At 60.2% G+C, this 137,648-nt stretch overlaps 2 protein-coding genes, 3 long non-coding RNA genes and 1 other non-coding gene across 21 annotated transcripts; 3 read left to right on the forward strand and 3 right to left on the reverse strand.

The window, feature by feature from the left end:
* The first annotated feature begins 13,579 nt into the window (after positions 1-13,579).
* On the forward strand, positions 13,580-20,545 carry LOC134807619 (uncharacterized). Its single transcript, XR_010148533.1, has 3 exons — positions 13,580-14,445; positions 16,775-19,510; positions 20,358-20,545. It is a non-coding gene; the product is annotated as an uncharacterized LOC134807619 (long non-coding RNA).
* A 2,351-nt stretch (positions 20,546-22,896) lies between these two features.
* Positions 22,897-36,960, forward strand: AGPAT2 (1-acylglycerol-3-phosphate O-acyltransferase 2). The gene is made up of 6 exons (XM_024345981.3): positions 22,897-23,208; positions 32,377-32,510; positions 32,803-32,978; positions 33,259-33,354; positions 35,296-35,368; positions 36,176-36,960. Exons 1-6 carry the CDS (start codon positions 23,027-23,029, stop codon positions 36,349-36,351), a joined length of 837 nt encoding a protein of 278 aa, XP_024201749.1. The 5' UTR covers positions 22,897-23,026; the 3' UTR covers positions 36,352-36,960.
* A 465-nt stretch (positions 36,961-37,425) lies between these two features.
* Positions 37,426-51,380, reverse strand: EGFL7 (EGF like domain multiple 7). Of its 16 annotated transcripts, none has more exons than XM_063787385.1 (10): positions 50,274-51,059; positions 45,120-45,213; positions 41,545-41,666; positions 41,234-41,350; positions 40,178-40,293; positions 39,890-39,985; positions 39,569-39,730; positions 38,880-38,944; positions 38,016-38,178; positions 37,426-37,840 (listed from the first exon to the last, which is right to left on the reverse strand). In XM_063787385.1, the coding sequence occupies exons 3-10, from the start codon at positions 41,622-41,624 to the stop codon at positions 37,818-37,820; spliced, it is 822 nt and encodes a 273-aa protein (XP_063643455.1). In that variant the 5' UTR covers positions 41,625-41,666; positions 45,120-45,213; positions 50,274-51,059; the 3' UTR covers positions 37,426-37,817. The 16 variants fall into 16 exon arrangements, with proteins under 16 accessions (XP_063643455.1, XP_063643457.1, XP_063643454.1 ...); XM_063787387.1 differs by lacking the exon at positions 50,274-51,059 and adding an exon at positions 46,796-46,989 and having other exon boundaries at positions 45,120-45,210; XM_063787384.1 differs by lacking the exon at positions 50,274-51,059 and adding an exon at positions 46,796-46,989.
* MIR126 (microRNA mir-126) lies at positions 39,208-39,291 on the reverse strand. Its single transcript, NR_035615.1, has one exon. It is a non-coding gene; the product is annotated as a microRNA mir-126 (primary transcript).
* LOC112204409 (uncharacterized) lies at positions 47,860-76,218 on the forward strand. The gene is made up of 3 exons (XR_002938051.3): positions 47,860-49,583; positions 60,856-63,514; positions 68,522-76,218. It is a non-coding gene; the product is annotated as an uncharacterized LOC112204409 (long non-coding RNA).
* On the reverse strand, positions 55,839-60,927 carry LOC107976825 (uncharacterized). The gene is made up of 3 exons (XR_001721102.3): positions 60,842-60,927; positions 56,417-56,539; positions 55,839-56,241 (listed from the first exon to the last, which is right to left on the reverse strand). It is a non-coding gene; the product is annotated as an uncharacterized LOC107976825 (long non-coding RNA).
* Positions 76,219-137,648: the final 61,430 nt, after the last annotated feature.

The following is a 137,648-nucleotide window of genomic DNA, read 5'->3' on the forward strand; positions in this document are numbered from 1 at the left end:
GTCCTTCCCCTGGGTCCTCAGGATGGGGTCAGACGCGCGGAGCCCTGGGCTGGCCGAGCCTGCAGCCCGCCCCGGGGTCCGACCCTTCCCTCCTGGCTGAGACCCCGCGCCTTGGCCACTCGCCGGGAGGACACTTCCTTCGCCTCCGCGTGGGGTGCTCGGGGATGAGCCGTTGCCGCCTCCATAGGCAGGTTCCGTGTGAACAGAAGCTTTCATTGCACTTCGGTAAACACCTGGGGGGGCTGAGTTGGACGGTGAGGGATGTGGGGCGCAGCCAGCAGCTGCCAAGACTCGCTCCCTCCCCGCGGCCGCCGGCGCTTCCAGCTGCTCCGCATCCCGGGCGGCTCTTGCTATCGGCAGGTTTTTAAATTTTAGCCATTTCCCTGGTGGTGGCGTCTCGCTGGGGCTGTGGTTCGCATGTTTAACACACTTTCTGCGTGTTCAGTTACCACCTGTGTATCTTCTCCAAAGTCTATTCAAGTTTTTGACCATTAATAAAAATCACGTTGTTTCCTTATTATTAAGTTTTGAGACTTATTTACATTTTGGTTTTAATTTTTAATATCTAGAATGAGACTGGGTCTCAGTGTTTTGCCCAGGCTGGTCTCGAACTCCTGGGCTCAAGGGATCATCCCGCCTTGGCCTCCCAAAGTGCTGGGATTACAGGCATGAGTCACCTGGTACCCAGCCAAGATTTTTTTTTTTTTTTTTTGAGAGGGAGTCTTGCTATGTTGCCCAGGCCGGAGTGGTCTCAAACTCCTGGCCTCAAGTGATCCACCTGCCTCAGCCTCCTAAAGTGCTGGGATTACAGGCGTGAGTCACCATGCCTGGTCCGAGACTTCTTTATATCTTCTGGATATCTGCCCATTATTACACATGTGATTTACAAAGATTTTTCTCCCAGTCTGTGGCTTTCTTTTCATTCTCTTAACAGCTTCTTTCTTTTCTTTTCCTTTTTTTTTTTTTTTTTTTGACGGAGTTTCACTCTTGTAGCCCAGGCTGGAGTTCAGTGGCGCGATCTCAGCTCACTGCAACCTCCACCACCCAGGTTCAAGAGATTCTCCTGCCTCAGCCTCCCAAGTAGCTGGAACTATAGGTGCAAGCCACCATGCCCGGCTAATTTTTGTATTTTTAGTAGAGACGGAGTTTCACAATGTTGGCAAGGCTGATCTCGAACCCCTAACCTCAGGTGATCTGCCCACCTCGGCCTCCCAAAGTGCTGGGATTACAGGTATGAGCCACCGTGCTCGGCCAACGGTATCTTTCAAGGAGCAGAAGTTCTTGATTTTGATAAGGGCCAATTTAACTATTTTTTCTCTTATAGATTGGGCTTTTGCTTATTTGTTTTGAGACAGGTTCTCACTCTGTCACCCAGGTGGGAGTCCAGTAGCCCAATCGTGGCTCACTGAAGCTTCCAGCTCCTGGGTCAAGCGATCCTCTTGCCTCAGCCTCCTGAGTAGCTGGGACTACAGGTGTGTGCTACCACACCAGGCTAATTTTTTTTTTTTTTTTTTTTTTGAGGCGGAGTCTTGCTCTGTCACCAGGCTGGAGTGCTGTGGTGCAATCTCGGCTTACTGCAACCTCTGATTCCCTGGTTCAAGCGATTCTCCTGCCTCAGCCTCCCGAGTAGCTGGGATTACAGGCACGTGCCACCATGCCCAGATAATTTTTGTATTTTTAGTAGAGACGGGGTTTCACTATGTTGGCCAGGATCACTCCTGACTTCATGATCCGCCTGGCTTGGCCTCCCAAAGTGCTGGCATTACAGGCATGAGCCACCGCGCCTGGCCACACCAGGCTAATTTTTTAATGTTTTGTAGAGATGGGGTTTTGCCATGTTGCCCAGGCTGGTCTTGAACTTTTGGGCTCAAGCAATCCTCCCACCTTGGCTTCCCAAAGCTCTGGGATTCTGGGCGTGAGTGAGCCACTGCCACCAGCCCGGATCGTGCTCTGAGTGTGTCATCTCTAAGAAATTTTTGCCTAACCGAAGGTCACAAAGGTTTTCTGTGCTTTCTTCTAGAAGTTGTATAGTATTTGGCTTCATATTTAAGTCAACGACCCAATTCCAGTTAACTTTTGTGTATTGTGCGGGGTGTGGATCAGAGGGTTTTCAGTTTGGGGCTTGGGGGTTTTGTTAGCATTTTTTGCACATGGACATCCAATCCTTCTGGCATCATCTGTTGAAAGGATGAGCCCCTCCCCACAGAATTGCATGGCAGGGAGTTAAACAGAGAGGGACAAGGCCAGGGGGCAATGGGGTGAGGGTTCTATGCCAGGTATAGAAAGGAGGGGTGGGCCTGGGGGTGTGGCAGTGGCCTAGGCCAGAGACCTGGATGGACAGGGCTGGAGGCAACGTGAGGAAGGGGAGAGGGGCCAGTGGGAGAAAGTAGCGGGTAGACCCTCCCAGTCTCAGTGACCCCCAAGGTAGCTGTAGCCCAGGCTGGGAAGAGGGACTGCCATGTCCCCAAGTGACCTTTCCTCTCTCCCTCGATCCAAGCACTGTCTCTCTCCCAGCGAGGGTCCCGGAGCCCAAGAAAGGGAAGAGCAGTACGAGAGGGTAGGACACAGAGCACAAGCACCAAGAGGCCAACACACAGGCTTCTCCCGGCCTGGAGGGAGGCCTTGCCATGTCTACAGCTGGGAGAGCATGTGCTTCCCTGCATGGCCTGTCCTCCTCCTACAGGAGGGCTGTCCCAGGGCCAGGGGGAGTGGGTGCAGGGCAGTGGTGGTCGGTCCGGCCTGCAGGGAGCTCAGCTGGAGGTTGCAGGAGCCCACACCTTCCGTCAATGTGAGCCAGGCCAAGACCACGGCCAAGAAAGTTCTGGAGGGTCTCCCGAGGAGGGCTTCCTGGGGGAGGGGTGCAGGAGAGAGTGATCCGTGGGTCAGGATCTGGGGAAGGTGTGGGCCGTGAGAAGGATGAGCGCAGCCTCAGTGCCACTCCCAGGCTGCCAGGAGGGAGATGGCGCGCCCTGGGAGGAGTGCCTGGTGAGCGCATAGCCGGCCCTGGGTGACCCTGTCCCCGAGATCTTCCAAAAAGGCATTTCCCAGCAGGGCCCGTGGGACGGGGTGCTCCCTCCAGGCAGGGACCAGTGAGCACGTTCTCCTTTGCATCTGCAGGCCTGGCCCAGAACCTGCACGCTGTCCGTGGCCACTAGCCCATTAAGTGTTTGTGGAATGGGCACTGGCCGGGTTCCAGTTCAGTTTGAATGGGTCTAGTTCTCGTTTTGGGGCCCTTGTTTCTCCGCCACCAATGGGTGACATCCACCTGCCTGGAACATGAATGGGGCAGAGGACCCGGGAGGTGCTGACTGGTATCTCAGGTGTGGGGGCGGGAACTGGGCCGTGCCTTGCTGTTTCTAGGGCCTTTCGTGGCCTGAGGCCCTGAGCTCAAACCCTGGCCAGGGCAAACGACAGGTAAACGAAAGGTCCACTGCACAGACACAGACGCAGAGACACAGGCTCACACACACCTTTGGGGCAGGCTCCGGGGACAATTCTGAAAGTGGAGGACCTTCCTGCCCTCTCTTTCCTTCCCATTCGTCCTGAGGCCTGGGAGTTTCCTCCCCAGGCAGGGGGCCCATTGCTCTCCCTGCCCTGCTGCAAAACTGGCATGTCCCATTCCAACTGCTATAACTGCGTCTCTTCCCCAGGCATCCCCTACTCACACCCAGACCTTCTTTTTTTTTTTTTTTTTTTTTTTGAGATAGAGTCTCGCTCTGTTGCCCAGGTTGGAGAGCAGTGGCGCAATCTCAGCTCACTGCAAGCTCCGCCTCCTGGGTTCACGCCTTTCTCCTGCCTCAGCCTCCCGAGTAGCTGGGACTACAGGCGCCTGCCACCATGCCCGGCTAATTTTTTGTATTTTTAGTAGAGACAGAGTTTCACTGTGTTAGCCAGGATGGTCTCGATCTCCTGACCTCGTGATCCGCCTGCCTCGGCCTCCCAAACTGCTGGGATTACAGGCGTGAGCCACCGCGCCTGGCCTTTTTTTGTATTTTTTTGTATTTTTAGTAGAGACGTGCTGAGACTAGCTCGGTCGGGGAGACCCTAACTGAGCGGCGTTAGAGGAATTAAAGACACACACAGAGAAATATAGAGGTGTGAAGTAGGAAATCGGGTCTCACAGCCTTCAGAGCTGAGAGCCTCGAACAGAGATTTACCCACGTATTTATTGACAGCAAGCCGGTGAGCACACCAGGTGAGCAGCCGTTTGGGGGGCCCTGGTGGATCGAGGGCCCTGGAGAGCCACAAGCTTTTCCTCAGACGGTGGAGTGCGGCATGTCAAGTTTCCCCCAAAGGGAGAGCTGCCACTTCCGATGTGAAGCTGACATATCACTGGGGACCCGCCCGCCGCTGTTGAATACAGAGTCTTCCGTTTGCAAAGAGAAGCTCTCGGGCCCTCCTTCCTTGTGGTGGTTGTGTCTGAGTTGAAAACCCTCCGAACGGGACTGTCAGGCTCCAGTCACAAGGCCTCCGTGGTCAGGTGGTTCCCTGGGACAAGAGCTCGTTGTAAGCTAATTTTGCTTTTTGAAAACAAGGGGTGAACCTACTAGTCGTGTCAGAGAGTCAGTGAATCCACCACCCCAAGGGGCACATCTGGGCAGAGGCTGTTTTCTTTCTCTGGAGTTTCCAGATAACGGGATCGTCAGCCACAGGGACTTGTCGTTCAAAGGGATCACAGGGCTGTGAGGCCCCAGCGGGAGAGAGAGTGGCCTGTGGCTCACGGGGCGGCAGCTGGAATAGCCTGTTGGTTCAGGCCCTGACGTAAGCAGGCTGATTTGTGGGTTCACTAATTTATTTTATTTTTATTATTATTTTTTTGATACCAAGTCTTACTCTGTTGCCCAGGCTGGAATGTCATGGTGTGATCTCGGCTCACTGCAACCTCCACCTCCCAGGTGCAAGCGATTCTCCTGCCTCGGCCTCCCGAGTAGCTGGGATTACAGGCACACACCACCACGTCTGGCTAATTTTTATATTTTTAGTAGAGACAGGGTTTTGCTATGTTGGCCAGGCTGGTCTCAAATTCCTCACCTCAGGTGGTCCACCGCCCTCGGCCTCCCAAAGTTCTGGGATTACCGGCGTGAGCCACCTCGCCCGGCCTGTGTTCACTAATTTAAGAAGCCAAGTCGAATGCCCAAATGAAGCACATCCTGTCTCCAACACCCACACAGTCCAGTCAAGTGCTGGGTTGTCCTTTTGGGTGAGATGAGGGAGCAAAGAGACAACAGGTTTTCCTTGACTGGCTGAGGCAGTGAGTGCTGTGGACCCACCTACCTCAGCCCAAGAAACTCCACCTGGTGAGGCAGCCACTGGACGCTGTTGATGTTTTGCCTGCCTCTGTGGACAGGGAGGTATGAGAGTACCCCCGTCTAGTTGTCTAGTTCTAGAGACCCAAGGCTTCTGAGCTGCCAACCTGCAGGACATCATCTGTATCATGGCACCTGTGGACATCAGAAGTCCTAACCTGCCCACAGGTGGCCAGTGGCGGGGCGTGTACGGGGAACACACCTAAGTGTATTGGAGACCTGGCCATGTGAATGCAAGCTGGTCTTGCTCCTCCCCTGCCAGTGGTGTGGCAAAAAGGCATTGGCAGGATCCAAGACAGCGTACCAAGTACCCGGAGCCCACGTGATGGGCTCGGTATGGTCACAGTGTGTAGGACAGCTAGGGCTCTGGGAGCAATGGCTGACTTCTGTTGGTGGTAATCCACTGTCAGCCACCAGCAGCTCTTACCTGCTCCACTGGCCACTCAGGGATGTTGTGTTGCCATATTTCATCTCTTTTTTTTTTTTGACACGGAGTGTCACCCAGTGACTGTCACCCAGGCTGGAGTGCAGTGGCGTGATCTCGGCTCACTGCAGCCTCTGCCTCCTGGGTTCACATGATTCTCCTGCCTCAGCCTCCCAAGTAGCTGGAACTACAGGGGCCCGCCACTATGCCCAGCTAATTTTTGTAGTTTTAGTAGAGACGGGGTTTCTCCATGTTGGCCAGGCTGGTCTTGAACTCCTGACCTCAGATGATTCACCCGCCTCGGCTTCCCAAAGTGCTGGGATTAGAGGCTTGAGCCACCACGACCAGCCTTTATTTTTTTGAGGCAGACTCTCACTCTGTTGTCCAGGCTGGAGTGCAGTGGCACGATCTCAGCTCACTGCAACCTCCACCTCCCGGGTTCAAGTGATGGGTTCAAGGGATTCTTATGCCTCAGCCTCCCGAATAGCTGGGACTATAGGCGCCCGCCACCACACCTGGCTAATTTTTTTGTATTTTTAGTAGAGACGGGGTTTCACCATGTTGACCAGGCTGGTCTCTAACTCCTGGTGTCAAGTGATCTACCGGCCTCAGTCTCTCAAAGTGCTGGGATTACAGGCGTGAGCCACCACGCCCAGCTCCATATTTCATCTCTTAGTCCCCCTACTGCCCTTAATCCCTCAATCAAACCTCTGATGCGCCTTTTTCCCTCTGGGATTCTGTACTGCTTCTGGGATTCTGTACCCGCCCTGAAAGCGGGTTGCAGAGAGATTCACACATCCCACTGGCCCTTCTCTGCATTCAGCGCTTGCCAATAGGGAGAGTCCCCTCTGGCACGTACAGGATGGAAGTATGGGGATGAAGCACAGCTCCTAAGCGGCAACACACACACAGAAGCATCAAAAACAGGGCATCGAATTGGCCCAAAACGCCACACCCACAAGATCACATCAGCCTTCACTCCCCATTTCAAACCATGCACAAACCCGGTGAGCGGAATCCAGAGAACTTTTCCTTCCACTGGTCCAAACAGGAGAGTGATGTGGGCTACTCATATCCGACAGAGCCATAAAGTTTGAGTTCTTCTTCTCCTCCAAGTTCTCCAGCACACTTGGATGGTGCCCACGGCCTTGGGAACCTCTAATCATCTTTCTTCCTAACGTAAGTGAAGGCGGGTGAGAGGTGGAAGGAGGAAGTCCATGAACAAAGTTCTGCCTTTATTTTCAGGCAGCGTGGCAACGGCTCATGACTCAGCCAGGGACTGTTCAATGATTTTCAATCCATCCAATGCTCCATACCAGGCAGTGAGCTTCTCACAGCTGACCCATCTACTTCAGTTTTGGGAGCCCCATGGCTTAGTAGCCATTGCCATGTTGTTTTCAGCTGGATCTGTGGAGTTTGCACCATTTGGCCAACTCGAGCTTGGTGTCCCAGTGGCAATCTTATTTGAGGATTCTTCCTACTTTAGACAAAATAGATGTAACAGAGTTGATTTGAGCATTAAAGGAGGCATGAATCAGGCAGCACTCAAAGCTGGAAGAGGCTCTGGGAGCTCTGTCTTAGCAGTGTGAGCAGCAGGCTTTTATAGGCTGAATGTGGAAGTGAAGTACGGAAATAACTCAAGGCCAGGCTAGGCACCGTGGCTCACGCCTGTAATCCCAGCACTTTGGGAGGCCGAGGCAGGCAGATCACATGAGGTCAGGAGTTCGAGACCAGCCTGGCCAACATGGTGAAACCCCGTCTTTACTAAAAATACAAAAATTAGCCGGGCATGGTGGTGTGCACCTGTAATCCCAGCTAATCAGGAGGCTGAGGCAGGAGAATCGCTTGAACCCAGGAGGCGGAGGTTGCAGTGAGCCGAGATCACACCACTGCACTCCAGCCTGAGCAACAGAGCATGACTCTGTCTCAAAAAAAAAAAAAAAAAAAAGAAAAAGAAAAAAGAAAAGAAATAACTCAAGACCTTTGCCTTATTTGGGTGTGGTCTGATTGGTTGGCTGCCCGTGATTGATTGGTTGAAACCTGGCTATCTGTTAACAAACTACTGAATAAAGTTGTTGTTGGTTAGTGGGAACTCCCAGTACAGAGACGGCCTCAGGCAATGACTGCTCCTTATTTTGCTTTAAACAACTTTAATCCAGCCGGTCAGGGCATGGTGGCTCACGCCTGTAATCCCAGCCCTTTGGGAGGCCGAGGCGGGCAGATCACCTGAGGTCAGGAGTTCCAGACCAGCCTGGCCACCACGGTGAAAGTCCTTCTCTACCAAAAATACAGAAATTAGCCGCGCATGGTGGCAGGTGCCTGTAGTCCCAGCTACTCAGGAGGCTGAGGCAGAAGAATCGCTTGAACCTGGGAGGCAGGGGTTGCAGAGTCAAGATCGTGTCATTGCACTCCAGCCTGGGTGACAAGAGCAAAACTCATCTCAAAATAAATAAATAGATAAATATAAATAAATAAAATTCAGTGGTGCCTCTTCCTCCTGCTCCAGCCACGTAGGACACGCCCGTGTCCCCTTCACCTTCTGCCACGATGATGTTTCCTGAGGCCTCCCCAAAAGCAGAAGCCGCTATGCTTTCTGTACAGTCTGAGGAACTGTCGGCCAATTCAACCTCTTTTCTTTCTAAATTACCCAGTCTCAGGTATTTCTTTGTACCCATGTGAGAATGGACTAATATAGATGGTTTTGGGAGGTGGCGCCTTTGGGAGGTGACAAGGTCATAAGGGTGGAGTTCTCATGAATGAGATCAGGGCCTTTATAAAGGAGACCCCTGGCCGGGCACGGGGCCTCAAGCCTGTAATCCCAGCACTTTGGGAGGCCGAGGCAGGTGAATCACCTCGGGTCAGGAGTTTGAGATTGGCCTGGCCAACATGGTGAAACTCCGTCTCTACTAAAAATACAAAAATCAGCCTGCGGTGGTGGCAGGCACCTGTAATGCCAGCTACTCGGGAGGCTGGGGCAGGAGAGTCACTCGAACCTGGGAGGCGGAGGTTGCAGTGAGCCAAGATCGCGCCATTACACTCCAGCCTGGGCAACAAGAGCGAAACTCCATCTCAAAAAAAAAAAAAGAAGAGACCCCCCCCCCCCCACCGGCCGCCAGGAGACCCCTGACTGCATTCACCACGTGACGTCTATCAGGAGGCGGGCGCTCACCAGACGCGGAATCTGCCTGCACCTCAATATTGGACTTTCTGGCCTCCATCACTGTGAGAAATGCATTTCCATTGTTTGTAAGCCACCTGGCTTGTGGCGTTTTGTCAAAGCTGACTAGGACAGTCACTTTCCCTTCACCAGGACTGCAAACCCCGTGTCTCAACTGTGGCTTCCTGCGAGTTTGTCTGTCAGCAAAACCTCCTGAAATGGGCCAGAGCCCCCCTTGGAGCAGCAGGACATGCCACAGACTTCAGAGACCTTTCACTGTGCCCCCAGGACAGATCTAGGGTTGGCTGGAAAGGTGCAGGAGCAGCTGGGCCATGCCTCCCTAATAACACTGGGGGCTCCACCCCCATCTGTCAAGGGAACCAAAGCTCCAAGGACTTCCTGGTTTCTGCCCTCGGTGGGAGTGCAGCTGCAGTCAGGAGACCCACATCTCTGTGACTGTCAGAGCGGCAAGACCTTCTGCTCGCAGAGACACATCTTTTCTTTCTCTCTTTCTTTCTTTTGAGACAGAGTCTTGCTCTTGTCGCCCAGGTTGGAGTGCTGTGGTGTGATCTCGGCTCACCGCAACCTCCGCCTCCCTGGTTCAAGCAATTCTCCTGCCTCAGCCTCCCGAGTAGCTGGGATTACAGGCACCTGCCAGCACACCTGGCTGATTTTTTTTTTTTTTTTTGGAGACATAGTCTTGCTGTATCCTCCAGGCTGGAGCGCGGTGGTGCGATCTCGGCTCACTGCAACCTCCATCTCCCGGGTTCAAGCAATTCTCGTGCCACAGCCTCCCGAGTAGCTGGGATGACAGGCATGTACCACCACGCCCAGCTAACGTTTTATTTTTAGTAGAGATGGGATCTCACTATGCTGTCCAGGCTGGTCTCAAACTCCCGGCCTCAAGCGATCCTCCCCCATCTCGCCTCCCAAAGTGCCGGGATTCCAGGCGTGAGGCCCTGTGCCCGGCCAGAGGAATGAAGTTCTGGCCCAGGCTACGTGGGTGAGTCGTGAAGCTGTCATGCTGAGTGAAAGAATCCAGGCGCAAAGGTCCACATGGTCCTGATTCCACTTCTATGAAATTCCCAGAACGGGCAAATCCACAGACACACGAAGATGAGTGGTTGCCATGGGCTGGGGGAGGGAGCAGTGGGGAGCGAGTGCCTATGGGGAAGGCGTTTCCCTTTGGGAGGATGAAAATGTTCTGGAGGTGATGGAGGCGTTGCAAAAAACTGAAAGTGCTAAATTATACACTTTTTTTTTTTTTTGAGATGGAGTCTCACTCTGTTGCCCAGGCTGGAGTGCGATGGTACCATCTCGGCTCACTGCAACTTCCGCCTCCTGGGTTCAAGTGATTCTCCCGCCTCGGCCTCCCAAGTAGCTGGGATTACAGGCATGCGCCACCACACCCAGCTAATTTTTGTATTTTTAGTAGAGACAGTGTTTTACCATGTTGGCCAGGCTGGTCTCGAACTCCTGATCTCAGGTGATCTGCCCACCTCAGCCTCTCAAGGTGTCAGGATTACAGGCATGAGCCACTGCGCCCGGCCAAATTGTACACTTTAGAATAATTTTATGTTACATGAATTTCACTTCAATAAAAAAATACAGGTAAGGGCTGGGTGCGGTGGCTCACGCCTGTAATCACAGCACTTTGGGAGGCTGAAGCGGGCGGATCACTTGAGGTCAGGAGTTCACGAATAGCCTGGCAAACATGGTGAAACCCCGTCTCTACTAAAAATACAAAAATTAGCTGGGCATGGTGATGGGCATCTGTAATTCCAGCTACTCGGGAAGCTGAGGCAGGAGAATCGCTTGAACCCAGAGGCGGAGGCTGCAGTGAGCCGAGATCACACCATTGCACTCCAGCCTGGGCAACACAGGGAGACTCCATCTCAAAAAAAAAAATACAGGTAAGCAAAAATAAGTAAAGTCAGCTGTGACCTGGCCATCCGACAGATGGAATCACTGTGGAACCCAAATGTGTATCCTTCCAGATTGAGACCTTTTTTTTTTTGAGACGGAGTTTCGCTCTTGTTTCCCAGGCTGGAGTGGAGTGCAGTGGCACCATCTCGGCTCACTGCAACTTCTGCCTCCCGGGTACAAGCGATTCTCCTGCCTCCGCCTCCTGAGTAGCTGGGATTACAGGTGCCTGCCACCACGCACAGCTAATTTTTTGTATTTTTAGTAGAGATGGGGTTTCTCCATGTTGGTCAGGCTGGTCTGGAACTCCCAACCTCAGGTGATCTGTTGGCCTCGGCCTCCCAAAGAGCTGGGATTACAGGCATGACAGATTGGGAACTTTTGACTATATGTACACACACACAGTCACACAGCCGTAAAAACATACACAGGCACAGACATATGCATTTTGCATAAAGGGGCTACTTTACCTTGTTGCTTTTTTCAAAAGAACTGAGGGTCTCAGCCATATTATTGGGAATCACATGTTCTAAGCAAAGTTTTAAACATGATGTTTTCCTGCTGATGATATGTAAAAGAAATTGTCTAACCACTAAAAGCAAAGCTTCCCTTGGGCATCAGAAAGACTGTTTTTTCCCCAACATCGTGGACTCCGTGAGGGTGACCAGGCAGCACCGTGAGCTCCCTGTGGGTCTTCAGGCCGATCTCCAGGATCCTGGGGAATGTGCACCATCTTTAAAGGGATATGAATTCAAGTTCAGGACATTCTGGACCTCAGCTCCACCGTAAAAGTTGCTGCCAGGCATGGTGGCTCACGCCTGTAATCCCAGCACTTTGGGAGGCCAAGGTGGGTGAATCACCTGAAGTCAGGAGTTTGAGGTGAGCCTGGCCAACGTGGTGAAACCCCTCTCTACTAAAAATACAAAAATTAGCCGGGCATGGTGGCATGTGCTTGTAGTCCCAACTACTGGGGAGCTGAGGCAGGAGAATCACTTGAACCCAAGAGGAGGAGCTTGCAGTGAGCCAAGGTCACGCCACTGCACTCCAGCCTGGGTGACAGAGCAAGGCTCCATCTCAAAAAAAAAAAAAAAGGTTGCATAATGTTCTGTTTCCTGGATCGACCGTAATTTATGCAACCAAGTGTCTCTTCGTGGGTACTTAGGATGTCTAAACTGTCTCTTTTTCTGAAACACACTGTTTGCACAACTGGCTATGTCTGTGTCCCGTTCCTTAATTATTAACTGGGGACAGATTCCTGCAGGTGACATTTCTGGGTCAGAGACTTTGAACGGGTGGCTTTCTATCATAACCTGCTCCAGAGAGCAGGGTACCCCTGGGGGTAGCTGAGGCAGAGACGCAGCCCACCCCAGTCTCATGGGACTCCCTGGTGGCAGCGCTGACTGGACTCTGGGGCAGCGGCCCTTCGGGGGGCTGCTTCCCTCTCTCCCCAGGCACAACCTCGGGGGAACAGACTGCCCTTCCCTGGGACCCCAGCCTCACTAGCCCCCTACCCACCCTCCTCTGATCCCGTCTTCTTTTGGTCCCAGAATTCATCTGGTCCTGCCTTGCCTTGGAGCCAATGCTATTCCCTATGCCAGGAATTCCAACCACCTGCCTGATGGCCCCGTGAGCAACCCACCCTGGGGGACCAGCTCCTGTGACCTCCCTTTTGTGGAGGCCCTCCTGATCCAACAGGTCACGCAGACACCCATTCCTGCCGGGCTCCCCACTAGCCCCCAGGCCCCATCTGGTAGGACCCCCCTTGCCTGTCTCTGTCCCCGTGCTGACCACCGCTGATTCCATACCTCAGCACAGGGGTGGAGGCATGTACATGCACGCACGCACACGCTCTCACACGCAGGCGCACGCCAGGGCTAGCTCCCTCACACCCACTCATGCACACACACTCCTTCCGGAGAGCTGACACGCACAGGCGCACACACACGTGCACACACACACACACCCTGGGGCTTGCTCAGCTCTGCTACGAGGGGCCCCTTGGGCTCAGGCCGCTGACCCTGCGGCTCCTGACACTCCCAGTCCAGGGTCCCCTTGGCCTCCCCCTGAGCCTGGCTGGACTTCGGCCTGATCAGGGTCCCTCAGTGGAGCTGTGACCTTCTTTTCCTCCCTCTAGAAGCTCCTGAGAGACCAGCAAGGGTGTTGAGATAAGGATGGAGGAAGGAGGAGAAGAGAGAGGGAAGAGGGGAAAAGAGAGGGATGATAGGAGGGGGAAGGAGGAGGGGGAGGGGGAAGGAGGAGGGGGAGGGGGAAGGAGGAGGGGGAGGGGGAAGGAGGAGGGGGAAGGAGGAGGGGGAGGGGGAAGGAGGAGGGGGAAGGAGGAGGAGGGGGAAGGAGGAGGAGGAGGGGGGAAGGAGGGGAGGGGGTAGGGGGAGGGGAAGGAGGAGGGGGAAGGAGGGCAGGGAGGAGGGGGAGGGGAAGGAGGAGGGGGAGGGGAAGGAGGAGGGGGAGGGGGAAGGAGGAGGGGGAGGAGGAGGGAGAAGGAGGAGGAGAGGGAAGGAGGAGGAGGGGGAAGGAGGAGGAGGGGGAAGGAGGAGGAGGGGGAAGGAGGGGAGGGAGGAGGGGGAGGGGAAGGAGGAGGGGAGGGGAGGGAGGAGGGGGAGGGGAGGGAGGAGGGGGAAGGAGGGCAGGGAGGAGGGGGAGGGGAAGGAGGAGGGGGAGGGGAGGGAGGAGGGGGAGGGGAGGGAGGAGGGGGAGGGGAGGGAGGAGGGGGAGGGGAAGGAGGAGGGGGAGGAGAAGGAGAAGGGGGAGAGGAAGGAGGAGGGGGAGGAATCTTGCAATCTGAATAAAAACATCTTTGGGCCTCATTTGCGCCCCAGGCCCCCCAGGCTCCGCCAGGCTGGTGGGGTGGAGGTGCAGGCAGTGGTGGAGAGCTGAGTCCTGGACTGGCCTAGCAGACCCCAGTCCTGGCTGCACGGCCTCAACCACGTGACTTTGAGGGGCAGCTCCTCCTCTTGACACCCCAGCTGTTCACCCGCACAGCCTGGAGCCCACCCTGCTGTCGGGGCTGCGGTGAGAATCTGCTGAGGGCCTGTGTTGCAGGGTCTGGTGTCGCCCAGGGAAGTTCTGCACCAGGTCGAATCTCCAGGCCTCCTATTGTGTTTTAATCACAGCCTACCTGTCTAGACCTAGTGTGTCCTACAGGGTGTGCGGTGGCCAGGCCCCAGGGGGCCCCAGGGACCCTCAACTCCCAGCATCTGTCACCTCCTGCCCTCCCGTGGTCTTCTGGGCTTGGTCTGTGCAACCCACAGCCCTTGGTGGGAGTGTTGGTGTGTGGCTTCCTGGGCGCCCAGGGCCCCTCGGCGGGGCTGGTTAGAACCGGTACTGTGGCACAGACAGCAGCTGGTGCCAGGTGGCCCTGGCCGGAGACACTCAGGGTACATGGACGTGCAAAGATAGCAGGCAGCCGAACACCTGTCACCGTCCCATGTCACGTAAGGGGAGCAGTGCACATCGGCACTGGCCGTGTGAGCCTGTGGTGTGTAAATTCCTCCAGGGAACGGGTTCACCAGCCCTGCGGAGAGCCGTGCGTGCAGCTGGCACGGGGGGTCCCTGAGGAGATCCTGGCCCTGCTGTGCTTGACTCCGCGGGGGACGCTCAGCCCTCCTCGACAGATGGTGAGCCTAGGAGATGGAGCAGGATGCACAGAGGGAAGGGGGGTTTCACCTAAAGCTCAGACGGATCAGGACCCGGGTGCCTGCCTGGGGGGACGTGTGGGGCTCCCCCACAAGGCCAAGCTCCCTGAAGGCAGGCTTTCCCCAGGGGGTGCAGCCTACCATGACCCTGGGCCTGTGGGGATGGGCTCTTGACCGGCTGTGGTCTCACCAGGCAGACACTGGGCTCCTGCCAGGCCTCTTGACCATCTGTCTTACCAGCTACGACACATTCTCCTGGCCCGCCTGGCTTCTGCCTGCTTATTAAGAAGGTGGCATGAAAACAGAGCCACCTGACGTCGCCCCAGGGCCGCAGCCAGGTGCTCTCAGCAGGGTTCTCTGGGAGGCTGGGGAGGAGGAAGGCTCAGGGCCCGGGCACTGTGCCCAGCCAGGCCCCACAGTGCTGGGCAGTGCAGTGCGCTGGCAAGAGAATGTGTCTGCCTTTATTTATACAGGTGACTGAGCAACAACAGGGCGAGGTTAATGTCATTTAAAGAAAGTGTTTTTGTTTTTGTTTTTTTGAGACAGAGTCTTACTCTGTTGCCCAGGCTGGAGTGCAATGGCACGATCTCAGCTCACTGCAACCTTCACTTCCCAGGCTCAAGCGGTTCTCCTGCCCCAGCCTCCCAAGTAGCTGGGATTACAGGCACCTGCCAGCACGCCTGGCTAATTTTTGTATTTTTGGTAGAGACGGGGTTTCACATGTTGGCCAGGCAGGTCTCGAACTGCTGACCTCATGATCTGCCTGCCTTGGCCTCCCAAAGTGCTGGGATTACAGATGTAAGCCACCGTGCCCGGCTGGAAATGAATGTTTAGAGTGGAAGATTGTATCTGTCTTTACACCAACACACTCATAAAATATAATTTTCAATGTATTTTTATCAAGGAAGGAGCCCCTGAAGGCAAAGGGCCCGGGGCCCCCAGGCATCGCGCCCTGTGTGGAGGGTCCTGGCCATTGAGCAACAGCAAACGGGGGGGGGGGGAGGGGGCGCCGGGGATGCAGATGAAGGACACCTGGAAACTGGAAGGAATGGGGAAGGAGAAAGGAAGAGAAGGGAGGGAGGGAGGGAGGGAAAACTAATTCCCCAAGCCCAGAAACTACGATGGTGGATTTGCAGAGGGGAGGAACTTCAATGCACCTCAAACGCTCGGAGGCGCCTGTGCAGCTCCAGTCACGCAGGCAGAGCCGCAGTCTCAGGGCCGCTCCATGCTGGTTCCCACTGCTCGGAGGACGCACCCCGTGGCTGGGGCTGGGAGGCTCCTGCCTGGCGCTGCTGAGTATTGGAGGGGCCGCGGATTCCTGGGGTGGTACCTGCCCAGCCCAGCGCTCATCAGAGGACTCTGGGATTGTGCGGAAGGTTGGAGCACGGCAAGTGGCAAGTGCCCCTGGGGACGCTTTAAGGACGAAGGATGGTAGATCCAAAGGCATGACCTCCTGTGGGCTCCCGCGTCTGGGGCCACATGTCCCCCGTCCTCCCTCCGTCCCTCTGCCCTGTGGCCTGGCGCTGCCTCCACCCCACCCCACCCCACCCCGGGGCCTGTCCACCAGAGGGCAGTGCTGCCCAGCCCTTTGCAGAGGCCTTGGGGAGAATCCAGGGGCGGCCTTGCCGGACTTGGCCCTAGGCTGGGGAAGGGGTCGCCAGCTGAAATACAGGACACCCAGTTAGATCTGAGTTTCAGATAAACAACAAATAACATTTTTTAGTATAAGTATGTCCCCATATTACACGGGACACGTTTATGCCAAAATATTCTTCCTTGCCAATCTGAAGTGCAGATCTAACCTGAGCCCTGGGTTTTTGTTTTGTTTGATAAATCTGGCAACCCTGCCAGGGGCAGCACAGGTGACTTGCAGGCTCTTGGAAGGCGGCTCCCAGGAGCAGGCAGGGCTGCAGCTAGCTCGGCAGGGCTGGCCACCGTCTGCCACACCTGCCCGAGGCTGTGACTCAGACGGGGCTGTGACTCAGGCAGGGTGCGGCAGGGCGGGGAGGGTGGGAGCTGGGTGGCTGAGCTGCTGGACCTTAACCCTCACCTCTTACCCAGAGGCAAGAGGACCTGACCTACTCACCTGCACTCAGGGCTCTTGTGCTGAGGCCTTGGGGTGGTAAGGGGCGTGGTACAGGTCAAAGGCCAGAGCCCTGTGTCCTCTGCTCCGGAAGGCACGGCTGCAGGTGTAGTTAGTGTTGCTGACACCCTCTAGGCTTGTGCAGTGCACAACCTGCACAGCTGGGCTAGGCGCCCGGGGCAGCTCCCCTGGTTCCCTCCTCACCCAGGTCCTGCCCTCCTCACCCAGGTCCTGCCCTCCTCTCTCTCTCCCTGCCTGCCGTGCGCCCGCCCTCACTGTGGCCTCTGGACTCCTGCTGGAGTCTCCTTGATGACATTTAAGTCACAGCTCCACCTGGAATTCAACTTGGGCTCAGACACCCCAACCCTCTGGGATGGAAAAGAAGAAAATGGAGAGTGTGGGGCAGACGCGGCCGAGCCGAGGGCAGGTCAGCACAGCCTCATGTCCGGCAGAGGGTGTCCAGGTTCTTGGCACCATGAACAAAGAATTGGACAAAATGCACAAAGCAACGGAAGAAGGACGCAGCAAAGGCAGAGATGTGTGGAACATGAACGCGCACTCCACAGTGGGAGCCGGGCTGAGCACAGGGGCTCGGGAGCCCTGTTACAGAACTGCCTGGGGTCTAAATATGCTCCAGAGGTTTCCACTGGTTACTTGGTATATGCCCTATGTAAACGGAGAGGTTATTTCCTGTCGTAGCTGATGTGTTTCCATTTGATTTTGTTCTACGGAGTCAGCGTGAAATAGCCTTAGGTTCCCAGGCTCCAGATCCTCTTCTCCCTCACTGGGTCCCAGTCATTGCCCCATTGTCTGGATCTCGGAGGCTGCCCCTGGTGCTGGCTGAAGCCCAACCACCATCCCCGAAGGCCGCTCCTTCCCAGGATGTCCAGAGGCTCTCGGTGCGTCGTTTCCCAGGTGGCCCCTGACGACTGAGGGCTCCAGGCTCTGCACAGTCCACGCTGCCACTGGGATCGGAAGGGCAGATTCCTCCCTCCTTCCGTCACTCATTCACTCACCAATGGGGCACCTGCCATGGGCCAGGAGCAGAGTAGAGGGTGTTGGAAGCGAACCCATGGGTGGGCGGTCGGGTGGGGAGGGAAGCCTGCCTGCCTCTGCCCACAGGAGCCCAGGCCTGACACGGCACCAGGACACAGGCCCCTGCCCCACACGGCAGCATGGATTCCCACGGCCCAGGCCTGGCATGGTTCAGAGGAGGACGTGGACACCAGGTCCACTGGGGGCTGCCTGGACACCCTGGAAACTGTGTGCACCACCCGGGTGGCCGTGGGAGTGCGGCGCTCAGCCTGAGAAGGACCCAGCGTCGGAAGCCCCTGCAGGCGCCAGAGCCGGCCCTCGGACACTTCACCAAAGGAAACTGCAGCCTCGTCTGGGCTCCGACGGCCCTTCCTTGAGGTCTTGCCGTTTCTCTCATTTGGTGGAAGAGGTCACGGCCTGTGGCACCCAGGCCCCGGCTTTGACGGCGATGCTGAGCCCCGAACCCCCGGCCTCAGCCTCATCTTGCCAAGAGGATGATCCTGTGGAAAGGTGAAGTCGCTCCCGAAATTGGGGGGCGGCTCTGAGCCCCCAGTTGGGTTTGCTAAGGCTTGGACCGGTGCTGCCAAAGGCCCTTCCGACCACGTCATGGGCAGGGCGCAGGGCCAGAGCCAGGGCCACCCTGCAAGAGCCAAGCCCCTGGAGACCACTGCCGGTGGGGAAATTGGGGAAATAGGTGCTCTGGAGGTATTTGGGGGAAGGGTGAAGGAGGAGCCGACTGCAGCCCAGGCCCCCCTGCCCCCGCTTGCTGGGGTTGGGACCTCGGCTCCTCTGCCCCAGTGGGATCAGCTGCTCCAAGCCCCGCCACAGTCGGGAGGCCCTTGGAGGGGCTCAGGGAGCAGAGCCCGCTGTGGTGGGTGGGGCAGCCTTGGTAGTGGAGGGGGCTCCTGAACCGCCCATTCTCTGGGGCACTTGCCTCCCTCCTGTGCCCTAGGCAAGATACCAGAGGAGGGGGCTTGGAGGCCCCAGGCCTGATTGGACGCCGCCCTCAGCAGTGAGTAAAAAGCCGTGGGGTGAGGCCGAGGCTGGTGGCTGGCCTGGGCCGTCCCAAGCCTCGGTCCCACTGAATCATCACACGCACCCTGCACGAAAGGGAAACTGAGGCCTAGAGAGGCAGGGCTGATCCAAGGTCACCCAGGGTCTCCTGGCTGGGTTGGGCTGCCTGACCCTGACCCTGGGCTCTTCAGCCCCGCACCACATCCCTCTCGGACTGGGACCCAGGCACCCTCTGGGCCTCCGTGGTCCTGTGTGAGCTCCAGCCGTGGCCGTGTCAGAGGCCGGAGTTCTGTGTCTGCTCTGGTACTTCCTGCCACGGAGCCCGACTTGCCCGGGCTCCCTGCTCCTCAGAGGCTCCACTTAGACACAGGTGTGCTGGGTGCGAGAGGCCGTGCATAGGGCACAGCTGCTCTGGGCAGGGAAGTGCTACTGCAGTGTGGGCCCCTCCTCCCTTGGGTCTCCTCCCTTCTGTCTCCTGATGCCTCCCCGCCCCTGTCCTCTCCATCCACCTCTGTCCTCTGTCTCCCAGCCCAGACATCATCCTGGCAGGAGAAGGACCCTGTGGGGTGCACTCTGCCCCTCACTCCCACCCCAGCCTGTGACCTAAGAGCTCCGGATGGGACATCCAAAGGCGTGACCTCCTGTTGGCTCCTACATCTGGGGCCATATGCCCCAAGGTCCCACGTGCCCTGGCCAGCGCCCCTTGGAGCCCTCACCCGCCCTCCCTGACTCCCTAGGGAGAGTGTGGACCGCCCCGCCTGCTGCAGAGGCCTGGGCAGCCAGCCCAGAGGGCTCACCTCATCTATTTTTAAGCACAAGCCCATGAAAGATTCACAGGCTGCTTTATTTACAGGTGGTGGGAATGGCATTGCGCCCAGCACACCCACCAGGAGGCCGGACAACCCGTTGGCCAGGGTACGCTCTGCCCGAGAGCCCCAGGCATGCCCGGCTTGGACCTCAGCCCGGCCTCCCCGTCCAGCCCCCAAGCCAGGCTTTGATGTCCTCCCTGGAAGGAAGGAGCCCCTGAAGGGTCCAGCCCGGGGCCCAGCTGTGCCGTGGCTGCCCCCTGGCCACACGTCCCCGTGTCTCCAGCTGCCGAGAAGCTCTCCCCTTCCCTGGCTCTTGTCCTGGTGTCTCTCCGGGGCAGGTCTTTGGGAAGAGGCCTAGTCAGGCCCACGTGCCCCGCCAGCCCGGCAGCTGCCTCCTGTCACACACTGGGCACGGCGAGCGTCGCGTCTCCACTTTACAGATGAGGAAACCGAGGCTCTGGTGTCTTGGCTAACTCAGGGTTTAAAGCCAGATGGACTGGTCTTCAAAGCCTGGCTGCCCTACGCCTGCCAGTCCTTCCTGGGCCACACAGCACTGGCTTCATCTCTGCTTCCTGGAATTGGAGAGGCTTGGCTGGTCCTTCCGTCCTCACTCGCTCCCTGAGCTGTGTGGGCTCCCCGGGCCTCAGCAGCCGGTGCCAGCTCAGCTCTCACTGTCACCTGGTGTCATGCGCTGTCTGGCCGGGTCCCAGCAAATGCCCAGGAGGACTCTCAGCTGTCCTTGGGTGGGTACAGCCGCACGGCCACCACCGGCCCAGCACTCCCTGCCCCTGGTAGCTGAGGGCATCTCAAGGGTCAGACAGGGCGCTGGCCATCCCTACACAACAGAACCAGGCTCCCAGTCCCTCACCACACTCTTGGGATAAACCCAGCAGAGCCCATGCCAGCCCTCCCTGGGTGAGAAGCACTCATTTTAGAGAAAATCTCTTTTCTAGGCTGGGCGCGGTGGCTCACATCTGTAATCCTAGCACTTCGGGAGGCCGAAGCGGGCAGATCACTTGAGGTCAAGAGTTTGAGACCAGCCTGGCCAACATGACAAAACCCTGTCTCTATTAAAAATACAAAAATTAGCCGGGTGTGGTGTCGGGCGCCTGTAATCCCAGCTACTCAAGAGGTTGAGGTAGGAGAATCTCTTGAACCAAGGGGGCAGAGCTTGCAGTGAGCCGAGATCACGCCACTGCACTCCAGCCTGGGTGACAGAGCGAGACTCCATCTCAAAAAAAAAAAAAAAAAAAAAAGAAAATCTCTTTTCTTGGCGTCTCTGCCAGCCCATAAGATTCTCTGGAGCTTTACTTCTAGAAACAAATAATGTGTTAGCTTCCTAAATGTGGCATTATATTAAAATACACAGTACTTCCTCATCACTCCCCAAGTCCCTGGCCCGCCTCCTCTCGGATCTTGTCAGAGGAAAAGTGGACATTTCTCTCAACCCTTCTGCAAGGTGCAGAGAAGAGGGAGGAGGTGAGATTAGGTCTCACCCTCTTCAGGAGAGCAGTGGGCAAAACCCCACCTTGTCTGGGGAGGCAACAGGGTCACCGTGTGCTGCCCTGGCAGGAGTATTCCGGCTCAGAGTCAGCCTCTTTTCCTCTGTCACGTCCCGGCTGTCTGGTGTTCACCCTTGAGAGCCTCAGTTTTCCCTCTGTAAAATGGGGATGCCTTTGCTACTATGGAAAGTGTGTGCTGAGCACCTGCTATGTGCCAGACATTGGCCTGAGTGCTGGTCGCACATGGTGCACAAAACAGACGAGGCGCCACGGGCTCCATTCCCGGGGGAGGAGAGGAGGGAGAGGTGTCCAACACACACACAGTCACCTGGGGGTGCAGGAAGATGGTGGCCACCCTGGAAAGGTTGGTGGGCTGGGAGGTAAAGGACAAGAAGGGGGCTGGCATGTAAAGCCCCTGGACAGGCCTGATGGTTGTGAGGATTGGATTCCACAGCCAGGGTGCAACCTGCTCGGGACCTGGGTGCACAGAGCCTCCAGCTGAAGGTGCTGTGAAGCCCCACTCCTCCAGGAAGTCCACCTGGGACCCCAGCCCACACCCCCGCATCCCCCAGCTCCCGGCAGCGGCACTCCTGTCTGCAGGGTGCACCCACCACATCTGCCCTGGAAGATGAAAACCCCGCAGCCATCAGCAGCCACCTCTCAGCCTCTCAGAGGCACAGCAGTGCAGCTCTCAGACCTCCCGGCTGCGGGGTGTGCAGTTCCGGCTCCAAGCGTGGAAAGAGGTCAAGCCAGGCCCTCCAAGCTGATTCCAGATGAAGCCCATATGGATCTGGAAGGAGACTGGGCTGGAAAATGCTCTCCTGGGTTTCGCTGTAAGATGCCTACAGGCCTAAGGCAAAAGGATGTGTCTCCACTTTCAAGAAAAGCTGGGACTGCCTGGGCAGGGGCTGCTGAGCCCAGGCAGCGAGACCCCACGTCCTTCAGGACCGCAGTTCCCCATTCATTTGAAGAGCAGTTTCTGTATTTGTCATTCTCTCAGTACAGTTTGGGGGGTGGTTACCATGTTCAGGGAAATGTTTTAACAGCTCAACTCTGCATCTGAAAAAAGAGGGGCCGTGCTCCCCTGCTGACCCGTTAGAGCGCAGGGCGGCCAGCACTCCCGCAACTGCAGCAAACCCAAGAGTCCCTGTGAGGAGGGACCCCAGGAAACTGCTTTTCAATCTCCATCTGCTGCCTGAGGTGGGACGCCGGGTGGGGGCCGGGCCAGGTGACTGCTGCCCTTGTCCCAGCTGCACCTTGCCCTGCCACGCTGGCCGTGCTGCCAAGCGGATGTGAACGCCGCCACCTGACACCCACCTCGCCTGCCCCCGGAGCGTCCCTGGTGACAAGGCTACTTCTGGCACCCAGGGTGGGGCAACCCAGCCCCGCCCGGACACACGCCCCAGTTGGCCTGCGCGCCCCCACGAGTCTCCCCGCAGGGGACCGAGAACACCCTAAGAGCCAGGCCTTCTGCCAGGTGGCCACCGGTCACTCGGGGGCGGTTCCGGCGGCCCTTTGCGTGGCCACCGGCCTGGCACGGGCGCATCCCCGCTGGTTTTACGCCCTTGGGGAGCTGTGGTTCTGCGCGCAGGAGCCTGTGGCTGCCCCGGCAGCGGGGGGAGGGGGCACCGGGCGGGGCAGGAGGCCCAGACCATGGGGCGCAGCGCCAGAGCCCGAGCCACCGGCAAGCCATGATGGGGGGGTCCCCTGGGACCGGGAGGGTGGGAGCAGAGCGCCAGAGCCTCGGTAACCTGGCAGAAGGCTGTGGGGAGGGAGCGTGGAGGGGAGGTCCGGGCCGGGTGACCCAGGGCAGGAAGGGGGGGCCGTGTCGGGGCGGGGCCTGGTGAGGGGACCGTGTCGGGGCGGGGCTGAGGGGCCGTGTCGGGGCGGGGCCTGGTGAGGGGACCGTGTCGGGGCGTGGTTGGGGACAGTGTCGGGGCGGGGCGCCGCACCTAGCCCTTCCCTGCCGCGCGCTCCTCCCCCACCCCGCGCCCCGCCCCGCCCCGCCCCGCCCAGCCCCGCCGCCCTCGCAATAAGGGGCCTGAGCGCGCGGGGGAGAAGCGGGAGCGGGAGCGGGAGCCAGAGCGAGCTGGCCGCGCCGTCGGGCGCCGGGCCGGGCCATGGAGCTGTGGCCGTGTCTGGCCGCGGCGCTGCTGTTGCTGCTGCTGCTGGTGCAGCTGAGCCGCGCGGCCGAGTTCTACGCCAAGGTCGCCCTGTACTGCGCGCTGTGCTTCACGGTGTCCGCCGTGGCCTCGCTCGTCTGCCTGCTGCGCCACGGCGGCCGGACGGTGGAGAACATGAGGCAAGGCCGGGGGCCGCCGGGAGGGGCCGGGGAACCGCCGCGCCGCTTCCGCTTCCCTAACTTTCTTCTGGGCTTCCCTCCTTCCTGCCCCGCCCGTCCCGCCCCGCTCCGGGGCTCCGGGGCTCCGGGGAGAGCGCGCCTGGGCCGGCGGCAGGCACGGGAGGGGGTCCCGGAGTCAGGGGGTCCCGGAGTCAGGGGGTCAAGGAGCCGGCGTCACAGTGCCCAGCACCCCACCCCCCGCCCTGGCCCCGGGCGTCTACACCGGTTTCGGCCTCCGCCGCGTCCCTGCAGCCCGGCGTGGGGTTCCGGGGGCGGAGCAGCTTTCGGAGAGAAAGGGGGCCGGTCCGCGCTGGGAGAGGCTCAGCCCTGCTTCCTGAGCGGGGAAACCGAGGCCGGGGCAGCGGGGACTTGCCCCAGGGCCATTGATCAGGGCGCACGACGGCGTGGGGGCACCCCTCGGCCTCCCTCCGACGCCCTCCTGCCTGTCCGCCCGGTGATGGGCGCACCTGTGGGGCGGGTTCCCCTTTCTCTCCCCTTCCTCTTCGCAGGGAGGTGGGGGACCCGGAGGGGACCTGCTTCCGTGCTGGGGAGCACGCCCCTGGCCTCCAGCTCCGGGGGCCCAGCTTCCAAGCGAAGGGAAGGAAGAGTTAGGACTAGGGTTTGGCGGGGCTGAAATCTTCCCCTGGACGCCTTCCAGAAGGTGGGAGCTTGGTTTTGCCAGGCTGAGGTTGGGGGCCAGAGGTCAGACTGGGCTGCCAAAGACGACGGGGGCTGCCGGAGAAGGCTCTTGCCTGCCCCCTCTCCCTGTTAGCCGTCCCCAGGCTGTTGCTACATTTCTCTCTGCCCTGTTTGGACTGCCCAGCCAGTGGCTTTTGCAATGGCCTGGGGTGGGGGCATTGTGGCCCCAGAGGCCCCCTTATCCGTGGTTCCAGGGGCAGTGGGTGAGGGTTTGCTAGCTCCCTGCACTCGCTGTCCTTGCCAGCCCTGGGAGGGCACTGAGGCTGCTGGAACGGGCCTACACTCATGGCTTCCAACGGAGCCCCAGAAGCTCCAGGAATATGAAGGAGGACCCTGGGGCTGATGGTGAGCATGGAGAGTCCGAGAAGGGCCTGCTGGCTGCTCAGCCAGACATGTGTGTGACCAGTGGTGATGCAGGCCAGGTGGCCCAGGCCGGGGTCCCGGGGAGCGCACACTCCAGGGCTGGCCCAGGTGGTGACTGGCGCTGACGTCCCCAGTGGAGCACCCTTCAGCGAGGAAGGCAGTTTGCAGAAACAGGGAGTTCCTGGGGGCTGGGCTCTGGGCACCTGTGCTGGAATCCCTGAAAGCCTCCCCTGTGGTTCTGGCCCTGGGATCCCCTGTAGGCAGGGGTCTCTGTGAGGGGCCCCCCTCAGCCCCCGGGGTGCTTCAGAGTAGGGGCGAGGGTGCGGCTTTCCCAGCTGAGGAGGGGCCAGTCTGTGGGTTCCTTGGGGGGGTGCCCCCCACCCCGAGGAAATGGCTTGTGTGGTTCTGATGCCCGCAGGGCATCCTGTGCTGGGCGTGTCCTGGGGTGTGGACAGGGGACGGGGTCCTGTTCTTTCAGCAGAAGTGATGGGGCACCTGACTTAGGAGACCCTGGAGCAGACCCCACTACTGAGCCAGGCCACAGGCCACGGGCCTCTTCATTGGCGGCCTCCTCGTGTGAGAAAGCCTGGCTTGTTCTGCAGGGGCCTCTGCCTGGACTTCATGGTTGTTTTCCAGGGACCAAATCACAGTTCACCTGCTGCCCTTTCTATGAACCTGGCAGGCTGGGTTGGCTGGCACTGGCCCTGCTGCCCCACTCGGCCCTGTCCCCATCTCAGCCTGGAGATTCTGGCTAACCTGGGTGTCCTCGGGACCTGGGGCCTCTGATGGTGCTTGGATGGGACCCTCCTGCCGCCCTCACCTCTCCAGGGCAGCACCAGGCTCAGGCCTGTGGAGTAGTGGCTTCCGGGACACTGGCTGCTAACAGCAGGTGCTTTGTTCCTGCTTTGGTCCCTGAAGAGAAGGGAGGGCCAGAGGGCAGGGCAGTCTGGAGGAGAGGCCTGGGGCTCCATGGCTACCTTCCCCCACACCTCTGCACATGCTCCCCAGGCCCCAGGGTCCCTGATGACTTCCAAGACTCCCAGCAATGGCTAAGAGTGGGGCTGTTGCGAATGTGCGTTCCCTCCATGGGGGCCGTCGGGAGGGCTGAGAAAGGCAGATGAAGAGCAGGCGCTTTGTCACTCCAGGGAAGGGACCCGGGGGGCTGGAAGGGAAGGAGGGGATACTCGGCCTCTGTTCCTGCTGTGCGCCACGGGTGCCTCCAGCCTCAGGAACAGGGATTCGCGTGTGCTCTGTGTTATAAATAAGGACACTGAGGCTGAGATAAGCAACTTGAAACTGGGGCAGGGTCCCCAAGCCAGGATGGGGTGGAACTGGGGTTCGAACCCACTGACAGTGACTCCAGAGTACCTGCTTTTCCCTTTCCCCTTGTTCCCAGCCCAGCGCTTGGGGCCTCTGAGGCAGCCCTGCCGCAGGCCTGAGCTCTGGGAGGGGCGCTCCATCTTGCCCCTGAGCAATGGCTGCCCTGGCTGAGGCCCAGCCCCTCCCCACGGGGTTCCAGGCGGCACCCAAGAGACCCCCACCTTCTACACCATAGTTCTGAGCGTGTGAGGGACAGTGATGGGACTAGAACCTCTGAGGCAGCCTTCGTTCCCACCGGGCTTGGGGCTGAGACCATGGACCCCTTCCAGGCAGGGGGTGCCCCCTGAGCCCTTCCCTGTGTGCGCAGTTAGGGTGGAGCTGCAGGGGACGTTTCCTCACCAGGGGCCGATGCCCTGGTACATCCATTCGACAGAGGAAAGCAAAGCCCAGAGCGGCTCCGTGTCCTACAGCTGGGTTCAGCTACAGGATCGGAAAACCCTCAAGACAGCAGCTTAATTCACAGAGAAGTTTACTTTTTCATACAGCAAAGGAGACCAGATGGGCAGCCTAGGGAAACAGCAGTTAGTTTCCGGCTCCTTTGACCTCTATTCCGACCATTTTCAGGGTCCCAGACAGAAAAGGGGTGCTCTTCCTCTTAAGGATGCTCCCCGAATTGAACCCCACGCTCTGCTGGTATCTGGAGGCCGGGACCTAGTGGTTGTGGCAGCTCCTGGCTGCAGGGCAGGCTCCTGTCCCCATGGAGCACGTGCCCACACCACACGCCCAGTGTGGGGAGAAGGCACAGGGGACTTGGGATGTCGGGCAAGGTTTGACCCAGATTTGCCGGCCAGTGCATGGTCCCGGGTCCCCTGACAGATGTCCGGTGATGACAGATGCCATCGGGGGCCCTGTGTCACCACAGCACTGGGGTCTTAGTCCCAAGGGAGACCGTGACCTTGGTCCTCCAGAGCGCTCCAGGTGTCTCTGTGCAGGCCCAGAAATTGGAGCTGTCCTGATTGAGGGATGGGAGGGCTTCTCTGGTCCCACCTCCTTCCCGCCCGCCACACCTGCACTCCCACACATCCGCTTTGAGGAGTCATGGGGACCCCCCACATCCGGGTGTTTGTGTGGGCTGGACCCCGCACCCCTATGGACCCGTCCCGCCTTGTGCTGCAGCTTGGATGACACTTGCCGGAAAACACCAGATTCCTCACTGGGGTCCCTGTCCCCGGTGGCCCCAACGAGCCCCAGCAGAGGGGGAGGGGGCTGCCCTGAATGAGCTCACGCAGCTGAAGATGGGCAAGTCCTGGCTCAGAGAGCTGCTGGGTCTCCTGGGAGTGTCCCAGCCCGGGACCAAGGCAAGGGTCAGCGAGTGGCCTTCCACGAGGACAGCCTGGCCAGTGGCCTGGGCCCTGACCTAGAACCGCCTCCCAGCTGCCTGAGCCAGGTGCTGGTGGGACTGGGGGCTTAGGCACATTGAGGGGCCTTTCGCTTTGATTTACTTTGGATTTTTTTTTTATTTTTTGAGACAAGGTCTCGCTCTGTTGCCCAGGTTGGTCTTAAACCCCTGGGCTCAAGTGATCCATCTGCCTCAGCCTCCCAAAGTGCTGGGGTCACAGGCGTGAGCCACCGTGCCTGGCCCCACCCATTTTGGATTCTTCCCCCCCTCCCCCCCGCCCCCTAGTCATCCCCATCACAGCCACTGTTGGTGGAGGTCCTGCCCTGGCCCGATGGTGCCCCGGGGGTCTCCGCCTCATAGAATGTAAGCCTGCACACCCTTCCACAGGAGCCTGGGAGGTCAAATGCATTGCCCGAGGCCATAGCTCGGAAGAAGGGAAATGGGATCCAAATCCCCGTCAGGCCCAGAGCCTGAGTGTGGGAGCAGCCCAGGTGCCTGGGGGCTGAGCTCAGGCGGTCTGAGGAGGCTGGGTTCCTGCAGACCCCAGAGGGGTCTCTTACGGGGCTTCGCTCGAGGCCAGTGGACTCCAGTCTGAGGGCTCCTGAAAAAGACCGAGGCAGGACCTGGGCTTTCCCTCAGCAGGAGCCCACTGCTCCGATGCCACCAGAAGGGCCCAGTCTGGGCTCAGCCTCACTTAGTTTTGGGCACTGGGCTGCTCCCTGGGCCTCCTGCCTTGCTGGGCAAAGCTGGCACAAGTCACCCGCCTGGCAGTGGCCAGCAGGTCTCCCTGAGCTCCAGGCTTCTGGCAACCTTGGCTTTGCCCCTGCTGGGGTACCCCGGGGAGGCAAGGAGTCCAGGACCTGGATTTGGGGTCCGTGTGACTGTGTCCTGGTCTGGCACAGCGACACCTGCTCCAGGCTTTGAGGAAAGGACAGGGCAGCCCCTCGCCCGCCTGTGGTTGGTGGGAGGGGAGTTTGAGTGAGGCAGGGTGTTTGGCACAGGACAGGACCTGGGCTGGGCAAGCTGGTGGGGGAAGCCTGGGGACAGTGGCTGCTCTGAGCTTCCTGCTGGGGGAGGCTCGAGCAAGCTCCCAGCCCTGCTGAGGGGTTGAGGGCACTGCGGAGCCCGGGGGAGGGAGGGAGCCTCAGGATGAGCTCCTAGAGTCCTACTGGGGGCCCGCGCTGCCCCAGCACGACTCTGCCAGCTCCGAAGCAGGGTTCCGAGGGGGGCTCAGGCCTGTTCTGGCTTCCCTGCTGTGTGGCCTTGGGGAAGTCACTTAACTTTGCTGAACCTTGAACCTCGCATTCCTCATCTGAAGAGGGGGGTTATGATCGTACCTACCCTGGGGGGTTACTGTCAGAACAAAAGGAGGTGACTCATGTAGAGCCCTTGTCTCGAGGCTTTGCACACAGGAGGTGCAGGGGGCCTCTGTGCTTAGAAGGCGATTTTTCTCTGCCTGGGTTCCCGGGGGTGTCCTCGGCCGCAGGAGCCTCTGCAGGGCTTAGTTCAGTCCCTTCCTCTCTGAGGAAACACTTTTTTTGTGTGTGTGAGATGAAGTCTTGCTCTGTCACCCAGGCTGGAGTACAATGGCACCATGTCGGCTCAACGCAACCTCCTCCTCCCTGGTTCGGGTGATTCTCCCGCCTCAGCCTCCCGAGTAGCTGGGATTACAGGCAGCTGCCACCACGTCTGGCTGATTTTTGTATTGTTAATAGAGACGGGATTTCACCATGGTGGCCAGGCTGGTCTTGAACTCCTGACCTCAGGTGATCTGCCCGCCTCGGCCTCCCAAAGTCCTGGGATTACAGGCGTGAGCCACCCGCCCATCCAGGAACTGCTTGTAAAGTGAGTCTAGACTTTCCCACCAGCTTTCAGAAAGCTCTGAACTATGTACGGGACACCGCGGGGGGTGGCTGAGAAATGGGTACAATTATATTGTTTAGGTGGTGCGTGTTATACCACAATCAGAACAGAGGAGGGCTCGGCGCGCTGGCTCCTTCCTGTCATCCCAGCACTTTGGGAGGCCGAGGCGGGCGGATCATGAAGTCAGGAGTTTGAGACCAGCCTGGCCGACATGGTGAAACCCCGTCTCTACTAAAAATACAAAAATTAGCCGGGTGTGGTGGCGCACACCAGTAGTCCCAACTACTTGCTAGGCTGAGGCAGGAGAATCGCTTGCCGGGAGGTGGAAATGGCAGTGAGCTGAGATCTCGCCACTGCACTCCAGCCTAGGTGACAGCAAGACTCCGTCTCAAAAAAATAAAAAATAAATGAAGATCTTATTTTTTAATAATTTCAGATTTACAGAGAAGTTGCAAAGATATTACGGGGGACCCCATATGGCCCTCACCAGTTTCCTCCCTTGTTAACATCTTACATCACCAAGATGCAGTTGTTAACACTAAGAAACTAGCTGGCCAGGCGCGGTGGCTCACACCTGTAATCCCAGCACTTTGGGAGGCCGAGGCGGGAGGATCACCTGAGGTCAGGAGTTCGAGACCAGCCTGGCCAACATGGTGAAACCCCGTCTCTACTAAAAATACAAAAACTAGCCAGGCCTGGTGGCAGGCACCTGTAATCCCAGCTACTCAGGAGGCTGAGGCAGGAGAATTGCTTGAACCCGGGAGGCGGAGGTTGCAGTGAGCTGAGATCACACCACTGCACTCCAGTCTGGGTGACAGAGTGAGACCCTGTCTCAAAAATAAAAAAGTAAATAAAAGATGGAACTGGCCAATGTCACTACCAGAGGGAACCAATGTCCCTTTCAGATGTGGCCCGAGCCTCCTGCAGGCAGCTAGCTTTGGAATTGCAGGTGTGTCTTGGCTGCTGCTAGAAATCGTACACATGTCCTTCACAGGAGATGAGTGTGGACCTGTCCTGTTCTTTCCCCGCGCCCCAGCTGTCTGTGAAATGGACCCTAATTTACTTTCCCTCTTTCTACTGGTGGCTATTTAAGCATTTTCAGGTTTTCCTAATTCACCGCACACTTCAGCACCGCAGGCTTCTCACTCCAGCCGTCGGGCGAATTCCTGGAAGATTCTGAGAGGAGAGGGCCAGGTTTCCTCAGGGCTCTGGCCGGGCCTGCCAACCTGCCCTCCACAGAAGCATCTTGTCTGTGCGACTCCTCACTCCTGCCAGCCGCTGGGCCTGTTCCCAACGCCCTGGCTGGCACCTCCTGTTATCAGGCGTTTTAATCTGTGCCAGGGGGAAGGATGAGGACAGTCTCTTGTTTCCATTTGCACTTCTTTGATTGGCGACACGGCCGTCTTGCTAGCACCAGACAGTTCCGTGTTTTCTGTTGGTGAACTGCCGGCTTTTGCCTCCTCGTCTTCTTGGAGCGTCACAGGGGTCCAGGAAGCTGGATTGCGCAGATGAGTATGGAGGCAAAACAGCCCTGCAGTTCCCCTGAGTGTGCGGGTGCTACCAGCCCGGGTGTGCCTTCTGGGTGGGAGGGGACGGTGGCCGGCGCGGCCTGGAGAGGAGATATCTAGAGTTGGCTGAGGAGGGCAGATCTGAGGAGGCCCCAGGCTTCCAAGTCCAGGGACGGACGGCTGGACTCATCACCAGAATTAACCATTAGGCCACCCTTGACTCAGTTTCCCCATCTGCAACAGGGGGTCATGAGCATTGCCCCATCAGCCTGAGGTGGTGCTGCCGCAGGCCTGGGCTCACACATGGAAGGGCAGAGTGCCAGGGCTGGGGAGGGGACAGGGGTTTGTGTCACATGGGAACAGACGTCAGCCAGAGAAGGTGGAGAGTTCTGGAGCTGGAGGGAGGAGATGGCTGCTGGACACCGAATGTGCCCAGCGTCCATGAACTGTGCACCCAGAAAAGGCCAAGGAGATACATTTTATGTTACGTGTATTTTACCACAATTTTTTTTTTAAAGGCTGGGCGAGTTGGCTCAGGCCTGTAATCCCAGCACTTTGGGAGGCCGAGGTGGGCAGATTGTTTGAGCCCAGGAGTTCGAGACCAGCCTGGCCAGAGATGGTGAAAGCCCATCTGTACCAAAAATACAAAAACTAGCCAGGTGTGGTGGCTCACATCTGTGGTCCCAGCTAGTCAGGAGCCTGAGGTGGGAGGAGCCCAGGAGATGGAGGCTGGAGTGAGCCCAGATTGTGACACTGCACTCCAGCCTGGGTGACAGAGCAAGACCCTGTTAAAACAACAAAAATCCCCACCAGTATGGCTTTGAGAGAAGGCCCCGGCTTTGAATCTCTGCTCTATGGCCTGGGGCAGTTACTCAGACTCATCTGTAGGAAGCGTGGGGCCCTTAGGAGTGCTGGGGGATCAAATGGTGGGGGGCACTAGTCTGCATGGAGAGGGGAGCAGCACTGGCAGCCCCCCGGTCAGCGCTGGCACAGCCTTGCCCCGGCCATCCACCCCTGCTGGAGCTTCGGAGTGGAGCTCCGTCCTCCTGGCTCCATCCCCGCCGGCTGCCCTGTGATGGGGTGCCCTATCTGGGGTGTGCCCAGAGCTTCCTGGCAGCACAGCAGGGCAGAGGCTTGGGGCGCTCGGAGCTGGTCAGAGTCTTCGGGTGCCCCTTGGACATCCCTGGTCCCAACCATGATGGGCTGCTTGGACAAGGCCACCTCACATTTGCAGGTGCTCCAAGGGCAGCCCCCAGTGGGCTGGGCCCCTGCCAGAGTGGGGGCTGCTGGGGCCGGGGCTCAGGTGGCCCGGACCCTGGCTCTGCTGCTGCTCCTGGTGTGACCTCAGACAAGCCCCGAGCCCCCCGCCGCCTCTTCACGGGGAAAGGGAACCGGCCTGATTCTGTAGGGTAGGGGCGAGAGAGGGTCTCGGTCTCGGCTCTTTTCTGGAAGAACCTTTTGGAGGTCGCTTCAGGGGTCTCCACTGGCGCCGACACTTTCTTCCTGATGTGGCCCTGCCTTGAGGGGCCAGTGACCTTCCCCAGGGTGTGTGGGGCCCCATTTCCTCTGCTGGGGTGCAGAGGCTGCTCTCCCCGACGTGGGTCCTTCATAGCGGACGTGAGAGCCAGTGCCAGTTCCTTTCCGGCTGGGTCCCCTGTGGGGTGGATGAGGGCTGGGTGGGCCCTGGACGTGGATTTGGAAGTGGGCGCCTTCCCATGCTCCTAGCATCCGAGTTCCAGAGGCTCTGGGTTTTCCTCTGTTGCTGGGGAGACGGAGGCAGGGCAGCCGTCCAGGTGGGTGAGCCGGGCCCGGGACTCTGTCCGCTTCAGGGGCTCCCTCCCCTGTGTCTCCCGGTCTCCTGCCCCGTGCCAGGAGGGCCCCTCCCCAGCCTCCTCCACACCCCACCCCCAGGCCTTCGCGCCCCAGCCTCGGCTGCGGGATCTGCGGGACCCGTGTTCATGGTGGCCTCCCCTGCAGCATCATCAGCTGGTTCGTGCGAAGCTTCAAGTACTTTTACGGGCTCCGCTTCGAGGTGCGGGACCCACGCAGGCTGCAGGAGGCCCGGCCCTGTGTCATCGTCTCCAACCACCAGAGCATCCTGGACATGATGGGTAGGCCGAGCCTCGGGGGCGGCTTCTGGGGTTTGAGTGGGGCCGGCTGAGCTGGGGCTGTGTGGGGCTGGGGCTGGGTCCCGGGGACGAGGACACAGGACTGCCTGTGCCTGGGCGAGCTCGGCCTCAGTACCTCCCTCAGGGCCGGACACAGAGGCTCGGAGGCCACACGACCTGTCCAGGTAGCCAGGGAGAAGGCAGGGTGCCAGGCAGGCCTGTGGGTGCTCAGCAGCTGTCTTCCAGCGCACGCTGTCTCCCCCTCTGTCTCTGTCTCTGTCTCTCTGTCTCCCAGGCCTCATGGAGGTCCTTCCGGAGCGCTGTGTGCAGATCGCCAAGCGGGAGCTGCTCTTCCTGGGGCCCGTGGGCCTCATCATGTACCTCGGGGGCGTCTTCTTCATCAACCGGCAGCGCTCTAGCACTGCCATGACAGTGATGGCCGACCTGGGCGAGCGCATGGTCAGGGAGAACGTGAGTGTGCAGGGCCGGGCTGGGTGGGGTTGGGGTGGGGCCTGGGCGGGGCCAGGCAGGGGCCAGCTTGTGACTTGGTTTTGGCAGAAAAAACAAGACCCCCACATCATCCATGCTCCGCAGGTGGGGTCCCACGCCAGACCCCTACATCATCCATGCTCCGCAGGTGGGGTCCCATGCCAGCTGCTTTGCGAAGTGGGGCTTCTTAGGAGGCGAGGCGGCGTGGCCTTTCTGGGGCGGCCTGGGCGTGAGGTCAGTCCAGGCTCTTCTCTCCCTGCAGCTCAAAGTGTGGATCTATCCCGAGGGTACTCGCAACGACAATGGGGACCTGCTGCCTTTTAAGAAGGGCGCCTTCTACCTGGCAGTCCAGGCACAGGTAGGCCGAGCCCAGCCCTCCCGGGGTGGGTGCAGGCTGGGGAGGCGGGGTCAGGCTGGCTTAAGGCAGGAGGCAACCACCAGCCAAGCTGAGGACCTTTGACACACAAGGGACTCCTCCCACTGAGTTGGGGACAGGGCCTCCTTGCCCCTTCCTGCACTTGCCCCCTGACCGACCAGGTAGGGCAGCCCCTTGGGCCTTTTGCCCGCACAGAGCCCAGAGTGACCAGCTGCCCTTGGTGGGCACCCAGTGCTTGGCCTGCGAGGCTGGGCAGGTAGAGGGGTGGGGAGCCGGGCCGCTGGCCTCTGCTGCAGAGCTCTCAGGAGGCTCATTTCTGGGCCTGTGCCTGGCTGGGGTGGGCTTCAGGGCATGGGCAGTGGGTCTGGACAAACCAGGCTTTTGGTGTAGTATCAGGTCAGGCCAGAGCTCAGGGTGGGTGGAGCTCATTGTAAGCAGCGCCTCCAGACTCTGGACTTCCTGGTCCCCAGCCTCCAGGGGTGCAGTGCATCCTAGGGTGTCTGGGAGAGGCCAGGGTATAGCCATTCCCCCAGCACCTGTCCTGCCTCTGCCGCTGTGCTGGGAAGAGTTGCGTCAGGAGAAGGAGCTTTTACCCATCTGGGTGGGGTCTCGCTCAGGGCAGGGGTCTCAGCTCCTTCCCTCACACTGGCCACTAGTGGCCCCCAGTGCCTGGCCCTGTGCAAGGTGGTGGGGAGGGGGCCCTCCTTCTGGAGGCTCCTAGCTAAGGCCATGAAGCCTGGGGAGCCCCGGAGGCGCTGGGCTGGGTGGGCATCCTTGGGCTCTGATCCCAGCCCTGCCCAGGTGCAGGGCACACCTGCCCAGCCTGGGGCTGATGTCACTTCCCCTTGGGGGCGGAGTGAGGGCTGGATCAGCTCTGGGAGAGCAGAGGGGAGACGGGCGGCTGTGATGGGGTGGCTGGGGGTGGCCACAGTGCAGCTTCAGCCAGGAGACCCACAGCTTTTCCGTCCCTGCTCCCGGTCCCCAGCCTACCTGCTGGCCCCCTCCCTTCCTGCTCCCAGTCCCCAGCCTACCTGCTGGCCCCCTCCCTTCCTGCTCCCAGTCCCCAGCCTACCTGCTGGCCCCCTCCCTTCCTGCTGCCAGTCCCCAGCCTACCTGCTAGCCCCCTCCCTCCCTGCTCCCAGTCCCCAGCCTACCTGCTGACCCCCTCCCTCCCTGCTCCCAGTCCCCAGCCTACCTGCTGGCCCCCTCCCTCCCTGCTCCCAGTCCCCAGCCTACCTGCTGGCCCCCTCCCTTCCTGCTCCCAGTCCCCAGCCTACCTGCTGGCCCCCTCCCTTCCTGCTCCCAGTCCCCAGCCTACCTGCTGGCCCCCTCCCTCCCTGCTGCCAGTCCCCAGCCTACCTGCTAGCTCCCTCCCTTCCTGCTGCCAGTCCCCAGCCTACCTGCTGGCCCCCTGGGGGTTCCCTGGCTGCCTCGGGTTAATGATCACCCCCAAGTGCCCTTGGATTTGACCCCAGTGACTTCCAGGAACACCAGCAGGCTCCACCCCTCCCCCTGGCTAGGGCTGCCTCCCTCGCTGGCTTCCTGAGATGGAGAGGACTGGGAGAGAGGCGTGGGCAGGGAAGAGTGCCATAACCTCCTTCTAAACCGGACAGGGCCCTGCCCCGCTGGCTAGCTGCACACCCAATATGGGGACAGGTGTGAACCAGGCAAACACGTGCTAGCTCAGGAGGGCTTCCTAGAGGAGATGAGTAAAGATTTGCAGGATGAGCTTATGGAACTCTGGGCCAACCAGAGCAGGACACGTATCCCAGGTCCCAGGGGCAGGACAGCCACGAGGACCCATGGCAGCAGCGAAGGCAGGGGTGGGTGGGCCGCAGGACAGGGCTCCCCAACCACATGCAGCCTGGGGTGTGCCCGGCCTGTCCCCAGGGCTGCCTCAGCTGTGCGTCTCCCTGCCTGCAGGTGCCCATCGTCCCCGTGGTGTACTCCTCCTTCTCCTCCTTCTACAACACCAGGAAGAAGTTCTTCACTTCAGGTACCCCCACATGTGTGCACCTGGGGTGTAGGCCCCGCCTGACCCTACAGTCACGGAGCCCCGGGCCCCTCATCGTTCCCATTTCCGGGTGGCACCCGTGGCGTGGCCACACGGTGACCATGTGGCGAATGAGTGACTCAGGCTGGAGTCCCAGCTGTGGGCTTCATGGCCTCATGGCCCTGTGAGATGGGTGGTGCTGGGCCCATTTTTCAGATGAGAAAACTGAGGCTCCAAGAGACTTCACACGGATGGACCCCAGCTGTGCACACAGCTTGGGGGCCTGGAGGGCGGCCTCTGAGCCCATGTGTCCAGGCTGATTCCTGCATGGGGTAGATGGAACCCAGGCAGCCCAGGGGCACAGGCTGCGGGGCTCATGACCTCTTGCCCCTTCCAGCCAGTTCCCAGAACGTGGGCACCTGGTGCCCAGGCAGGACAGTGGGGTCAAAGTTGGAGAGCAGTGGGGGAACCCAGCTCCATCTCTCCCACAGCCCCTCGCCCCGTATGGAGGGCAGAGACCAGGCAGTGAGGTAGGGGCTGATCAGGAAGTGGGGCTTTTTGGGGGCAGTAACAGGGGAGCGCAGACTTGTCGAAAATGCGGCGTGAAGGCCAGGCAGCCATGGGGTTTACTGCAGCAACGTTACTGCAATTAAAATAACCCACCACAGCTAGGGAGTCCAGGGGAAGAGCCCGGCCTCGGGCTTCCCAGGGAGGGGCTGTGGGGGGCTGGGGAGAGGTGAGGCCAGGGCAGCAGGCTGAGGTGGGCCCCAGCTCCCCACAGGCCACTGAGGTCTGTTGCTTCCCCCACAGGAACAGTCACAGTGCAGGTGCTGGAAGCCATCCCCACCAGCGGCCTCACTGTGGCGGACGTCCCTGCGCTCGTGGACACCTGCCACCGGGCCATGAGGACCACCTTCCTCCACATCTCCAAGACCCCCCAGGAGAACGGGGCCACTGCGGGGTCTGGCGTGCAGCCGGCCCAGTAGCCCAGACCACGGCAGGGCATGACCTGGGGAGGGCAGGTGGAAGCCGATGGCTGGAGGATGGGCAGAGGGGACCCCTCCGGGCTTCCAAATACCACTCTGTCTGGCTCCCCCGGCTCCCACTCAGCCCGGGAAGCAGGAAGCCCCTTCTGTCACTGGCCTCAGACACAGGCCCCTGGTGTCCCCTGCAGGGGGCTCAGCTGGACCCTCCCCGGGCTCGAGGGCAGGGACTCGCGCCCACAGCGCCTCTGGGAGCTGGGATGATAAAGATGAGGCTTGCGGCTGTGGCCCGCTGGTGGGCTGAGCCACAAGGCCCCCGATGGCCCAGGAGCAGATGGGAGGACCCCAAGGCCAGACGCACACTGTCCGAGCCCTCTGCTCAGCCGCCTGGGACCCACCAGGGTGCAGCTGGGCTCCAGGGTCCAGCCCACAAGCTGCATCAGGCTCTCTGGGAGAGGAGGGGCCTGGAGGGCCGGGAGTCCCAGACTCACGCACCCTGGGCCACAGGGAGCTGGGAATCGGGGCCTGCTGCTCCTGCTGGCCTGGAAGACTCTGTGGGGTCAGCACTGTACTCCGTTGCTGTTTTTTTATAAACACACTCTTGGAAGTGGCTGGGGAGCTGTGGTCACTCACAGGGCGGGCAGGTGACCAGGGCGGTGGAGGCGACGCTGTGTCTTCCCAGCTGCCCTCCCTAGAGGCCCAGGGTGCAGGCACCGCCACCCACCCGTGTTCCCTATCCAGGAGTGGACCCACATCACCCTATACTACTTCCATCGATGGGTGGGGGTGTCGCCTAACGGGCAAGTGTGCCGGGATCCTCAGGCTACTGGGAAGGAGGCCAGAGATTTGCTCTTTGGCCTCTGGTTGGGGCCAACATGTCCCCAGGACAAAGCTCTCTGTGGCCTCACAGAAACCACCTGCCCACCCCCTCTGCCTTGGAGACCCCTCCCCACCCCACGACTGCCCGCTCCACCAGGCCCCCTTTGCCAGCCGGCACCCAGCAGTGGGTCTGGGAGGGGTGGCCAGGAGGTGAGCGCCCTCCTCCCAGGTCCCCAGTCCATCCACTGACACAGCAGCTCACATTTCATTTTTATTGTGCTGGGGGTCAGGCAGCAGCCCCCACTGAGGCCCCACCCAGCCTCTGGGCTGCCTGGCCTGTGCCATGGGTCCCAGGCTCCAGCAGGGAGCTCGTACCTTCCCTCAGCTGAGGGCCCACCTGGCCTTGGGATGCCGTTGGGGTAGCCAGGGTGGGGGTAGCCAGGGGTGGATTCACAGAGAAGACCCCAGCGCACCCCATGCCAGGGTCTGGGGAGCCTCCTGAGGTAGGGGAGGAGGAAGAGGAGGAAGGCCCTGCCTGACCTTCCGCTCAGTCACCCCGAGGTGGTTTCTGGACCCCCAGCATGTTGGGCAGGGGCATGGGGGCTGCAGGACGGCGTGAGGGGCTCAGCCCAGCCTGGGGCGCTGGGCAGTCACGAGTCTTTCTTGCAGGAGCCTAGGGTTGGATGAGGCTAAGGTCAGAGATCACCGCTCCCCACAGCCTCCCCGCCCAGCTAGATCTGACTGACCCCTTGGCCTTTGGTCGCCCCCGACCCCCAAGCCTGGGTAGCCCCTCTAGGCCCACTGGGCCCAGACCCGGGAGGAGGGCTCTGGAGGGTGGGGGCACTCACAGGACCCCAGCTGCTCCTCCAGGAAGGAAATCTGCTCGCTCAGGGAGTCGATGCGGCCCAGCTGCTGGAAGGAGTGCACCAGGAGGCTGCCGGGGTCCGGGAGCCCATGCTCCAGTGCCTGCGAGGCCAGGCTGTGCAGTGGGGCCAGCACCAGCTGCAGCTTCTGCGGGTGCAGAAGGGCAGTGACCCTGGGCCGGCCCCCGCCCTTTCTGCTCCACCGGGGTCTAGGGAGAACCCCTGGGAAGAGCTCCACAAGCCTCCAGCCCCAGCCTCCGCGGCAGGGCTCCAAGTGTCCACTAGAGGGGGCTGCCGTGGCAGAAAAGCTTGCGGCAGAGTGGGTGCCTGGGGCGTCAGGCTGGCGGGGTGGTCCCAGCCTTGGGGTCCCTGGCAGCAGAACTGGGGGACAGCTGGACCACTGGCCAGTGGGAAGACTGGCAAGAGCTCTTTGTCCTGGTGGGGACAAAGATGGTGGGGGGTGGGAGGTCTCGTCTGGGTCCAGGCTCTGTGTATTGTCTGGGGGGCTGTCAAGCTTGGTTCCTCCAGCCCTGGGGATTCCTGGTCAGTGTCCAGCTGCTTCTGCCCAGCATGGATCCAGGCCAGGGCCCCCTTGGCAGTCAGCAGCGAGGAAGCCGCCTCCCCAGGGCCAGGACCTTCCCAGACCACCCCTAGCCATCCGTGGGTTGGGACCATGTCCCAGGAGACTACGGAGCCTGTACCCGGGCCTGGGCCTCTGCTGTCGTGAGGACCTGCCCCCCCCCAACGCCTCACCTCCTCCAGCAGGTTCACCCTGGACTGCCTGCCCCCCCCCACGCCTCACCTCCAGCAGGTCCACCCTGGACTGCCTCCCCCGCCCCGATGCCTCACCTCCTCTAGCAGGTCCACCCTGGACTGCAGCCTCTGCACTTCTTCCTTCATTGCACTGTCCGCTCCTGCGAGCAGAGCCAGGCGCTGGGTCACGGCCGGCCGGCTCCCCACCCACACCCCCAGGCTCCCTCCTGTCCCCAGGGAGAGGCAGAGCCAGAAGACTCAGGCCCAGGCCTCTGCCGCCCCCACTGCCTGCCTGGCGCTGGCCAGAGGTCTCAGGGCTGTGCCGCCTAAGTACGTCGGGGCGCGTGGCTCTGCGCAGAGGCTCAGGGTCCCGGCCACGCTGAGGGAGGTCAAGGCTGAGGTCTCAGCGGCGCTTTCGATGCGGTGCCGTGGACGGCGCATTATTACTCACGGTACGAGTTTGAAGTGTCACAGCGCGTACCAAAAGTAATAATGTCCCGTCGCCAGCGGAGGCGTGGCATCTTCCAGAATGCTGCGCTGGATGCAGACAGGACCCCGGGGATGGGGCACTTCTGCCTTCTTGGCTGATATGAGGCTCCGGGCAACCTGCCCCCAGTTCTCGGGAACCCACCTATCCTCCCTCCCCATCCTCCCTCCCTGGAGAGGGAGCCCCCACCGCCTTCCGCCCAGATTCCAGTGCCCCCCACCATGCCTAACAGAGAGCCACACGGCAATGTCCACTGCCTGCCTGCCTCCCCAGGCCAGGCACAGCCAGGGCTGTTTACCTGTCGGGTTGGGGGCCACCCTGGGGGGCCCTCCCTTGGGCACGCAGAGTGTACCATCTGCAGACAGGCTGTGCCCCTCCCAACACTGGCACCAGTAACTGCCGGCGGTGTTGACGCAGCGCTGGGGACAGCCGCCCCTCCTAGCACTGCATTCATCCACATCTGCAGGAAACGGGGTGTCAGGCGGCCATGCCTGCGGGAGGGGTCCTGCCCACACAGCTCCCTTCACAACCACCCACTCATGGGCCAGCAGTAACCCCAGGACATGCAAGGAGGTGCCCAGGACCCTTCCAGGGCCCCCCAGGGTAGAGCCAGCCTCACCTGACTGGCAGGTGTCACCCTGCCATCCTGCAGGGCAGCGGCAGCGGCCAGGCTGGACACAGCTCCCTCCGTTCCGGCATGGCGGCTGGCATATTGCTGTGGGCGGGGGAGGCTGGTCACCAGCTCAGTTGGGTCCCCAGCACCCTGTGGGGGCAGCTGCTAGGGAGGGGGTGCTCTGCGGCAAGGTGGTGCTTTGCTCGGGGTTCAAGAAAAGCAGCAGGAGCGTTGCTGGAAGATTGGGGAACAGTCGCCCTCCTAACACCGGGCGCCGAGGGACGTAGCCCTCACCTGCTGCACAGGCCCCGGGAAGCCCGCTGGTCCTCTTCCAGCCGGGGCAGCACGCGTAGCGAGGCCTGGCAGGGGCCAGCCCAGGGCTGCGGCGGTAGGCGGTCCTATAGATGGTTCTGTGGGGTGGGTGGGACAGCTCAGAGGGGCATCCTACTCCCCCTTAGTCACCTGCTGGGCATCTAGAGTCCCCTCTCAGAGTGGACAGGGTTACCCCAGCATGCCCCCAAGGGTCTTCTCCTCAAGGGATGGCACTGAGGGGTCACTGCACAGCCGTTTCCCTGCCTGGGCCTTCCGGTGCTGGCCGGGACTCAAGCCACAGCAGGAAGGCCCAGCCACACTCCGCATGGAGCAGAGGCAGTGGCCAGGCCTGTGTGTGCCCCCACCTATCTGGCCTCCTACTGTGGGGGCATCCAGGCCCCAGAGGAGAGGGTGTGCCCGGCCTACGGCGAGTCACGGCAGAGTGTGGGCCCTGGGCATCGGAGCGCTTCTCAAACCTCCAGGAGTCTGAATTCCCAGGCCCCTCCCCCAGCAGGGGGTGGAGCTCCCACACCCAGGAAGGACTCTGCCCCAGGCGGAGACTTAGGGGTGTGTGCCCCTTGTGTGGGCATACAGGACATTTCACGGTCTCATCTGTGCCCACTGGGGGCCGTCATGTGGAGGGGGGTGCCCAGTGGAGTGGGACCAGGGGAGTCAGGCACCATTCTGTGTATATGGCAACTTGCAGCCAGGGATGCCAGGGTAGGGAGGGGTTAGTCCCCCGGAAGTGGAGGGGTGCAGACAGGATGGGTGACCCCTCTAAACACGGGGATGCTCTTAGAGGTGCGGTCCTTTGAGACGTGTCGGGGCAAGAGCAAGGATTAGGACACTGGAGGTGATCGTGGAACCCCTTGGCTCCGGCCGCCCTGGGTCGCCCATCTCAGGCAGCCCTCTCATGGCTCTGGCCTCAGTTTCCCATCTTGGGTCCCAGGATTCACCCCCGCCTCGCCCCTGACATGCTGATGTGTGGCCTACTTGGGAGGCTGGGGCTGGGTGAGCTCGGTGTGGTGGGGCACTCACCGGTAGGTGCTGCAGGCCCGGTGCCCGTCGCAGGTGGTGAGGAAGGGCTGGTACACACGCTGCACGAACGACTCGGAGACAGGGTCCCCGTGAGCCCGGACAGCACACACCCTACGGCTGCGGGGGTGGAGAGGGGGTCAGCCCAGGAGTCCCAGAGCAGGACCCAAGAATGATGGGAACCTGTGGCCGGGGCAGGACCCTCAGCAGGAGCCCCCAGGGAGTCCCCGACAGGTGCTGAGGGCTGCCTCTAGGAGGTGCTGAGGGCTCCCGGTCCCCCCACCCCAGCACTCCCAGGCTAGGGCTTGGCTCACCCGGGCCGGTAGGCGTGCTCTGTGCCGCCCACTGCCAACACCAGAAGCCACATCAGCAGCACCTCCTGAGAGCCCCTCATGGCCTGTGCCTCCAGGCGGGGTGGCCTTCTCCTCTGGGTGGCCTGGGGCACAAAGCATGACCCCTAAGTCTCCCCGCAGATGCCCCCAGGACGCGGGTGCAGTTTGCACTTGCTCCGCGAGGCTTGCCCAGCTCATCTCCGCTGGAGCCTCCACCAGTGGGACAGCCCCACGGTGGCGCCCACTCTCTCCTCCGCTGGCCCCCTCTTCCAGCTAGCCAGACCCTCACCAGGCACAAACAGCTGGGGCCACAGCCTGGGGGCCACAGGGGGGGTGACGCTGTCCAGAGCTCTTGGTGCAGGAATCGAGTGGATCCTGCTGGGCATCTGCCCGAGGCTCCGGGAAGGATGGCTCCAGCTACGGGTGGCCCAGTTTCTCCTGTCCTGCCTGGTTCCAGGGCCCTCCTCACAGCAGGGCAGGGGTGAGTTTGCACCCCAGTCTGTGCAAACGGGGTGTTCGTGGGCAGAGCTGGGATCCAGCCCCACCAGGGACCTGCCGGCCTCAGCCCTTCTGGAATTGGATTTCTCATCTGAGTGTGGAACCGGCCCCAGTGGGTGGGCCAGCAGCTGCAAGCCAGCAGGAACCGTGCGGGGGGTGCACACATTCTAAGACCACCAGAGGGGCGGCCTTCATTTTAGAGGGGGTCCCTCCCAGGCTGGGATATGTGTGCAGTCAGCCTCCAGGGATCCTGGGACAGTGGCTGTGCCAGGTGCACACCTGGGGGTGAGGAGCAGCCCCCGACAGTGTCACTGGAACCGGAATCCAACCCCCTCCTGGCTGTGCAGCAGGAGCCAGGGGCCCGGGTGAGGCTTCCTGAGAGCACGAGAGAGCCCAGAATTAATGGTCTGTGACAATGCCGGGAATGGGCTTCTGTCCTATGCGCAGCCAGGGGTCTGGAGAGCTGGCGAGCCCCTGCCATGCTGCAGGGTCCCACCCAAGGCCTCTCACGGGTGCTTCCCAAACGCTGGGTGGGTTCCTTCCGAGGCACTGCAGGGCCCTCCGCAGGGAAAGGCCAGGCTTCGGGTGGGGGCAGAGGCTGGGGTAAGGCTGTCCCTTCTCTGGGATTCAGTTTCCTCACACACTAGAATAGGGTCTCTGAGGCCCCTCCTCAGCTCTGACAGCCAGTCCTATAAATAGTCACACTGTCCTCAGTCGCTGCTGGCCAGCCCCACTGGGTGTGGAGCACAATCCCACACCTGCTTCCCACGGGCACTGCCAAGGCATCACCCGGTCCCAGCAGGGAGTGTGGCTGGGGGTCCTTCCTGGGCCTCCTGTCCCCTGTGCGCTGGAGAGAGGAGGGCAGGGCAGAGGCCACCAACTAGGCAGAGGCTGCCCTGGGCAGCTGAGGGGTGGGGACTTAGCTTGGGCCAGGGGGGGCATCACAGCAGTTTTTGGGCAGGAGTTTGTCCAGGGGGCAGAGCTGGCTGGAGATTAACTCTGGGGATGGGCCCTGGATGAAGGACACTGTTAGGGGCTGGGTCTGGTGCGACCTCAAGGCAAGACTCGAAGTCGGGGGACATTGGGGAGTAGGACCCGGGAAGGAAGAGGTAGGGCAGCGGCCCGGCGGCTTGATGTGGGCAGGGGGATGCCAGGGCGGGCCTGGGGGGAGGCGAATCTCCCAGACCTCATTGCCCCCCACACATATTCGCACAGCACCCCCCACAATTCCTGACAGTCGTCTGGAAAGGAAGTGGTGCTAAGTGGAGACTCAATTTTTGAAAGTCATGCTTTTCCCGAGGCCAGAGGAAGCCCGTGGTGCTCTCCGAGCTGGTGCTGCAAGCCCCATTTCCCTGGGGGGGGCCACAGCCTCGACCCAGGGGTGCCGGGCGGGGAGGGGGCGGCGGCTCCAGGTGGACCAGCAGTCCGGTCCCCGTGCCCCCAGCGCCCACGGGCTCCCTCCCCACCTGCCCGGCAGCAGCCCCGCAGCCCCCACCCGCGAGAGGCCGGGTCCGCAGAGGGAGGGGCCTGGCTGCGCCGCAGGCACTGGCGGACCCCTCGCGGCGGGAGCAGGGCTGGGGACCTCGGGGCCCACGAGGGAGGGCGCAGAGGCGGAGCGAGACGGACCTGCCCGCCGCCCCCTCCCAGCCGCGCTGCTGGCTCCGGGGTTCGCGGGGGGCGGAGCAGGCAGCATAGGCTGGGCCCCGAGGCGCTGAGTCGCGCCGGGTCGGACGAGGGGCCGCGGCGACCCCGGCCCTCCCCGCCGCGCCGCCCGCCCGCCGCCGGCAGGGGGAGCCGGTTCTCGGGGCCGCTGGGCCCATTCTCCCGGCCCGGCCCGACCCAGCCGCGGGCGCCCCGGCCCGCTACTCCCCCGGCCCCAGCGGTCGCGCTGCCTCGTCCCGGAGCCGCCCCCGGCTCCGCGCGCGGCCAGGTTCCCCGCCCCCGGGGGCTCCGCGGGTCCCGCCCTCGACCCAGCCCGGGCGGCTAGCAGACCCCGACCCCGGCGCGCCCCGCTCGCTCCGCACTCACCGCCGGATCCGGGGCGCGCACGCGCCGCCGCCACTGCCGCCCGAGCCCGCGCCGTGGGGGCCCCGAGCCCCGCCCCGCCCCGCCCCCGGCCCCGCCCCACCTGGCGGCCCCGCCCCGCCCCCATTGCGCAGACGGGGAAACTGAGGCCCCGCGGCGGACGAGCTGCCCCCGGGCGGGCAGTGACTCTGCTGGAACCCGGGGCTGACGCAAACGCGCCTCTGAGCCGCGGCCCGCCAGCCCCCCTCCGGGAATCCTGGGGCCCGAGTCCCCGCGGCAGGGCGCTCGCTGCGCGGTCGCTGGGGACGCACGACCAAGCCCGGCCACCAGGAGCCAGGAGAGGCCGCCCAGGGCGCCCACACTGACGGGGCTGCGGGCCCTTTGCTAGCTTTCAAGCCCCCCAGGCTGAAAACCACCCCGGGACGCCCATCTCAGCCGCTGGGGGGCCGCGCGGTAGGCGCCCGGCACAGGTTAGCACTGAGCTGGGTCCTGCAGCCTCGCAGGCAGTGGGCATCATGACCGTCCCCACCGCAGGCCCAGAGACCCAGATCTCCTCTGAGACCACATGGCAGAGCCCAGGCCTGCCTCCTAGCCTTAGCGTGTTAGGTTGGGGGCCCCTGCGCCGGCCCCCACCTGGCCCTCTCTCAGGCATCAGGCACCCTCACCGGGGTCACTGGGTCACTGCTGAGTTCAGCACAGTCAGGGCCATCGCAGAACACTCCTCCCAGCGAATCCACAGGCCCCCAGAGAGTCTCCTCACACCAGAGGTCCCTGGGCTGGTCACCTCTCTTCTCCAGGCCTCCATTTCCAAATTTATAAGATGGGGCTAAACAGCCCTGGGATCTAGTGATGGTGAGGTCGTGGCCACACAACAATTGTTACAGCTGTTACTGCGGGCGCGGCACGTGGGGCTCGGGCCAGCCCAATTCAGCAGCCCCTCAGACCCCAGCTGGAGCCAGCGCCCTGTGTCATAACCCGCGTGGGTGCCGGTGTGAGAAGTGTTCCCTCGGAGCAAGGGGTTTGCTGGGACTCACCTGGCGGAGGAGAATCCGTCATCCCCCGGACAGGGGCAGGAGCTGCTCCTCCGGGTGGTGGGGGCCACCTGTGCCTCCCCGGTCCTGGGGGCTGCTGGTTGGAGAGGAGGTGTGCGTCAGTGCCTCCGCACAGTCCTGGTCACCCTGATGTCTGGGGGCTGGGAAGGGGCCCGGGACCAGCTTTCGGTGCTGCTGTGGGACCTCCGCCTGCACTAGGCCTACAGGCCCCTGTCCTGCACCTACCCCGACCCCATCCTGTCCTAAGCTGATTGTCCTCTCGGATCGCAGCCCCTGGCCTCAGTAAAATGGGGTTATTGCCTCCAGCCCTGGACTCCCTGGCATGGGGATGGGAGGCTGCTGTGAGTGGAGCTGGAGGTCTCTCCATGTAACCCAGGGTGCTGGGCAAGGGGCCTGCAGATGGGTCCGAGAGGGCCACCAGCTTGGTCCTACCTTGGTGCATGGGAGCTGGAGGAAGGGAGGGGCCCAGGTCCCTGGAGAGGAGTCCCCAAAATGAGGCCGCCCCACCCTGCAATCCAGTGGCCACTGCTCTGGACCAGGGGCCCTGGAAGCCCCTGGCACATGGTCCGAGGGATGACCAGAGCAGCTGCTGTCAGGGGGCGTTCCTCATCTGACTGGGGAGTCCTAGGGCTCCTGGCGCCCTGAGCCCACGCAGGGCAGCTCTTACCTAGCCCCCAGCAGTGAAGTGTTCAGAGTGGGGCCTAGGGGGCCTCTGGGTGGGAGAGCCACCGCCACCCTCCCTGTCCCCTGCCCCTGGCCTCATCTCTGGATCTGCGGTCACTTAACCCTTTGACCTGCCTCCCCACCTCTCCTGCCTGAGTCTGGAAGAGGCGATGGAGCAGAAAGGGCAGCTCCAGGGCTGCCCCGAGTCAGCCCTTGCTGCCCCCATCCTGGCTAGGCACCATTTGGAAAGTGGGGGTTCTCAGACAGGCTTCTTGGTGTGGACGTATGAGACAAAAAGTGGGGCCTTCTAGGACCCACTATGGCTTTGGGGGCTTTGGGATGGGGCTTCAGCCACTCTGCATGAGGCTGGGGAGAAGGAGAACAAGGGCTTCTCCAGGGTCCAAGGAGGGCCCACAGAGTCACCCATTTGCCCACCGCACCCTACCAAGTCATCCCTAAGCCTGAGCCCCACATCCCGCACCCTGGATTCACACTGCTCATCCTGGCTACAGATGTGGCTTTGGGGTTCCTCTCCCTCGGGGCCAGTTCCCCTCCCCAGGCCCCCGTTGGGTTGCTCATCCACTGCTAGGGAGAAGATGAGGAGACCTCGGCCCTTGGGACGCCGCAGGGCGTAGCGCGAAGCCCCTCACAGCGGGCCCAGCCAAGCTGAACTTTGCTGCCAACCACAGGGGCTGCTCTGCGGAGGGAGAGAGAGGCCAGAGGGTGGGGTTCAGGGGAAGGGCGACTGGGGGTGAAGTGTTGGAGTCAGCAGACTGGATTGGGATCTACGCTGGGCCACCCACTAGCAGGCGTTTGGCCAAGGGGCCTCAGTGGCCTCCTCTGTGCAGAAGGGGAGGAGACTGGGACCCCTCCCCTGTGACCTCGCTGGGGAGCAGATTGCGGAGCAGCCAGCGGGCGCCGCGGTCAGCGGGAGTGAGGGGCACGGGGGGCCCGCCCTGTCCGCTCCCTGCCCCTCCGAGGCCACCCCGCCATACCTGATGCTGCTGGAGCCCAGGCGTGGCCATGGTGGCCGCTGCTGTGTCCTGGGACTGGAGATGGACCCTAGCCCTTGCTGGGGCCTCAGGCCCACTGGCCGCCTGGAGGCACCTCCTGAGGCCCACCTGCCTGGCCTGTCCACAGGAGCCTCCCTTGCAGCCGTGCGGGGCCGGCTTGGTGCAGGGAGGCTCCCCCCGGGCGAGGAAGGGCGGCTTTTTATGCTCCGTCCTGGGTAATCGGGATTGGGATGGGCCCTTCCCAGCCGGACTTCCTGTGTGTGTTCTCCGCTGATAACGGGACGTGTCGTCGGACAAACAGGAGGCTGAGGGGGGTGGGGGCCACCGTGTGAGGGGGCCTGGACAAACTGCCCAGGGGTGGGGAAGCCGTCCCCTGGGCCATCAGAGTCTAGCCCCAAAACAGCCAGAAACCAGGGCTGGACCCTGCTGGAGACCCTGGGGAGAGTGTGGGGTGGAGGACGCAAGCCCAGGGCCCTCCCAGGACCGTGGGTCCACAGGCCATGCTCACGTGTGGCTGGACAGAAGGGAGCTGCTGCATCTTTGGGCCACAGGATGCTGGGCCCTCCCCCAGGACACCCCCAGATGTGTGTGACACAGCACGGGAGCTTGGAGGGGCCCCAGGCCAAGGCAGGGACCAGCCACACGGGAGCCTTGACCAGTGAGGGATGGCGAGTGGCGAGGCCCGGCAGGAAGGGACTGGGGTGGCAAGACAGGCTGAGCGGTCCGAGAACAGCCTGTTCCGTGGGTCCCTGAGGCCCATGGTGAGGGGGTGACGGGAGGGGACAAGCATGGAGTCCAAGCTCTCTCCCCTAAGAGAGCTGCCAGTGAGGCTGTGAGCCCCTGCCCTGGAGATGGGCAAGCAGGCCCAACGCCCTCAGCCCCACTTCACAGGGGTGCTCTGGGCTGGCAGCAGGCTGCGGCCGGGGGTGTGGGGAGGGATGCGGGACACTGTGGGTGATCACAGGGGGTGCTCTGTCAGATTCCCGGCGTCCCAGCCTCCAGGTCTGACCCTCAGCTTCCCTATTCAGGCGGCAGTGGGAGCCTCAGGCCGAGCGAGCCACTGTGGCAAAGGTGGGCTGGGTGGGAGGGGACATGGTGCCGAAGGGAGCTGGGTGGCTTTGGAGGGCACGCCTGGAACCCCAGGAGAGCAGGGCCTCTCCCAACCCCGCTGTCCGTGGGGTGTGAGCCCTGCTTTGGGGTCAGCCCCTGTCGGCCTGATGGCTGGGACACCCCCATTTCCCTGGTCCTGGGCGGTCAGTGTGCCCCCACCTCTCCAGCCCCACTCAGCTGGGCAACTTGAGCCAAGGGAGGCTGGGGCAGCTGGGGAAATTCCCCACGGGACTTTGGAGGGCAGGTGGAAACCTCACCCACACGCGATGCGCCTCCCCCTCAAGCAGGAACCAGCTCCCCTCTACCCATGGCCAGGGGAAGGGTCTGCTCTGGGCGCCAGGCTGTGGTCAGGGCTCAGGGCCTCAGCCAGGCAGGCCCTCACTCTTCTCCGGGCCTGTTTCTGCACCTGCTCCATGGTCACTGAGCTGGTTTAAGGGGGCGCTCCTGGCACCCAGGCACCGCTGGTCTGAGCGGGAGGGGCCTCTTTCCAGAGGTGGCCCCTGCCCCGAGGTTGGAGCAGATAGGCAGAACCCCATTTCCCCACCTCCTCCACACTAGGCCACCCTGGGATCTGGCCCTTACCCTACTGGCTGCACCCTCAGCCGCCCTGTGCCTCCCTCGGCCCCCTGGCTCTCCCACCCAGGGGCTCATCCTGCCCTGGCCAGCCTGTCCCTCCAGCTGTCAGGAGGGGGTTGCAGTGAAGAATGAGTTGGCAGCAGGCTGGGCCCAGTCCCCCAGGCTGTCACCTAGGAGCCCAGTGCCAGGAGGACAGCCTGGGGAGGACCCAGACTCTGCCCTCGCCCCTGACTGTAAGCACAGCAGTCAGTTCACTGGGAAGGCCCGCAGCGGGCCAAGCCTTAGCAACTCGTGCACTCGGCTACTTAGCTACTCCACCGTATAGGGGCCCAGTAGGCTTGTGCCCCCATCCCAGGAGGTGCCCTCTTGCCCTCTGCCTGCATCCCTGCGGCCTGCCCCCTCCTCCCCCACCTGCATGCCCCTGGATCTGCCCTGGCCTCCTGGTGGAAGGACCCACAAGCATGGGGTGGGCTAGATCCAGCCCTTTCTGTGTACAGAGGGGGAAACTGAGGCCCAGAGGGAGAAGTGACCGGCCCAGGTGAGCCTGGAGGCCGGACAGGGCTGGGATGCTTGGCACAGGAGGCCGCCTCACCCTTCCTTCCTCTTCTTGGGGAGCCCCATGTCCCCCACCCCAGCTTGTCCTATGTCCCAACCTGGAGCAGCCCCTGTCATCAGACCTATCCGGCCAGGGGACAGCTCGGGGCAGGAGTAGCTAAGTAGCCGAGTGCACGAGTTGCTAAGGCTTGGCCCGCTGGGGGCCTTCCCGGTGAACTGACTGCTGTGCTTACAGGCCAGGGGCGAGGGCAGAGTCTGCGTCCTCCCCAGGCTGTCCTCCTGGCACTGGACTCCTGGGTGACAGCCTGGGGGGCTGGCCACCGCCTGCTGCCAACTTGTTCTTCACTGCAACCCCCTCCTGATAAGCTCTGCCCTGCCCCCAGCCCCTCCCCAGGCCAAGACTAGACCCTCCCCAAGGGAAGGAGGCCTGGGCTCAGGCCCAGAGTGCCAGCTTTGCCCTATCCCATAGCCTGGAGCCACCACAGGAGGGGCACTCCACTCTCTTGGGCTCCTGGAGCCTCAGAGGCAGGTACAGGAGGTGGGCTGGGGCCTTGCCCTAATGTCGGGGGCCCAGCGGGGACAGGAGGGGCGGGGGGTTGGCAGGGGACAGACATGGGTTCTTGGACGCCAGAGGGTACTGGGGGTCCAGGGGGTTGGGGCTGCCCCCGGGTTCTGGTATGGGTGGAGCACACTCTGTGCCCAAGGCCCAGGGGCTCAGCAAGGGGCAGGCGGGCCCCTCCCTCACCCTCCGGTCCTTGGAGGTGCCCCCTTCCCTGCCCTGGCCGCTCTGGTGGCGTGTGTTTGGGATCATGGCACAGACCTTCAGCAGGGAATCATTTTGGGAGTCAGCAGTGCCTCCTGCCCAGGCTCCAGCCCCACAGAAGCCAGGCCGGGCCCCACGCCTGGCCTCCTCCCCTCACCTCAGGGGCCCAGCACAGAGGGGGAGACCTGGTGGGAGAGTGTGGCCACCCCAAGGCCTGCGCCTGTCCTCATCTGGGCACTGGAAGGTCTGGAGCCCAGGGCTTCACCCTGCCTGGGGTGGCGTCAGAGGTGGAGGCCCGGCAGGGGCAGGAAGCTGGAGCTCTGGTCCCAGCTTTGTGCCCCACACAGGCCTCAGTTTCCCCATTGGCTCTCTTGTCAGCAGGGCCATGTTGTCCAGTGGCCTTCCAGCCACCTGGGAATGTTCTGAGGTTAGTTATAAGGGGAAGGGCTGCCTTACCTTCCCAGAGCGTGCTGGCTGGGCAGAGAGGCGTGGAGGGGCCTGGCAGAGCCCCCCGGGCCCTCCCGGGCCTCCCGGACCCCTCACCAGGGTGCTTTTGGCCTCTGAAGCCCCAGGAGAGGGCAGACTAAGCCCCTGGCAGAGGCCAGCCTGGGCATCTCAGGTGGTGCGAGACAGAGGGGCACCAGGCGCGGCCGCGGGAGCCGGGCTGCAGGAGGTGCAGGAGGAGGGAGTGAAGCAGAGTGCGGGAGGGATGGGGCTTCCTGTTTACCCCGAGCGCCCCCCGGCCTCGGACGGGCTGGCTCTGTCAGCCACGGATGTGGTGGAACCTTCCCATCAGAGGACGTCCCGGACCCGACGGGGGCTGGAGGGAGCTGCCGGGCAGGGGTGCCTGCGGGCAGAGGAGCCGTCTGCTCCCGAGCGAGGGTTTGGGCAGGGAGAAGTGAGGGTCCCCAGCCTTTCCTCTCTCCTCTCCCTGCCTGCTCCGGCCCCTGACCCACGCCCCAGAGCGACACCCTCTGAGTTGAGGGGCTTCCATTTTCAGAGGAGGCGGCTGGCTCACAGGTGGAAGCCGCTTGTTCAAGGGTGGAAAACGGAGGCCCAGGACTGGAGTCCGGGCACCTGAGCCTCGGGGGTCGCCCGGGGGACCCCTCGCCCTTCCCCTGGCCGCTCCCGTCTCCCTTCCTGGGGCTGCCCACTGCTCCAGCTGATGGCGTGGAGGAGTCCATGGCCTTGTGGGCTGGCTTCTTGGCAGGTCCCCACCGGCTTTGCATCTGAGTGTCCCCTTCTCCTGACATTGCCCCTACCCTGGTCCGGTCCACCCCGCTTCCTGCCTGGATAACAGTCGCCCCTCCTCGGCCTTGCTGGGCGCCGCTGCCCTTCACACCCAGTGCTCAGGGAGTTTCGCGGAGGGAGACATCGGGTTGTGTGACCTCCTCCTAAGGCGCCACCACACTCAGCACAAAGTCCAATCCTGCCGGTGCTCCATGCCCCTGCCAGGGTGCGCGCTCCACAGGGCAGGGACCCAGACCTGGAAGAGGTGACTTGGAGCAGGTGCGCAGAAGGTGCGGAGTCCCCCACTGCGCCAGGCGTGTCACCCGTTGGTGGCCTGGCAAACTCGAACTGCAGCGAGACGTGGGCTTAGAGATGGGAAAGTGAACCTGAGAGGGGCCGGCAGCCCGGGCAGGAGACACAGCCCCTTGGCCACACCCCAGGGGACTGGCGTGCCCCACTGCTGGCAGCAGGTGATGGGAGCATCCCTGGGAGAACAGACTCCCCCCAGTTCTGCACACACTGCTGGTGCCTTGGAGCTCTTACCAGCCTGGGGGCTTAGCTTTGAACATCTTCGCGTTATCTTTTGGCAGACGTGAAGATAAATGCAGTTCCCTTAGGCTGTCCCTGGGGGGTCCCCAGTCCCAGGAGGGGCAGGAAGCCAGGGAATGCCCTGCAGTTCTCAGGTCCCCTGCCAGCAGTGCAGGAGCATTTGGCCGCCCCACACCCTTGTCAGCACTTGCTGTTGTCTGTCTTTTTCATTTTAGCCACTCTGATGATTTTGCAGTGGTATTGCTGTATTGTTATTTTTGTTCATGTAGGAAGGTGAAGAAAATCTTATTTTTTAAACAGCAGAATCCGTCCCTAGGGAGAGACTTGCTTCACAGGGGAGACACCTGGCTGGGGTGAGAGCGCAGTGTGGGCTCAGGGGGCTGTGTGCTGCAGGCTCCGTGGATGTCCCCAGCAGCACCCAGGGAGTCTGGAGGGGAGGAGAGAGAAGAGGCCTCCACTGTGGAGTGAGCCTGGGAGAGGGGTCCCCAGATGGACACTGGGTGCTGCCTGGCAGCTCACGAGGTGGGCACTGGTGGTCTGACTCTCGAGAAAGCCTTGTTGAGCAGGGTGAGCCCCAGATGGAGCCCCCTAGTGTGTGGGGCACCCCTCCCCTGGGGATGCCTGTGCTTCTGGGGTCTGTGGGCTTCTGGGAAGGGTGTGGGGGTCCCTCCATGGAGGCTTCATCCCTGTCTCTCTTGCGGGGTTGTCATAGAGCTCCAGTAGAGTCAGGGACCATAGGTGCCCTGAAGGCTTCTCTGCCTCAGTTTCCCCTCGTGTCAGACCAGGGCATGGAGGGTCTTCGGAGCCCTGGGGAGGGTCCCGGGGTCTCCAGTTCCCAGTCATGGGGCAGACAGTTTGTGCCTGGGTCCTTCCCAGGAGGGAGGAAGGAGGGGTCCGTAGCTTCCAGCCGATTCTTGGAGGAGGGTCATGTGACCCTCGAGTCGTAGCTTCCAGCAGATTCTTGAAGGAGGGTCATGTGACCCTCGAGTGAGTTCAGAGTCCCCACCCAATGCGGCTGCCAGGGCCTCGCGTGTCCCTTCGGGGTCCTCAGCGCCACGAACGGGGCTGGTCCCAGTGTCCAGCTTCCGGGATCCCGCTCCTGCAGGCCCTGGAGACTGCTTCCCATCCCTGCTGAGGTTCCCATGGGGCTGAGGAAGGGGGACTTGCCGGCCCCCTGAGGCTGCCCTCATGCCTGGCGCCAGTACATGGCACAGAAGTCCCACTCGGTGGGCTGTGATTTGCCCAGGCCCGACGGATGGGGCAGCCATTAACGTCAAGGGGAAAAAGCACTTCATCTCCCGCGACGGAAGGAGAAGTTCCCGAGAGCTCAGGGCCTGTGGGGCAGTCAGTTGAGGTGGCGGCAGTTCAGCAGCCCGGCCCCCAGCTGGAGCCGCCCTGTCCTCTCCCCACCTGCCCGCCTGGGGAGATCTGGGGGCCGCCCTGTCCTCTCCCCGCCTGCCCGTGTGGGGAGAGCTGGGGACCAGGCGCTCCAAGCTTTTAGGGGAGAAAATAGCGGGAGAGACGGTGGATGCCTGTGAGCAGGTGCTGCGTTCGGGTGTCTCCTCCTGGGGCCATTGCCCTGGCCCTGCGAAGTGGAGGCAATGATCTGACCCCATCTACAGACGAGGAAACTGAGTCCCCATGGGAGTGGCTGCTCAAGCTCCCAGGGCCTTCCCCGGCAGGGCTGGACTGGAACCCAGAGCCACAGGGACCCCAGTCTCCGCAAGGCACAGTGGCGGGGGGCCCCTCCCCTGGGGATGCCCGTGTGTCTGGGGTCTGTGGGCTTCTGGGAAGGGTGTGAGGGTCCCTCCCTGGAGGCTTCATCCCTGTCTCTCTTGCGGGGTTGTCATAGAGCTCCGGTAGGGTCAGGGACCATAGGTGCCCTGAAGGCTTCTCTGCCTCAGTTTCCCCACGTGTCAGGTCAGGGCGTGGAGGGTCTTGGGAGTCCTGGGGAGGGTGCCGGGGTCTCCCTGTTCCCAGTCACAGTGCACACAGTTTATGTCCGGGCCCTTCCCTGGTGGGGAGGGAGGAGGGGTCCATAGCTTCCAGCAGATTCTCGAAGGAGGGTCAACAGAGCCCCATGCAGGTGGCCCTGGGCTTCCTCCAGTCCCGGAGTCCACACTCCTCAGCACCAAGGCTGCCGTCATATTATCACTATTATTTAATACCCTTAAAAAATGTAAAGAGAGAAAGGGAAAAAAAGGCATCTGCCTGGTCAGGAATCTCTGTTTCCTCTCAGCCAGGAAACAGGAAGTGAGTGTTCGGGGAGATTGGGAACCAGCCCTCCAGAACAATAGAGCCCCCCCAGAGCCCCCCAGAGGGGAAGGGGAACTGCGTCAAGGGGTGGGGGCTGCCGGAAGCCTGACCTCTGCCCCGCCAAGCGCAGAGGGGGCCTGAGGCATAAATTTAGTCTCCTTTTCCTGATGAAAGGCTCAGATGCCCTACTGCTGGGGCTGGGGGGAGGGCAAGGCTGGCCTGGGTCCCTGGGGCCTTAGGGACCATCTAACTGTGCCCTCCTTTCACCTATGGGTAAACTGAGGCCCAAAGAGGGGAAGAGCCCTGTCTGGGGGACTGAGGGTGCCGAGCTCCCGTGGCTGTCTCGTTGGGGCTGCAGGCTCTGCTCGGCTTAACACCTGCTGGACCTGGGCACCCCCTCACGTCCCTGAATAAACATAGCGGGTTCTGGTGGAGGCGGGAGGGCAGTGCGGGCCCCTGCAGCCAGCCCTGGCCGTTCCTGCCAGCCGTGTGACCCCAGGCAACGCCTCACCTCTCGAGCCTGGCTTTCCCAAGTCACCCTGGCCCGGAGCAGCCTGAGAGGCAAGGCTGCCACCAGCCCGTGCTCCCTCCAGCCCTGCCAGGTGTGCGTCCCCACCCCAGCGCCCTGTCCTGCATCTCTCCACACCAGCACCCTGCACCCCTGCATCCTAGCGCCCTGTCCTGCATGTCTCAACACCAGCTCCCTGTCTTGCTCTGGGGGGGCGGCTCCTTCACTCCCCATTAGTGCCCTAGGGTGACTGTGTGAAGGTGGTCCGGGCCCTTCCCCAGGCAGGGAGGGGACACGGGGCAGGTCCCTCCCCAGGCCCTGGCAGTGACTCTGCATCAGGCGGGATCACCCCCATGCCTATATCCTTGCTGCTGCCACTGGCCACCATCCTGGCCCAGGTGACACCAACTGGACTCTCAGCCGGGATGCCGCAAACCCGCCCAGCACCATCAGGCCTCTCGGGGGGGACTGCAGCTTCCTGAGCCACCCCTGCCTGGGCAATGACTGGAAACTCCTCTCTCAGGCTGCCCGGCAGACCCCACACTGCCGGGATGGGGAGGGCTGCTCTGCCTAAGGGGCCTGCCCATCTGTCTGCCCGTGGACCCTACTCCATGCAGGCCTGGGTGGCCGGAGCGTTCAGGAAGCAGGTCAGGGCAGCAGGCCATGCCAGCCTCGGCCTCCCTCCCAGCCACCAGCAAAGCCTGAGGGTTCAGGGATGGCAGCTGATGATGGTGATGCTGATGATGGTGACAATGATGGCGGCGGCCACAGTGGCACCACAGTCTGCACCCCCAGCCGGCTCCCCCAACCACTCCAGCAGCAGGGATTTTTTTTGTTTTTTTGGTTTTTTTTTGTGACGGAGTCTCGCTCTGTCTCCCAGGCTGGAGCGCGGTGGTGCGATCTCGGCTCATTGCAAGCTCCGCCTCCCGGGTTCACGCCATTCTCCTGCCTCAGCCTCCCGAGTAGCTAGGACTACAGGCACCCCCCACCACACCCGGCTAATTTTTTGTATTTTTAGTAGAGACGGTGTTTCACTGTGTTAGCCAGGATGGTCTCGATCTCCTGACCTCGTGATCCGCCCGCCTCGGCCTCCCACAGTGCTGGGGTTCCAGGCGTGAGCCGCCGCGCCCGGCCAGTGGCAGGGATTTTTAAAGGAACAACATCCAGCAGGAAGGCCGAACCCTCCCCTCCTGGGCCCTTCCCTGGCCCTGGCTTCCCTGGGATGAGGGGTGGCTAGGTGTCCGCCTCGCTGGGCTGCAGGGACCCAGGACACGGGGGAGGGGGCTGATTCCAGCCAACCCACAGCAGGCCTCCACCCCAGGAGCCAGAGGGGATGCGCTCTCTGGCCTCTTCCACAGCCCTCCCGGGGGTGGTGGGCTGGGTTTGGCGGAGGGTCTCGGGGGTGTGTGCAGGGCTGTTACCGGCAGGTGCTGGGAGGTAGGGGGTGGCTGGGGCAGGACAGGAAGGTCACTCTAGCCTGAGGATAATTTCCACTTTATTTTACAATTCCAAAATGAAGAGTGATTTTCTTGCTTCTTGTTTGAGCTGGGCTGTGACATGTGCTTCCTCTCGAAGAGCCAGTGGATTTGATGAGAAGCACCGAGAGCACCGCCCGGCTCCCGGCATCTGCGAGGCCTCGCACAGGTCCTGTTCTGACGGCAGCGCTGATCAACGCTCTCCACAAACCCCACGAGGGTCGGAGGCGTCCGCATCACCTGCCCGCATACGGGGAAGGGCTGGGAGGCTGCAGGGCTGAGTCACCGCCGGGCACCCACTCCCTGCCAGCCCCCGGGAAGGACAGGGGCAGACGCGGCTCTTTCGCTTAGCCTCAGGGAGGTGGAATCACACAATTTTAGAGCCTTTATTTTAAGGAAAAGAGAGCTGCGTAAAAATAAATAAATAAAAAAATAAAGAGACTTTATTTTAGGGCAGTTGTAGGCTTACAGCCAAATTGAGAGAAGGTACAGAGGTCCCACGCCACAGCCCTCGCCCCCACGTGCGCAGCTCCCCCCGCACCGGAGCGGTTCGTCTGTGACACGGGTGAACCTGCACTCACGTGTCGCAGTCACCCGGGGCCCACGGTGTAATTGGGGTCACTCCGTGTAGCACATTCAGGGTCTGGGCAAGTGTATGAGGGCACGTGGCTGCCAGGACAGTATCAGGCACGGACGTCTCTGCCCTAAAATCGTCCGAGAGGCACCCTCTTTACGTGGACAGTTTAATGCATTTGGGCAAATGAGCACCCCCGTGTAATCGTCACCGCCAAGGATGGATAGGATGTTTCCCACCCCTCCGAAGTCCCTCACACTCTGCCTGGCCCTTGGCAGCCCCGACGTGCTCTCTGCTGCCTCTGGGAGATTTGTGTTTTGGGAGCCAAGTGGCCAGTGCCCTGTGCTCAGCACGATGGCCTTTTTTTTTTTTTTTTTGAGACAGAGTCTCACTCTGTAGCCCAGGCTGGAGTGCAGTGGCACAATCTTGGCTCATTGCAACCTCCGCCTCCCTGGTTCAAGCGATTCTCCTGCCTCAGCCTTCTGAGTAGCTGGGATTACAGGTGCACACCACCATGCCCGGCTAATTTTAGTAGAGATGGGGTTTCACCATGTTGGTCAGGACAGTCTCGATCTCCTGACCTCAGGTGATCCACTTGCCTTGGCCTCCCAAAGTGCTGGGATTATAGGTGTGAGCCACTGCGCGTGGCCGTGATGGGTTAGGGATGGTCTGTGCTGTGTGTGTCTGTGACTCAGTACTGCTTCGTAGGAGTCCACAGTCTGAGTGGGCCATGGTTCATTCACTCATTCATTCATTTATTTAGAGATGGAGTCTGGCTCTGTCGCCCAGGCTGGAGTGCAGTGGCACGATCTCGGCTCACTGCAAGCTCCGCCTCCTGGGTTCACGCCATTCTCCTGCCTCAGCCTCCCACGTAGCTGGGACTACAGGCACCCGCCACCACACCTGGCTAATTTTTTAAATTTTTAGTAGAGACGGGGTTTCACTGTGTTAGCCAGGATGGTCTTGATCTCCTGACCTTGTGATCTGTCTGCCTCGGCCTCCCAAAGTGCTGGGATTACAGGCATGAGCCACCGCACCTGGCCTATTTATTTATTTTTTGAGACAGGGTCTCACTCTGTCACCCAGGCTGGAGTGCAGCGGCGCAATCTCAGCTCACTGCAACTTCCGCCTCTGTGGTTCAAGTGATTCTCGTGCCTCAGCCTCTCGAGTAGCTGGGATAACAGGTACACGCCACCATGCCCAACTCCAGGGCCACAGTTTATATGAACACATTTTAATTTCAGAGAGAAGAGAGTTTGGAAAAAAAATTTAAAAATAATAACAAACAACGAAAGGGTCCCCCCACTTCTCACAAGACTCAACATAGGATTACCACAGTCTCCAAAACTCCACTGCTAGGTACATTCCCCGAGAGCAGGGATTCAAACAGACGCGCAATGTACACACAGAGGCGTGCTCACAGGAGCCGAGAGGTGGATACACCCGGATGCCCATCCACGGATGAGTGCATTGACAAGCCAAGGCCCATCCGTACAGTGAGACACTGCTGAGCCGTAAAGAGGAATGAAGCTCTGGCCAGGGGCGGTGGCTCACATCTGTAATCCCAGCACTCTGGGAGACCAAGAAGGGTGGATTGTTTGAGCTCAGGAGTTCAAAACTAGCCTGTGCAACTTGGCAAAACCCTGTCTCAAATATTAAAACAGGGGAAAAAAATATTAAAAAAAAAAAAAAAAGGAATGAGGCCCGGGGCGGTGGCTCACGTCTGTAATCCCAGCACTTTGGGAGGCTGAGGCAGGAGGATCAGTTTAGGTCAGGAGTTTGAGACCAGCCTGGCCAACATGGTGAAACCCCGTCTTTACTAAAAATACAAAAATTAGCCGGGTGTGGTGGTGCGTGCTTTTAGTCCCAGCTACTCAGCAGGCTGAGCCTGGAGAATCGCCTGAACTCCGGAGGCAGAGGTTGCAGTGAGCTGAGATTGCGCCACTACACTCCAGCCTGGGCGACAGAGCGAGACTCCGTCTCAAAAAAAAAAAAAAAAAATTAACACTAGGCCAGGCGTGGTGGCTCACACCTGTAATCCCAGCACTTTGGGAGGCCGAGGCGGGCGGATCTCCTGAGGTCAGGAGTTCAAGACCAGCCTGACCAACATGGTGAAACCCTGTCTTTACTAAAAATACAAAAATTAGCTGGGCATGGTGGCTCGCACCTGTAATCCCAGCTACCTGGGAGGCTGAGGCACGAGAATTGCTTGAACCCGGGAGGTGGAGGTTGCAGTGAGCCGAGATCACGCCACTGTGCTCCAGCCTGGGCGACAGAGCAAGACTCCAACTGAAAAAAAAAAAAAAAAAAAAATGGAATGACACCCTGGCAGGAGCTGCGGCATGGATGAGCCCTGAGTGATTCCATTGACAAGGGATGTCCGCAGCGGGCAGGGCCATAGAGACAGGAAGCAGCTTAGTGGTTACCAAGGGCCGCAGGAGGGGAGAACGGGGATACACACCTGAGGTGCGTGGAGTTTCAATCTGGGAGCATGAACAAGTTTTGGACATAGACAGTGGTGGTGATTGCACCCTATTGTGAATAGAATTCCCCTGAGGGACACCTAAAAATGGCTAAAGTGGCACAGCAGTGTGGAGGTTCCTCAAAACATTAAACATTGCATGTAACCCAGCAATCCCTCTTCTGGGTATAGACCTAAAGGAAATGAAATCGATGTGTCTAAGAGATAGCTGCAGGCCACGGGCGTCGCACGCTGTTCATAATAGCCAAGAAACAAAGTTAGTGCATGCAAGGATGAATACGTGTGGCGGATACACACAGCGGGGCACTGCTCACCCTTCAGCAAGGAGACCTGTCACTTGTGATCACATGTGTGAACTTGGAGGTCACAATCTTTTTTTTTGAGCCAGAGTCTCACTCTGTCGCCCAGGCTGGAGTGCAGTGGTACAGTCTCGGCTCACTGCAACCTCTGCCTCCTGGTTCAAGCAATTCTCCTGCCTCAGCCTCCTGAGCAGCTGGGACTACAGGGGCCCGCCACCACACCCGGCTAATTTTTTAGTATTTTTTAAGTACAGATGGGGTTTCACCATATTGGCTAGGCTGGTCTCGAACTCCTGACCTTAGGTGATCCTCCTGCCTCGGCCTCCCAAAGTGCTGGGATTAAAGGCGTGAGCCAGTGCGCCTGGCCTAAGGTCACAATCTTAAGTAAAATAGGCCAGGCACAGAAAGACAAATCCCACATGCTCTCACTCATATGTGGAGTGTGAAATAGTGGAGCTTAGAAGCAGAAAGTGGGGTAGTTGCTCCCGGGGTGGGCGGGGCGGGGTGGCCAGATGTTGGCGGAAGGCCACAAAGTTTCAATTGAGGAGTGGGTGCAAGATCTATGGGACACAAAGTTTCAGTTGAGGAGTCGGTGCCAAGATCTATGGGACACCCAGCGACTTGAGTGAATAAAGGCACTGTGCTCTTGAAAATTTCCAAGAGAGTCTTTCTCATCACCACAAAGGCAAGCACGGGAGGTGATGTAGGTATGAACTGGCTTGACGTAGCTGTTCCCGAATGTCCACATAGACCATAACGTGCCATGTACCATAAATATGTACCATGTTTGTCAATTAAAAAACAAACAGGCAGGGCGTGGTGGCTCACGCCTGTAATCCCAGCACTTTGGGAGGCCAAGGCGGGCAGATCCCTTGAGGTCAGGAGTTCAAGACGAGCCTGACCAACATGGCAAAACCCTGTCTCTACTAAAAATACAAAAATTAGCCGGGCTTGGTGGCAGGCACCTGTAATCCCAGCTACTCGTGAGGCTGAGGCAGGAGAATTACTTGAACCTGGGAGGCAGAGGTTGCAGTGAGCCGAGATTGCCCCACTGCACTCCAGCCTGGGCAACAGAGTGGGACTCTTAAAAAACAACATGTTGTCTTAAAAAACAACAACAATAACAAAAAAATAAATAAAATAAGTAGTCAGTGCACTGGAGAAAGAAAAGAATATAAAATACAATGCCTAATTGTTAAAAAAAAAAAAAAAAAAGGTAGGCAATAAGACTTCAGAGGAGAGGCCGGGCGCAGTGGCTCACGCCTGTAATCCCAGCACTTTGGGAAGCTGAGGTGGGTGGATCACCTGAGGTCAAGAGTTCGAGACCACCCTGGCCAACATGGTGAAACCCCATCTCTACTAGAAATATAAAAATTAGCCAGGCATGGTAGCGCATGCCTGTCATTCCAGCTCCTCAGGAGGCTGAGGCACAAGAATTGCTTCAGCTCGGAAGGTGGAGGCTGCAGGGAGCCGAGATCATGCCATTCCACTCCAGCCTGGGCCACAGAGTGAGATTCGGTCCAAAAAAAGACTTCAGAGGAGACCCTGCCTCCTGGTGCTCTGTACATTCTTCCCCTAAACTGGGCTCAACTTCCTTGTTTTATGTAAAAGTTGGGCAGATGGAATGAAGCCCTCAGAGCATTCAACTTACTTCATAATTTTCAGAGCCAGCCGGGAGTGCAGTGGGGAGAACTTTCCTGTGGACGTCCTGTGTTCTCCAGACGCAGAGAACCCTCGTCAGCCGAGGGGGAGGTCACTTCCGAATCCACAGATGGCGTGTGAGTGCATGGCGAGCGCCTCCAGGACACACTTACTGTTCCCTCGCTCTGGCCAGACGCCAGCCGGACCCTGTGTGTGCGCGCCGTGCTGCTCTTTGCAGCTGCCTGCAAGGGGTTCCTGCGAAGACCAGCACCTTGGGGAAGAGCCTGCGGCTGAACTTGAACTCGCGGCTACCTGAGTCAGGCCTGTGCTTTTTCACCTCTGCGGAAGATGTCAGAGCGTTTCCCTAGCAATGTTTTAGAAATTACTTCTGTCTGGAAAAAAATGGAAAAAATGGCAAATTATGTTATGTATAATTTGATAATTTTAAAGAATTAATGATGTAATTATTACTCAAACCCACTGAATTGTACGTTTTATTATTATTATTACTATTTTCTTTTTTTTCTTTCTTTCTGTTTTTTTTTGAGACGGAGTTTCACTCTTGTCGCCCAGGCTGGAGTGAAATGGTGCAATCTCAGCTCACCACAATCTCTATCTCCCGGGTTCAAGTGATTCTCCTGCCTCAGCCTCCCAAGCAGCTGGGATTACAGGCATGCACCACCACGCCCATTCAATTTTGTATTTTTAGTAGAGATGGGGTTTCTGTATGTTGGTCAGGCTGGCCTTGAACTCCCAACCTCAGGTGATTCGTCTGCCTCGGCCTCCCAAAGTGCTGGGATTACAGGCGTGAGCCACTGCGCCCGCTTATTATTATTATTAATTTTATTTTATTTTATTTTATTTATTTGAGACAGAATCTCCCTCTGTCACCCAGCCTGGAGTGCAGTGGCGCGATCTCAACTCACTGCAACCTCTGCTTCCCAGGTTCAAGTGATTCTCCTGCCTCAGCCTCCCGAGTAGCTGGAATTACAGGTGCCCACCACCACGCCCGACTAATTTTTGTATTTTTAGTAGAGACAGGGTTTCACCATATTGGCCAGGCTGGTCTCAAACTCCTGACCTGGTGATCCACCCGCCTCAGCCTCCCAAAGTGCTGGGATTACAGGCATGAGCCACCGAGCCCGGACTGAATTGTACATTTTAAATGGGTGAATTGTATGGTATATAAGTGATTTCTTAATAAAGCTGTTATTTTTATTTTATTTTCAAGGTGGAGTCTCACTCTGTCTCCCAGGCTGGAATGCAGTGGCACGATCTCAGCTCACTGCAACCTCTGCCTCCTGGGCTCAAGCAATTCTCCTGCCTCAGTCTCCCTAGTAGCTGGGATTACAGGCGCCTGCCACCACACCCAGCTAATTTTTGTATTTGTAGTAGAGACAGCATTTCACCATGTTGGCCAGGCTGGTCTCAAACTCCTGACCTCAGGTGATCTGCCCACCTCGGCCTCCCACAGTGCTGGGATGACAGGCATGAGCCACTGTGGCCAGCCATAAAGGTGTTATTCAAGAAAAAGAAGAAATGCCTCAGACCTGAATGCTTCCCACCATCTTGGCTGAGCGTTTGACCACATCGGTGGATGCCCCACTGGGTTGCATTCTAGTCCGTGCCAATGGCCTCTGCGGGGGCTCCTTCCAATCCCTTGAGACGTGGGCCATGTTGTAGGGGATGCTGGGAGTCAGTGGGAGGTGTGAGCACTGAGGGGCCCCCAGTCCTGGAGAGGAAGCCTTCTGGGCTGCGGGTCTCTCTCCTGCCAGGCATCCCGGGCACCATGCAGCCCCTGCCACCCTGGGCTCAGCCTGCCCCGTGCCCTCTGCAGTCCTTCCTCAGCCAAGGGCAGCTCCTGGAGTTTAGGGGATGGGAGTGGATTCCTTCTGGGGTGGGTGGAACCTCTCCTCCGCCCAGCTCAGCAGACCGGCTGTGAGGTTGCCGCGTGGGCACCATGGGCAGTCGGGGGTAAGGATGGATGCCTCTCGGTCGCTGATGCGGGGCTCACGCTGGGCTGGCACTTTAAGACAGATGCCGGAGGAGCAGCCAGGGGTGTCTGTGGGGCACATGGGCCGGGCCAGGCCAGCGCCTCTCTGGGACCTCAAGCAGGAGAGTGGTCGGTCCAGCCCGGGAGGGAGCCTGTGGCTAGGCCTGTGCAGGAGTCGGGGGGGACCCTCGGTGGGGACCCTCCCGGCAGCCGAAACTGGGGGAGGGAGAGCAGAACATCTGGCCCTGCTGGGTTGGGGCTGATGCTTCTGTTTAGCCTCAGCAGCCCCCCTGGGGTTGATTTCCTAGAGCTCCTACACCCCCAGTTTGTCCGGGGCCCCAGCCGTAGCTGCTACTGGGGGCCTCAAACTCCCCCAGGGCAGCCAGGACCCCAGGGGCTGTGGAGCCAGGGGCAGAGTGGAGGTGGGGGTCGGGGGAGGGCTGCAGCTGGGCCCATAGTCCCCACCCTGCAGGCCGGAGCAGGAAGGGCTGGCGGGAGCCAGGGACAAAAGGCGGACGTGCAGCCGGCCATGTGTGTCCTTATCAGAGGCCGCACTCCCAGCACAGCAGCCTGCGCGGAAACGCTCCTCTCCGCCGCCTTCCTGCCTGGAAGCCCGGAGGCGGAGGCGCTGGAGGCCCCCACCCAGCAGGACGGGACGCTGAGGGGAGCAAGGGGAGCAAGGGGAGCCAGGTGGGGGCAGATGTGCAGGATGGGTCAGGGGCAGCGGGGTGGGAGGCCCAGCCTCTGGGGTCTGGAGGGTTAGCTGAGTCCTTCACGCTGCACTGATCTGTGGGGCCGCTGTGATGTGGGTGCTAACGCTCTCCCCACCCGTTGGATGGGGAAACTGAGGCCCAGGGCGACAGTGACCTCTCGAGGTCAGGCCCCAGCTAGGTGAGGCACAAACTCAGTCCAGAGGCGGCCCCTGGGGCTCTGCCGTCCACCCAGGCTCTGGCTGACAAGGGGCCCTCCTGCTGTGCTGGCTCCTGAAGGGGATGGCCGGGACTGGGCCCAGCTGCCCTCTGGTGGATGTGGGGCCACCCCAGTCAGGGTGGGGCTGCCAGGGTCCATGCTCCCTCCCGCCCTCGGACGTGCAGACTTGAAGAACGCTGGCGGGCGGGCTTGGGGGCCTAGCACCGGCCAGGTCACCAGTGCTACCTTCCTCGGAGTGAATCTGCCGGAGGACTGAGCTGGGGTCCGGGAACGGCTTCCTAGCAGGCCCTGCAGCCTATTCTGCCCCAGGCGTAAGTCATGCTCCCTCCCTGGGAGGACATGGCTGCTGGTGGGGTGCTGAGGCCACATCCAGTCCTCTTGGCTTCTTGAGGTTGGGGTGATGACTGCCCCCAGCACGTGAAACCCATGGGTAGGCGGTGGGGACTGTGTTCCTGCCCTGATGACACCTGCTGTGGGAAGGCGCCAGAGCCCCTGCAGGCCCCCACTTCTGCAGAAGCACGGGGGATGGGGAGCGGGGGGCGTGGGAGAGGCCCACAGAGGCTTGTGCCCCTCTAACCTGTTCCGTGGTGACAGGGCTCTCCCTTGCCTCCCGGGGAGGCATCCTGAGCCCAGTGGCTAGATTCAGGTCGTGGCCCTGCTGTGGGAGGGACCTTTGCGTCCCTGACTGACAATGGGTGAGCCAGGCCGTGAGAGTCTTTTTCTGTTGGCCGTGGCTGGAGCCTGTGACCTGCAGGCCAGAGAGCGCAGGGCCACCCGCAGTCGCCGACCGGGCGCATTGTCATCTGTGGATCTGGCTGTGCCTCAGTTTCCCACCCATCAACTGGGGCTGGGGCTGTAGCTGAGTAGCGCTTCCTTGGGGGGTGGGAGAGGAGAGGCTGCCATATCCAGAGCACGTCCGCCCTAGGCCCTGGCCCGGCCCGGGGCCCTGCCTCCGCTAATTTGAGAGGATAGAGGAAGTCCCCTGTGGCCTCTCCCCTTCTCAGCTGACCTCACCCATCTGGGGCTGCACAGGAAATGCCCGGGTGTGCTGGGGCCTGACCCTTCTGCAGAGCCGGGGCCCCAGCGCCAGCCGCCCGCCATCTGCTGACCTCTGGCCAGGCTCAACGCCACACTCTCCAAGGCCGACTCAGAGCCCTGGGAAAGGGTCAGGGGCTCCCACCTCTGTGCTGAGCTCATCAGGGAGGGGCTCAGCACCTGGTCACCTCTGTGTCCTCACACCCCAGGCTCTGCCTGGCTGCTGCCTGCCTGGTGGTCAGTGCCTGTCACCCCCACTGTCCCCTCCAGGCCACAGGAAGAGTCTGAGCAGGGAGAACCCTGGTCTCACGGGCTCCCAGGGCCCTGGCACCGAGGGTGTGAGGAGCCTCTCCTGGGACAAAGGCCGAGGGGTTCCGGGGGTCCTTGGCCTCCATGGCCGTTGGCATGGGGCCCCCCCAACGACCCGCAGCCGGCAGATGGGGCGGCGGCTGCAGTTCCCCCAATGCTCACAGCGCGGCGGTGTTTCCCCGCGGAAGCTGCCCTGGACCAGTGGCCTCTACCCTGCTGCTGCCAGCCTTGGGCGGGGCTCCCTGCACGTGGGACACGCACCCCTCCCACCCTGACAGCCTGTGCGTCCCGCCCTGCGTGGCTTCTCTCCAAAGGCTCTTAAGATTCGAGGAGAGGGGCGGAGAGAGGACCTGGCTTGGTTGGGAAGTGGGGCCTGGGACCCTGGGACCCTGTGCTCCGACCCCACCTGCAAGGCTGTGCCCTCCGCAGGGGGCCGTCCGGGGGGGCCCTGCCCGCGGGGTCACTGCCGGGGTCCTGCAAGCAGCCAGCGGGCACCGCTGTCACCACATTTCACATTCTGGGGAGCTCTGGGCACAGCCTCCAGGGAAAGCCTGGCCGCCGACTCTGGCCCCCTGACTCCTGAATCCTGCGAGTCACACGGCGGCACGGCCTGCATATCGGGGAGGATGGCAGGCTGGGCTGTCCTGAGGTGACCAGGGAATGCCAGACGCTTTGGGGTGAGGGTTTGCTTGCCGGCTTTGGGGCAGGCCAAGGGATTCTGCAGGGGCAGTAGGTCCCCGCGATCTTCTGGGGAGGGGCCGGCTGCCAAATCTCTGGGATTCAAACGTGGAAAACCCACAGGGGGCATTCCCGTGATGACTGAAAGAAGAAGTGGCAGCATCACAGCTGAAGGGAGGCTGTCAGAGTGACCAGAGTGGCCAGTCCAGAGGAGACGGGTGGGGCAAAGGTCTCCAGGAGGCCAGGCGATGCCTTCAAGAAAAGAAATGGAAAGGAGCGATGACCTGATGCGTGTGAGAACACAGGGACGAGCCTTGCGGCTCCGTGGGAGAGCTCGGGTGAGGACCACCCGTGCCGCGGCGACCTCTAATTGTCACCCAAGCTGTGCCCTCCCATTTCATGGTAAAAGGGGTTTCACTGGGCTCAAGGCTGTCCAGCTAAAGACCACGTTTCCCAGCCTCCTTGCAGACTCTAACTTAGCCTGTGACCAAGTTCTGGTCAATGGGACCAGAGCAGGAGTGGGAGGTGTCACTTCCGGATCTTCCCATTAAAAGAAAGGGTCATTCTCTGGGAGAACCCACCCTGAGGTGTCCTGGCCGTAGCCACCTTCAAAATGCTCTCTGTGTGTATGGGAGATACTATACCCTAGAATCTCAGAACATGCCAGAACGCTGAAATGCCCTTCTACCTTTGGATTTACAGCCCCCTCCAGATAAATTAAGAAATTCAGTATTTCTCCACTCTTAGCTGGATTCTAAAGTTCTGTATATCTCATGATGATGTGTATTTTTATAGCAGCCTTTTAACAGAACTAGTTAATTTGGTGTATATGAATTTTTCTCGAAGATCTGGTCCAAACTATATTCAGTTTTCCGCCCAGAATTATCAGATTGAAGGTGGTTGGTTTTTATTTATTTTTTCTTTTATTCCTTTTTTTTTTTTTGAGACAGAGTTTCACTCTTGTTGCCCAGGCTGGAGTGCAATGGTGCGATCTCAGCTCACTGCAAGGTCTACCTCCCAAGTTCAGGTGATTCTCTTGCCTCAGCCTCCCAAGTAGCTGGGACTACAGGTGCCCGCCGCCACACCTGGCTAATTTTTGTATTTTTAGTAGAGTTGGGGTTTCACCATATTGGCCAGGCTGGTCTCGAACACCTGACCTTGTGATCCACCTGCCTCGGCCTCCCAAAGTGCTGGGATTACAGGTGTGAGCTACCGTGCCTGGCCAGGGTCACTCTCTTGTTGACCCTTCCTTCCCTCCTGCAGGCAGGGAGATGGTGAGAGGTGGAGCAGCCCCTTTGGTCCTGAGCCAGAAGCCGCGTGTTGAGAGCGGCAGGGAAGCCCATCAGCCTCGGGACTTTCATGTGAGGGAGAAACCAACTCTATCATGTTTAGATTCCTGTTGTTTTGGTTCTTTGCCTCAGTAACTTAACCAATATTCTAACTAAGCAAGTGAAAAAGGAAGCAACTTTGAATTCCAGGAAAAACAAAAAGTTGTAAAAAGGAAATGCATTTATCATATAGTACTTGGCTCAAGAGTGAACAATTACAGAGTTATACTAATGCAAGTGCTGACTATCCGTGTGAAGAATTTGGGATCCGTCATCTGTTTGAAGGTGGGAGGGGAGAAGGGCATGCACTGGCCAGGAGAGACGGGAAAGTGAGATCCTCATCTTCTGGTAGGAAGTCAACAGGAAGCTTCAAGGACCTGCATGATGAGCATATTATTTCAAAACAGGGAGTAATGCCGGCTAGAAGAGCTAAGTTGGCTAAAAGAATTTTAAGTGGGCCAGGCGCGGTGGCTCACGCCTGTAATCCCAGCACTTTGGGGAGCCGAGGCGGGTGGATCACGAGGTCAGGAGATGGAGACCATCCTGGCTAACACGGTGAAACCCCATCTTTACTAAAAAATAAAACAAATTAGCCGGACTTGGTGGTGGGTGCCTGTGGTCCCGGCTGCTTGGGGGGCTGAGGCAGGAGAATGGGGTGAACCTGGGGGGCGGAGCTTGCAGTAAGCCGGGATGGTGCCACTGCACTCCAGCCTGGGCGAGGGAGCGAGACTCTGTCTCAAAAAAAAAAAAAAAAGGAATTTTAAGTGATCACTTCTGGAGTTGGAGTTGCTATTTTCTCTATGTCTTGGGGAAACTTTTAAACTAAGTGCACACATTGCTTTTAAAATTTAAAAAAACACAGCCAGGTGTGGTGGCTCATGCCTGTAATCCCAGCACTTTGGGAGGCCGAGGGGGGAGACTCGCTTGAGCCCAGGAGTTTGAGACCAGCCTGGGCAACACAGCAAGACCCCATCTCCACAAAAACACTGAAACATTGGCCAATGTGCTGCCTGTAGTCCCAGCTACTTGGGAGGCTGAGGTGGGAGAATCACTTGAGCCCGGGAGGAGGCTGCAGGGAGCTGTGTTAGTGCCACTGCACTCCAGCCTGGGCGACAGAGTGAGACCTTTTCTCAACAAAAAAATAAAAATAAAAATATAAACATTAAAAATTTTTAGTTAATAGGCCCTGAACTGAGCCTTTGTGTGCAAACATTCGTGGAAAACGTGGGGGGAAAGAGGAGGTCTTGTCTGGTGTGTGGGGCAGGCTTGTGCGGCACAGCAGACAGGGAGGAGCTGGCAGGTGAGTGACAGCCCCAGGTCAGGCAGGGACAGATGCTCAAGGGCACCAGGCTGAGGGGCCGGGAGGCCCAATCTTAGGCATGGGGAACCAACCAGGCCACTTCTTTCTTTTCTCCAGAAAATTATCACCTGCTGAGCCCCCTTGCTGCTGCTCTCTGGGCGTGCACTGTGAGTGCACTGTGGAGTTTACGGACACCGGCCCCCGCGACGGTGGAGTTTACGGGGACCGGCCCCCGCGACGGTGGAGTTTACAGACACTGGCTCCCGCGACGGTGGAGTTTACGGGGACCGGCCCCCGCGACGGCGGAGTTTACGGGGACCGGCCCCCGCGACGGTGGAGTTTACGGGGACTGGCCCCCGCGACGGTGGAGTTTACGGGGACCGGCCCCCGCGACGGTGGAGTTTACAGACACTGGCTCCCGCGACGGTGGAGATTACGGGGACCGGCCCCCGCGACAGTGGATTTTACAGACACCGGCCCCCGCGACGGTGGAGTTTACAGACACTGGCTCCCGCGACGGTGGAGTTTACGGGGACCGGCCCCCGCGACGGTGGAGTTTATGGGGACCGGCTCCCCCGACGGTGGGGGCCCACGAGTCCCAGCATCTGCAGCAGAGTCGCCGGATTGCATGAGGTCAGCGAGTGTGTCCACTGCAGACCCTGCGGCACCATCCAAAACCACATTGAGAATATTTCCATTACTCTAGGAAAAGCTTCTCCGTCCAGCTGAGGCGGGATGTCATAGACTTACCCTCCTACCCGAAACAGCCAAAAAGCAAAACAAAACCAGACAAAACGCAGACACATGGCTTCCAAGACACGGGACACCAGGCATTAGAGGACAGTAACCCTGAGTGATGGGAACAGCCGTGCCCTAGTCACCCGTGCTCACTGCCCTGGGAGGCAGTCCGGGCTGTGGGTGGGAAGGGGGAACCCACGCAGGTCCCAGTGGACCCCCGAGGCTGGACAGACCGAGGCGGCTCGAGTTCATGGACACAGTACCAGAGTGGAGAGGGTCGCACAGAGAGGGACCCTGAAGACCTGGATGGGACCCCTGGAGTATCTGGAAGAGCATGGCCCTGCGGATCCCCATAAGGAAACTCCCCAGGGTGGGTAAAAAGGCACCCGGAAGGATGAGAGGGAACAGGGCCCGACTCCTGGAGGGCTGAGGACAGTGTCTCTCCCCATCAGCCAAGCAGGAAATCTCGTAACTCACGGGGCCTTGGGTGAAGCCCTTGGGAAGGGCTTGCCTCGGCGGGGGACGATCAGCCTGAGCCCGAGCTGTGCTCTGAGCCCTCCTACCAAGCCATAAAAGCAAGACTAGAAAGGATCAAACTGCCTCCAGATCACTTAACCGCACGTCCAGGACAAAGCTGAAGATTTCCAGGAAGACAAAAATCCCCGGCACCCAGCCAGGTGAAATTCACAAGGACTGGCGTCCAAAGGAAGAGGACCTGCCAGGCAATGGGAAAAGCAGGAGAACGGGACCCATGATGAGAAAAATGATGTAATCGAAACCATCCCAGGGCTGGGTGCGGTGGCTCACGCCTGTCATCCTAGCACTTTGGGAAGCTGAGGTGGAGGATCACTTGAGGCCAAGAGTTCAAGACCAGATGGGGCAACATAGTAAGACCCCATCTCTATGATTAAAAAAAAAAAAAAAAAAAAGGTAAAACCATCCCAAAGTTGACACAGATGTGAGAATGAGCAGAGGGGGGCATTGAAGCAGTCGTTTTTGCTGTGTTCCCTCTGTTCAGAAGTTAAGTAGAACCACAACTCAATGTCCCGAGCTCATTAGGATGGTTACTATTCAAAAAAAGAAAGTGGCCAGGTGCGGTGGCTCACGCCTGTAATCCCAGCACTTTGGGAGGCCAAGGCGGGTGGATCACAAGGTCAGGAGTTCGAGACCAGCCTGACCAATATGATGAAACCCCCATCTCTACTAAAAATACAAAAATTAGCTGGGTGTGGTGGCAGGCGCCTGTAATCCCAGCTACTCAGGAGGCTGAGACAGGAGAATTGCCTAAACCCGGGAGGTGGAGGTTGCAGTGAACCGAGATCGCGCCATTGCACTCCAGCCTGGGCAACAACAGCGAAACTCCATCTCAAAAAAAAAAAAGAAGTAACAAGTGTTGTTCAGGGTGTGGAGAGATGGGAGCCCTAGTGTGATGTTGTGGAATGTAAAATGATGTAGCCACTGTGGGAAGCAATATAGCAGTTCCTCAAACAATAAATAAATGGCCCAGGCGGGTGGCTCACACCTGCAATCCCAGCGCTTTGGGAGGCTGAGGCGGGCAGATCACCTGAGGTCAGGAGTTCAAGACCAGCCTGGCCAACGTGGTGAAACCCTGTCTCTACTAAAAATACAAAAAATTAGCTGGGAGTGATGGTGGCCACCTGTAATCCTAGCTACTCGAGAGTCTGAGGCAGAGAATTGCTTGAACCCAGACATGGAGGTTGCAGTGAGCCAAGATCATGCCACTGCACTCCAGCCTGGGTGACAGAGCGAGACTCCGCCTCAAAAAAAAAAAATATATATATATATATAAAATAAATAAATAAATAAGCCCAGTGTGGTGGCTCACACCTGTAATCCTAGTGCTTTGGGAGGCTGAGGTGGGCAGATCACCTGAGGTCAGGAGTTCAAGACCAGTCTGGCCAACATGGTGAAACCCCATCTCTACTAAAAATACAAAAAATTAGCTGGGCGTGGTGGCGGGTGCCTGTAATCCCAGCTACTCGGGAGGCTGAGGCAGAAGAATCGCTTGAACCCAGAAGGCAGAGGTTGCAGTGAGCCAAGATTGCGCCACTGCATTCTGGCCTGGGAGAGAGAACGAGACTCTGTCTCAAATAAATAAATAAATAAATAAATGGGCCCAGCACGATGGCTCACACCTGTAATCCCAGTGCTTTGGGAGGCTGAGGCGGGCAGATCACCTGAGGTCAGGAGTTCGAGACCAGCCTGGCCAACATGGTGAAACCCCGTCTCTACTAAAGATACAAAAAATTAGCCAGGTGTGGTGGCAGGCCCCTGTAATCCCAGCTATCTGGGAGGCTGAGGCAGGAGAATTGCTTGAACCTGGGAGGTGGAGGTTGCAGTGAGCCGAGATCATGCCATTGCACTCCAGCCTGGGCGACAGAGCGAGATTTCATCTCAATAAATGAATGAATGAATCAATCAATACAAATTTAAAAAATAAAACAGATGGAAAATTCTGTCCGGAGCACTCGGGGAAGGCAGGGCCAGGCCTTGCACTGCCGCACTCCCGGCTGGTGTTTTGACACCTGTGCTTTCAGCTCCCAGGAGCAGAGCTGGGCTTCACTCATCTTCCCCCTCCTCTGGCTTCCCCCCATGTGACTGCAGGCTACGTTTTAAAGATTTTTACATCAACTTTTAATTTCAGAATAGATTTAGACTTACATAAAGGTTTCTCTTCTTTTTTTTTTTTCTGAGATGGAGTCTCGCTCTGTTGCCCAGGCTGGAATACAGTGGCGCGATCTCAGCTCACTGCAACCTCCGTCTCCTGGGTTCAAGTGATTCTCCTGCCTCAGCCTCCCGAGTAGCTGGGATTACAAGCATGTGCCACTGTGCCCGGCCTCCAGTTTTTGTATTTTTAGTAGAGACGGGGTTTCACCATGTTGGTCAGGCTAGTCTCAAACTCCTGACGTCATGATCCACCTGCCTCAGCCTCCCAAAGTGCTGGGATTACAGGCATGAGCCACCGTGCCCAGCTAAGACTTACATAAAGGTTTCAAAATGAACCCGAGAGTCCTGTTAAGTTTTCACCGAGGAGGCCTGGGGCATGAGTCCATACAGCAAACTGCAGCCTGGCATGGCCTGAAGGCCACAGAAGGCTGGCCTCTTGTCACAGGGACTGGGTCCAGGTCACCGCAGCTGCCAGCTGTCAGTTGCCAGTGGCCGCTGATTTCAAGGCAAAGTGCCCAGTGGCCACCACCAAAACTGCCTCTGCGCATCACTTCCCTTTCCATGAACGTTGTGCAGCTCCAGGTTTGAATTTGTCCTGGTTCTAAGCCAATTTCAGAATTGTGAATGAAAGCCAATTAAGATTTTTAAGCTGAATTTGTTGCAATGTTGTTTCGTGACAGTTCCATACAGCCCGCACACAGTTTCTCTGATTATTTAACGTCTTACATTCGTGAGATGTGTTTGCTACCATTGATGAACTGGTATGTACTGGCAACTCTCTGTAATTTTTCTTTTTTTTTTTTTTTTTGAGATGGAGTCTTGCTCTTTTGCCAGGCTGGAGTGCAGTGGCGTGATCTTGGCTCACTGCAACCTCCACCTCCTGGGTTCAAGCGATTCTCCTGCTTCAGCCTCCCTAGTAGCTGGGACTACAAGCACGCGCCACCACACCCGGCTAATTTTTGTATTTTTAGAGATGGGTTTCACCATGTTGGCCAGGATGGTCTCGATCTCTTGACCTCATGATCTGCCTGCTTCGGCCTCCCACTGCGCCTGGCTGCATCTCACTGTAATTTTAATTTGCATTTCTCTGGTTCTACAGATGTTGAGCACTTTTCTGTGTTTTTTTATTTTTATTTTTTATTTATTTAGTTTTGTGTTGGAGTCTCACTCGGTCACCCAGGCTGGAGTGCAGTGGCAAGATCTTGGCTCACTGCAACTTCTGCCTCCCTGGTTCAAGTGATTCTCCTGCCTCAGTCTCCCAAGTAGCTGGGATTACAGGTATGCACCACCACATCCAGCTAATTTTTGTATTTTCAGTAGAGATAGGGTTTTACCATGTTGGCCAGGCTGGTCTTGAACTCCTGACCTCAGGTGATCAGCCTGCCTCAGCCTCCCAAAGTGCTGGGATTACAGGTGTGAGCCACCGCACCTGACCCCCACCTTTCTATGTTTATTGGCCATTTGTGTAATATCTTTTTTTTTTTTTTTTTTTGAGGCAGGGTTTCACTCTGTTGCCGAGGCTGAAGTGCAGTGGCATGATTTTGGCTCACTGCAACCTCCATCTCCCGGGTTCAAGCGATTCTCCTGCCTCAGCCTCCCAAGTAGCTGGGATTAGAGGGCCGACTACCACACCAAGCTAATTTTTGTATTTTTAGTAGAGACGAGGTTTCACATGTTGGCCAGGCTGGTCTCGAACTCCTGAGCCCAGCTGATCCACCCACTTCGGCCTCCGAAGCTCCTGGGATCACAGTTGTGAGCCACTGCACCCAGCCATGAATGCAAATCTTTTGTCAGAGATATCTACAATGAATATTTTTCCCAGTCTCTGGATTGCCTATTCATTTTCTTCATGGTATCTTTTGATCAGCAAAAAAATTGATTTTGATAAAAATCTACTTTGCTGTCAATTTCTTTTCTTGTATGTCTGGTGTTTCTGTGACCTGAAAGAAGTCTTTGCCTACCCCAAATTGTGACGATTGTCCCTCGTCTTCTTCCAGAAGGTCTTGGATTTTATGTTTAAGTCTATGGGACTCATCTTGATTTCATTTTTGTGCAGAGGGAAATAAAGTTAAGGTTCAATTTTTTTCTTTCTTTCTTTTTTTTTTTTTTTTTTTGAGACAGCCTGTTGCCCAGGCTGGAGTGCAGTGGCACAATCTCGGCTCACTGCAGCCTTCACCTCCCAGGTTCATGTGATCCTCCCACCTCAGCCTTCCGCTCCCGAGTAACAGGGATTACAGGCATGTGCCGCCATACCTGGCTAATTTTTGTATTTTTAGTAGAGACAGGATTTCGCCATGTTGGCCAGGCTGGTCTCAACCTCTCAGGCTCAAGAAATCCTCCTGTCTCAGCCTCCTGAGTAGCTGGGACTATAGGTGCGTGCCACCATGCCCAGCTAATTTTCAAAAATTTTTTTATAGAGACAGGGTCTTGCTGTGTTGCCCAGGCTGGTCTCCAACTCCTGGGCTCAAGCGACCCTCCCACCTTGGCCTCCCAAAGTGCTGGGATTACGTGAGCCACGACGCCCGGCCTTAAAAGGATTTTCTACATGTCGGATCATGTATGTCTTCCTTTCCTTTTCCTGCCCTATTGCCCCGGGACTTCCTGCACGGTGCAGAGAGAGGTGGTGAGAGAAGCCCCCCGGCCCTGGTCCCCACCTCAGCTGGGGCCTTCTGTGGTTCACCGTCAGCCATGGCTTCAGCGATGGGTTTGGATAGATGGTCTTGTCAGTGTAGTTGGCTCCCTTCCATTGCTGGTTTGCTGAGAGTCTGCACCACGAACGATGACGCATTTTGTCATGATTTTGCCCGAGGGGATTACATGGATTTTTTTCTTATTCTGTTAACATGAATGTGAAAGTTGTCAGAATAAATATAAGGTCACTGGTGTTAAAACAACAACAGGCTGGGCACGGTGGCTCACGTCTGTAATCCCAGCACTTTGGGAGGCTGAGGCAGGAGGATCACCGGAGGTCAGGAGTTCCAGACCAGCCTGACCGACACGGTGAAACCCCGTGTCTACTAAAAATACAAAAATTAGCCTGGTGTGGTGGCATGTGCCTGTAATTCCGGCTACTCGGGAGGCTGAGGCAGGAGAACCGCTTGAACCCGGGAGGCAGAGGCTGCAGGGAGCCGAGATCGCACCACTGCACTCCAGACTGGGCAATGAGAGCAAAACGGCATCTCAAAAACCAACAAAACAACACCACCACCACCACCAAACCGTGACAAACAGAGCTGGGCGAGGTCATGAAGAGATGTGTCATGCCTGTGCCTGAGGAAAAAGACTATGGGCAGCACAGCCCTGCACGAAGGCCTTGAGACCCAAACAATGCTTCTCCGAGGATGTCTGCTCAGCCACCGCCTGTCCAACCTCTGACTGGCCTCACCCCAGCTGTTGGTATTTGTAGCCAAGGATAATTTTCAAAACAACATGATTCTCCCCATTTTCCCTTAGAAACCCTCCTCTTCCTTTCCCTACAGGAATATGCACGTAGTTTACAGAGGCCAAGCATTCCCTTTGCAGCTTGCTAGTCCCAAATAAACCGCTCTTCTTTTAGGGAGTCCCTCTCTGTCTGTCTGTTAGCTGGACATGGTAAATTATGCTGATTGACTTTAGAAAGCTGAATCCTGGCCGGGCACAGTGGCTCACGCCTGTAATCCCAGCACTTTGGGAGGCTGAGGTGGGTGGATCACGAGGTCAGGGGTTTGAGACCAGCTTGGCCAATATGGCGAAACCCTGTCTCTACTAAAAATACAAAAATTAGCCGAGCGTGGTGGCACGCACCTGTGATCCCAGCTACTTGGCAGGCTGAGGCGGGAGAATCACTTGAACCTGGGAGGCGGAGGCTGCAGTGTTGCAGTGAGCCAGAATTGCACCACTGTACTCCAGCCTGGGTGACAGAGCAAGATTCCATCTCAAAAAAAAAAGGGGCCAGGCGCGGTGGCTCACACCTGTAATCTCAGCACTTTGGGAGGCCGAGGTAGGCGGACACAAAGTCAGGAGATTGAGACCATCCTGGCTAACACGGTGAAACCCTGTTTCTACTAAAAATACAAAAAAATTAGCCGGGTGTGGTGGTTGTTGCCTGTAGTCCCAGCTACTCAAGACGCTGAGGCAGGAGAATGGTGTGAACCCGGGAGGTGGAGCTTGCAGTGAGCTGAGATTGCGCCACTGCACTCCAGCCTGGGTGACAGAGCAAGACTCCATCTCAAAAAAAGAAAAAAGAAAGCTGGATCCCTTGCCTTCCTGGGATAAACTCCCCTTGGTCTTGATGTAGTATCCTCTTTATATATTGCACAATTCGATTTACTTTGCATTTATTTCATTACAACTTTTGTGTCTATGTGTTTTTAAAAAAATTATTCTATTTGCTTTTTTTTTTTTTTTTTTTTTTTTTTTGAGATGAAGTCTCGCTTTATTGCCTGGGCTGGAGTGCAATGGCACGATCTCGGATCACTGCAACCTCCGCCTCCCGGGTTCAAGTGACTCTCTTGTCTCAGCCTCCCAAGTAGCTGGGATTACAGGTGCACGCCACCACCCGACTAATTTTTGTATTTTTAGTAGAGACGGGTTTTCACCATGCTGACCAAGATGGTCTCAAACTCCTGACCTCAAGAAATCCGCCCTCCTTGGCCTCCCAAAGTGCTGGGATTACGGGCATGGCCACCGCGCCCGGCCTCTATTTGCTTTTCAGGCAAGTGTTCTAGAAACTGTTTTGTGTCCATGTCTATGAGGAAAGTTGGCCTGTAATTTCCTTTTCCCATGATATCTCTTCTGGTTTTGAGCTTGTGGTAATGGTGGCCTCTTAAACTTGTATTTCTGGGAAGAGTCTGTGTAGAATGGATATTATTTGTTCCCTAAATGTTTGGTTGCATCCACCAGGGAAGACATCTGGGCCAGGAATTGTCTTTGTGGGAAGGTTTTAGTTGTATATGGAATTTCTTTACTAGATCTAGGGCCATTTTGGTGATGAAACTTCTTCTGCCAGATCCAACAATTGGTGTCTTTCAAGGAATTTTTCTATGTCATCTAAGTTGGGAAATTTGTGGTCATAAAGCTGTTAATAAACCTGACACGTTCACTCTCTCGGTGTCTCTGGGAGGTGAGACGGCGCCTCCTCTCCTTCCTGACACGTTCACTCTCTCGGTGTCTGTGGGAGGTGAGACGGCGCCTCCTCTCCTTCCTGACATGTTCACTCTCTCGGTGTCTGTGGGAGGTGAGACGACACCTCCTCTCCTTCCTGACACGTTCACTCTGTCGGTGTCTGTGGGAGGTGATATGGCGCCTCCTCTCCTTCCTGACACGTTCACTCTCTCGGTGTCTGTGGGAGGTGAGACGGCGCCTCCTCTCCTTCCTGACACGTTCACTCTCTCGGTGTCTGTGGGAGGTGAGACGGCGCCTCCTCTCCTTCCTGACACGTTCACTCTCTCGGTGTCTGTGGGAGGTGAGACGATGCCTCCTCTCCTTCCTGACACGTTCACTCTCTCACTGTCTGTGGGAGGTGAGACGGCGCCTCCTCTCCTTCCTGACACGTTCACTCTCTCGGTGTCTGTGGGAGGTGAGACGACACCTCCTCTCCTTCCTGACACGTTCACTCTCTCGGTGTCTGTGGGAGGTGAGACGACACCTCCTCTCCTTCCTGACACGTTCACTCTGTCAGTGTCTGTAGGAGGTGAGACGGCGCCTCGTCTCCTTCCTGACACGTTCACTCTCTCGGTGTCTGTGGGAGGTGAGACGACACCTCCTCTCCTTCCTGACACGTTCACTCTGTCGGTGTCTGTGGGAGGTGAGACGGCGCCTCCTCTCCTTCCTGACATGTTCACTCTCTCGGTGTCTGTGGGAGGTGAGACGACACCTCCTCTCCTTCCTGACACGTTCACTCTGTCGGTGTCTGTGGGAGGTGATATGGCGCCTCCTCTCCTTCCTGACACGTTCACTCTCTCGGTGTCTGTGGGAGGTGAGACGGCGCCTCCTCTCCTTCCTGACATGTTCACTCTCTCGGTGTCTGTGGGAGGTGAGACGACACCTCCTCTCCTTCCTGACACGTTCACTCTGTCAGTGTCTGTAGGAGGTGAGACGGCGCCTCGTCTCCTTCCTGACACGTTCACTCTCTCGGTGTCTGTGGGAGGTGAGACGACACCTCCTCTCCTTCCTGACACGTTCACTCTGTCGGTGTCTGTGGGAGGTGAGACGGCGCCTCCTCTCCTTCCTGACATGTTCACTCTCTCGGTGTCTGTGGGAGGTGAGACGACACCTCCTCTCCTTCCTGACACGTTCACTCTGTCGGTGTCTGTGGGAGGTGATATGGCGCCTCCTCTCCTTCCTGACACGTTCACTCTGTCGGTGTCTGTGGGAGGTGAGACGGCGCCTCCTCTCCTTCCTGACATGTTCACTCTCTCGGTGTCTGTGGGAGGTGAGACGACACCTCCTCTCCTTCCTGACACGTTCACTCTGTCGGTGTCTGTGGGAGGTGATATGGCGCCTCCTCTCCTTCCTGACACGTTCACTCTCTCGGTGTCTGTGGGAGGTGAGACGACACCTCCTCTCCTTCCTGACACGTTCACTCTCTCGGTGTCTGTGGGAGGTGAGACGACACCTCCTCTCCTTCCTGACACGTTCACTCTGTCAGTGTCTGTAGGAGGTGAGACGGCGCCTCGTCTCCTTCCTGACACGTTCACTCTCTCGGTGTCTGTGGGAGGTGAGACGACACCTCCTCTCCTTCCTGACACGTTCACTCTGTCGGTGTCTGTGGGAGGTGAGACGGCGCCTCCTCTCCTTCCTGACATGTTCACTCTCTCGGTGTCTGTGGGAGGTGAGACGACACCTCCTCTCCTTCCTGACACGTTCACTCTGTCGGTGTCTGTGGGAGGTGATATGGCGCCTCCTCTCCTTCCTGACACGTTCACTCTCTCGGTGTCTGTGGGAGGTGAGACGGCGCCTCCTCTCCTTCCTGACACGTTCACTCTCTCGGTGTCTGTGGGAGGTGAGACGGCGCCTCCTCTCCTTCCTGACACGTTCACTCTCTCGGTGTCTGTGGGAGGTGAGACGATGCCTCCTCTCCTTCCTGACACGTTCACTCTCTCACTGTCTGTGGGAGGTGAGACGGCGCCTCCTCTCCTTCCTGACACGTTCACTCTCTCGGTGTCTGTGGGAGGTGAGACGACACCTCCTCTCCTTCCTGACACGTTCACTCTCTCGGTGTCTGTGGGAGGTGAGACGACACCTCCTCTCCTTCCTGACACGTTCACTCTGTCAGTGTCTGTAGGAGGTGAGACGGCGCCTCGTCTCCTTCCTGACACGTTCACTCTCTCGGTGTCTGTGGGAGGTGAGACGACACCTCCTCTCCTTCCTGACACGTTCACTCTGTCGGTGTCTGTGGGAGGTGAGACGGCGCCTCCTCTCCTTCCTGACACGTTCACTCTCTCGGTGTCTGTGGGAGGTGAGACGACACCTCCTCTCCTTCCTGACACTTTCACTCTCTCGGTGTCTGTGGGAGGTGAGATGGCGCCTCCTCTCCTTCCTGACAGTGTTGATTTGTGGTTTCTTCTTTTTGTTTCCTTTGATTCGTCCAGCTGGAAATCTGTGGGTTCTGTGGATCTTTCCAAATCACTCACTCTTGCTTTCCTTGATTTTCTCTGTTGTTTGTCCGCTTTCTACTTCATTTCTGTCCACTCGTGTTTTCATTATTTCTTCTACCTTGTTTGTGTTTAATTTTCTTCCTTTAGTCCTTGATGGGGTCTGGAGCTCCGTCCTAAGGGGTCCTGGGTTCCCTGGAGGGGCAGGTTGTTGGGGAACCCAGGGCTCTGAGTCCTGGCCCAGACTGTGATGGGGACTGAGGGGTGGAGCAAACCGGGGGCTTGGCGGCTTCTGCCCTTACCCAGGCTTTGGTGCTCCCTGGCCCTGGGTGGCTGCGTGCCTCCTCTGCCCCAGGCATCCATGCTGGCCCTCCTGGGGATCCGGCAGCTGAGTGGGCTGGACATGGAGTTGTCAGCAGCCACAGGGGGGCAGCACAGCCCCAGGAACAGTCGTATGTGTGAGAGTGAGAGTGTGTGAGAGCATGTATGTGTGTATGTGTGGGAGCATGCGTGTGTGGTGTGTGTGCGAGCATGGGTGTGTGTGTATGTGTGTGAGCATGTGTGTGTGTGTGTGCGCGCGAGCATGGGTGTGTGTGTATGTGTGCATGTGTGTGAGCATGTATGTGTGTGCATGAGTGCGTGTGAGCATGTGTGCGTGTGTATGCGTGTGACCATGCCTGCGTGCGTATGTGTGTCAGCATGTGTGCAAGCATGGGTGCATATGTGTGCATGTGTGATCATGCATGCAGGTGTGTGTGTGATCATTTGTGCATGTGTATGTGTGAGCACGTGCGTGTGTGAGCACGTGTGTGAGCATGCGGGAGTCTGAGCATGCGTGCGTGTGTGTAAGCATGTGTGTGTATGTATGTGTGTGAGCATGTGTGTGAGCATGCATGCGTGTGTATATGTGTGAGCATGCATGCGTGTGTATGTATGTGAGCATGTGTGCATGTGTGCGTGTGCGAGCATGCGGTAGTCTGTGTGAGCATGCGTGTGTGTGTGCAGGCATGTATGTATGTGTGTCAGCATGGGTGTGTGTGTGTGCACGTGTGAGCATGCATGTACGTGTATGTGTGTGAGCATGCATGCGTATGTATGTGTGTGAGCACGTGTGCTTGTGTGTGAGCATGCGGGCGTCAGTTTGTGAGCATGCGGGTGTCAGTTTGTGAGCATGCGTGCATGTGTATTAGTGAGCGTGGATGGGTGTGTGCAAGCATGGGCATCTGTGTGAGCATGTGTGCGTGTGTATGTACGTGTGTCTGCCAGTGTGTGCACGCACGTGGAAGCATGTGTATGTGTGTAAACCAAGTTTCTTCAAGGCATGTGTCTAACAGGGCTTCTCTGTTCCTCCCCATCTAGGGCCCCTCCCCTTCTCAGCCCCCTCATCTGAGCACCCCAGGGCATTGAGGGCTACAGCCCTCCCACACGCAGCCTCCACTTGGCCCGGTGGGTGGCGCCAGGTGTCTGGGGAATGGTCGCAGGCCAGCGTGGGTGGGAGGAGACGCTTTGCTGGAAGACGCTGGAGGCCGATTCACCCCAACCAGTCCCTCTCCAGTCTCTCCTCTGCTCGGGGGTCTTTGACTCCTTCCCCCACTCCCAGAGCCCCTGGCTCAGCTCCAGGAGCTGGTGGGCAGGGGGCACTGCCCAGCCTCTGCCTTGGACAGCTGAACTCAGAAGAGTTGTGTTTTCATTTGCCCTTGGTCATTTGTGAAGCCCTGGCAGGTGCAGGCTGGGAGTGGCTGTGGCCGGCGGGTGGGGGTGCAGGGGTGAGGCGGCGAGTGGTCCTACAGATATGCGGGCAGACATGGGCACAGCGGGACCCAGCCCAGCCTGGGAGGAGTGGGGAAGGGGAGACAGGAGTCTGGGGTCTAGGGGGTGAGAGCTGCTGAGGGGCAGCCTGGGGCTGGGCAGGACAGGCACATGGGAGCCAGGTTGGGGGTCCAGTGTGAGATTCCCAGCACCAGACCCCAGTCCAGGATGGGTCTTGGGCACTGCAGTAAGGAGACCAGTGGGGGCTGTGAGGAGGAGACGGTGCCTGAGGGAGTGGAGCTGGGGACAGGGTGGTGTCGTCGCGCCCCTCCCCTCACCCCTGCAACAGGCAGGGCTGGGGCCTTCACTGTGACACGCCTCGGTTGGGCAGCTGGGGTGATGGTGACCCAGCTGTGGGGAGCAGCTCAGTTTGAGGGGTTATGGGGTGCAGAGAGGAACTGTGCAGGCTAAGAGGCATTTGTGCTGTGCCAGGGTGGGTGGGGTGGGGCGTGCCCAGTGCCCCAGGTCCCCCGCCCAACAAATCAGAGTCGCAGCATATGGCTGGCAGGGCCTTTGTTTGCCAAGAAGGGAGAAGGGGCTGGGAAGCCCTGACCGGGCCCAGCCTCAGGGGCCTTGGGCAGCCACCAGGCCTGGGTGTCCTAGCTGGATAGCCCTTGGCTGGCCCAGAGTGATGGGTCCTGATGCCACCAGGAAACCAAAGTGCAGAGCGGTGGGCACAGGGCCCAGGCGAGGACCCCAGTCTCCAGGGACCCCCCAGCAAGACAGGCACAGGTGCAGCCGCCTCCACCCTGCCCAGCCCTCTCAAGCCTTGTTCAGTGGCCCCGTGGCTGTTCCCACGATCCATCCCGGGGCCCCACTCCCCAGCTGGACACAGGACAGAGGCGGGGGAATCCCGGACACACAGGTTGCTGGGGAGAGGAGCCGAGGGCCCCAGGGGCAAACCCAGGACAGGGAGCCTGTGGAGTTCCGGCTTGCTCACCTGTGCCATCAGCTGCAGCTTCTTCCCCGAGGTGCACAGGGCCGTGTCCGAAGCCAGGATTCTCAGGGGCTCTCCCAGTGTTCACAGGACAGGCAGGTCCATGAGGCAGGGTTGCTACCACCAGGCCCGGGGGGCCTGCCCCGCGTCCTTGAGGGGCTGCTGAGGGCCAGGGAGGGTGGGCGGGCCATGCCCAGGCTGGGGGTCAAGGGCAGAGGACGTGGGAACCTGCACGGTGACAGGGGCCGCTGGGGCCTGATTGATGGCAGCTTCCCTGAGGGAGCAAGAAGGCAGGGGGAGGCGCTCGCCCACAGGTAGGGGGACAGAGGGCCGGCTGGCAGCTGGCCCGGCGTCTGTCCCTGGGCAGGCAGACCCCAGGAGGAGTCCCGGGAGAGAGGGCTGAGCTCTAGCTGGAAGACACAGTGATTGTAGGGCCGGGGGCAGCTGCCTCACCCCATCGCCTTTCTAGAATACTGGGTGAAGACCCCTCGACCGAGATGACACTCCCCTTTCCGCCAGCACCACAATTTCTTCCTTTGGCTTTTAGGAACCTCTCTGGAGACCCTCTTATCCAACCCTCCCTTGTACAGGTGGGGAAACTGAGGCCTGGGGCTCGGGCCAGCCACTTGATCTCCCCGGCAGCCAGCTTGAGCCTCAGCACCCCTGCTCACTGAGTCCCCAGAAAGCTGGACCCAGGCCCCACAGTAGCCGACCCCAGCAGCAGTATTTTCCCCGGGCTCCAAGGTGGAGCCCCAGCCCCCACCTTCCAGCGCCCCGCCCGCAGCCCCCACCTTCCACGCGCCCCGCCCGCAGCCCCCACCTTCCACGCGCCCCGCCCGCAGCCCCCACCTTCCACGCGCCCCGCCCGCAGCCCCCACCTTCCACGCGCCCCGCCCGCAGCCCCCACCTTCCACGCGCCCCGCCCGCAGCCCCCACCTTCCACGCGCCCCGCCCGCAGCCCCCACCTTCCACGCGCCCCATCCGCAGCCTCCAGGATGTTGCGGGATCTCGTCCAGCTGCTGCCACCTCCGGCCGCTGTGGCCACAGGCACGGCTGCTGGGACCAGCTGGCCTCCACAACCGTCTCTGTGACCCCCCTTTCTTCCTGCCTCTTCTCTCCCGGCCCGATGGCTCTGAGACGCTTTTCTAACCCCTCTCTCGGTCCCCATCTCTGAGCTCTGGCATCCCCTGTGGGCCGACTCCAGCTTTAGGCCCGAACACCTGCACCTGGGAGACTTGCAGGGGCTCACAGAAATATTTTAATTTCTTTTAAAATCAGGAGAAAAAAACTGAACTTTTAGGGCCAAGAAAATGCTTTAATACATAATATGAATATATTTGTCTTTATGCCAGCACAGACATAAAATATGATGTTGTTTACTACTTTTATTTTTGTGGAGGGGTGCTCAGGAAGTTGCCCCGGCCCCATCCATGTGGCGCCGCAGCCCTGGCCCAAGCTGGCCCACCCCCGAGATGGCCACTGTGTTATCACCGCCTTGGCCGGGCCCACCCTGCCTGGCCTTGCAGCCCTGGGGGTGGAGCGAGTCTGTGTCTGTGCCGGGCAGATACAGTGATGGCACCTGCCGGTCTGGTGGCCCCGTCGAGGCGCCTCAAGGGCACCAAGCCTGCCCATCATCTCCCTGCCCCATTCTCCAGGTCCTTTGGGCCCAAAGCCTGTGGGGTGGCCCCGTGGCTCCATGAACCTGGGGATCTTCCAGCCAACATCCGTCTCCGGGGGGCAGGGAGGGCTCCCCATGCTGCTGGTGCCAGGAGAGCTTTGAAGCACCCCAGAGGCACTGTAAACCAGGTAATGAGGGCGATTAAATCTCAATCAACTCAGAAAGGAAAAGGATCTTCTTCGGGGTGCCAGGAGCTGGCACCAGCCTGTGTCCTCCACCAGGCGGGGATGACCGTGAGAGGCACGCTAGGACAGGCAGGGCCTCGGCTTGGAGGCTGTGGAGCAGTGCTGATGCCTGCATTGCAGTGAGCTTTGCATCCATCTCTGCCTCACCTCAGGACGTAGGAACCATGAGTACCCGTCTTTGCAGCTGGGGAAACAGGCTCCACAGTTCTGCGGCTGCACCAGGTCATGGAACCCTTCAGGTGCCGCCACCACCAGGCAATGCTGCCTTCTAGGGGCAGAGCACGGGGCTCCCTGGATGGGCTCAGACTCGGCACTGGGCCTGCCTCTCCCTGGGGCTTCACTACCCCAGCCCCAGCCAGTCCTGGCAGCAGCAGGGAGCTGGGAGCCAGCCTCCAGCCCCTCCCCGTGCTCCAGCTGGGCTTCCTGGGTACCCCCTGCCCCCAGTCCAGGTGTGGGCTGGGATGGTGTGGGGGGGCGGTGAGGTGGGCAGGGCAGGGGGCTGGACACCACTTCTCTGGGCTTTTCTTGAGAAAGGGCCCCTCCAGCCACGCCCTCCTGGGCCGCTATCAGAAGCCAAACACAGAGCCGGGGAGTGTCAATACCTCAGGCCTCCACCTGGCAGCTGGTGCCCGTGGGCCAGGGGCCAGGCGGGAACACCGCAGACCCCTCTGAGCCCAGAGCTCTGTGCTATTTTTAACACCACTGGGAGAAGTCAGGCAAATAGTGTGGGCCCCTCCCCACAGCCCTGTGACCTCCACCCCTGTGTTTGCACTCTCACTGGGCAAACAGGCGGCGATAAGGCAGAGATTAGAGGATCGCTCAGCTCCCAATAAACAGCTTCTTCTCCCCCAGCATGGGATTCCCAGCACCAGACCCCAGACTGGCAGCTGCAAGGGCTGAGAGTGCAGGTGCCCCCGCCCTGCCCCCACCCCTGCCCCACCCTGCCCCGACCCGTCGCGGCTCTGGCTTCCCGGTCCGAGGCATCTCCGGCACCCCGGGACACACCACCAGCCCAGGAGCCCCTGCCACCCCCGCAGTCCCACCCTGCAGGTGGGCATCTCCCGGACGGGGTTGGGGTTTGTCTCCAGCAAGGGCCAACCAGGTTGGGGTTGGATGGACATGGTTGGAGCTCGGCCACCATGCACCTGCTGTCTGCTTTGCCGTCGCTGCCCCGTCCAGCCTGGCTCTCCACCTTTTGGTGCTGGCTAGGAAGAGTAGAGGTGGTGGAGGGGACATGCTGATACACAGCAGGCACTTGGCAAGCCGGCGACCTGGCCTCCCAGCCCCACACTGGCCTGCCTGGCTCCCTCAGCTGCCCCCCGGCCTGCGCCTGGCCTCCCTCCTGCACCCGCTCCAGCTGGCCCGAGTTCCCTTGAAAGTGCAGGGCCAGGAGGGGACATGGCAGCCAGGGAGGCATGATGGGGCCCAGCAGAGTTGACAGTCACTTCCAGAGAGGCATGATGGGGCCCAGCAGAGTTGACAGTCACTTCCAGAGTGGCGGGAGGCGCTCGCCCTTGGCAAATGCCACTCGGGATGGTCTCAGTCTGGGGTTTGAGCAGACTTTGAGTTGGAGATCCGCAGAGCTGAGGCTAAGGTTGGTTTGGAGCCAGGGTCAGTCTGTGCCTGGGATCAGAAGCCAGGCTCTGATTGAGGTCAGAGGTCACCCTGTGGCTGGGATGGGAACTCATTCTGTGCCTGGGTCAGGGCTCAGGCTATGGCTGGGAGCAGACTTTAGTTTGTAGCTGGGATCAGGGGTCAGTCTATACTTTTGACCAAGGCTCAGCTTAGTCTGGGATCAAGGGTCAATTTGGGCTGGTGATGGGGGCTCAGTCTGTGACCAGGGTGAGGGGTTGACCTATAGGTGGCCTCAGGGGTTAGTCTGCGGCTGGGGTGAGGACTTGGTGTATGGCTGGGATGAGGGTTCAGTGTGTGACTGGGATCAGAGGCCAGCCTGTAGCTGGGATTAGGGATGAGTCCATAGCTGGAGTAGACACCCAGACTGTGTCTGTCAAGACTTAATCTGTAGCTCGGATCAGGGCTCAGACTGTAGCTGGGATTAAGGATCAGACCAGGGCAGGGGCTGGAGTTCAACCTGGTCTGGACAGTCTCTGCCCCTGCCCCGGCCGCCCATTTTTCCCCAGCTGTCCTGGGTCAAGTTGCTGCAGCTGAACTTTGCTTCCTCTTTGGATCAGAGCGTTCTTGGCCAGCACCCAGCAGCTGATTCCCCGAGGGAGAGGCCCCGTTCCCGCCAGCCACATTCCCACGCCGGCCTGGGAGGCTGCCAGAGAGTGGCTGGGTGTCGGGGGCTGCCTCCCAGGGGACCTGCCTCTCACCCTGCCCAGCTCTGAGGACAGCACGAGATTCCTGCAGATGGAGCTCCTAACCTGTGAGCTCCCTTCCCCAGAGCCGTGTCCCCGTTCCCGCCTTCCTGCCCCAGGGTGAGGGGCCGGGGAGATGGAGGGCTTTGCAGGCCTGCAGATCAAGGTGGGAGAGGCCGGGTGCTTCCCCCAGGTTCTGTGACTCAGGAAGCCAGCCATGGGTCTGTATCTCTCTGGGCCTCAGTTTCCCCAGGAACAGAGTGGGCAGGGGTGATGGCTGGACGGGAGCCATCCAAGGCCCCTCTGGCCTGTCTCTCATCCCAGTGTGACAAATCTGACTGGCCAAGGATGCACGGGGGCCTTGGCTGCTCCTGGGGGCTGACAACAGCCTGGGTCCCTACAGACCCATTGAGGTGGGTGGGTCCCAGGAGGAGCCAGTTTGTCCTTAGAACCAGAGGCCCATCCCAGGAGTCTGCGGGTGAGACCTCCAGGTGAGGCATCACCTCCAGCGGGTTCGTGCAGGGGTCGGGGCCTGTGTGGCCAGAGGGGCCCGGCTGGCTCTGAGAGACTGGCTGGCGGCTGGAGCAGGTCTGGGGCAGGTACACCGTCTGAGGGTGACTCCGCCCAGCTCCCAGCTCCAGGGGGCTGAGGAGCCCCAGCAGTTCTGGGTGGACAGCTCTGAGGTCAAAGCCTGGGGCTGGGTGAGGCTGAGAGCCAGGGGCCACAGGCCTCCATCCCCAGCCCTCAGACTCAGGGGCCCTTAAGAATTCCTGACAGCACGTCCTGAAGGCACAGCCACCACACAGCTGGGCAAGAGTCCCGAGTGTGCGGCTTCCTCCTGGGAGCCTCCCAGCAGCTGACGTGGCCCCGTCATCCCACTCTCCAGAGAGTGGCACTGAGGCTGAGATGCTGCTGACCATCCCAGCAAGGCGTGGTGTGTGCTGTGCGCACAAGATCCCACACGGGTGCTCTGACCAGGATCCCCAAATTCAAAGGGAGAACACGGAGGACCAGGGAGGGACAGGGCCTTGGCCCAGGTCTCTAGGTCCAAGTTTTGGGAGCTGCCTCTCTCTGATGCCCCCTGTCCTCTCTGGGGACCAAGGGGGCTGGGACATGTGCAGTGGGGGCTGGGCCTCCTGCAGCCCCATGAGATCCTGCAGCTGCTCAGCCGGTGTTGCAACCGGGCTCCCCCACTCCAGACGTGTCCCAACCTGCAGCGGCCCCTGCCCCTGGGCCCAGAGGAAAGCCTCGCCCGCCTTCCCAGGGCCAGGACAAGCCCCAGCGAGGCCTGGCCCCCGTGCCAGCTCTGAGCGTGAGAAAGTGCTGAGCCGGGAAGGAGGGTGTAGTGTGGCGCCAGGTGAGTGCCCACCTTCTTGAGCCCAGCCCCCAGCTTCTGCCCTTCCTGGCCGCTGCCCCTGGCCCTGTCCTGGAGCTGGGGCAGAGAGTACCCACCTCCAGCCCCTCGGGGGCTGGCCCCTGGCTGCAGCTCCCACGCCTGCCCCTCAGCTCTGCCCCTGAAGCAGTGCGTGGCTGCACACAGCTGGCGCTAAATAGTTGTCTCCATCAGGACAGGAGGCAGAGCTGGGTGTCTGGCCATGTGGCCAGCAGGGGTCTGTAGGGGTGGAGGAGGCTCGCCAGAGCAGTTCCTTCCTTGTTGGAGTCACGGATCTGGGCTGTGGTGGGCCTTGGGTCAGGTGTGGGGCCTGGGCCACCCCAGAGATCCCTGCTGTCCTGCTGTCCCAAGAGCCAGACACAGAGCCCAGAGTCTTTGGGCCTCCTTGGCAGCCCCAGGGTTCCCAGGATAGGGAGCCCCACATTCCCAGCATTCACCCAGGGCCCCGGGAGCACCGAGGCCTGGTCTCTGGGTCCCAGGAGTGGCCCCGGGTCCTTCGTGGGCCACTGGAGAGAAGGAAGGAGAAAGGAGGAGGGGCCCAGAGCCAGGAGTGCACGGGGCCTCCCTGAACCCTGACCCTGAGGGGCATGAGCCTACGGTGGGTGTGGGGCAGGCGCCCCGTCCTCTGAGCAGCCAGCTGTGGAGGATGCTGCCCGGGCATGTGCCCGCTCTCCACACCAGGAGCTGCCTGGTGAGAACCGGCCGGGGCTGCCCTGAGAGCCCAGCAGCATCAGAGGCGGGTCCCCCATCACAGGGCTCTGGCTGGAGCCTCCTAGGCCCACTGGCTTTAGACATATTGTCTGCTTCACACATGGGGAAACTGAGGCACCCAGCAAGGATGCAGCTGACCTAGGCCACCCAGTCTCTGCACCACAAAGGGGCTTCAAATGGCCCCAGAGCCCACCAGGCCCATGAAGGCCCCTCAGGACTCCCTGTAGGGGGCTCAGCCTTGGCCCCAGCAAGACTGGGGAGACACCAGCTTTGCCCAGGAGCTCCGGGGAGGCTCCCGGGAAGAGGCGTTTCATGCCCCAGGCGGCTGCAGACCGACCGATGTGCCTGAGAGACAGCAGGGGTGGCACCGTGGCTAGGGAGAGCGGTGCCCGGGCAAATCCCCTGCACAGAAGAGAAGATCCAGGCTGCTCCCCACGTGTCTGTGTGATGAGGCAGAAGAGGCAGGGCACAGGCCCTGGGGGCTAGAGGACTCAGGAGCCTGGGGCATGGGGCTGGGCCTGGCGTCCCGCCCGTGCCCTCCCTGGTGGGCCACAGGTCTGTCCTCACCTGCCTTGGGCTGTGCTGGGCCCTGACCAGAGGATCCCCTGGGCCTGTCTGCCCCCCAGCCCTCGGCTCACTCAGCACTCTAGTCCTGGACCCCTCACCAGCAAAACCTGGCTTCCACAAGCCTCAGTGTGAGGGGCTCCTGTCGGACCCTGGAGATTCCAAAGTGGCTTTACTTAGGCCACTCCAGGCAGCACCCAACGACCAGGGGAGGAGATGTCCCAGGGACCACACAGCGATGGCATGTGTGACCGGGCACTGATGGGGACAGCAGGGTGGCTCGCTGGCCTGGCTCTCGGAGGAGTCACTCGGGATGAGGTAGGGGGTTGGGGGACAGGCAGGGGCCAAGGACTCGAGCTTCATCCTTCGGGCAGGGGGTGGGTTTTGCTGGTGCACGAAGACGTCCAATTCACACCTTAGAAAGAGGCCCCACGCGGTGGCTCACGCCTGTAATCCCAGCACTTTGGGAGGCCGAGGTGGGCGGATCACGAGGTCAGGAGATCGAGACCATCCTGGCTAACACGGTGAAACCCCATCTCTACTAAAAATACAAAAAATTAGCCGGGCGAGGTGGCGGGCACCTGTAGTCCCAGCTACTCAAAAGGCTGAGGCAGGAGAATGGCGTGAACCCGGGAGGCGGAGCCTGCAGTGAGCCGAGATCGCGCCACTGTACTCCAACCTGGGCGACAGCGAGACTCCGTCTCAAAAAAAAAAAAAAAAAAAAGAAAGATGCCCCAGGCCCTGTGAGCAGTGCTCAACCTGCACAACCACACACTACCAGGTTCAGCATGGAGGATGGCAGGGGCCTGGCCCTGGGGCAGACAGGAGGTTGCTCACCTTCAGGAGCCTCCTGATCCCATGGCCAGCCCCTCCACCACGGAGCCCACCTCGAGCATCCTGCCCCGGCAGCTTCCCCCACAGGGAGGGGCCACCCTTGTTTATGGCCAAGTCACCACGGCTCCTTCACCATCTGCTGCAGAGGAAGGAAGGCCCCCGTTACCCACCCCACCTGCGGCGGCCGGCGCTGGGAACGGGAAGCCGAGGGGACCAGGCCACCTGTTCCCAGCCTAGGAGGAGCGGGGGAAGGTGAGGCTGGGCTCAGCTAGACATGAGCCTGTGGGCCTCCAGCCAGGTTACCCCCACCCAGCCCCACGAGCCCACCCAGCCCTGCCTCTTCACCCTGGCTCTGATCGTGTCCTGGAGAGGCGTCGTGAGCCCCATACGTGCCTGGGCAGAACCCACCATCTCCCCCGACACCCAGGGTCCCTGGGGTGAGGGCAAGACTCCACACCCAAGGGTCCCTCCCCTTCCCCCATGAGCCGAGAGGGGCTGTGCTGGGGAGGTCAGCCTGGGGGCAACGTGGGCCCTGGGAGACGTGGTTGTTCACAGCCTGCCCTGCCTGTGAGAGGTGGGATGGCTCAGACTCTAGCAGCCGTGGGCCAGGCTGGGGCTGCCACAGCCTACGCATCTGGTGAGGGTCCCGGCTGAGCATCCTGTTCAGAGGCGGGAAAGCCACAGTACGGGGGCCTTGGTGGACCTCACTGCCGAGGGTCTGTGTACAGAGCACCTTTTCCCAAGGAGCCATGGCAGGGCAGGACCCCCGCCGCCTCCCAGAACCAGCAGGTCTCCACGGGGTCCTTGTGCCCGGTGCGCCCTCCCTGTGGGAGAGGAGCCTGCGGAGAGGGCGGCCGGCAGGTTGGGGCCTGAGCCGGGGAGTCAGATTTCTGCCTCAGCACTCAGGCGAGTGTCGCAAGAGCAGAGAAAGGTTGGCCGCAGGCGCTGGGTGGGCCTTAGGGGGGCCTGAAAGGACTTTCGTGTGGGAAGAGGGGGCTTTCTGGAATCCCAGGACCCCCCACATGGGCGAGGCAGCCGCACTCTGCCCCGGGGGGCCCCAGGTGGCGGCGGGGTGGGCATCTCCTCCCCGTCCCCAGAAATCGCACGCTGGGCCCGGCGCGGAGGGAGGCACTGGCTCCTCCCGGCAGAGGCCTGCAGGCTGGGGATGCCGCAGGGGCGGCCCCATGGGCACAGGGGGCTGCAGCCTCCGTCCTGAGGTCCCCTCCCAGGAGGAGAGCCCCTGGGGGCCTGCAGGGGTGCAGCCGCATGCAGAGGCCACTGCGAGGGTCTGGGAAGAGGAGCCCCCTGGGAAGCTGAGCTCAGCGCGGGCCCAAACGCGCCCGTGACCCCAGCAGCTCGCCCCCTTCTCTGGGCCTCGGCGTGCTTCCTCCAGGGGCTGCCCAGGCTGCCAGGCTCTGCCGAGCTGTGTGGAGCCCCCGGGCGTCCCCTCCAGGTGCCCTGGGCAGACATGGAGCGGCTCTCCAGCCCAAGCCGGCCCTGCGCTCAGGTCTCAGCGTCCATCTCTGCTGTGGGCGACTATCTCGGGTGGGACCAGGCCACTCCAGATAGCAGGCGCTGGTGTGGGGGGCTGGAAATGCCCCACACCCCTCTCCGGTCCCCGGCCTGGGCCTGGCAGGGGCCCAAGAACTGGCCTGGCTGGGCCTTTGGGGTCTGTGGCCCGAGCTCTGTCAGGGGAGCTGAGACAGACACGGTCCAAGCGGCACCCCCAACCCCAGGTCAGCCTGGCGGAGGCCCAGGAGTCCTGAGGGAGGGTCTGCAGCCCCCTCCCCACTTCCTCTCCCCTGCACTCTCCAGGCTGTCCTCTGCAAGGCCGTCACTCCAGGAGACACGGGCCTCCTGCCTCTCTTCTTCCCTCACCATGCAGGGGCAGAGACTGGGGAGGGTCCTGCGGGGCCAGGAGAGTTGTTCAGTTTTCACTGTTCTTGGACTGTGACCCCAGCTGGGTGGGTTCGACCTGGTGGGACTGGCCCGGGCCACCCTGGCTCTTGGGCAGCCTCCTGGGTGGCCCCTCGGCCTGCCCCTTGCGTGTGGCCATGGGCAGCCAGCCTTCCGGGCCCCAGTTCATTGCACAAGTTCCTGGGTCAACACAAACAACCGCGGTGCACCACAGAGTTCCCGGCCCGGCTTCCTCTCCACTCTGTGCGCGACCTCTGGACGGTGAGCGCCGCTGGCCCAGGCCCCGGTCAGGTGCCGGCCTCTGACTGCTCTGTGGTCACAAGTCACTGAAGCAGCCGGGCTCTGTGGGTCGGGGCCAAGCACCGCAGCCTCCTCTGGGGGTGCCAGTAGTGCAAGGCGGCTCCCTGTGCCTGCCAGGGCTCAGTCCCCAGACCACCGGCCTCACCAGTGAACACAGGGACATGACGCTTACACCCATCTGGAAAGTGGGGAAATGCACACGGGGGCTCCAGTGCTTCCTGGCCATAAGCTCATCTGTTTCTGGTGAAAAGAACCCAACCAAACCCACGTGGCAGGACTGGCGTCTTCTCCCTAGCTCAGAGAAAATGAGATCCAGAGACATGCCTAGCCTCCAAGGGTCCCTAAAATTCCTCCCCCTCTTCCTCCCGTGGCAGGACTGGCCTCTTCTCCCTGCCTCAGAGAAAATGAGATCCAGAGAGGTGCCTAGCCTCCAAGGGTCCCTAAAGCTCCTCCCCTTCTTCCTCCTCCTCCAGGAAGTCCTCCTGGACTGCCTCACCCAGAAGGGGTCTCGGCCTCCCTGGGCAATGGGGCACCCCCTACTGATGCCCTTTTCTGGCTATTTGAGGACAGTTGGTGCATCCAGTTCTTCCCTGTCTCCCCCCACTGGATTTGGCATACATTAGGCGCTCCATAAATGTTTGCCCATTGCTTGGCCCAACTCACATGCCTCTCTAGGTGGAAGGTGTGCTCATCTCCACCCAGACAGCGTATGTGTGCCAGCAAGGGCTCTGGTCTCCTGGCCTCCCCACCTTTGCTCCCAACGTGCCGTCAGCCAGAAAGCCAGGAAGCTGTTCCCGCAGGAAAGTGGCAGCTGGGAGAGCAGGGGCAGGCCAAGGACCTCAGGCACCCCAGGCCTCTGCGTCCTCTCCTGGGACCCGCCTCCCTCACACTCCCTCCTTGGCCCCAGGGGACATCTGAGGTGGGGGCTGCAGTGTCCTGGCGCCCGGGCTGAGTCTCCACTGCCCAGACTGCCCCGTGCTCCTGCGTCCAGAGCCGGCATGTCCTGGCCTGGCCGCGGCTGCTGGGCTGTGGCTCACAGCCTGGCCTCGGGGCCGGTGTGACTTGGGTGGGGTTCTGCCACTTGCTGGTGGTGTGACCCAGCCAGCAGCCTCGGCTTCTTCACCACTTCCCTCACAGGATAAGGAAGTGAAAGATGGCAGATGCTTACGGAGCAGTGGGCGCCCACGGAGACTGGCCACGGCCACGCAGGGGTGCAGGGGGATGGCCAGGGTCCCGTCCACGTGGGACTTAGGTCTCACTTAGTTCCAAGGAGAGCTGTGCCCAGGGAACCGGCCTCCATGCTGCCTGCACCACCAGCTCCTACGCCTTGAGGGGCTGCACCCGGCAGAAGTGCCTGGTGTGGGGCCTTCGTTGAGGCAGGTCTTGGCTGGCAGCACCTGCCACAGGCCTGCGCTGGGCTCAGCACGTGCTTCACAAAACAGCAAGTAATGCCTGCACTACAGAGGAAAATTGGCCAGTGCGGAGGTGGGAGGAGAGGAAAAAACAGGGCTGGGCTGGCTGGAGATCCCCGCTCTGGCTGGCGGCCCCGCAGGCCTCCCCCAGGTGGTTCTCACACAGGCAGAGCGGCTGGGCAGGACTTCCCAGCACCGGTGCCTTTCCCCCAGGTGACAGCAGGCCAGACACCGCGTGCTGACAGTGACTCTGAGTTTGTGTCGCCTTTTCCTTTAAAAGAATGGTCTCTCCTTCAGCCCAAACCCTCTTCCATACACCTCGGCAAGCCCACCTCTTCCCTAGCTTCTCCCAGGCTGGCTGTGGCTGGTGTGGGTGCCCGGCTGACAGCCCCAACTAGGGCCCTCTCATGTCCTTCTGGTTTTGGCTGCTGGGGAGTTTACTGCCCTGGAAGGCAGTTTCCACACTAGCTCTCTGCCAGCCGCTCTCTGCACCTGCCTGGGAGGCCTCCAGGCACAACCCTGCCCAGCCTCTTCATGTGGGAGTCCCAGGGGCAGCAGCCGCCGGGGCCAGGCCTTCCGGCCAAGCTCAGATGCCTGCTCTTTCCAGAGCCTCCCGATCGCCCCAAGTAGAGGAGCCTACAGAGCTGCCCCCAGCAAGGAGCCTCTTCTCACCCACAATCTCTTTCACTTTGCAGCAGCTCAGGGTGCTGCCATTCTCTCCAACTCACAGGGGAGAGGACAGGACAGAGACACTCACTGGAGGGCACCTGGTCTGGAGGGGCCGCCTCCTTCAGCTCCAACCAGCCCCAGGCCCTGCAAAGCCCCTGAGGGCCAGGCCCATCCGATGCTTCTCGACTCGGTAGCCTGGCCCAGCGTGGCGGCCCAGCGTGGCGGCACAGCTTGCAGGAGGCACGAACCTGTTCCCAGCACACGGGCCCCACCACTTCCCGCCATACCGTTTGGGGCTCGCATCTCCTGTGTGGGTGCTGGTCCCAGACCCGGGGCCTGCCAGTCCCCACACCAGTGCCATCAAACTCCAAGGGCCCTGTCCTCCCCACTCCGCCACACCCCGTGGGCAGCCCACATCTCCTGCATGGCTCTCAGCCCCTCCCCCTGCAGTCCTGAGGGTCTCCCCATAATGGCCCTCTTTGGCACTTCCTAAACCCAAAGAGGCAACAGATCAGAGACAGGCAGGGCTGGCCGAGGCTCCTGCAGGGAAGTGGGCGAGGCCCTCCCTCAGGCCTGTGCCCCCAGCCCCCAATCCCACACCCCCATCACCCCCAGGTCGCCCTGCAGGCACTGTGTGTTTGGACAGCTGGAAGCAGAGCTCGGCCTGTGACCTGCCTGGTCCAGCAACTGGACATTCTGGAGGTGAGCCTGGGAGTGGCCGAGCAGAGGAAATCACCCCCATGGGGAGGTAGGGGAGGGGTGAGGCCCCTCCCACCAGGCTCTGGAATGTTCCGTGGGCTGGATCCTGGAGAACCCACTTCTCTGGGCTCCAGAAAGGCAAGGGCAATGTTTCTTTGACCTGAGAAAGCAAAGCAGCCCCCCGACATCCTTCCACACACTCATCCCCTCTGGTGGGGAGCCGGGGGGACACATATGAGATGGACAGGGTGGGGGCCCACATCCCAGGCTACTCGGACAGCAGGGGTCAATCCCGACGGGCTGGAGAAACCTCAGGCCCCAAGTGCACCAATGGCCCAGATGGCTGGAGACCTCTTGCTTTGTCTCCTCTGTCTGCAAGATCCAGGAGCCCAGGCTCAGCCTGCGAACCACCTGGCCCTGGCCCTGGAGGGGGATGGGGAGGGTCTGTGACCATCCTGGGGGGTATCTGCGCCCCCTTCTTCTACCTGGGGACAAGGGCGCGAAGTCCCATGCAGCCCCCATGCAGCCTCACGTGCCTGACGATGGGAGCCAGGCCAGCCCCTCACACGGGTGCTCCTGGGCAGCCTCTCTGGCGGCCTGGACGAGTCACCCCAGGGGCACATGCTCCAGGCAGCCCCCTCACCTCAGGGGGCATGGGAGGCGCTGGGGGTCTTCAGCTGGTGATGGGGTGACTGACGAGGATGAGCCCCAACCCCGGGGTCCTCTGGCCACTGGGAACCGGAGCACTCCCCCAGTTGGAGCTGAACCATGACTCCAGTCCTCCCCAAGAGATGGTGGGGAATCGTCAACATGGCTGGAGTCCCACAGACTGGGCAGGCCAGACAGGCCCTTGGAGGAGGCTGGTGGGATCCGAGTGGGCAGAGGGGAGACGGAGGAGGGAAAGGCAGCCCCAGCCTGCGGTGGTGCTTGTCCTGGGCGGGAGGGGCCCTGCTGTCACTGACGTGGGGACCACCGAGTCACCGGAGGGGCAGGGGCAGAGGGGTCTCGGTGGAAAGGGGGTCCCCAGAGGCCTTGGGAGACGGGGGAGGTGCCTAGGGCTCTCTGGCCTTGGTCTCTACCAGCTCAACGAGGGCTTTGTTCCAGGGGCCCCTGGGTCCCTCTGCCTCCAACAATCTGGGCTGCGTTTTCTGAGCACCTACTGTGTGCTGGGTGTGGGCGTCCGCGCAGGCACTGACTAAGCCCTGTCCCTCCCCAGAGTCACAGCGAGACACACAGCCACATCCTGTAAATGAAGACCTCGTGGCTCAGAGAGGTCAGGTAACTTCCCCAAAGCCTGTCTGGCCTCCCAGCACCATCCCCAGTCCCAGAGGGGAGGTGGAATGAAGGCAGGGCTAAGGCCAGGCTGCATGGAGGCAGAGGCGCCTGCCGGCCTGCAGGACCAAAGGTTCTATTGGAGGCAGTGCCTGGGCAGACAAAGGCCCTCAGATTCACAAGCTGAAGCCCTAGCACCCAGGGCCCCACTGTGCCACTGTGTTTGGAGACAGGTAAAGGTTGTCAAGGTAAGACAGGGTGGCCCTGATCCAATATGACTGGCGTCCTTGTAAGAAGAGGAGATTGGGACAGACATGCCCAGAGGGATGGCCATGTGAGGGCGCCTCAGGAAGACGGTGTGCAAGAGCGGGAAGCGGAGCCTCGGAAGAGCCAGCACTCGGATCTCGGGCTTCCAGGAGAATCAGTTCCTGCAGTTGAAGCCACCAGGGTCTGTGCAACTTTGTCACAGCTGCCCGAGCTGACAAATTCACCTGACTTACTGAGCCCCCCGCCCCACCCGACCACAGTGTCACCCAGATGCTTGGCAGGTGCTGTGGCAGGGGCTGGGTCCCTGCTAGACCTTTGGGTGCTGGGGTGTCCCGTATAAGAGCAGCACAGCCACCGCCACAGCCATTTGCAGTTCCAGGCTCTGGGCAGCATCTGGGACCCCAGTTCCTGTTGTGAGAGGCTGCCCACTGCCATCCCACCCCCTGCAAGGTGCCTCGGAGAGCGGCTGGAGGCTGACGGGTCGAGGCCTGGGTTTTACGGTCCTGCCTGGGTTTCTCTGTGGCCTGGGGCTGCCCACCATCTTTCCCTCTCTGGTCCCCTCTACTCTCATATCCCAGGCTGGGTGACTGGGGCCCAGGAGCGGCCCCCCCCTCCTCTGGGCTTCCTGGTGGCACCCCTGGCCTGACAGCCCCTGGGAAGGCCTCCCCTCTCCATCTCGGGGCCCAGCCCGGCCCCTCCTGCTGAGCTGCAGCCTCCAAGGCCTCCTTCGCACGCGTGTCAGCTCTGACCTCAGGGCTCCCCACGCGTGTTCCCCTGTAGGAAGGCCCCCCCAGGGGCTCCCCAAAATCCTCTCCTCCCTGAAGCACCTGTTCTTCGTGCTCCTCCATGAGGGCCCGCACGGGGCCGCTGACCGCAGTCTCAGTCGCAGCCTGGGAGCGCCTGGAGGTTGGGGGGCAGCAGGCGCTCAGTCAGTCCTCGGGTCACCATGGATGGCCTTGCTGTGTGATCCACACTGAGGCCCAGTGGTCAGCTGGGGGGCTGGACAGGAGGCAGCCACTTCCTGGGCTGGCTGGTGACTCACAGGCCCGTTTCTGGGAAAACTCCCACCCACCCCCACTCAATCCGGATGGCGCAGAGCTCGCTGTGGGGACCAGCTGTGGGAAGTGCATTGTGATTAGGGGCCGGGTCTGGGGGTGGGGAAGGCGGGAGCTGGGGCGGAGGGTGGGGTGGGGTGTGGGACGTCTCCACCAGAGGCCTGCCTGGGCTGCTGAGCTGTGCATCCCGTGTGCCCTAGCGCTCCACACGCTCCCTCACCGGGCAGGGGTCGGGGGCCCTGAATATCATCACAGGGAGACCACACGAGGCTCCTGCCTGAGCCCCTCCTCAGGTCCCTCACGCTCAGGGGTGCCTGGCCCAGCCTCGCCTTGCCCAGCCTTGCCAAGGCCAGCACAGCCCAGGAGGTGCACCCCCTGGGGTCCCACAGCTCCGAGGGGCAGCGGGTGGCCGAGAATGAATCCGCAGGGCTCTGGCTGGATGCTGGAGGAAACAGGTTGCTTCCAAACGGGGCTGGGACGTGGGGACTGTTCCCCCAGGCTTCCCCGGCCAGAATCCAAATGCCATTTGCCCAGCCGGGCCCTGGAAAAACATCCTCTGGGAAGACTCCGGGGAGGGGAGGAGGCCTCTGGCCGGGTGGGGAGCAGGGCCCAGGCCTGCTGAATAAACACCCAGGGACCCTGCAGAGTGAAAACAGAGCCACAGCCGGCCAGCCCCTCCCAAGCCCATTTGGCTTCTGCAGCCCTGACCCTGCTCAGGGAGTCTGGGCAAGTCTTTTCTGTCTTAACAGCTTTATTGAGATACACAACTGGCCCTTGATCAATGGGGGACTCGGGCGCCAACCCCACACAAAGTTGAAAATCCTTCTATTTATATATATTATAAGGTCTCAAACTCTTGACCTCAAAAAATATATACATATATTTTTAGACAGTCTTGCTCTGTTGCCCAGGCTGGAGTGCAGTGGTGCAATCTCGGCTCACTGCAAGCTCTGCCTCCTGGTTTCAAGTGATTCTCCTGCCTCAGCCTCCCAAGTAGCTGGGATTACAGGTGCACGCCACCACGCCTGGCTAATTTTTGTATTTTTTGTAGAGATGGGGTTTCACCATGTGGCCAGGCTGGTCTCGAACTCCTGACTTCAGGTGATCCGCCTGCCTTGGCCTCCCAAAGTGCTGGGGTTTCTATATTTATTTATTTATTTATTTTTTGAGATGGAGTCTCGCTCTGTCGCCCAGGCTGGAGTGCAGTGGTGGGATCTCGGCTCACTGCAAGCTCCGCTTCCTGGGTTCACACCATTCTCCTGCCTCAGTCTCCTGAGCAGCTGGGACTACAGGCGCCCGCCACCACGCCCGGCTAATTTTTTGTATTTTTAGTAGAGACGGGGTTTCACCGTGTTAGCCAGGATGGTCTCGATCTCCTGACCGCGTGATCCACCCACCTCGGCCTCCCAAAGTGCTGGGATTACAGGTGGGAGCCACTGTGCCAGACCCAAGTATAACTCTTGATTGCCCCGAAACTTAACTACTCATAGGCTACTATTGACCAGAAGCTTTACCAATAACATAAACAGTCGACGCACGTTTTTGTATCGTGAATGTGTGATATAGTGTGTTCTTACAATACAGTAAGCCAGAGAAAAGAAAATGCCATTCGGAAAATCCTAAGGAAGAGAGGATGCATTTCCTCGTCTCCACGTGGAAGCGGATCACCCTAAAGGTCTTTATCCTGGTCTTTTTCATGCTGAGGAGGCTGAGGAGGAGAAGGAAGAGGAGGGGCTGGTCTTGCTGACCCAGGAGCGGCAGAGGCAGGAGAAAATCCACGTGCAGGTGACCCCGAAGTTCAAACCCGTGTTTTTCCGGGGTTGGCCGTAATTCACGCTCCATGAATTTCTCCACCAACAGTGGCGATTCCACCGTCTCCAGTACGTTCAGCTACGTGCGGCCGTCACCACCGTCCATTCAGGACATTTTCTTTTTTCTTTTTGAGACGGAGTCTCGTTCTGTCGCCCAGGCTGGAGTACAGTGGTGCGATCTCGGTTCAGTGCAATCTCTGCCTCCCGGGTTCAAGCAATTCTCCTGCCTCAGCCTCCCAAGTAGCCGGGATTACAGGCACGTGCTACCGCCACGCCCAGCTTATTTTTGTATTTCTAGTAGAGATGGGGTTTCACCATGTTGGCCAGGCTGATCTTGAACTTCTGACCTCAGGTGATCCGCCCGCCTCGGCCTCCCAAAGTGCTGGGATCACAGTTGTGAGCCACCACAAAGCCTGGCCCAGAACATTTTCATCAAAAATAAACGTCATCAGCCCAGCCCCAGCCCCCCAGCCATAAAGACCCACTCAGCCACCTTCTGTTCCCAGGGGCTGGCCAGCGCTGGGCTTCTCGGGAATGGAATCACACACGGACTGTGGCGTACACATCACAACTTGAAACCCTGTCCGTACTGAAGCCTGCGTCCGAATTTCTTCTGTTTTTGTGGCGGAAGGATAAATATTCCATTGTACAGACGGTCTACCCGGTTCATCCGTCACCCACCCATGGGCACCCGGGCCGTTTCCACCCTTAGTGAAGGAAGCCGCACGGGTGTTTGTGCGGACAGGAGCTTCCGTTTCTCTTGGGCGCACACCTAGGGGTGGAGTTGCTGGGTCTCGTGGTGACTGGTTGTTTCGGGAGCTGCCGGCAGGTGACCCAGCCGCTGGGCCGGTTCACATTCCCTCCAGCAGCGTGCGAGTCTCTGATCTCGGCGCCCACACCCCTGGCTGGCTCTCTCCTCCCTCCGACTTCGCAGCCACACCGGAGGCAGGTGGGAATGTGAGTGGGGACCGGGCACGCGCAGGGGCTGACTCCACGCCTCGCAGGGCTGGTCTGCAGATCTGCCTGGGAGGCAGGAACATCACGCCCCCATTTCAGAAGAGGATGCTGGGCTCAGAGAGGCCCACCAGCAAGTTGGGCCCTCACTGGCCACTTCCTCCATTCTCTGGACTCGGCAGGAGCTCAAGGTGTACGGTCCCTCCTTCGGCGCCCAAGCCCCACACTGGGCCTGCCCTGGGCATGAGTTGGCCATTGGACCTGAGGCTGGAGAACCTGCCTGGGACAGAACAAAATTCAAGTGTGAAGTTCTGGAAGGTTCCGGAGGCCTCCTGGAGCTCCCTGGGTCCCCTGGACTCCACATGAGTGGCCACCCAGCCTGTGGTCTATGGCTGCCTAGGTTCACCCCCTTGGTCCCCCAGACACACACAGGGCAGCCCTTGTGTTCCTGGGGCCGCTAGTCCTGCAGCGTGAGCCGCCACCTGTAGGGATCCCTCCCTGCCTGGCCACACCTGCCCCCCACGGCCGCCCCCCCTGCCTGGCCGCACCTGCCCCCCGCGGCCGCCCCCCCTGCCTGGCCGCACCTGCCCCCCACGGCCACCCCCCCTGCCTGGCCGCCCCTGCCCCCCACGGCCGCCCCCCCTGCCTGGCCGCACCTGCCCCCCGCGGCCGCCCCCCCTGCCTGGCCGCACCTGCCCCCCACGGCCACCCCCCCTGCCTGGCCGCCCCTGCCCCCCACGGCCGCCCCCCCTGCCTGGCCGCACCTGCCCCCCATGGCCGCCCTCCCTGCCTGGCCGCACCTGCCCCCCATGGCCGCCTCCCCTGCCTGGCCGCACCTGCCCCCCATGGCCGCCTTCCCAGCTCAGGCTATAGGGAGAGGCCAGAACCTTTTCTGCTCCCGGAACCCACGATCCACTGCTGAGCGCTGAGTTCCCAGCTCTGCGGCTCTGACCTGACCTCCCCGTCATGCCCATATCTACTGCTGAGCGCTGAGCCTCGGGCCACACAGCCTGGGGCAGAGGTCAATGGCTCAGTGCCTCATGGAGCAGCTCATTGGCAGGGGCCACACCCCGAGGCCTCCTACCAGCAGGGTGGACGTGGGGGCGCAGGCTTGGAGTCCAGGGAGCCTGGTCCCGAGGGTGGGTGCCCTCCAGCGAGTCCTGTCACAGGGCTCCTGACTGGCCTGAGGGTCAGCTCCCTTCCAGCGCCCGTGGGGTGGGCTGCCATCTCCATTTACAGAGGAAACAGGCCTGGGGGCTGTGGCCACTAGAATAATGCTGGAAAACACCGAAGTCGCCCTCCCCCCCGCTCCCCCACCCCCCTCCCCCGCCCCATGCAAGTCCTGGGCCTTGTTGCTGTGAAGCCGACACCTGGCCCAGGGAGCCCCAGAGGACGGTAGGTTCTGGAGCGCAGGGCGGCGGGCTGTGCAGGGGCTCTCCAGTGCTGCAGTCACATCGCCTCCCCAGGCCTGGCTGAGCTGCAGCCCCACTCCACACAGCAGCCCTCGGTAACCCTTTGGGCAGGACCACCCTGCCAGCTGGCTTCCTAGAAACTGCCGCCCTTCCCTGCAGGTGCCTTAGGGAGGTGGCAGCTGGCCAAACCTGCCCGACTCCCTGGTCCCTCTGTCCCCTGAAGCCCATGAGGGCTGGGGAGCCTTCTGATAGCTCTGCCCTCCACTGCCCGGCCCGGTGGGAGGGGCAATTCCACTGGCAAGCACTTCTGGCAGGGAGGCAGCATCGCAGGGAGGGGTGGGGGGAGATTGGATACCCCAATGCCACCCGCTCGTTCCAAGGCGCATGCCAGGGCCATCTAGGACCCCAGGGCGCAGGGGCGGCAGCCTTCCAGGCAGCGCAGACCTCTGGGTCACCCTCCAAGCCCCAGGCCTGAGCGCTTGCAGGCCTGTGGCTGCTGCCACCACCCCACAGATGGGCTCTGGGGGACAGAGAGTGCCCAGTCTCCTCCGCACCTCAACTGACTTGCTCCAGGCCTGGCAGAGCAGGTGCTCGGAAAAGATTTGCCGAGGGAAAGGCAGAGAAGCCGCGGTCCTCTGGCCCGGCTACAGCGGTGCTTCCCAAGGAGCTGCTCACCCTCAGAGCCACTGTTCCTCCAGGGGCCTCCCCTCCGAGCCTGACCTGCCCCCAGCCCGACCTGTCCCTAGCGGTGATGGTGGAAAGTGGGTCCCCAAAAAGTGCGGGGGGTTGGAGAGGGGGCTCAGGAAAAGGCTGGGGCCCGGGGCCAGTCAGTGGGTGCTGGGAGGGTTATCTGCCAAGAAATGTGACCTTGGGGCAGCTGGCTGGGGGTGCAGCAGGCACTGGGAATGTCCTGTGGACACCCTGGAGGGGCAGCTGCAGGGAGGGGCCGCGCAACACTGACCGGGAGTTGCCTGGAGCCCGGAGCCCAGCCGGGCTGGAGTCTCTATTTGGCCATGGCCGCCCACCCGCCTGGCCCTGCCCTGGGGGCCTCAGGTTCCTGAGATAGGGGTCTGGGCCATATTCGAGGGGAGAAGACCCCCACTCTCCCTGGGATGCCCTCCTCAGAGCAGGGGCGTGCCATGCCTTCCCTTCCCCCAGCCACCGTGTACCCCGCCTGCCCGCAACAGACCCGGGGGAAACACACTCAGTAACTCTTTACAGCCTCTCCAGGAAGAGCCCCGCAGAGGGCAGGGGCGGGGAAGGCCCCATCGTCAGGGCCATTTGCTGGAGCTTTGGGCCAGTTTTCCAAGGCCCCTGAGCAGATGGCCCCGGCCCGTTTGGCATTTGTCCCTCAACAAGGAGACCCCGCAGCTCCTGTTTTCCCAGGAAGTGGGGCCAGTGCCCAGAGGACAAAGAGACAGAAAGAGACAGACAGTGAGACAGAGAGACAGTGGGAGACTGACTGAAGGAGAGAGACCCAGTCAGGAGAGAGTCACAGAAGCATCCAGAGAAGATGGGGAGGAGAGATACAGACCCGGCCGAGAGCGATGCGGAGGGGCTTCTGCAGGAGGACCAGGGAGGCCAGGCTGGGCCCCACCCAGCGCCCTGGGCACAGGGACAGGGGAGGCACAGGCTGGATCAAAGATCTTTGAAATTGGGATCAAATGCTCAGGTTTTATTGGTGCACTCACTGTGTAACTGTGTAATTGGGGCAGGGACAGTGAGGCTGTCCCCCTGGGAGCCACTTCAAAGGCTGAAGGATTCCTGAGCTCTTTTCTCCCTCCTTCCCTCCTTCCCTCTCCCCTCCTTCCCTCCCTCCCTCCTCCTTCCCTCCTTCCTTCCCTCCCTCCTCCCTCCCTCTCACCTCCTTACCTCTCTCCCTCTTTCCCTCTCCCTCCTTCCCTCCCTTCCTCCTCTCTCCCTCCCTCCTCTCTCCCTCCTTCCCTCTCCCCTCCTTCCCTCCCTCCCTCCCTCCTACCTCCCTCCTTCCCCCTTCCTCCCTCCCTTCCTCTCCCCTCCTTCCCCCTTCTCCTCTCCTTCCTTTCCCCTTCTCTCTCTCCCTCCCCCCTCTCGCTCCCTCCCCTCCCTCCTCTCCTCCTTTATTCTTCCCTGCCTCTCCCCTCCCTCGCCCTTCTCCTCTCCTTCCTCTCTCTGTCCCCTCTCCCTCCCCTCCCTCCCTCCTACCCTCCTTTACTCTTCCCTCCCTCTCCCCTCTCCCTCCCCTCCCTCCCTCCTCCCCTCCTTTACTCTTCCCTCCCTCTCCCCTCTCTCCCCTTTCTCCCCTCCTTCCCTCCTCCTTCCCTCCTCCCTCCCTCTGTCCCTCTCCCTTCCCTCTCTCCCTCCCTCTTCCCTTCTTCCCTCTCTCCCTCTTTCCCTCCCTCCTTCCCTCTCTCCTTCCCTCCCTCCTCCCTCCCTCCTTCCCTCTCTCCTTCCCTTCCTCCTCCCTTTCTCCCTTTCCAGTCCCTCTCTCCCTCCTCTTCCTCCCTCCCTCCTCCCCTCCTTTATTCTTCCCTCCCTTCTTTGAGGACAAGGCCATGAGGGAGGGAATAGGTTTCCACCAAGCTGATGCTGACTGTGTACCTCCTCTAGGTGTCCTCAGGCTGGGCTGAGGACGCAGAAGGGAACTGCCAGTCCCTGGGTGGCACCAGGCTAGCTGGGGGGCGGCAGCTCTAAGAGGACCATGTGGGCAGAAAGGTGTTGGGAGCAGCAACTCGGCAGTTAGGGGTGAGGGAGGCCTCCTGGGCCAGTGAGTTGGCCTTGGACTGTTGAGGAGAGAGAAAATCACCTCCCTCCTCCTGGACATTGGGCCTCTGCTAACGTCACCAGCAGGCTCCACACCCTGGTCTCCTCACGCAGGTGGCTCTGTTTGGTGTCTCAGCCCAGGTGCTCTGACCCGGCCTTCATTCCCTCCTGGCCTTGTGGGAACCATCCAGCCGCTGGATCTGTGCGGAGCTGTCCAGCTGCTGGGGGCCAAGGCAGGGTGGGGCGACTCCATGCTACAGCCGTGGGGGTGTCACTGTCCGGGCCCTCCCCGCACAGCCTCCCTGGTGCATGTTGGCTCCATCTGGAATTAGCCACTGGGCCCAACCCCTTGGGTCCCTGGCCTGGGAACCCTCTGCTCCTCCTCCCCAAACACCTGTCCAGACCAGCTGCCTCTGGGCGTCCGCCGGCCACCCTGCCTGTCAGCTCCCCTCCTGCCCCAGCTCTGGTCTTTGGGACCCCACCCCTGTGCAGGGTAGACTGTGGTCTTTGGGTGTGGTTCTGTGTGTCTCTGGCTGGGACCCCCTGAGGACAGGACCAGGGCCGAGGTTGCAGCTCAGGGCAGCCAGTTGGCAAACTCAGGATGGACCCAACTTAAAAGGGCCACGAGCAGGTGGGGGCATCACAGGCCAGGGCACTGCCCACACTGCCAGCTGGCAGCCCCACCGCACCCCAGGCCCGGGAGAAAGGGCCCGGCTGCCACCTCAGCCTGGATGGAGCCCACGCTTCTGCCTCAAGGAGGCAGGGTACTCACAGGCACCCAGAAACTTTCCCTCCCTGCCAGGGGCCAGAGGCCTTTGAAGTTGGAAGGGCTGGGGGCGGATGAGAAGGTCCAGGGGTGTAATTAGAGGCGGCAGCTTCACTCTCACACGTACAGTAAAGGTGGCTGCTGACTCCCAGGGCGGAGCCGGCCTTGCTTGCAGGACAGGTCCCTGTGCAGGGCCTCTCAGCTTCACGGCCACGTGGCTTCCCCCTCAAGAGGGCGGCTGGCTGGACGGGCTCCCCTCGAGGGCCGTCCACTCCTCATGACTCCACACAGAGGGAGGCCAGGCAGAAGGGGGATTCCCAGAGGCCGTCCCTCCCCACTGCCTGGGCCTCCCAGGGGCCTTTGGGGTAACATCAGGGCTTGTGGGTGCCCCCGTCTCCCAGCAGCCTGACACAGGTGTCCAGCTCCCGTTTAGAGAGCAAAGTGGGGCGCGGGACCCCAGCAGTGCCAGCCTTGTTGGGAAGGTTTGGGGGTTACATCTCAGCTGGACCTAAAGAGAGACAGACACTCGCTGGGTGATCCAGGGCAGGGGTGAGGGGCACTCCAGGCAGAGGGAAAGTCTGGACAGAGGCCCAGCAGCCTCATGAGTTTGGGGGCCTTCAGGCAGCTCAGTGTGAGGGCCTGGATATGGGATGAGGCTGCAGAGCTGGGCGTCTGCAGGGCGGAGGGAGCTGGAGGCCTGCTGCAGGCTCCCCTGGCCCACAGAGCACGGCTGCACCCCTGAGGCTGGAGCAAAGCTCTGTCCCTGTGCCTGGCTCTTGAAAGTGCCTCTGTAGCCACCCAGGCAGCTGGCATCACCCAGGTCTCTCAGGCAAACAGCCGGCCCCGGGGCCTTGCCTCTGGCGGGTTGGAAATAGCCTCAGGTCCTGCCTGGGGCCCAGCCAAGAGCTGCCGTCCAGGGGAGGGGCTTGGAACGGGATGCCCCCTCTACATCCCACGTGGCCCGGATCCTATGGTGCCAGCCACACTGGTGTCCAGACAGACCTCAAACCCCCAGAACACGCCTCCTGGGTTTCCTTCTGCCCAGCGCTGGCTCTCTGCCCTCCTCCCGGCCTGGGCACAGGCCTTGCCTGAGGCCCCAGCACTGAACCCACTGCTGTCTCCACCGATCCGGATTGGCTTGTTTGGTTGGAGGATCAGAGCCTGCACACACTAGGGGCCTGGTAAAGACTTGTTAAATGGGCCAGGTGCGGTGGCTCATGCCTGGAATCCCAGCACTTTGGGAGGTCCGGGGGGCGAAGATCACTTGAGTCCAGGAGTTCGAGACCAGCCTGAACAATATAGGGAGATCTCATCTCTACAAAAAAAAAAATTAAACATTAGCTAGCATGGTGGCACGCACCTGTAGTCCCAGCTACTCAGGAGGCTGAGGCAGGAGGATCTCTTGAGCCTGGGAGGTCGAGGCTGCAGTGAGCCAATATTGTGCCACTTATGAAATGAATGAGTTACTGTAGAACTAAACGTGGAGATGACGAGAAGAACGTGGATTTGAGCAGTTGCAGTTCAGGCGGCCTGGACTCCTTTCCTCTCACATGGAGCAGACGGGCGGCCTGGGCAAGCCCTCAGGGGTGCTGAGAATTGTGGCCACAGCTATGAGGCACAGGGCGCCTCCAGGCCCGAGAATCTGCTGGCCGTAGCCCTGCTGACCCTCGGCTGCCCAGCACTGAGTGGCCTCTCCTGACCCAGGCCCCGGTGCCCCTGTGAGCCCCAAGAACAGGAAGCCGGGCTCATGTTCCCCGTGACCCCAGGAGGCCGAGTTCACTTTCGCCGTGATCTCAGGAGGGCCACAGGCTCTTAGAACAACCCGGGAGGCAGGAGGGCCCTGAGCTCACCTAGCTTCCCCGTGGGAACCCAGCACCCAGTCCTGGGGTGCCGTGGCCTCTGGTTCCCACCTTCAGGCACCCTTGGCCAGCGGAGCAGTGAGTACATGGAGAGCCTCCAGCCTCCTGCCGCCCTGGCCCTGCCCCAGCGCTGCTTGCTGTCCCCTCCAGCCTGGACGTGCAGTGTGCTGGCAGCGCCTGAAGAGGCAGGGCCCTGGGCCTGGGCAGGCCCCCAGGCGGGCGGTGGGAGGGGAAGGAGCTGATAAGCCAGTCAGCATGGCCCTAACAGCTTGGGCAGGCGGAAGCCCGGAGATGGAAGCTCGGGCACCCTCGTGGAAAGGGTGGCCTGGGTGGGGCTGGGGGAGGGCAGGGGATTCTGGGCTGAAATTCGCAGACAGTGGTGGAGGCCCAGGCCCCCGGTCCGATGCCTCTCTGAGCCTGTGTGGGGCAGCCCCAAGGCATGGGGCTCAGCCTGTGGCGGCTTCCAGCTTCCCCACTGACTTGCTGGGAGACCCCAGGAAACCCCCTCCTCTTGAAAATGGGGGTGATGTGCCTGGCCATGACCATCCCTCAGAGGAGCAAGTGGAGCCCAGCAGGTGGGCTATCACGGCAGGCTTCCTGGAGGAGGGGGCTTTCCCCCGGCCCTTTATGGATGGTGTCCCAGCTGAGGCGATGGGGAAGGCAGTTCTAGACATGGAGCTGGGAGGGTCTGCGTGTGTTCGGGGTGCGGTGGAGGGACACCTCGTGCTCACAGGCAGAGGGGTTTGGGATGAAGCTGGACTTCGGGGAGCCCAGATTTGGGGGCTGACTTTCAGGCAGGGGAGATTGGATCTTGGCACGGGGGCGCCATAGAGGGCTCCTGATGGGAGGGCCTGGAGTCCCAGGCGATAAACCTTCCCCGCCCTGCGGGCAGTGCTCTCCCTTCCTTCCTCCCTTCCCAGGCCCTCCCTTCCCAGCCTAAGCGCTGATTTGGGGGATGGGAGAGTGCAAGCAGTGGGACCGGGGATATCCTGTCCAGGAGCCACCCCGCCGAGGGCCAGGACGTTGCCCACCCCGGCCTCCAGCCAGCCGCTTGGACACACAGTCCATCAGGAAGTCCCAGCCCTGCCTGGGGCGTCTCTGAGCTCAGCGAGGTGGCAGCTCCTGCCGGAGCCGTCCCATCCAGCACCTCCACCCACCATGGCCCTCAGCCCCACCCACGAGTCACCCCCTCCACCTGCCGGCCCCCGTGGCCCTGCATCTCCCAGCACCCAGACCTCCCTCCTCCTCTCCTCATCCCCGGCCAGCACCTGCCCCACCCTCCACACCTCTAACCCCGACTTCTCCAGCTACTTCCTCATCTCTGCAATGGCCATTTGGGTTTCTTTTGGGGACAGCAGACACCTTAGCTGTGACACACAGCATGGGCCGTCTCCCTGGAAAAACCCACAACATTTCACACCCAATTTTCAGAGTCTCAAGGAGTTCCAGACCCCAGGAGGCTCACCTGTGGGCCACCTTGGGAGGAGTCCCTGGGCCTCAGGCTAAGCTCTCACTGGAAAGGAGGTGTCTCTGCCTTCTGACTGGTGGGGAAACTGAGGCCTAGGGGAATGGAGAATGCAGGGTGTCACAGGGTCACCCAGAGTAGCCTGGAGGCACCTGGGCCAGAGGAGAGCCCCACACTGGCTGGTCTTCCCACAAGCACCGGCGCCTCCCAGCCCCAGCCAGGCCCTGGACCCCACCAGGACCCCTGGCATGTGGGCTCAAATCCCAGCCACACCCTCATTGGTTGTGGAGCCTGGGAGCATATTTGGTTCCCGGCGGCCTGTTTCCACAGCTCACAACTCGCAGCCCCAAGTACCTGACAGAGCCCGAAGTCCAGGGCCCTTTTATTGGGGACAATAAAAGCCATGACTAGAAGCGCAGACGTTAGAGGCAGGCGCACCCGGGCGCAAGCCCCACCTCCACCCTCCCTCTGCCTCCCAGGTGGAGGCCTGGCAGCTAGCTTAGCCTTGCCAGGCCTCAGTTTCCTCTGGTGTAAGACGGGGAGAAAATGCAGGCCCCAAAATGTTGCATGAATATCGTAGGATTTGCTGCAGAGTCTACAGTGTATACAAAGTGGCCAGTAAGTCCCTGGCACAGGGTCCAGGCCCTCCAGGGAGGGGTGCCATCCCCACGCTCTCCAGGGCCTGTGGCTCTGAGACAGAAAAGCCAAGGCTTGGTGGGGGTGGAGGTCACAGTAGGGAGGAGTCACAGATGATAAGTGGTTCTGGGCACTTTGCCAGCGCCAGGCATTTAGAAGGGGTCTGAGGAGGCCCCTGGCAGAGGATGGAAGCAAACCGTTCTTGCTGGAGTGTGAGTGACTGCTACCCACACTTCATAAGCTCGGAGGCACTGGCTGAACCAAAGCAACAGAACCTTGGTGCAGGAATGGTGGGACGCTGGGGAAAAGGCCGGGTCGGGCCCTGGGGCCACCAGGGTCTCTGAAGAGGCTGGGTCCATGGCTCCTGCCCTTTTCCCAGGACAGAAATTGGGTGGGGGGTGGTCAGCTGAGAATGCATAAGCCAGTGCCCGAACCGGGGTTGGGGGGTCTGCAGGGGGTCAGCTGAAGCCCACCTGGGAGCCTGGGAGACCCGACCCCACACGTTCCTCCCTCCTCCGACCAACCACGGGGCGGGGGTCGCTTCCTCTATGCTCTGCACGTTCAGAAACGCTTCTCCAGTAGTGAACTGTAGAAACGATACCTCAAAGTACAGTCTCGCTTCCCCTTCCTGGATCCCAGATGTTTGTGGTGCCCCAGGCCGAGCGCTGGCTGCTCCACGTTCCCAGGCAGGTGTCCTTTCCACCTGCACCCGCCTCCTGTCCGCCTTCCCCCGTCCCCGCCCCAGCTGCAAAACTCACTGCCGACAGACACTGGAACCACGAGATGAGGCAGGCCAGGTCCCATCCCCGCTGGCCCCGCAGCCACCTGCCAGCACTGGGGCGGGTGGACCCGGGATGAGGACGAGGTGCTCAGCAGCTGGGGAGGCTGTGCCCCTGCCGCAGGAGTCCCGCGGCCCTTCGAGCTCCCTCCTCTGGGAGCCCGACCAACCCCACCCAACCCCGCCCGCCCACCTGCCCCTTCGGCCGCTGACTCCATTCGACCCCGGCTTTGGGGGCTTCCCTTTCTCGTCTCTCACCCACTCCCGCTCTGAGGGGTGGGCTCCATCCAGATTCCCTCAGTACCCAACTCAGGGTTGTCCCTAGGGCATCACCGAGGTGCCCTGAGGCCCCAGCCTGGCAAACTTGGGCAGGAGTCCTCTCTACCTTTCGCCCACCCTGGCCCTCGGCTGGGGGGCTGCCCACAGCTTCTAGGAGTCCAGGGAGGGGGGTGCTGGCCCTCCCCCCACCCAGTGCCAGTAGAGCTCAGTGTCCAGACATGACCTGCATCCCCAAGGGGCCAGGGCCCCAGCGGAGAGGGGAAGGAACCTGCCCGGGCAGCACACCATGCACGCCGGGGATGCCAAGATGCTGTCAACTGCTGGCAGGATGCAGGCACACATGCGGACGTGCAGGCGGGCGTCTGCACTAAGGCACACAGGGTCCTGTGGCATGCGTGTGCACACACTCCTCAGTGCACGCACTCCTCAGTGCACACACTCCTCGGTGCACGCACTCCTCGGTGCACGCACTCCTCGGTGCACACACGCCTCCTCGGTGCACACACTCCTCGGTGCAGACACTCCTCAGTGCACACACTCCTCGGTGCACACACGCCTCCTCGGTGCACACCTCGGTGCACACACGCCTCCTCAGTGCACACACTCCTCAGTGCACACACTCCCCAGTGCACACACTCCTCCTCAGTGCACAACTCAGTGCACACACTCCTTGGTGCACACACTCCTCAGTGCACGCAGGCGTGTGCTGATGCCCTCTCTCGCACATGCACACACACCAAGGTGTGATGCCTACCCACCAACACGGGTTGCTGCTGCATTTTACACACACAGCCCCACCTGGCTGGGTGCTCCAGGCCCGGAGCTCCGGACCCGGCAGGGCCCCGTGGCTGTTCCCTCCACCACCACCTGAGCCCGCAGCCAGCCCGAGGCCCTGAGAAAGCTTTTTCCTTCCCTGGCAGAAGCACAGGCCACACACGCCCCTGTGTGAGCAGAGAGCAGGGAGCTGGAATTAGTGGCAGGACGAGAGCCCCCGGCCCTGCCTGCCCCCAGCCAGAGGCCCCTGTGCTCTGCGGCTCTGAGGCTTCCTGTTCGCCCTCGGGGGGCTTTGCGTGCTCTCAGAGCAGACAGAGGCTGGGAGGCTGGGAGACCCCGAGCTGCCTCAATGGCACAGCCCTGTGCGGCTGGCCCGGAGTCCTGCTCTGCACATGGACGGGAGGCCCTGGGGACCGGCTGCCAGGACAAAGTTTTCTTTGTGTTACTGCGGCTGGCCCCCCTGCCAGAGTGAAGGCGGCTGAATGGGGCCCTGGGAGGCAGCCCCCACCCTCTGCACACCAAGGAGCAGGGCCTGAGACAACAGCCGATAGCACAGCCCCTGTTCCCGGGCCCGCCAGTTGGTGGTTGGCAAGAGGGGGGCGGCGGATGCTGAGCCCCAGAGCCCCTCCCCACTACCCACTCCCCTCCGGCTTCCCAGGCCTTGGGCACCCGCCTGCCTTCCAGGGCCACCTGGCTCTCCCTCCCCACCTCCTGCTCTGGGGGCCAGACCCCACTGTCTGCTGAATCCCTCCCTGCCCAGCCGTGGGTCTCAGGAGGCTAAGTGCCAGAGGAGGGGTCACGCGGGGGCAGGGCCATGACCCCAGGCCACCTCTGACTCCTGCCCCCCTCTTGGGGCTTCCCACAGGATCCTGGTACAGGAGCAGAGTTGGGGTGGGGGCTCCTTCAAGCACAATTCCACTCCCACCAACATTGATGGTGACGCTGGGAGCCTACCCCTTCAGCCCAGCAGACCCCACGGGAGACAAGGGGACAAGGGGAGGGGAGAGGCCACAGGGGAGGGCATGGGAATGGCCCCTCATGCCTGGGAGGCCCTGCACCCCCGTCAGCATGTCCCGAGGCCACCCGGTGAGTCTCTGGGGTCCCCTGGGCTGGACCTGGGGCTCTGGGAAGCCTGAGGTGCTAGGGGAGCCCCTCCTCCTGGGACCTCCCCTGTGGGTCTCCCAGGGCTCCTGCTGGCATCAGCGTGAAGGGGAGGCAGGGAGGGGGCTTGAAAGGAGGCGATGAAGACGGGGTGGTGCTGAGGAGCTCCGCGGGTACTGCAACCACAGGGAGAGAGGATCCTACCACGCCCTGGGCTCAGGCACAGGTCCTACCTGGTGTAGGCGGGGACAGAGACTGGGCTTTTCCTCTCAGCCAGGCGACTCCACCGGGCTTCCAGGAATGCTGCCCTGCGGCCTGGCTGGCCGCTAAGCCTTGTGAGCCCCACCCCAACATGAGGGCAGGCCCGGGACACTCCTGGGGGTCTTGTGAGGAGGGCTGGGGGCCTCTGGCTGGGATGGGAAGGGGTGGTGGCCCCCACTCTTCATTAGGCACTCCTGCCAGGAGGCTGGGCCCAGATTGCCAGTGGCCACGCAAACCTACAGTGGCCAAAGGCAGTGAGGGCCTGGGGACTGGGAGGGGGCTGAGCAGCCCAACAGGCCCAGGGATGGCCCCAGCTGCCCCACTGCCCACACTGCCCCGGGCGCTCCTGCCCACACTGCCCTGCTGCCCTCCTGCTGCCCTCCTGCCCACAGTCCCCCAGGTGCTTCTGCCCACACTGCCCTGCTGCCCTCCTGCTGCCCTCCTGCCCACACTCCCCCAGGTGCTCCTGCCCACACTGCCCTGCTGCCCTCCTGCCCACACTGCCCCAGGCGCTCCTGGTGTTCCCCTGGGCACCCATGTGTCCCACACGCTCACAGCCTTCACATCACCTGCTGGGCCGTCTCTGCCCTGGGCCCCCAGCGCAATGGCGGGCCCATCGCTGGCCCATGTGGGGATGTGAGCCCTACTCTGGGCTCTGCAGGCAGCAGCCTGGACTGGCTCGAGGGCCAGGCCATGCACCGCCTGGTGGTCACTGAAGTGTCAGAGACAGGCCTGTGTCCATTTTTTTAGCAGCAGGAAGCTGGGTGGAGTGGGAGGGCGGCTTCTGGGGCCTTCTCCACTGTGCTAGCTGCCGGGTTCAGACTGGAGGTGGCCAATGGGAGCCGCCTTTGCTCCTGCCCATCCCCCCCACCCCACCCAGCCTTGACTTTCCCCTGTCAATGGGGCAGCAGCTGGACCCCGCACTCAGGGGCTTCCCCAGCTCCCACGGCTGCAGTTCTGCTGTGGAGTTTCTGGGCCTGGAGGTGAGGCTAGTGGGTGGGTAACGTAGGACAGAGGAGGTGCCAGGTGACCCAAGGAAGTCCTGGTGGGTGCAGCCCAGCCCAGCCCCCCACATCTGGGGCATTTTGGACCCCAATCTCCTGCCACCTGGGCCCTCCACCCTTCCCTCCCCCTGGGACAGCCTTGCCCTCTGAGCCCCACCCTCCTTGGCTCTAGGCCCCACCCTCCCTGTCTCCTCCGTCTTGTAAAGACGCAGATGGCCTCAGTTTCCCAGTGCAGGGCCCTCCACAGAGTGGCCAGAGGTTCCTCCACAGGCAGACCTTGCTCTTGCTCCCATGTGGGCTGCGGAGGCCCCACTGGCACCAGCCTGGAGACTCGAGGGTGGCCCTGACCTGTCCAGACTCGCCCTGCTCCTAGTGACTCCAGTGCCCCAGCCCCGCAAGGCCTGCCCCACCCAGTGGGGCCCGGCCAGGCACCCCTTCCTCAGGAGTGGGAGGGGCTTTCTCAGGAGCGATGATGGGGGCAGGGGCTGGGGTTTGCTGGCAGAAGGAGGAGCCCCCAGCCTTGGACACAGTGAAGACTGAAACCAGGAGTTTCGGGTGCCAGGCTGGGCTGGGGCCAGGTGGGCAGGTGAGAGCGGCAGGCTGGTTTTTCAGCCCCGCTGGGGGTTAATACTCAAACACACCGACATCCCCTGATGCCAGGCTGGGTGGCCAGAGCCCCTCCCGCTGATAACATCCCTCTCCCAAGGCAGGGAGGGCCTGTCCTGCCCAGGGATGCCAGATCGAGCCTTCTGCAGAGGCCCAGGCAGCTGCCTGCCTGCCTCCACTTCCTCATCTGTAACTTGGGGCAATGGCATCCTATCGCCAGGGCTGTGCCCAGTGTGCCCCTGTGCCGAGCGGTGCCCTGTCCACTCCAGTCCCCTCCTCCACCCCAGCTGCTGCCGCCTCCTCCTGGGGGCCCACTGGGACCTGGGGCAGGAGAGGGCACCAGGATGGGCGGCCCCAGAGAGGGGTCTCCCCTCAGCCGCATGGAAATGAGCCAGCCTGGGCTTGGAAGCCCGCTTAATCTTTTGCTGAAAAGATAATTTCTCTCTGTGCCGTTGTCGGGCGCTGGGGGTGAACAAAGGGGCTTTTGTGCAAGCCCGGCTGGTCCCACCCAGCAAGGCCTGGCATTTTCCCTGCGAACGTAAAATGCTGTAACGGGGAGTGTTTCTCATAACCTTCTCCTTTCCTCAAGTACACAATCACTTTTGTTACCGAGGGCCCGCACACGGCAGCCGGGAGGACCTTTCTTTTTCCTTCTCATCCCTTGCAAAATGCCGTGTGCCGAGGGTAGGGTGTGGAAGGAGGGGAGGGACATGGCCCGCGCTGGGCCTTGCCACCTGTGCCCACTGGGGCCTCCGGTGCCCAACGTCCTTTGGGTTAAGAATTTCCCTGTTCCCATCCAGCCTTGCAGAAGGGCCAGGGAGCAGGGCGTGTGAATCCTGCACCTACACCCACCTCGACAAGGGCTATTAAACATTCACCAATGGTGACCTTTTATGTGAATGCAAAAGTCCCACACATTCCCTGCAGCACTTTGGAAATGAAAAAAAAAAAAAAACCCAAACAAACAAAAAACACAAAAGCAAAATAGAATGTCACACAAAAAGGAAGATAAAAAATCGCCAGTAATTCCAGCCTGTTGGTATCGGGGGGTGCATCTCCCCAGTGTGTTTTTTCATCTTGTTCACAAAACTGGGGCCAGTCTTCATTGATTCATTCATTCATCCCCCTTCATTCAGCCCCCCCAAGCAAGTATCGGGGGCTTAGGGCCTGGCTCTGGGCCCATTCCAGGGGTGCTGTTGAAGGTGAGCTGGCCGAGGTGCTGCCTCACCCTTTGGAAGGCCGGGTAGGAATCAGGGAAGCTCACGGCAATGTCATTTAATCATTCTTTGCAAACTGCTTTTTTCATCGAGCAATACATCACAAGCGGCTAACAACACATCACGAGCTGCCAACAATATATCACGAGCGGCTAACAAGAAATACATTCCTTTAACTTACGTTTCATCTCCACGCTGGATCTTCTCCGAGGCCCTCTCCCGTGGTTTACCGAGTGCCGTGAGCATGATTTCGCAGCGTGACTCCTGTGGGCGGGCGCTACCATTGTCCCATTGCACAGATGAGGAGGCTGAGGGTCCTGCCATGCCCACTGGTGAGAACTCATGGTCTGTTTGACTTTGCAGCTGATACTCCCCCCAGCTTCCCCTCGGGGGACCTCTGTCCCTCCACCAAATCGGCCTTATCTGAGAGGCCTCTCCTGCCAACCTCTTTGGGGCCTAATTAGGGGTTACATCAGTGGACTATCACGTCATCATCCACGAGCCCCCCCACGCCTGCAGACGACTGTGCCAGGCTAGGGTGCATTCCTCCAGGGGCTGCTGGGCGAGGGGCTCCTGACTCCCCTTCGCCCTGGCGCACCCTGGCCCCCCATTCTCAACTTGCTCCCATAAAGGGTGGCATTCGGTGCTGAATCGCCTCTGCCTCATTCCCACAGCAAGGGCCTCCCAGTGGAGGCTGAAGTCACTTTTGCAGGAGGCAGGCAGCAGAATGCCAGCTCAGAGAGTCACCCCGCCCATCTCTGCTGGCATCCAAACTCCCCGAAATGCCTCTGCAATGCCCCATGAGCAGCAGCTGCTTCTTCTTCTTCTTCTCCTTCTCCTCCTTTCTCCTCCTCCTCTTCCTCCTTCTTGTTCTTCTTTAAATTGTGGTAAAACAGACGTAACATAAAATTGACCACCTTCACTATTTAAGTGAACACTTAATAGTGTTCACTTAAATAATGTGGCACTAGGCACATTCGAATTGTGTGACCTTCACCACCCTCCATCTCCAGAACTCTCCATCTTCCCAAAGTGAACTCTGTCCCCATGAAACACTCACTTCCCGTCCCCTCCCCAGCCTGGCACCCACCTTTCTACTTCCTGTCTCTATGGACCTGACAATACTGGGGACCATCCATGAGTGGAACCATAGGACACGTTCTTTCGTGGCTGACTCATTTCATTTCTCGTAATGTCCTCAAGGCTCATTCGGTTTTAGCGTGGGTCAGAATTTCCTTCCTTTTCATGGCTGCGTAGTATTCCACTGTGTAACGGGTGGCATTTTGTTTCTCCATCGCTCGTCCCCGGATGCTCTGCTGCATCCACCTTTGGCTGGGACTGATGCTGCCATGAACATGGGTGTGCAAGTTTGAGTCTGAGTCCCCGCTTTCACTTGGACTGAGTTTGTGCAGGGCCATTCGGTAGGAGCTGTTGACACTTAAAGACGCCCAGGGACGCTGCTGCTGAGGGCTGGCCTTGGAGGGATCATGGTGGGGCCAAGGTGCCAACAGGGCGTCCACAGCATCGTCATCTGCCCCGTGACACTGGGGGCAAGCTCAGTGTCCCTCAGTGGGGCTGGTTAAATCCCAACAAATACCTGTTGAAGTTCCTGTTTTCAATCTTCTTGGGCATAAACTGAAAGTCAGAATTGCGGGATCACGTGGTGACTCTACGTTTAAGTTTTTGGGGAACCGCCAAATGGTTTTCCAGGAGCCGCACGGTTTCACGTTCCCGCACGGTGTCCTGATTTCTCCACCTCTGCGCCAACACTTACTTTCTGTTTTTTAAAATAATACTATGATAATGGGTGTAAAGTGGTGTCTCTTGATTTGTATCTCCCTGCTAACTAATGATGGCAAGCATCTTTTCATGGGCTTAGCGGCCACTTGTGTATCTTCTCTGGAGAAATGTCTATTGCAGTCTTTCACCTGTTTTTAATTGGGTTGTTTGGTTTTCTTCTTGTGGAGTTGTGGGAGTTTTTAAAATATATTCTGGATATGAACCTCTTACCCGACATATAACTTCCAAGTGTGTCCTCCCATTCTTGGGTTGCCTTTTCACTCTTGACAGTGTCCTATGATGCAGAGAAGTTTAGTACAAATTTATTTTTTAATTTTCTTGCCTGTGTTCCTCTAAGCTTCTTTGTCCATCCACAGTTGGGGCCTCATTTCCTCTGGGGGCGGGGTTCAGTGTCATTCATTCAACATCCGAGGTCGGTCATTCATTCAACAAACCCTCCCTGGGGACACACTGGTTGCCAGCTCTGCACTGGGCTCCAGGATGAGACATCAGGACAGACGGACCCCCGGATGCGACGTCAGGACAGACGGACCCCAGGATGCCATGTCAGGACAGACGGACCCCAGGCTGTGATGGCGGGACAGATGAACCCCTACCTATACAGAGCTCAAGGTCCTGTGGAAGCCAGAGACAAGGGAACAGAAGGTTAAGAGACTGAGAGCCGGGGTGTACTGGGGCTGGGGACCAAAGAGAAGAGGCTGTCGGAGCCAGTGAGGACAAAGCCGAGGATTCGAGGATGAGGGAGCGAGGCTGGCTGGAGCCTGGGATTCTCCAGAGGCAGGTGCGGCTGGGGTCTTCACTGGGGTTTTCCAGAGGCGGCCCTGGGACCGCAGCTCATGGGGAGGGGCAGGAGGAGTGGGGACGGGAGCGATGAGAGAGGAGGAGAAGGTGGCCACTAAAGGGTGCCATACGCTCCCCTGCAACCCAAACCGGGGGCTGGAGCCTCACCCCATGGGCCTCAGTGGTGGAGGTGGAGCTGGGACTGTCTGTGCTGCCAAGCACTCCATGTGTCCCCTCCCATGGTCCCACCCCCATCCTTCTCCCAAGAAGCCTCGCTACAGATGGGGTAGCCAGGCAGCCAAGGTGAGCTGGCCCAGCAGCTCTGGGGCTGGCTCGGGCCTGTCGCTGGTTAAGGGCTGCCCAGGGTCACCCACACCCAGCACACTCTTGCCTGGACTCATGACTCAGTGACAGACGCGGGCAGCCCGGACACGGTCATTCCAGCGACGGATGCGGGTGGCTCTGACAGGGTCATTCCAGGACCCAAGATCAGATGCTCTCCGTGTCTGGGGGCTGCTGTAACGAAGGGCCACAGATTGGGGGGCATAAAGCACCCAAAATGTGCTCTCCCCGCTCTGGAGGCCAGAAGTCAGAGACCTGGGTGTCCCAGGGCCATGCTCCCTCCAGAGGCTCCAGGGGAGGGTCCTTTCTGCCTCCTCCAGCTTCTGATGCTGCAGGCATTCCTGGCTTGTGGCCGCCTGGCTCCAGTCTCTGCCTCCGTTTTCATGTGGCTTCTCCCCTGTGTCTCTGCGTCCTCTCCTCTTCTTATAAAGACACCAGTCCTTTGGTTAAAGGCTCACCCTACATGCAGGACAGTCTCGTCTCGAGATCTTTAATTCCATTTTCCAAACCTCTATTTCCTGGTAAGGTCACATTCTGAGGCTCTGGAGGGGTCCTCTCTGCTAGCAGACGCCATGAACTTGCCCTGGAATCCTGGAGGCCCCCTAGGCTGCAGCTGTCTGGGGGGCTCCAAGTGTCTGGATCTGCATGGATGCCTCCAGTGGCTCGGGGTCTTGACACCACTGTCTGAGCTTGATGCAGGGCCCTCTGTTGTTCTGGGCCCCACTCGAAAGTGATCGTCTTCTGGGTCATCTAACAAATGGGCAGAGCATTGCCGAAGCTGCCTGTTGAACCCAAAGAGACAGCCAAGCATTGCACTGCTTCCTCGGTGTAGGTGTGAGGAGCAATCACTCGTTCTTTGTTACAGATGCGGTCTCACTCTGCTGCCCAGAATGCATGCAGTGGTGTGACCACAGCTCACTGTAGCCTCTACCTCCTGGGCCCAAGGGATCCTCCTGCCTCAGCCTCCCAAGCAGCTGGGACCACAGGCAGGAGATGGGTCTGAGTGTGTTGCCCAGGCTGAATAACTTGTTCTTTATGTGGAGGAGACCACCTGTCTCCTTGCAGTCTCCGAGGGTGCATTAGTCCCTGCCATCACATCCCAGACCACTGAACCCCTGAAAGCAGATATGGTAGCCCCAGAATCTCGGTGGGTTTACCGTCTGTCCTCTGGCACACAAGCACAAAGCATCAGAATGCGACTCCTGCTTCCCCAGAAGATTAACTCCATAGCCTTTGTGCAGTGAGCTCTCACGATGTTCCAAGAAACGTCTGGATGGCCTGCGAGTCTCAGGGCTGTGTGGAGAGCAGGAACGTAGTCACCGCCCTGGGCGGGGTCGTGCACGTGCACTACTGTCCTTCCCATGCGCGTGCAGATTGCTTATGATGCTCCTTCCACCCCAACAGGGACTGGGATCCGTGCGGTCTCCAGACTTGTCTCCCGGGAGCCCCAGGCCGGGTGCTCGAGCTTGTGTTGGCCTGTTCCAGTCCAGACATCACCTCTGGCAGAGTGGCTGTGGCCAGGACTCCCGGCTTGTTAGGTTGACCGTCACCCACCTGCCATGGTCTGTCTGACCTCCGCAGGGGCCGGAGTGCTGAACTCGATGAGAATAGGCTGGGACCACTGTGTGTGTATTTGTCAAGGCTTTCTGGGTGGCACGAATCCATGCCATCTCAGAAGGCATCTGCTTTGGGTTTCCCATCTTGGTGTGTACGCATGGGGAGTCATGGTTTTGGGAGTTTCAACTTGGTTTTTTCAGCCATCCAGGCTCTTACGCCGCAGAAGGAAGTGACAGAAGGGCTTTGCCAGCTGCCACATCCAGCCCTTCCTCCGACCACACACTCAGGCCAAGGGGAGTGGCCACAGAGTGGCCCAGGGACCTAGGGGCCCACTGGATGGAGCTGGCCCAGGGCCCCATTTATCACCCGGTGTCCATCCTTTCCCGCCTTAACAGGGGCCATGCCATGAGGTCACTGTGGTCTCCTGATACTGGCGTCAGCCAGGCTGGACATCAGGCAGCACTGATGGAGTGGGTGGGCCCTTTCTCCAGCGCCCAGTTCCTCTAGTAAATGGCCAGTGGTCCCTCTGGGGATGCAGTGGGGGAACTGTGCATGTGTGCTTTTGTGTTGTAGGGTCCTTCCTCAAGGGCACCTGGCCGCCCCTCCAGTTGCGGGCTCTGGATCTGAGAGCCGGCCACGTCTAGGACACTGTGAAGGATTTTTCTCTCGCTGCAGCTGACGGCAGCTTTCCTGACGCCTTCCACTAAGGGGTGTCCTCGGGACTCTATGGGGAGGCAGAGATGATGGAGGAGGAGCAGGCACTTCTGGGGGGTCATCCTCTCAGACAGACACACCCAAGTGGCCCAGGCCAGCACTCAGGCCCACTCCTTCTCGGTCAGAGCCCTGATCCCAGCCTGGGAGACTTCCAGGAGCCTCCTCTGCAATTCCCTTACTGGAATGCCCTTACTGTGTCCCATGGCCAGAGGAGAGGTCAGCTGAAACCAGCCGGGCCCCAACTGTGACACTGGCCAGTAGCCACGGCTCCCATGTCCTCATGGTCACTGTGGCCTCCATAACTCCTGAATGCTGGAGAACCGCGTGGCAGGGGCCTCCGGCTCCCACGGCCCTTCCCAGTCACCATGGCGGAGGTCCAACACTGCACTGCACCCCAGGGCTGTCACCCTCCACTGCCCCAGCAGTGGGGCTCCTTCAGCCATCCTGAGCCCCCTCCCAGAGTCCCTTCTGGCCCCAGCTGACTTAGTGTGGCTCTTGGAAGCACCCCTGAGGACCAGGGTGCATATTGATGCCATCTATTTGGGAAGGCAGGTGGCACAGGATGGGGGTGGATGGAGGACGGGAGGTAACCAGCAGGTGTGCTGCCGGCTCCCAGCATGGGTCAGGGCTCTGTCCCCCGGGGTTGGGAAATGGTGCAGAACTTGGAGCAGCCCCGCAGGGCCCCTGGCTGCCCCAGATGGTGCCAGCTCTGGCCCGAGAACCAAGTGGGTGAGGGCACAGGTGTCACCAGCAGATGATACCTTGATGGAGATGGCAGACGTCCAAGGGGACACAGTAGGGGGCACCGCACTGTGGAGGGGGGCGTCGCGTGGTGGGGGGAGCACTGAACAGTGTGGGGGGATCACACTGGATGAGAGGGTATCGCATGGTGGGAGGAGCACTGAACAGTGGGGGGATCACACTGGATGAGAGGGCATCGCATGGTGTGGGGAGCACTGAACAGTGTGGGGGGATCACAGTGGATGAGAGGGCATCGCATGGTGGGTGTGTCACATGGCGGGGGGGACATCGCACGGTGGGGGCATCCACAGATTTCCTCCGCTCTTTGAGCCGCTGCTGTTTCCTGTAGTGTCTCAACCTCTCGGGCTCAGTGCACTCACTCACTGTCCCCACTTGACAGAGAAGGACCCAGTACCTTGCTCCCACCAGGCCGTGCGGAGCCCACACACCCCGGGAGCTGACCACGGCCTCACCCCTTCCTTGCCTCTGATAGACTCAGGCCCCCGCCAGGTCCGGTCCTCAGACCGTGCCTCCTCCACTGCCCTCTCAGGGAGGCCTCGTCAGGTCCCACCTGCACCCCCCTACCAGGTCTAGGGTCAGCCACTTTCCCATACGCCTCTCAGACTGGACACATCCCAAACCAGACCCCCTCCCCACCACCCCTGCCTCTTCGGCTCACACTGCCTCAGCAAACGGCACCCTACCCACGTGGCATGTCCAGGCCAGGACCCCTGTTCCCACACCTCTCTCCTCCCTCAACCCCCACGCCCAACCCACAGCTGCAGTTTCTAAGGTGCAGGCAGCATCCCCTGCTCAGAGCTGCCCTGGGACTTCCCACTGTCATCACATCAAGATGCAAAATGCCTCCCAGCAGCTGGGCTCCCTCGGGATGGGCCCCACCATCCAGTGGCCTCCACTTCCCCCGTCTGTTTTGGAGGCCCGGGAGCCTGCCTGCCACAAGGCCTTGTATACGCTTTTGCTGGGGATGCCCAGGCCCCCTTCCTGTCCCTCAAGGCCCCAGAGGCCTTTCCAGACCGTCCGGGGCACACACGACTTCTCCCAGCGTGGCTCTCTCCCCACCATGGCTTTGATGGGGGCTGCGAGGGTGGGAGCGTCCTCTCTAGCCTGTGGTGCGCTCCTGGGGGCAGACCCTCATCGGCCCGGCCTCTGCAAGCCACACACGGCAGGGCCTCTAGGAACAGACGGGTGAGTGGGTGGGTGAGGACAGGCCCCAGGTTCACCCTGCTCTCAGTGGCTCTGGGTCACCTGCCATGACCCAGGCTGAGCTGAACCTTCCAAACATCTCCCTGTCTCCGGAAGCCCAAGGACCCCTGCCCACCTCAGGGTCTCCTTCCTGCCCTGCCCCTCTGGGTTTGAGGGGTCCTTGGGGGACAGTGCAGACCAGTGGGAGAGGAAATCCTTGTATTTTTCAGGGTGAATGGAAACAAAGCTCCTTGTTTATTTCCTGGTGAATGGGGGCGGGGGGGCGGAGTCAGGGTTAACCCTTTCTTCCCTGGGTTTAATTGTCCCCTTTCCGGCCTGGGCTCCTCCGCTGCTCCCATCGCCCCAGAAGCTTTCCTGAGACTGACTCCAGGGGGGAGGGGGAGTGAACCAAAAAACACAACAAAAGCAAAGCCGCAGCCGGAAAGAAGCCCCGGCGGGAGAAGTCTGAGAAGCAGGAAACTGCCTCCCCCGCCCCCATGGGGGTTGCAACCTGGGACCTGGGGGGCGTACACCTGCTCAGGAGCCAGGGTCTGGCTGAGCGGCCCCTGCAGCTGGGAGGAGCCACTATTAACCCGCAGGCAGCCTTGGGGGTCCTTGTCTTGGGGGTGTCTGAGGCAGTTTTTCCCATGACCTCACCCGGAAGGGCTGAGCCGCGCGGGAGGCCTGATCCTGAGCAGGCTCCTGGAGCTGAGTACTCCCCGCCCCCGCCTCCCCCGCAACTGGCCCAGCACCCCCCTTGCAGCCAGGGCTGGGTTGGGGTTGGGAGTTAACCCTGCTGAGGCTGGAGATGCTGCACCAGGCCCCTGCCTTGGTGCCCACCTGCTGGGCAGTGGGCCAGCCTGGCTTTTGGGCTGACACCCTGAGACCCTGCTCCCGGGCTTCGGAGCCCAGTCTGACTCCAGGCCTGCACGGTGTCCTCCGCAGCCCTCGCTGCTGTAGGATGGATGAACCCACACAGCCGGGAGTGGGCCCGAGGGGCGAGGCCACCCCTACCACACTGGGCAGCGACCTCCGAGCCTGAGCTCCTGGAGTCCTCCCCACAGCTCATGAGGCAGGTACCGTCAGGGCCCATTTCAGAGAGGAGGGAACTGAGGCTGGGGTGAGATGACCGCAGGGGGTCCAGGAGCAAGGGCAGGCCCTCGCCCTGTGCTGCCTGGAGCCTGGGGTGGAGGCTCGGCAGCCCACGGCCCCCTCCTCCAGCAGAGCCGTGTCTGAGGGAGGCGCCGGGCCTCCGGAGTGGCTGTGACCCAGTCACCTCTCCTCCCTGGTCTCCAGCACCCCCACCGCACTGGCGGGGGCTGCCCTGGGAACGCAACCATCCGGCTAGTGCTGGTTCTCACAGCCCCGCCGGAGACTCCCACACTGTCCGCAGCTGCTCTTCTGGCTCCTGCCGGCCCCGCCCCCGGCTTTGCTGGAAACGCCAACCAGATGTTGGGACTGTTGCCCGTGGGGAGGGGGGTGCGGGAGGAAGTGAGGAAGAAGAGGAAGCTGCAGAGCCCAGCGCAGACGAGATCGAGATCGGGGCTATCGACACATGAGCTTGGATGGGGAGACTGAGGAGGGCCCGGGGCTGACCCACCCAGATGGGCAGCACAGGCCCCTTTTGGGTCCCAGCTTGGCTTCGGCCCAGTGCTGGACCCTCAGGTCCCGTTCGGCCTCCCTGGCTGCCTCATCACAGTACCCTGGCGATGGCTGGAGGCTCAGCCCCGCAGGCCTTGCTCAACCCATCGTCACTGTGGAGGGTTCCTGGAGGGCCAGCTTCTGCCAGGCACCGCCACTCACCAGAGCCACGCCCTCCGGGAGGCTCGCCTGGGCCACAGACCCCGATGGCGTCCCCACCCTCTTGCCCTGCACACACAGAGGCACACACACGTGTGGATACATGTGTGCATACATGTGTACACTTGTTCCCACATATGCACATGCTCACACAGTGTGCATACACAGGCACACACATACACAAACTCACACAAGCATACACATGCAATCTACGCCATTGAGGTCATGCACAGATATGTTCACACACTGGCATACACGTATGTGAGTGCACACACATGCAAACAAGCACTCACGAGCACACACGCGCATGCACACGGGAGCACCCATGTGTGGGCACTCACGTGAGCAAGCACACACACGTACACACTCTCACACATGCACACACATGCACCCCTCACATGTAGAGGCACACACATGCACCCCTCTACACACACGGGCACACACTTGCACACCTGCGTGTGGACTCAGGTGAGCAAGCACTGGTGCACACGCACACGTTCTCACACGTGCACACCTGAATGTCATTCTCCCCGGGAACCCCACGCCGGCTTTGTGAGTGTGACAGTGGCCCCTGGCGCCCCTTCTGTGCGTCTCCCCACCCCTGTCCTTTTCCTAGCCCACTTTGCCTGGGTGAGGGTTCAGAGGAGAATTTGCCGCAGGCTGTAGCTGAGGAGGCAGAGCCCGAGAGACCATGATGTAGTGTGGTACAGGCCTGGCCCCTGAAGCCTGCGGCTGCCACAGCCATCCTCGGGCCCTGTGTGGAGGGAGGCAGCAGCTGTCCCCTGGGATGTGGAGGGACACCCTTGCTCTCCAAGCAGACCAGGGACCTGTGCCCTGCCGAGCCTGCTCCCCACACAGAGGGACTGGGCATCCGCCACCCTGGGGACCTTGGGGACTTGTCGGGCCTCCCGCCATCTGGAAGAGCTTTTGCTCCCCACCTCATCCCCCTGGCCTAGGTGGGGAGTCTTGCAAACAGGGCCCTGGGGGCTCCTGACCCTGCCCGCTGCATCCCGGGATGACCCTGCCCGCTGCGTCCCGGGATGAACGGCTGTGGGTATCTCCTGCAGGCGCATGCAGGTGTTGTGTGTCAGTGAGGGATGGGGATGGGTGTGGGGCCGGTCTCCCTCTTTATGCTTCAGCAGGTAGGTAGGGTGCAGGTGGGGCCTGGCCCCTCTCTATGGCCTCCAGAGCTGCTGGCTCTGTGGGCCGCCAACCCAGCCGCTCCCTGCAGCCAAAGCATCTTTGGGAAGCCCAGCTCCAGCCACCCTCTGCCCTCCCCTTGACTGCAGGGCTCAGTTCCTGCAGCCCCGCCTGGAAGAGCCTGCCCCCTGCCCTCGCCCTCCAGCCACCCCAGGGTTCTGGTCTGTTTGTCTGGGGCACCTCGCTGTCCCCTCTGGTGGCTTACGTGACCCCCATCCATCCTCCTGGCCTTGGCTGGAACCCTGGGGGGCCCTCGCCACGGCAGGGGTAGGTGCCTCATCCTCGCTGGGCGAGCCCCTCCCATGCAGGGTCTTGGGGGAGGGAGGGCACTGCTACACCCCGACAGAGCCTGACTCTCAAGAGGCTCGGCAGATCTTCGAGCAGAGAATGAATGAAGAAATCAATCCATGCTGAGCTGAGAGAGCGCCAGTAGCCGGGAAAGGGATGCAGGGCCCAGGTGGAAAACTGCCCAGCAAGCTCCCTGCTCCTCCCCACGGCTCCTCCCAGAGAGGCCTTCCCTGCCCACGTGCTCACCCTGGGCTGCCCGTCTCCACCCGCTGGCCCCATCTCCCTGTCCCGCTCAGAGAGTTGGAGGTGTTGGCCCAAAGTCCTATGGGGATCTGCCTCAAACCTTTAACTGCTGGGGCGGGGGCCATGCTGTTGCCTCATTCAGACACTTCTGTTTGCTGGTCCCTGGATGACAGCTTCAGGGGGCAGCCAGCACTGACGGAGGGAGGAGCAGAGGCAACCGACACGTGAGAGTCAGGTGCCCAGAGCCCAGGCCTCACCCTGCGCTGGCTGTGTGATCTTATACAGGTTGCTTGCCCTCTCTGGGCCTGCCTGATTTCCCTCCTGCGAACGAGGTTGTGGTACGGGGCAGGGTGACTGCAACTCCCTGGTCGCTCCTGCTGCCCTTGACCTCGTGACCCGAGTGTGCCGGCTGCCTTGCGAGCAGCTTGCCCGTGGGAAGTGGAGGGCGAGGTGGAAGGAAGGCCGGCTCCAGCCTGCCCGGGGAGGGTGGCTGCAGCGCCGGCCCCTGGGAGCTCCTCATTGTGACAGGACCTTAGGGGAAGAGGAGAGGAAGTGGGAGGGCCTCAGACCCCCAGCAGTGGGGGAGGGAGAGATGGGGCCAAGGCCAGCCTCCCCCGGCTGTCAAGGACACCCGGGGGAGGCTGGCAACCCCTGGCTGAGCCGGGCCCCACGGGGATGTGGGTGCCTGACGGGACAGTGGCTGTGTGTGTGTGACAGTGGGTGCTGTGGTCCCATGGAGCAGGGGACACGGCCGTCTCGGTGCAGGGGGCTCCTGCTGGGAGCCCTGACTAGCCTGGGAGGGTCCCAGGAACTTGGCGGGCCCCAAGGAAGCCCCTGGCCATGCTGTGGGGGTGGGAGTCCTGAGGCCATCGGGCCTCGGTCCTTCACCCTGCTTTTGTCACTTTCCCTTGAAAGCCTGTCCTCCAGTTCCCGTAACGAAGTACCACAGACTGGGTGGCTTACAGCAGAAATGCATCCCCTCCCATTTCTGGAGGCCAACAGCCTGGGATGCAGGTGTCAGGAGGGCTGCGCTCCCTCAGGAGGCCCTTCCCGCCCCTCCCAGCTCCGGTGGCCAGTACGGCCTCTGCCTCCCTCACTCCAGCGTCCCTGGCCTCTGTGCCTTTCCCGCTGGCACGAGGACGCTTGACATTGCGTTTAGAACCCACCCGAGGCCAGGGAGGTCTCACCCCGAGATCCCCACCTTAATTCCATCTGCAAAGAGTAAGTTCACACTCTGAGGTTCCGGGTGGATGCATCCTGGGGGGCCACATTTCAACCCACTCCCAATGCCAGGGCCCTCAGCTGGGGCTGCCCCTCTGCCCCGGCACTGCCCCTGCCTCCCCAGGGGTTGCATCCAGCCCCCAGTGGCCTCAAGTCAGTTTCCCGGGGAAGCTGTGAGGAAAGTGCACCTGCAGAGGGGACACCCTGGGCAAAGGCCAGGGGGCAGGGCTGGGTATTCAGGGTCCTGGCTGTGCACCTGCTCCACTCTGCACGGGTGGCCTTCCTTGCCATGGATGTGAAGGCTCCAGGCCTCAAAGGCAGGGGCTGGGCAATGGGCGGCACCGGCCACAGGCAGGGCCCAACCCAGGCCGGGCATAGAAAGGAGACACCGCCTGTGGACCTGAGGGCCTGGGAAGCCTATGGCGGGAGCGTCCCCAGCCCCTGAGGCACAACCAGGGCCAGGCTAGGGTTTCTCGAGCTGGTGCCTGCACTGGGCCCGGGCCTCCCCAGCCTGGGCCAGCCCGGGCCAGCCCATGGCCCGGCTCCCAGGGTGCTGCAGAAATGTCCTTTTGTTGGCTGAACAAAGCAGCTTTGAGCTGGGCCCTTATCTCAGGCCACACTGAGATGGGCTGGAGCCGGCTAGCCAGCCTGGAGGGGCGCCCCCAAGCAAGGAGAGGCAGAGAGAGGCTCTCCAGGGATGCAGCAGGCCCATCAGATAAGGCCCTAGGCAGGCACAATGGGCATGGGTAGGCACAGGTGAGTACAGGTGGGCACAGGCAGACACAGGTTGGCACAGTTGGGCACAGGCAGGCACAGGTGGATGCAGACACACTCCATCTCTGCCCCGCCCTGCCAGGCACTGTCTTGGCTATCGAAGGCCCCAGGTGGCTCAGCGTGGCTGGGAACCCAAGGAGGCACAAGTGGGCTTCCCTGAGCTGGGCCAGGATAGTGGGGGGTGGCCCTCCCTCAGTGACAGGTGCCCAGTGGGTCAGGGGCAGCTCATGCTTGGCCCATCCCTGGGTCTCTCTGGAGACGAAGCACCTGACTCCAGGCACCTTAAGGGCAAGGCCAGGAAGGTGTGGCTGGCAGTGTCCCCTTTGCCCACCTATGTCTCAGGGAGCTGAGAGGCCTCAGAAACACACGCTGCCCTGTCCTGCTGTCCCAGGACCCGTTTCAGGCTTCCACGGTGCATGGTGCCTACCAAGAGAGACTCAAGTGCAGAAGAACAGCCACAGGGGCCAGTGGGCCACACGGCAGGCCTGGCCCCACCTGTGACACGGGTGGCAACCTTCCCCAGGAACATCCAGTGCCTCCTGCCTGCAACAGCCCACAGAGCACTGGATACAGAGGCGGTCAGTTGGTTCCTATGCCATGAGGCTCCCTCCTTCCTCCCTTTTTCCTGCCTCCCTACCTCCCTTATCTCTGTGTCTGGTGTACAGCTGGGCTCAGACAACATCTGTTGAATAAATGGATGGACGAATGAGTGAATGAATGAGTGAGCAAATGAGTGAGTGACTGAATGAGTAAGTGAATGGGTGAGTGATTCAGTGAGTAAATGAGCAAGTGAGTGAGAGAATGAGTGAATGGGTGAGTGAGCAACTGAATAAGTGAGAGTGAATGAGTGAGTGTATGAGTGAATGAGTTTGTGAATGAGTGGGTGAGTTAGTGAATGAATGAGCAAATGAATGAATGAGTGAGTGAATGAGTGAGTGACTGAGAGTCAATGAGCGAGTGAATGAGTGATTGAGTGAATGAGTGGGTGAGTGAGTGGGTGAGTGTGTGGGTGAGTGTGTGGGTGAGTGAGTGACTGAAGGAGTGAGCAAATGAATGAGTGAGTGAATGAAAGAGTGAGTGAATGAGTGAATGAGCGAATAAGTGAGTGAGTGAATGAGTGAGTGACTGAATGAATGAGTGAGTGAAGGACTGAGTGAGTAAATGAGTGAGTGAATGAGCGAGTGAGTGAGCGAATGAGCGAGTGAATGAGTGAGTGAGCGAGTGAGTGAGTGAATGAGTGAGTGAATGAATGCGTGAATGAGTGAGTGAAGAGTGAGAGAGTGAATGGGTGAGTGAGGGAGTGAATGAGCAAGGGAGTGAGTGAGTGAATGAGTAAGTTAGCGAGTGAGGGAGCAAGGGAGTGAATGAGCGAGGGAGTGAGTGAACGAGTAAGTGAGCGAGTGAGTGAGCAAGTGAATGAGTAAGTGAGCGAGTGAGTAAGCGAGTGAATGAGTGAGTGAATGAGTGAGTGAATGAGTGAATGAATGAGGGAATGAGTGAGTGAATGAGTGAATGAGTGAGTGAGTGAATGAGTGAGTGAGTGAGTGAATGGGCGAGTGAGGGAATGAGTGAGGGAATGAGTGAGTGAGTGAATGAGTGGGTGAGTGAATGAGTGAGTGAGTGAATGAGTGAGTGAATGAGTGAGTGAGTGAACAAGTGAATGAGTGAATGAGTGAGTGAGTGAACGAGTGAATGAGTGAGTGAATGAGGGAATGAGTGAGTGAATGAGTGAATGAGTGAGTGAGTGAATGAGTGAGTGAGAGCGAATGAGTGAGTGAGTGAACGAGCGAGTGAGTGAGTGAATGAGCGAATGAGTGAGTGAGTGAATGAGTGAGTGAATGAGTGAGTGAGGGAATGAGTGAGTGAATGAGTGAGTGAGTGAATGAGTGAGTGAGTGAAAGTGAATGAGTGAGTGAGTGAGTGAATGAGTGAATGAATGAGGGAATGAGTGAGCGAATGAGTGAGTGAATGAGTGAGCGAATAAGTGAGTGAGTGAATGAGTGAGTGAGGGAATGAGTGAGTGAACGAGTGAGTGAGTGAGTGAACGAGTGAGTGAGTGAACGAGTGAATGAGTGAATGAGGGAATAAGTGAATGAGTGAGTGAATGAATGAGTGAGTGAGTGAATGAGTCAGGGAGTGAGTGAGAGAATGAGTGAGGGAATGAGTGAGAGAATGAGTGAGTGAGTGAATGAGTGAGTGAGTGAATGAGTCAGGGAGTGAGTGAGAGAATGAGTGAGGGAATGAGTGAGTGAGTGAATGAGCGAGTGAGTGAATGAGTGGGTGAGTGAATGAATGAGTGAGTGAATGAGTGAGCGAGTGAGTGAATGAGTGAGTGAATGAGTGAGCGAAGGAGTGAATGAGTGAGGGAATGAGTGAATGAGTGAGTGAATGAGTGAGTGAGTGAAGGAGTGAGTGAATGAGTGAGCAAGCGAGTGACTGAGTGAAGGAGAGGTAGGGGTGAGGGAGGGGAGGCCCAGGCGGGGGCAGGTATTCCCAGCAGGATGTGCTACCTTCTAAGCGGGTCTTGGGTTGGGCCCCAGAGGCTGCAGGTGAGCACAGGGGAAGGGCACTGCCTGCAGGAGGCTCACCCTGCTGGAGGTCCCGGTTTGAGGCTGAAGCCTCAAATGGTCTGGGGGCCTGGCCGAAGGCAGAGCTGGGCAGACACCATCCCTGCCCTGCCGGGGCTGCCCTGGGCCCCAGGTGGCTCAACACAGCTGGGAACTGAAGGAGGCACCTGGATTTTGAGGGAGACAAACTGCGTGGGTCCTGTCTGAACAGGCTCATTTCAGCACCCAGTGTGTGGGGCAGGGCCCCCATCCCCGGCCATGCTCAGTGGCCAGAATGAGCCCTGAATCGGAGCTGAAGGCAGAGGTGAGGGTCCCAGAGACCCCACATCTCCTTCGGAGGCCAGGCGCCTGGCCCCAGTGTGGAGCTCCAAGCCCCTCCCCCAGCGCCCAGCCACATCCCCTGGGAGGACCAGGGGCCCTGTGATGTGGGGCCACCACCCTCCCCCTGACCCCTGGCATTCAGCCAGGTGGGAGAAGGCCAGCTTCTTCCTCCTGTGGTGCCCCGCCCACATGTCCCTCCCCAGGCTGGGGTGGGCGCAGCCTCATTGGAGCAAACAGTTCCTTCCTTCTTGCCCGTGACTGGGGTCTCAATGTTTCCCTTGCCTCCCATGGGTCCCCCTCACTTTCCCACAAGCGTTTATGGCATAAAAATAACTTCTTTGGGAATGGCAGTCCCTGCTGGGCTCATGTGGGCCCCCAGCCTCGGGAACCTCTGACTACAGGCCCCGCCCCAGGCCAGGCCCCTGAACGTTGCTGGGTGGGGAGAGTGCTCCCCAACAGAGCTTCCCGGCTCGGCTTCCTGAGAAGCTGCCTGGTCCAGGCTGCAAACTTGCAGGTGAGGGTCTGCCCCACGGACTCCGGGGAGTGGGATGGGAGGGCGGCCCCTTCCAGCCTCTTCCTTGTCACATTTTACACTCCAGGTTGATGATGTTCTCAGGGGACGTGGCTTGGGACTGACAGCCTCACCCTGTCACTTGGAATCTTCCCGCTATTGTGAATCAGAGTCCCACAGACACAGCCTCCCGCCAGGAAATCAGGGTTCCCCAGGGCAGGGCTCCTGGGCCACAGCTGTGGGGGCGCCCGGCGGCTCGACTGCTGCACCACAGCGGGCTCAGGTTGTATCTGACTTTTCAGAGAACGTCCCTGCCTCGAAGTTCTCATCACTCAGGAAGAGAAATAGCTAGCCCCGGTGTGGGGAGGGGCCCAGAGCCTGGCTCATGCCCCGAGGCCACCCCCACACCCCACCCTCTGGGCCTCAGTGTCCCCCAGCCGTGTTTGTGGGGATTTCAGCAGGAGGTGCTGTCTGGGTGTTTGGTATCTGGGAGGTGCCAGGCCAGCAGCGCAGCGCAATGACTGCATGGTCACGACAGGGATGCCTACGTGCCACACACTCCCATGCTGGAACCGTCAGAGCTGGCTGGTTTCCACCTGTCCAAAAGCATCTTAACCAAAGCCCGCGTTCTTGTGCAGATTTACCTCCAGTTTATGGGATTACTTCTTTAGATGCAATCAGCATTTTCTGGAAGACTGGGAACACTTACGGGTCTTTTTTTTTTTTTTTTGAGATGGAGTCTCGCTCTGTCGGCCAGGCTGGAGTGCAGTGGCGCGATCTCGGCTCACTGCAAGCTCCGCCTCCCAGGTTCATGCCATTCTCCTGCCTCAGCCTCCTGAATAGCTGGGACTACAGGCGCCCGCCACCACGCCCGGCTAATTTTTTTGTATTTTTAGTAGAGACGGGGTTTCACCGTGTTAGTCAGGATGGTCTCGATCTCCTGACCTCGTGATCCACCCACCTCAGCCTCCCAAAGTGCTGGGATTACAGGCGTGAGCCACTGCACCCGGCCTTACACTTATGGGTCTTGAAGTCAAAGGAGCCCGCGGTGATGCCGCCAGCACCTGGGGTTTGTCCGAGCGCCGCAGCTCCTCCGGCCCTGGAGCCTGGGCGCTGCTCGCTGGGATCTCTGATCCAGTCTCGCCTCTTTTTGTGTCCATCCGCAGACAAATACCTGTTACGTTCTAGGTGCTGAGGACACAGCGTGAGAGAGAAAAGGACAGACACCTCCTTCTTCCTGGAGCCTGGATGGGGCAGACGGGCACGGGGGAAGCCTCAGCCACTGTCTACTCAGATTTCCACACGCCACTGCCGAGTGGCCTCCTGTTCTCTGTGTCTGTGTCTCCTCTTCTGCCTCTTAGAAGGACACCTGTCACTGGATTTAGGGCCCTTCCAGGTACTCCAGGATAATATCATCTGCTGGAGATCCCTACCTCCGTCACAACTGCGAAGACCCTAATTCCAAGTAAGTTTCCAGCTGGGCTTTGTGGCGGCTCACACCTGAAATCCCAGCACTGGGGGAGGCCGAGGCGGGCAGATCACTTGAGGTCAGGAGTTCAAGACCAGCCTGGCCAATGTGGTGAAACCCCGTCTCTACTAAAAATACAAAAATTAGCCGGGTGTGGCGGTGGATGCCTGTAATCCCAGCTACTCAGGAAGCTGAGGCGTGAGAATCGCTTGAACCCGGGAGGCGGAGGTTGCAGTGAGCCGAGATCGTGCCACTGCACTGCAGCTTGGGGGATAGAGTGAGAGTCTGTCTCCAAAAACAAACAAACAAACAAAAAAACAAGTTTCCATCTGCACATCTGCAGGTTCCGGGACTTGGGAGGTGGACATGGCTCTTGGGGGCCACCATTCACCATTTGGCTCACTGCTCTGGGGAACAAAGGCCCCCAGTTACTCAAGGGGAGTGAGGGGAGTTCCCAGCAGAGCGCTGTGAGCCAAGGGTGGGAGGCCAAGAGGCAGGGACCACTGTGTCCTCTGGAGTGGACGAGGGGGCACTGAGGAGCGGATGAGGGTGTGGCCCTCCTGACAGCCCAGCCTCCGCTGGAAGTGGGGACCCGAGTCCTGGGCTCTGCCCTCTCCTGCCACCCCACAGGGCCTAGGCCAGCCTTGCCACGACCCTAAATCTTCTCGCTACTCCTGCCCTCACCTCAGCCTCTCTGGAGACAGCCTCCTCACCACTACCCTGGCCCAAGTGGGGAAAGCCCCACCACCCTGGGCTCCCAGGATGAGTCAGTTCCCCTCTCCTTGCCAGGCCCAGCTGGCAGTGAGGTCCTTGGCCTGGCACAGCACCTCATGTGCAAACACGGCTTGATGAAAGGGCAGGAATTAAGCTTTGGTAGGGAGACTGAACGAGGAGAGAGAGAAGCATGTGGTGGTGAAAATGGAGGGAAGGCAGGGGGCTGGCAGGGGGCTGGCAGGGGGCTGGCAGGGGGCTGGGTGCAGCCCAGATCTTGTGGAGTCCGGGCCCCAGGCTGGGCAGGCTGGGCAGGCTGGGCCCGCGGCACCTGTTTTTGCACACAAGGCCTGCCCTGACAAGGTGTCCTCTGCCGGATCCCGGGTGACTGTGCCTGTTGGGGGTCCTGCCGGGCCACCCGGTCGCCTCCACACCCTGTTATGTCTCTGCAAGCATCGGTGTGTGACAGCGACTGGCAGAGCTGGGCAGGCAGGAGGCCTCTGTCTGGACCCTCAGCCTCTGCCTCGGCTCCTCTTCCAGGTGGCTGGACTTGCTCCCTGATACCCCCAACCTGCAGACACGCGGCCTTGGATTCAAGTGGGGCTGGGCTCCTCGGCCTCTGCCAGGCCACCCCACCCTCCCCCAGCTCCCAGCAGAGGCCAGCACCCAAAACACTGCAGGCCAGCAGAGCTGGAGATCAGCAGACCCCAGAGGTGTAGACCTCCCGGCTCCAGACCTGGTCCTCCCCGCCCCGCTGGTGGTGCGGCCTCAGGCCAGTCCACTGCCTCTCTGCGCCTTGCCCTTCTCGCCAGGACTCAGGCCCAGCCTTACGAGAAAGGGTAAAACCAGACAACAACGGCAGGTCCTCCACCTGCACCCGGCCCCTCGGACTCCACCTACACCCGGCCCCTCGGAGGTGCCCAATAAACTCCGGTGCTGACGGTTGTGCCTGACACCCCCTGTCTCCTTTTGTGATCTTCCACAGATCACGCTGCTGCTTTGTGCCTCAGTTTCCCCATCTGTACCACAGGGGGCTGGATCAGACATCGCTGAGATCTTTGTAGAGCAGCACAGCTCCGTTGCTGATGTTCTAAGTAACCGAATTGTGTCCCGGACGCTGAGGTATAACAGCCTTATCAGGGCCGGGCGCGGTGGCTCAGGCCTGTAATCCCGGCACTTTGGGAGGCTGAGGCGGGTGGATCACCTGAGGTCAGGAGTTCAAGACCAGTCTGGCCAAGATGGTGAAACCCCATCTCCGTTAAAAATACAAAAATTAGCCAGGCGTGGTGGTGCATGTCTGTAATCCCAGCTACTCAGGAGGCTGTGGCAGGAGAATCGCTTGAACTGAGGAGGCAGAGGTTGCAGTGAGCCGAGATCACACCACTGCACTCCAGCCTGGGTGACAGAGCGAGACTCTGTCTCAAAACAAACAAACAAACAAAACAAAACAAAACAAAAAGCAGCCTCATGAGGACAGACTCGGCCGAGCAGTGGCAGAGCGAGGCCTGTTCACAGATGGGTGTTAGGAAAGGGAGGATGTGGCCCGGCGCGGTGGCTGACGCCTGTAATCCCAGCACTTTGGGAGGCCGAGGCGGGCGGATTACCTGAGGTCAGGAGTTTAAGACCAGCCTGGCCAGCATGGTGAAACCCCGCCTCTACTCAAAAAATACAAAAATTAGCCAGGCATGGTGGTGGCGCATGGCTGTAATCCCAGCTACTTGGAAGGCTGAGGCAGGAGAATCACTTGAACCTGGGAGGCGGAGGTTACAGTGAGCTGAGATTGCGCCACTGCACTCCAGACTGGGCAACAAGAGCGAAACTCCGTCTCAAGAAAAAACAAAACAAAACCCACAGTGGTTAAAACAGAGTGATACTGGCACAAGAATAGGCACGAAGACCAACGGTGCCGAGTCCAGAAACAGACTCAAACAGATAAGGAATGTGGCATGTGACAAAGACAGAATGTCAAATCAGTGATAAAAACAGATCATTCAAAAACCCCTCCACACCTGGGAAGCCGGGGAGCCATCCAGAAAAAATAAAGTTGAATGTCTCACACCTCATACCAAAATAAATTTCAGATGGATCTGAGATTTCAATGTAAAAAATAAAACCACAAGGTCTAGAAAGCAACAGAAGACGCATCTTTAGAAGCTTGAGGCGAGACCTTCCTAAGCATGATACAAAATACAAAAATCCAACACATAAATTTTTAAAAATAAATTCAATTCCATAGGCTGGGCGCGATGGCTTACGCCTGTAATCCCAGAACTTTAAGAGACCGAGGCGGGTGGACGTTTGAGTTCAGGAGTTTGAGACCAGCCTGGGCAACATGGAGAAACACTGTTTTTACAAAAAAAAAAAAAAAAAGCAAAAATTAGCTGGGCATGATGGCACATGCCTGCGGTTTCAGTTACCCAGGAGGCTGAGGTGGGAGGATTGCTTGAGCTCAGGAGGCGGAGGCTGCAGTGAGCCGTGATCACACCACTGCCCTCCAGCCTGGGGACACAGCAAGACTCGGCCTCAAATACATAAATAAATGAATTCAACTCCATAAAATAAAATTTCTGCGTAGCAACAACCACATTAAGCAAAGTCAAAGTCTGCTGTTTAGGCAAGCGGGGAAATCCTTGTGAACTCTATCCCCCTCGAAGGGCTGAATTCTCTCATTTAGAAAGAGCTCTAACAAATCAATAATGAGGTTATAATCCAGCACAGGGAAAAAATGGAAAGCAAAGAATACGAACAGAGCATTCACACGAAAGGAAAAACAAATGCTCCATAAACATGCAAAAAGATGCTCCCCCACTCTTTTTTTTTTTTTTTTTGTATGTGTGAGACAGAGTCTCGCTCTGTCCCCCAGGCTGGAGTGCAGTGGTGCGATCTCAGCTCACTGCCACCTCCAACTCTCGGGTTCAAGCGATTCTCCTGTCTCAGCCTCCCAAGTAGCTGGGATGACAGGTGTGTGGCACCGTGCCCGGCTAGTTTTTGTATTTTTAGTAGAGATGGGGCCACGCCATATTGGCCAGGCTGGTCTTGAACTCCTGACTTCAGGTGATCTGCCTGCCTCGGCCTCCCAAGTGCTGGGATTTCAGGCGTGAGCCGCCGCGCCTGGTCCTCCACCTCCTTCTTGGTGAGAGAAATGCAAACTAAAATGGCACTGACAGCGTGTTTCCTATCAGGTTGGCCACGGCTTTGATTACATGGTGTTGTCTGCACCGGGAGGAGGCAGGGACCAGCAAGTGTTGTAAGTGGTTGCACTCCCTACAGAGGGCAACTCGGAAAAATCTCTCAGAAGGACGAATCCTTTGACCCCGCTTCGAGGAAGTCGTGCTGCCTGTGGTGATCTTGGGGACGAGGTCATTGCAGCGCAGCTCCTTAGCTTCTCAGGAAAAACCTACATACTCATCGCTGGCCTGTGCACGCCACACAGCACAGCAGAATATTCGATGAGCAAAGAAAAGACCGAGGAAGGAGGTTTTCGGGCTGTGATAAGGGACTGTCTCTAAGTTCCACGTTGCAGGTGAGAAGGGAGCCGTGCCCATTGGTGTCCAGAGCTGGTGAGAGAGCGCAGAGCGGGGCGGAACGCAGAGACAGGTGCCCAGGGCAGGTGGAGAGCTCAGCACGCCTGCAGGGCCTCATGGGGAAGGGCCCACCGGTTGCTTATTCACTCATCCCACACTGCTGCACTGGGCAGACAGAGCTCAACCCTGCAAGGTAGGCCCTGTGCTCTCAAACTCAGACCTTGGCAGAGGGACAGGGTGACAAGCTGTGGGTGATGGCAATCTCCTGTGACAAGGGCAATGCTGTGAGGGGCCAGACCCAGAGAAGGCTGCACTGAGCTGGAGGGAAGGGAGTGGACCGCGTTGAGGCGGGAGGTCCGACAAGCCAGCCCCCTCCACCCGAAGGGAGTTCCCAGGGTCTGAGCTTCAGGCCCAGAGATGCGGGAGGGACAGGGAGGTGGGACAGCCCCTCCCTCCGGCCTGGGCTGGGGCAGCTTCCAGGGCCGCGTTTCTGGGGACGCTGGCCTCATTCATCAGTGTCTTCTGTGCATGGCCGTTCATCTCTGGGTACACCCGCCCTGCAGAAAGGCACTGGCTCTGTCTCTGCCTCCTGGCTATGCTGCCCTTCCCCAGAGGGAAGGACAATGGGGGTAGAGAGGAGGTGGGAAAGTCTGGCGGGGACCATTGTGTGAGGCCCTGCATGTTTGCATAGCGAGTGCCTTGACTGCTGAATGGACACAGGCATCCCAAGAATGCTGGCAGAGCCCACCAAGGGGCTGGCCCCGCACCCCCAAGCCTCTGACACTAGCTGTCAC

The sequence above is a fragment of the Pan troglodytes genome, chromosome 11 (genome assembly GCF_028858775.2).
Source record: "Pan troglodytes isolate AG18354 chromosome 11, NHGRI_mPanTro3-v2.0_pri, whole genome shotgun sequence".
Lineage (NCBI taxonomy): Eukaryota > Metazoa > Chordata > Mammalia > Primates > Hominidae > Pan > Pan troglodytes.

What these genes read in the sequence shown, in the direction of transcription:
- EGFL7 (XM_016962156.4), bottom strand. Translation starts at nt 42,226, where the DNA reads ATGTGTGCACCCCCCGCACGGTTCCTGCTGGCTTGCAGCTGCTGGCCC. An exon ending in GCCCCAGCTGTTTGTGCCTG is followed by an intron (nt 41,667 to 41,851) that starts GTGAGGGTCTGG and finishes TTTGTGCCCCAG; the next exon opens with GCCACCCAGAGGAGAAGGCC. An exon ending in TCCCGGGGCCTGTGCAGCAG is followed by an intron (nt 39,986 to 40,177) that starts GTGAGGGCTACG and finishes CCCCGCCCACAG; the next exon opens with CAATATGCCAGCCGCCATGC.
- AGPAT2 (XM_024345981.3), top strand. Translation starts at nt 23,027, where the DNA reads ATGGAGCTGTGGCCGTGTCTGGCCGCGGCGCTGCTGTTGCTGCTGCTG. An exon ending in GAGCATCCTGGACATGATGG is followed by an intron (nt 32,511 to 32,802) that starts GTAGGCCGAGCC and finishes TCTGTCTCCCAG; the next exon opens with GCCTCATGGAGGTCCTTCCG. An exon ending in AGCGCATGGTCAGGGAGAAC is followed by an intron (nt 32,979 to 33,258) that starts GTGAGTGTGCAG and finishes CTCTCCCTGCAG; the next exon opens with CTCAAAGTGTGGATCTATCC.